Raw genomic sequence first — 125,290 nt, forward strand, 5'->3', positions numbered from 1 at the left:
TGGCATTCAGATGATGATCAAATACAGGCATGTTTATCAGTGGTTAAGAGATGATTATAGATATAGGAACTGTTCCCTGGAAATCCATTATTCAGAAAGAGCTGAGTTACGGGAAGTAGTGATGTGCCCGACCCTAACCCACCCCCTCCCAATCTGCACACAGCCCGCTATTGCCCCCCTGTTTATACACCCGCGCCCGACCCTAATTTGCCCCCTCCCAATCTGCACCCAGCCCGGCCCACTATTGTCCCCCTATTTGTAGACCCACGCCTCACCCACCCAGTGATGTCACACTGCGGCCTCGAGTCTATAAACTTAGGCGCCGGAAGTGCTAGGTCACGGGCAAGGAGAGCAGGAGAAACTTGAAGCTTGACCCGGACCCAAAGATTTGCTGCAGGAGTCAGCCTGAACCAGCCTGACCATGGGTCTCGGGTTGGCCAGCACAACGGGAAGGTTGTCTCCCATAGATTCCATTGTAATTGACTAATTCAACATTTTAAACATATTTCCTTTTTCTCTGTAATAATAAAACAGTACCTTGTACTTGATCCCAACTAAGATATAATTATTCCTTATTAATCCCCTGCTGCAAATTGCATCTAACTTGCAAACATAATGGGTAAAACATGGCACAAAGCACTGCATTTATAAATGACCCTTTTATTTATACAGCCATGTTTGCCTTTATCATAGCTGCATTTGGCACTGTTTATAGACCAAAGGTCTAGAGGTAGTTCCCCCATACATAACATATAATACCTTGAAGAATATTATTTCCATGGACTTATTAGGCTTAATGTACACAACCTTACCTTCAAAATGTTGTGCACCTGTCTCTTAAACTTTGACCTTACATAAATCTTTTCACTACTAAAGAAAGCCATGTGCAATACCTGGTATACAATAACAATTGCTTTACAAATAGCAAGCGTAGTACCAACATTTGAAGAAATAGCTTTTGTTGTGTTGGTTATGATCTATAATAAGGATCATCTTTATCTTTGCACTATTAAATTATTAAAAAGGACAGACCTTTTTTTAATAGTTTTTTTAATGGTTTCTTAAAGGGATTAGAGTCATATAGAAACAACATATGTTGCACGTCTGTTTTCAATAAAATTACAGTCAATTAGTACAGATTAGATAGATTGATTAGATAGATACACAGAGTGCCAGGCAGATAATAGCAGTCCTTGTTATTCATATATTAGCTATAAAAAGAGAGCAGGGTTGAATCTACAGCCTATTGCAGCTGGTGTGGCTGCACAGGGGCCAATCATCATACAGGGGCCCTCACTCAAACAGCACTTTAATTTTCTTAACATTGTAAATAAATACTTTTATCTCCCTGGTAATTTAATCAGTGTTCCAACATTGTGGAGTGCCAGCACCACTCGTCCACTTAGGCAAGCCTCTGCAGATGGCAGCTATTAAAAAAATACAGTAGTTTGGTGACCACGGGGCCTTGCACTATTTCTGTATAGGGGCCACATTTTGAATATGTTTGCTTCTGAGAGAGAGAGATGCGAGAAGCAGAGGAAGCCCACAGACAAAGATACACATAATGAGCCTGATGCAGCTAAATGCACTAAGCATTGAAATTTGCACATTTGAGCATGGGGGGAAATCATGGTACCTACTTCTATTATATAACATGACTTCTGGCCTTTAAAGGGATGGCTTTTGGAAAGATGTCATGAGGCATGAGAAAACATTGGGCTGTCGTACAGGATAACAAGGGGCATGAGACTGAACAATTTATGGAGAGAGGGATATTCTATTAGTATTGATTGCTTCTCCTGCAAGAACAATATCCAAAGCATAAAACATAGTCCATGCACAAACTTAAATCTGCGAAGTGATTTGTTTGTGCATTATGTTGGGCATACTGCCCCCAATCAACATTTCTGGATTTTTTGAGGCATTTTTTGGCATCAGTTGGAAGTGAGTATACATGGCATGAGTAATATCACACGTTGGGCCAGATTCAATTCAGTGAGAAAAAGATTTATACTGTGATAACTTATGGACGAGATTCAATTCAGAACAAAATGATCTCACTCTTTATCCTGTGAAAACTCTGTTGAAGTCTATGGTCTATTGAAATGAATTTCGTCCATGAGTTGTCATGTGATAAACCATGAGATAACTTTTTCTCACGGAACTGAATCTGGCCCTTACGCTCTTGTCTGTTGACTAATGCAACGGGAAAAACATTGGAAATCTTGGTGATCTTTTCAAGGAATGGTTTGTGGACAATAAGATCATTCTCCTTGTTTTTGTGTGTCTAATTCATTAGGTGCCAATCAGATGCATGTGTATGCACAACACATAAAGGGACCCCTTGAAGTACCATCCTCAAAGCAGGTATGGTATCTGTTATCCAGTATGCTCGGGACCTAGGGGTTTCCGGAAAGGGAGTCTTTCTGTAATTTTGATCTTCATGTCTTCTAAATAATCATGTAAATGTTAAATAAAACCAGGATTAATGATATCTTAGTTTGGATCATGTACAAGGTACTGTTTTACTATTACAGAGAAAAAGGGAATTGTTTTAAAAAATGTGTTGGATTATTTGATTATAGTGAAGTCGATGGGAGACAGCCTTACCATAATTTGGAGCTTTATGGGATAACGGATTTTTGGATAATGGATCCCATACCTGTACCTGTGAATCACAATTTGCCTTTGATTTTGCACATTGCACGCATACTTGCATGAGCCCTGGAAAGTAGAACCCCCCCCACACAAAGATCTTACAGCAAGGCTGGAGCTAGGAGTAGACAGATGAAGCATATGCACATGGTGTATCTGTGAAGGATCTGTTTTGCTTTTCTACCCAAAATTAGTTCTTTTGATAACTTGAAGCAACACCAATGTAAAATTGATTATGAGAGGAACTCTAACTTGGTAGAAAAAGAAACTTTCAGGGTTAGATCACTGCAGAATTTTGGCATTGTGGTATAACAAAGATATGCTGTGAGAGGAGTGCTTATAAGATGTGTATCTCATCCCACTGGAAATCCAGCTAAAGTGAGTCACTTTCTACCCTGGAGCTAGGAAAAGCCATGTATTTTCTGTGATGTGGTTAAACATAACTCCTCACTAAAAATGCACTAGATTTAGGAATAGAACTTTAAGGTATTAGCAAGAAATGAAATGTATTCTCTTATTATATTTACAGCCATTATACTTCTACAATCTATATTCCATTATAATAATAATGTCAGCACCAAAGTGGACTGTGTTGGGATGGTTTCTAAACACTCCCACTTAAGCCAATGGCAACATGTAGCATTGCCTAGGAGGCATATTTTCAAAATAAATGACAATGATATTAGGTTTGTTTTCCCAATTTTAATGAAAAATGCAATGCCTACAGGATTACTTGTCAGCAAAACAAAATGTAGCTGGATTAATTGGTCTTCAGCATCACTCTTTCATGAAAAAGGCTTTAAGGTTATACTTGTAATAAAAGAATGCTGTGTTTCTTATCTTCTTCTTCACCTTTAAATGAACTTTTAGCATGACATAGACACTGATATTCTGCAAAAAAAAAATTTTTGTGGTCTTTTTTTCCAGTTATTTAGATTTTCACTATGCAGCTCTCCAGTTTGGAATTTCAACAGCTATCTGGTTGCTAGGGTCTTGGGGGTGACCAGGCAGTGGTTTGAATGAGTGACTGCAATATAAATGGCCACCCCTTTAAACTTGAAGAACATAACTTTCATTTGAAGCAGTGTAGGGGGTTCTTTACAGTGAGGACAGTGAGGTTGTGGAATGCACTGCTGGGTTATGTCGATGGCTGATTCTGTTAATGCCTTTAAGAGGGGTTTTGGTGGTATCTTGGACAAGCATAATATCTAAGGCTATTGTGATACTAAACTCTACAATTAGTATAGATATGGGTATATACAGTATAGTTTATGTGAGTGTATGGAGGGGTCGAGACCCCAAGTGTGTGTATGTATGGACGCTTGGTTTCATTTGGAGGGGTTGAGACCCCAAGTGACCCCATTTCAAAGCTGGAAAGTATAAATAAATAAATAATTCAAAAACAATAAAAAGACCAATTACAAAGTTGCTAGGAATAGGACATTCTATAACATACTAAAAGTTAACTTCAATACCTACATTAAATGGGGCACAAAAGGTACTAGGAGGTCTATTACCATTTCAGTCATTGGGCATGCACAAACGTCTCTAGATTCAGCTTTGAAATGGCTGTTATGCTTTAGTACAGTGGTCCACAACCAGTAGCTTGTGAGCAACATCTTGCTCTCTAACCCCTTGGATGTTGCTCCCAGTGGCCTCAAAGCAGGAGCTTATTTTTGAATTCCAGGCTTGGAGGCAAGTTTTGGTTGTATAAAAACCAGAAGTACTGCCAAACAGAGTCTCAATGTAGGTTGACAATCCACATAGGGGCTACCAAATGGCCAATCACAGCCCTTATCTGGCACCCCAAGAACATTTTTCATGCTTGTGTTGCTCCCCAACTCCTTTTACTTCTGAATGTTGCTCATAGGTTCAAAAGATTGGGGATCCCTGCTTTAGTACATAAGGGTAAAAACTAGAACTCCTTGTATTGGAGCTACACCTCCCTGATCAGGGCTAGCCTTAGGTAGAGCTTGCAAAAATCAGCATGGCATTTGTTCTGCCTCCGGACAAGGGGAATAAACCAATAGACAGTGACCAGAGGGGACAACAGGAGGAGAGATGGGACAAAACAAGGAAAAGCAACCCACTAAATAAATGATACATATGTAACATGACAGCATTTATAAAGACAGTGATTCATTTGTTTGCTATCGGCTTGAAACACAGGCCAAATCTGGCTACAATCCACACCATTCAGCATAGGCATCATTACTCACTGAGCTCCATACTAGTAAGTTAGCAGTAGAAGTGACCTCCAATCCAGAGTGCACCAAGTATTAGACCACCAGTCACCATGGCCACATGAGCAAGGATCCTCCAAAAAAAGTAGACTGGAATTCAGTTAAATAAAATGCCCTGCAAAGGCCTGCTGATGCTCCCGAACTGCCCTGTCCACCCCAATGATGCCCAGATCCTGTCCATGATCTTTCCAGACCCACACACTACAACACAAATCCATGGTCATGTTGTGAACAGGTTCAGTCAAGCCCAGTTATACCCCAGCCCTGTCCATGATCCTTCCAGAATTCACCCACTCCAACTTGAATGAATGAATGCCCATACCCTGTCGATTTCTTCCAGACCTCACCCACTTGAACACAAACCTTTTCACCCCACAACCTTTTCTTACTATGACTTGTATCTCTGCCTATCTTGGGGTCCCTGACTGGATTACCCCCTTTGTACCCCTTTGATAGTGGCCCTTAGTGATGGGCAAATGTATGAAAAATTCAATTTTGACGCGAGCGACAATTTTTATAGGTGACTATTTGGTCCAAATGGGCGACAGAATAATTTTGACAAATAATTATGCACACAACAATTTTTTTAATTTCGATGCAGTGGATTTTTCTCCGGTGAATTATTGCTGCAGTTTCGCAAATTAATCCGCTTGCGGTGAAAAACGGAAATTAGCCGCAAGTTATTTATTTATTCGCCCATAACTAGTTGCCCTGCCTTTTAAAGCTTAGAGGCTGATAGTTTCACTGTTGTTTATATAAAAGAGCAACAATCACTCTGATGCTTTTTTCTTCATGGAACTCATATGTCTGCACTCGTCAGACATAAAAGTGGCCAGCTATGTCTTTTATAAAATACATTCCTCGGTACAAACTGTGGTGATCTTTAGGGTGGGTCGATTGAAGATCAGTTAGGTGGTTTGTCTTGAATTACATTTAGTGCTTAAAATATTCCAGAAAACCCATGACAAAGGCTTATTGGTGTGATATTTGGGTTGAACAGATATTTGCTGTAGTAACAATCTCAGAATGTCCAATACATAAGTGATTCCATATATCTCCAGTCTTGTTATGGTACAAAAGGGAACCTGACCACATTTCGCACAGCAAATGAGGCTTGAACTGTGATTATCATTAACATGCTAGGAAATTATATTTCTTGTGAGGGTTATGAATCATTATTTCTGTTATTATGATTAACGCATTTAATTTCAAAGGGAAAATAGCTTTGAGTAATGGGTGAAATAATAAATTCAGGTAAAATACACAAGATTACAAGTTGATATTGCAGAAGGTATCACAGCCATGTGCCCAGTTGATGTTATTGTTACTTTAAACAGGTTTATTTGTGCTCTGCATGCTTGGATCCAACTTAAATGTAGAATAAATAAATGGAAAGGGGTCTTTAAGAAATTAAACTAAGCCAGGAAGAGGCTCCATATTCGAGCCACTGGCAATGGCCATCTTGAAGTCATTAGTGAAACAGGGAGATTACATTTTTAGCATTCTATGGCGCTCACACATGGACTACTGAGCTGGCTGCAAATGGCTGTAGGACCCACCATCGACATGGATGTGTTTATATATCCCTAACTACAAATGATTAAGGGGAAACACATCATAAATAACAAAGCCAACTTGAGTGTTTCAGAAAGTAACTGAAAAGATGTTCAACCGTATAAATAAAAAACGTTTAAAAAAATGAAAATGATTTTCAGCCATATCTGCTATTGCCAGCTGGAATGCTCATTGATAAAAACGGCAGGGACCTGCCATTGCTTGTAATAGTAACTCCTGCAATGCTACAAATTCCTAGCCAAATTAATCCAGATATTAGGAATATAAATTCATATTATACTTTATACAACCTAAAGGAACCACGCTTGGTCCTTTAGGTTGTATAAAGCATAGTATGAATTTATATCTGCACTTGTGGCTTGTGGATGAGCCATAAAGTCTAATGTATCCACCATATTACACAACATCATTTAGCCCATACCATACAGAGATATTGGCACTTTGAACATTGCAATAATGCCCAGCCAGAAGAAGAAAGGATTACCAACATTAGATACCCTTTTCCCATTTACTAGGGAGCAACATAAAGGCCAAATTGCCTGGTGAGGTCTGGAGAAATACCCCCTTTGCCCACTTCTTAAAGCAGCTCTAAAATGCAGGCATACTATTTTCTTGTTAGAGCCTTCACTAGCAGCTTTGTCAGTTAGGATATTTCCGTCCCCTGTTTGTCCATAGAGATATCACAAAACAACCACTTGGTACACAAATCTGTGTATGGTGGTTCAGAGGTCGAATGTTGATGTATGCCTCTTGAACATTTGCATGGCACTGATTAATGATATAAATATATAAGTACAATATGACCGACTCCATACCGGAATGTCATTTTAAGGGAGAAATGCAAAGGATATCAATATTTAAAAAAGTTACTTTGTATTTATAGAAGCCATTCTAGCCCCTGCTTTATATATACACCATATAGATAAGAACCAGATGATCCTCAGGCAGATAGAGCCTTACAGCCTATACATCTCCATTTACTACAATAAGCAGCATATAGACATCTAATCGGCTATCCTATTGCTCATAAATGGGTATTTGGATCCCCACTCAAGTGCATTGAGGCAGCCACAAATTGAATAAGCAGGTAAGTAGATCATAGCTGTATTTGAAATACAGGACCAGTCATTTAGCAGTAGGACATTTCAGTGTTGCAAAGGTGCAAATATTATTTAAATATGCATTTTAGATGCCAACTAAACTATATTAACCTCATATACAAGGAATCTACTCATATCAGGAAGCCACTTCACTATCACCTTCCTAAAGGAAACTCCAAGTCAACTGCAAGATTTTTCAATGGGCAATAACATCATGAGTTATTCACTTAATTGACGTTTAGTATTATACCATCACCAGAGTGATCAGAGCTAATTGGCCGATTGGTTGCTATGGGTAACTACATGGGGCAAATTTGCCCAGTATGAACCCTATTTACATTTTCAGCAATCTGGGAAACCAGTTCTAATAGTGCTACTAACTTCTGGGTCAAGAGCATATCGAAGCATTTCTTACTCACTTACTGTATCTTAAATCATCAATAAGAGAATAGCAAGACTTTCTGCACTAGGTACACAAGTAATGTATAATAAAGTGATTATATCATGTTTCCGTGCCTATTTTCATATAGGCCAAAGTATGACAGACCGAAGACTGGCTGAAAAAAAACAATCATTGGTTGGTTGCTATAGGTTACTGCCCATGGGTAAATATCCCAATGTTAGTTTGTGGCTATTAGAGAAGATTAAATGAATATATTCATGTTAGTGTAATTCACCAGATGAGCAGTGCAGGAATTCCGAGCTCCTCTGATGAAGCGCCCAATAGCGTGAAACGCATCAGGAGGGAGTGGCTGACATGACGTAGGCAGACTGGGGTGAGACACTGCATTGTGGTGTGTTATGCTAAAAAGCTTTGTTTGGATATATCAATGTGAATTTTACTATGGATGAATTGTACAAATAAATGTTTGAAGTGAGACACTGTGTATGTCTTTAATTTTTATGTATTCCGAGCCAATTCCATAAATCAGAGCAGTTTTATGACCCCCCTCCCCACCCATTACATTTATATTCCGGTTTTCCTCATTTTTTTTTCCATGGGGTGGTGCTGCAGGAATTCCTACCTTGCGCTGTTTTCCCAGCAATACGCCTCAAAAACATAATAGCAGGAAGTCCTGATTTAGAACGTTTTTACAGCTTGAATACAATAGCAAAACACCGAGGATGCTCTGGTCGGAAACATAACAGTCGCTGGATATGGAAAGATCAGCATCATTATGTTGCCATGAAAATCTGTCCCCTCAAGTACAGTGGGTATGTAAGTAAATGTAACCTTATTTTGGGTTGTTTGAAAAGAATCTGTGAGTACAGGCAGAGAGGGGGACATTTCAGGACAAAACCGAGCTACATTAACCTACTTAATGTTACATTCTCTGTGACCCAGAGGCTGGTACAGACACTTCTATAAGGCAAGGGGATTTGGCATTATGGTAAGTTTCGTTTTTTAACCCACAACACAACCTGTGTGTCATCTGGCACAAATGTCTAGTGCTATGTACCTTTGTCACATGTTGTTATGTGCGTTTCTATTTGTCAGCGAGGCAGCCTTGTGATATGGACTTGTGTGTGGGCTTGGCATAGGCCGCTCTGCTGTTGTTATTATTATTTACATGTAATTTAGTGTTTACTTGGAAGAATAGTGCATTTGAGCAGAAGGAGTCTCAAATAGACAATGGAAGTTTGTGCTTGGTGTTTTTTATTTTACATGTTTTTTTGGACTGCAATCCTACATAATTCCCCATGGATTTCCGAGGGTTATTTAGGGTTATTTTAATCCATAGCAGCCAATCTGAATGGAGCAATTACTGGTATTTGGAATAAGACCTCTGATTGCTATAGGTTACTAGACCTAAAACAGACATTGCTGCACTTTGCACTATTTACCCTTTAAAATACTCTAGTTCCTAGGTTCCTAGGACTCAAGCAATCAGGGTTTTGTGTGAATTGCAGACTGCAGAATAGACATCTCAATAGAGAGTGAAGTGTTCTTTTTCAGCTTCTGTAGCTTTGCACCCATGCACCGGTACCTTATACTGATAGGGACATGATACATACAAGACTTGTAATTCATACTAGATTGGAAAAAAGGTACTTTAGCCAGTGTCCCAAACTGCAAATATTGTGACCAGTAAGGACTTATTCCTTCCAAGCCCCCCAACCTGTGAATTGACAGCACTTTCTCCAACATTTCTTCATGGAATATGGAGCAGAAATGTTCCTTATACATTGTGTATAAATACTCATTTCTGAAGCAAGTGCTAGGTGTACAATGCATGTGCCACAACTTTTGTGCAATTTACCAAGGCTGCCACTATATTGCATCAGTGCTGATAGATTATGGGTTTGGGTTGAGGTTGTATATTTGAATGCTGGTGCAGATTGCATGCTGTGTAGTGATGCTCATGCCACTAGAAATGGTGCCACAATGAGATTTATAACGTGCAAGTCAGCTTTGCCATATGCAAACAGAGTCCTGGAAGACAGACCTCCTTAATGGTAGGTTTTAACTCCAGAGTTCCCTTGCGTCTATATGCACTGTATGTACTTTATACCTTGTACATTGCAGAACATATGCAACTGGGAATTTGGTGCAAGGCTTACGTATAGAGGAATGTGAGCTGAAGGCATAGACATTAGTGAACAACATTTATATGGACACAATTTTGTGTGCAATTTGTGTTAGTAAATGAGCCCTATGGTCCAGAATGTCAGATCCACTAGGGAAGCGAAATTGTATTGCAAATAAATGCATCACATGCTGGCAGTTGAATCCATCATTCAGGAAGCTAGACCCACTTAAAGTTTTCTCTCCCAGCGTGTCTATAGATGGAAGAGCATTGCAGGCTAGATGCTAGTGTGAGAATATATCCATGATGTTTATATCACATGCACTTTGTAGCTGGTGAAAGAAATAATGATTTATGTATTTATCCGTAAACTTGCAGAAAGGCTTTCCCATTCAGCAAGGCCCAACAATGCTTCTGACTGTTAGCATTGCACTCAAGGGCTGAGATTGGGGGGAGCCGGGACTTCAAATCCCCCAAAATGAATATATATATATATATAGTGTGCAGTAATTCTAAATCTCAAGCAAACGCAAACCAGAAGATAGATTAGTAACAACTGTGTTTAATAAAGCTATATACATTCTTGATCATTGCTATAGAATAGCACTGGGTTTTGATGAATGTGCCATAATTAGCCGGGAGCCTGCAAGATGCCAGGCATGAGTTAAAGAGCCAGGAGATCTCCGGCAGCACACAGGGCTTTAATTTCAGGCTGGGGCAGATGTAAGAGTCCAGATTTCCTGAGGTCTATTTTCCAGTTTCCTGCCTATAACCTACAGAAATACAGGAACTAACACATGGAATGCCGCCCCATTACTCAGGGAACTCGCTGATCTCTCAGGCACTGGGCTGTGCGTGCTTGGGAGCAAGAATATCAGATATAAAAAGGAACTTCTGTATGAACACAACACTACTGAATAGGAATTCACTTTTATAGATACTGTTTCGTTTTTAGGAATTTTTATTTTGTTGCTGCTTCATCTGTCCTAGTCATTCACAGCAAACTCATTTGCACTGACATAGCAGGAATATTTAGTGGGAGTTAAAGGGAAAACTCTTTCCTTACACAGTAACCATCTAATCCAGAAAGCTTATTGCTCTAGACTTTATTACTTATTCTTACCTATCTTTTAGTTGTATATCCTTTTCTTCAGCTAATGGTTTATCCAAACTCCATAGTTCCCATGGCCACTCACCTTAGCAAACAGTTTGAAGGTCAAGCACAATAGCTAAACACTGTGATCTTATTTCTAAGTATTTTGTAGACAGGTATATTCTAAGACAATTTGCAGCCATTGCTTTTTGTTGGTGGTTTTTGAATGATTTCACATTTGGTTCTGTAGCTCTCTAGCTTGGACTTTAAACTGGTATGTTGTCACTGGGGTAGCACTTACTGTAGCAATCAGGTTTGAATAACAGAGCCAGTCTAACCACAGGAAGAGAAGTATTGCACAATATTAAACACAAAATTAAAGTAGCTCAAACATTCGCCATATTACGTTCACTTTCCATTTGGAGAAAAGCAGAATAAGACAGCAGAAAACTCAAAAAAACGTAAAAAAAGGAAGAGCAATTGCAGCTTCTGTTAGAATATCACTGTATAGCCGTCCCTTTTATAATGTGCAATGGCCTTGGACTTTCTGTATGTTAAATCAGATTGTCATTCTATTTAGAACTAGTTCTTGGATGATTATAAAATCACAGCTGCATTTTTATATTATAATTAATAATAATTTATAGGGGTGATCATGTTCATCCTATGCTAGTTATGCAGTGCAATCAGTTAGAGTAATATACCATAGAGGAACAGGTGCCACCTTGTGGTACATTGGATTTACTGAAGGAAAAATATTAAAATAGTTAAATGAAAAAGGATTTATGAATATTATTATGCCCTCAATGGCTTTCTCTAGGACAGCCCAGAATTCCACAGTTAAAACACGGGATAACAGAAGAAGGGCAAAAGATTTGAATTTCTGCAGTTTTAGAGGGTCTTTCAATCCCACAAATGTCTACTTATTTATTAAAATATATGAATATAAAAAGCACAACAGAATAAAAACATGGAACACATGCAAATTGAAAACCTCAAAATCCTCATTTGTGTAAGAATTTTCACGTGAACCTCCCATCCGGAAGAGCTCTAAAAATTCAAGGCAAAAAAAAAAAATACTTTACAGTTGGAAAAGGACTTCTACGTGACCTTGCCAGCTTTTAGATGGAGGAGTTTTGTATAAGAGTTTGTCAATAAATAGCAAATATTTTGTGATTTAGAGTAATTAGTTAAAAACACAATTTTTAGTACTAAAAAGTACTATTTGGGGAAAAGAAAAAAAGTAGGAATGTTGTAGATAGAATATTGGGGCAGTGAGGAACTGCTAAGAGATACCATAGAAGCCTGCCTTGTTGATGATACTTTGCCTTTAAAAGCTCTGACTGTGGGATGATTTTGTCTGTTGCAGGTATGGAGAGTGCTATCACACTGTGGCAGTTCCTGTTGCAATTGCTACTCGACCAGAAACATGAGCATCTCATCTGCTGGACATCAAACGATGGGGAATTCAAGCTGCTCAAGGCTGAAGAGGTGGCCAAACTCTGGGGACTGAGGAAGAATAAAACTAACATGAACTATGACAAACTGAGTCGGGCCCTTCGATATTACTATGATAAGGTGAGTCAAACTTCCAAAAATATTACTAATGCAGTAATGTCCCTTGCCATTATACCATTCTCTCTCTAAAACCATTTTGCTAATGTTTTATAGAACATCATCAAAAAGGTCATTGGACAGAAATTTGTGTACAAGTTTGTTTCCTTCCCGGAGATACTAAAGATGGATCCGCACTCGGTGGAAGTCAGCAGGGAGAGTGTATTGCTGCAGGACAGCGACTGCAAGATCCCGTCTGATCTCAGAGAACATCATAAACAAACACTGGCAGCGCTGAGAAGTGCCAGTCGGAATGAATATATCCACTCAGGCCTGTATTCCTCCTTCACTATTAACTCCCTGCAAAACCAGACAGAGAACTACAAGTTTATCAAAACAGAAAACTTACAGGAACATGAAGAGGAGGAGGAAAAGGAAGAAGAGGAGGATGAGGAGGAGGAGGTCAAACCATCCATCAGGAACTTGGTGGAGGAAACCAGAACTGTTATAAGATTTGTTACAAACAAAACAGATAAGCAATCTGTCCGACCAGTGGTTTCCTTGCCAGCTACATCAGAATCATCAGCTTTCCTTTCCTCCTCTTTGTCTAATAAAGGTTCTTCTCTAAAGTACCCCAATGTAGCTAGTGTGTCCTCAGCATCTACTTGCTCTTCCCGTTCCCCATCCCTGTCCCCCAGTCTGTCCTACCCAAGTGACCAGAGAAGTCTGTTCCTTGAATACTCCTGTCATGGCGCAGATTCCGTGGAACCATTAAACCTCTCCGCTAGTTCCAAATCAAAACTATCAAAACTATCATCATGCCATCCACCCAAAGCCAAGAAGCCCAAAGGCCTAGAAATCTGCTCTCCGCCTCTGCTTCTCTCTAGCAGTGATATTGGATCCATTGCTCTCAATAGCCCAGCACTTCCGTCAGGATCCATGACCCCAGCATTTTTCACAGCTCAGGTAAGTAAAGCTTTACAACTACAAGTAGTACGTGTGTGACTGGTGCAAATGAAATGAAAGAAAAAGCACTGGGGGAGTAATAAAAGTTGCAAAGAGAAAAAAAAAACCCCACACAAATAAGATTAAAAGTTTGCATTTCACCATAAGATTTTCTAGTATGCTCTGCATGCCTAGTCTGTTGTTAAATGTAGCCCTTGAAAATCTGGACTTCCTTTAAATTGGTTTAAGGTGGCCATACACGGAGAGATCCGCTCGTTTGGCGATGTCGCCAAATGAGGGGATCTCTCCCCGATATGCCCACCTTGAGGTGGGCAATATCGGGCTGATCCGATCATGGGCCCTAGGGCCCAACGATCGGATCCTAACGATGCCTAACGGGCGGTCGGATCGCGGGACCGCATCAACGAACAGATGCGACCACATTCGGATCGAGATCTGCCCGACTTCCGGCCAGATCTCGATCAGGAAGCCCGGCTGGGGGGCCCCATACACGGGCCAATAAGCTGCCGACTCGGTTTGTCGGCAGCTTTTATCGGCCCGTGTATGGCCACCTTTAGGGCAGGGACCCACGGGGAGATTTAGTTGCACGGCGATAAATCGCCACTTCTTCTAATCTAAACTGCCTCCCACCAGCTAAAAACCAAATAGCCCGGCGGGATGGCACTCGGATCGATTTGTTTTCCGAAGTCGCCTGAAGTTTCCTTATGTTACCTGCTAGTTGGTTGCATTGTAGGTGATTAGACCTGTAGTGAATTTTGCACCTTTTATTATTTAACCTCATATATCCATTCCATGTGCTATTCATTTAGCTCAGAAGTGGATTAAGAACATGTATTTTACATGTGGAGTGTGGTACTTGTGAAATCCAGACATGCAGACAAGTCAGCTCCCCCAAATTACCCAGAAGTTACCCTGATTTAAGTCCCGCTCACCTGGACTCCTGCAGTAGCAGATTTGTCTTCCACTTTCAACTATTTGCACTCAAAACCTAATTTACCTGCTTGGAATCTTCACCCAAATCAAAAAGCATGGCAGGGTTGCAGGGCAGAAATGAGGGGTGGACAAAATGTCTCTGTATAACTTCAGATCAGGGTTGGCATCTCTGGTGCACTTGGGCCAAGCCAGTCTTTAGTAATCAAGGAGATGTATGTAGGGTTGCCATATGGTTGGTAAAAATGACATTTAATGCTGATGTTATTAATAGGGAAGATAAATAAAAATATAGGAAGACTGGTATTTTTTCCATAAAATTTGGTAACCCTGGACAGATATCTGTGCTCACAAAATGCACACCAGACCCATGTATATCCCTGGACTATTGGGGAAATGGGGCACTTAAATGTTTGCTCACCTTTAAATTAACTTTTAGTATGATGTAGAGAGACAATTTGCAATTGGTTTTCATTTTTTAATATTTGTGGTTTTTTTTGAGTGATTTAGTTTTGTATTCAGCAGCTCTCCAGTTTGTAGTTTTGGCAATCCAATTGTTAGGGTCCAAATTCCCCTAGCAACCATGCTTTGATTTGAACCAGAGACTGGGATATAAATAGGAGAGGCCTGAATAGAAAGACGAGTAATGAAAAGTGGCAGTAACAATAAATTGGTAGTCTTAAAGAACATTTGTTTTTTTAGTTGGGGTCAGTGACCCCCATTTGAAAGCTGGAAAGCGGCAGAAAAAGAAGGCAATTCAAAAACTATAAAGAAGAGAAAACGAAGGCCAATTGAAAACATGCTTTGAATTAGCCATTCTATAACATATTAAAAGTTAACCTGAAGGTGAACCACAACTCTAAGCAAGCACCATATACGTGACCTACTTACCAGCATTCATTTAACCACATGAATTGAGCAACAAATATTTCTCAGAATGCTCATTATATATTACTCAGATCAGGAAATGCTTGGCGACTAGGAGTCATAAAGCTGCAAGGGGTAAACTTAGAAGAGATTCCATGAAAAGGAGGGTGGGCTTGGGAAGCAAAAGGCAGCAAAGTGTTGTAAAAGCAGTGTAGGAGGGGCACGGCACAGAAAAAGCTGGTTGAATACAATTGTATCTCCTGCTTTCCCTCTAAACCAGAAGTATCTATATAAAAACACAATGCAAGTGGAAATATTTGAAATATTTAGGTCACAAGTTGCTATACCTGAAAAGCAGGCAGTTGTGAAAGCAACTAATTAGTGTGCGGGCAGATACAGCTTTGTGCCACTTTCTCAAATTCTTCCATCTGTGTAATGTTTGGCAGCAGCCACCAGAGGGTAATGTTCCACCAGTCTTTTTTAAAAGTGATAACAGACAATTTTATCTAATGGCAATTTTCATCAGATTCATTGTAGTCAGTCAGAGAGCAGGCCAAACAAAGTGCCTTAAGGTCAGTCCACACAAGCAGATTCGGGGAGATTTAGTCGCCTGGCGACTAATCGCCTCTTCTTCCGGGCGAAAATCTCCCCGAACTGCCTTCGCGTGTCTTCCTGTCCACTATAATGAAAAGTCGCCTGCGTTAAAGCACACGCGGTGCTTCTTTTCCGAAGTGGCCCGAAGTTTCCTTGTGAGGCAGCTTCGGAAAAAGAAGCGTCGCGTGTGCTTTAGCGCAGGCGACTTTTCATTATAGGGGACAGGAAGACACGGGAAGACACGCGAAGGCAATTCGGGGAGATTGTCGCCCAGAAGAAGAGGCGATTAGTCGGCAGGCGACTAAATCTCCCTGAATCTGCTTGTGTGGACTGATCCTTATGCTGTTCTATTGCTTCCTAATGAACCTTTACTACTACTAAAGATAATAAAACATTGCTTAAATGTGAGGGAGGCCCCTTGTTTTATCAGATGGGACCTGTTGTGGGGAAAAACGGGACTGAAAGTTTGATCGGTCAGGACTTGTGACTCGCAACCAACATTCTACCTGTTAGGGCAGAGACACACGTGGAGATTCGGGGAGATTAGTCGTCTGGCGACAAATCGCCTATTCTTCGGGCGACTTAGTCGCACGGAGAAGTGGTGATTTGTTGCCAGGAGCCCCGAATCTCCACGTGTGTCTCTGCCCTTAGTAACTTTCTCCCTAGTATGTAAACACACGGCAACATTTGAGAGTTAACCCTTTAAATGTCAAGGTCCCTTTTATCTTGCAGTGTCATGTTACCGGTCAATTCACAACACAGGACAGATCAAAAGGGAACCTGAAACAACAGCAGCTAAGGCAGTGCTGTCCAACTATTACCTACACAATTATTAAGCCAAAGGCATGAACACAGTTGTATTTTCATGCTGGTACTGGTATGGTATCCATTGTCTGGAAACCCGTTATTGAGAAAGCTCCAAATTACAGAAATATTAAATATATTCCATAGACTCCATTTTTATCCAAATTTTGAAAAATAATTTCCTTTTTCTCTGCAAATAATAAAACAGTACCTTGTACTTGATCCAAACTAAGATATAAATAATACATTATTGGAAGCAAAAACAGCCTATTGGGTTTATTTAATGCTGAAATGATTGTCTAGTAGACTTAAGGCACAAACTTCCAAATTATGGAAAGATCAGTTATCTGGAAAACCCCTGGTTCCTAGCATTCTGGATAACTGGTCCCATACCTGTACCATAAAAGCTATAGCTAGTGGCACTTGTACACAGGACTATGTAAGAGGCAGTTTTGAACTCCTATTGATATTAGGATAAGAAGAAATATTAATAATACAAATATATTTTTTTCTATTGCAGACACCAAATGGATTACTGTTAACCCCTAGTCCACTGTTGTCCAGCATTCACTTCTGGAGCAGTCTCAGTCCTGTCGCTCCATTAAGTCCTGCCAGGCTGCAAGGACCAAACACCTTGTTCCAGGTAGGTGGGTTCATAGTAAGGCACTTGTGTTATTTTCTTAAATACTGCAGGGGTGCATGATTTGCGGGGGTGTTTATTGCATCACTACAATGGCATTTCTATAAACAGGGTACTAACTGCCTGCATGCAAGTCCTTTCTTATATGTGATTGGCTCCACAATGTGTTCTTGATGCCAGTTTTGCAACTTTCTCTGACCAAACATCCTTATCTATTTTTATATAGTTGCAAATAGAATTACCTAATTGAACATACAAGTGCCATAATAAGGCCAGCAATATAATCTTACATTAGAACTAAGAGAGGGAATAATATCACAGTTACTAGTTGATCACATAGAAGGAGAGTTGTTGGAGGTTCAGTGCAGTTCCTGGATGCCGACAGCTCCCGTATTTATTATCATGTTAATGTTTTTATTGGGTGTTATGAAGAGGTTTAGAAGAGCCAAATTAAGCCATTAATATTCATATGTAACAAATAGCACTAACCAGGAGCAGTAGCAGCAGCCAATGGGACGTCTTGCTTTTGAACAGGTGACCAGTAAAACTTAGCACCTGTTATTACATGACCCAATTAGGCTGGTAATATCTACTTTTAATCAACACAAATAATAATTTCTGTCCACATTTCCTTTCCAGTTTCCCAGCCTGCTGAATGGTCATTTACCAATGCAGCTGCCAGGATTGGACAGAGCATCATCTCCAGTGCTTCTATCATCCAACACCCAAAAATCCTGATGCACTATGGGAAGGACTTTAATAACTCATAATACCCATAATAATCTCCCTTTCCAGGAGCAATCTGTGAAGAGCATGGCCATTTTCACTTGGCACTTTTTCTTGTTGTTTACCTGAGTTCAGTTCCAAGTGTTGTACATAACACCAAATGAATCGGACACTCCCAGCATGCTCCTCCGTTAGCTATGAATTGCTTTAAACTGTAGTTTAAAGGCTACTAGGAGAACCACAGGTTGGCTCTATGTATTAATTGTAACAGAGCATGTGATATACAGTAGGTTTTGTATATGCAAAGTGTTGAGCACTGTTGAATTCCATTTCTCCAGTTGACACTGTGGGCTAGTTATACTAAACCCTGTAAGGCTTATACTTGGGGATGGAAGCCAGATTGCAAAACCCCCAAAAAGCTGATCATTTAAGTAGTGATCATTGCACAGCTCAGCATAGTCTAGTTGTGCCAGTAGTATCCCTGGACAAGCCAATGTTTGCCTTATGTTATGCACTTGAGCTTATGGAAACTATAACCGTCTGTGCCTTCTCTTGCATACTACATTTTTGTGTATTTTACATTATGGATAACACTTCTGGGGAAGTAACCTGTATTAGGGCAATAAAAAGAAAAGTGTCATATTTTGGTGATAAACCCCCCCAAAAAAAACAACCAAAATTGTAATCACTTAGCGTCCGATTTTCATTTTTTGCCCTATAACTACACCCCCCCCCACTTTAGATTGACATGACCTCTCTTTCTTAGAATTCTAAGCCCGAGTTCCCAAACTTATATTCCAGACTTATTTGTATTTAGTGCTTTTCATTTTTATTGAAATATGGCCTGAAATGTTTTTTCTTAATTTGTTGAGAAAAAAAAAATAAAAAAAAATGTCACAACAAAATGTTGGTTCTTATTAAATTAAATAATAAAAAAAACTATACATACATACAGGTATGGGATCTGTTATCTGGAAACCCGTTATCCAGAAAGCTCTGAATTATGGAAAGGCTGTCTCCCATAGACTCCAAAACATTTTAAACAACCATTTCCTTCTCTGTAATCGTAAAATACTTGAAACTACGATATAATTAATCCTTATTGGAAGCAAAACTAGCTTTTTGCGTTTATTTAATATTTACGTGATTTTCTTGTAGACGTAAGGTATGAATATCCAAATTACAGGATCCATTATCTGGGATCCATTATCTGGGAAACCCCAGGTCCCATACCTGTATTACGTACCAGCCATTTCATGCACAGTGGCTAACTCCATTGTGGCCCATCAAATTAGAGTGGTGGGAAATGAAATAGAAGGTTGTTTGGTGACCATATTTCTCATGACCCTCCTCCAGTTTCAAACTACAACTTCTAGTAAATCTGCACCGATCCTTGTGAATTCATCATACTAACCAAGCCACATAGGTCCCTTTATTTCAGAGAGTCCTTTATATAAACTGATCAGATTTCCTCTTTGGCGTCTTTGCCAAACTAAACAAAAACCCAACCTAAAAGCTTAGCATTTTAGGGACCTCATTTTCTGAGACACTCAGATGGACATTCATCCTGTTCAGCAAAGATGAAGGTTTGAGTCCACAAACACATTCTTTTTGATGCTCAGCTTTGTCACTGATGAGAGAGGTGGCTGCAATGCACTCTTATCCTGTTGGTCCAATAAAAGAATCATCAATAACTTCTCTCTGCACACAATATTTTTGCTATTTGATTTTCAATCCACTACAGTTGGATAAATAAGATTATTCAGCAGTCCATCAGAACCCTAAGCTGAAAGTAAGTTGATCACTGCAACTTTTACTCAATTCTTCCTAAAAAAAAAAATCTTTTTTAAAAAGTGCTGCTTTTTTTTTGAAACCATATGCTGAAAGGGGCCCTCCTCAAATTGGCACAAAGTTGACAAATAGCTACGCTCGAAACATGTAGTGTTTAATAAACAGCACACATTTTGCAGCAACTCATTGCGCTTTATTAAAGTTTATCACCACCACTTATCTTTAATACTTTCTGTGTTTGTGATAGAACTGACTTGAATCCTCCTATCTTCTGTATTTAGTAAAAGTTTGTCTGTTGCTCAGTTTCAGAGGCAGGGTGTTTAAAAAGTGTACCACTCCTTTACCAGTCTACACACACATATGCTAGGACCGGAAGTGCAGTGCGGAAACGTGCATGCAGACTGGGATGGAATCTGTAGGTTGACTGAATATGGCGGCAATACCTAGGACTGCTTCCACCCACCTTTGGAATCCAGCATGAGTCAGCAATTAGTAACTCCACAGGCAGGACATTTAAAATAGGTGTTATTGGCCCCTTTTTACCTTAATTAGCAAAACTGTAATAACTAAAAAAAAAAAAAACACAAATATGTACAAACTTTCATAACCTGCCAAATTTTGTAAAATAAACATGGTAATTAGGGGTGTGGCCACAAAAATGGGCCTCTTTTGTATTTCCAAAATGTTGGGAGGTATGTTGGAGTGTATTGTCAGATAGGTTTCATAAGTCTTTACATGAAAGTGTAATACATAAGTGTGCAATGAATCGGGCTTGCTCTGAACATACTTTTTACCCTTTGCTACAATCACAACTTGCAAGGACCAAACATGAAGTCGTTTCAAGGAATATCAAAAACCATTAAACCAAACATATGTTCAGCACAAGCCCTCTGCATTGCACACGGGGTGTACTGCCCCTTTAATACAATCTCCAGAGGTTGTGCTGCTGGAATCAATGCAAAGGGCAGCTATTATTTTTAGGCAATACTTTAGCTAATTTTGGATTGTATTTAACACCTATTCGACAGCTATATACCAGATTCAATTAATATAATTGAATAATACATTTTTAAAGTTTTCAAAACTAATGAGGTCATGTAGGAGTCAATGGCAGAGGTACCTTGAACCATTTGAAGATGTTAATAGCCTTCATAATGTTTGAGTTTTTTCAGAGGGTTTTTGCCAAAAACTTGATCAATTCGAGTTTTTGGGTTTCGCAACGCAAACTCGCAAAATATAGTTTTTTCCATTCAAGTTTTTTTTTTTTTTTAAAATAAGAAACAATTCGAGTTGGTTGTCAGAAGTACCATAAACTGAGGAGTCGGAGTTGGAAGTACCATAAACTGAGTCGTCGAAGGATTTATGTACTGACTCTTATGATCTTAGGCTGAGCGGTTTCTGCATTTCTGAGCGATGCCAGCCTATTTACAAACGTTACAAACTAGAGAACATTGCACAGCTTCAAATTTTAAGCAACATTTTATTTTTTCCCCTAGACAATATTATAAAACACCTTTAGAAATCAGCACCAGGCAGAAAAAAAAAACAAAAAAGCAACAAAACCCAAATAATTATATCCTCTGTTTCTTTGATGTACAAGAAATTTGTGGTGGAAAAAAAGTGCGGTACAATAAAGAAAAAAAAACAAAACTTTTCATGAGACTATAGCATTTCACATAATATTTATACTTCCAAAAAGTACAATATTAATAGAGGCTTGTCAGTTGAAAATAAACAGCAGTTTGTTAAAAGACTACAGATTCTGATGCTTTAAATTAAATCCCCATTTACAATTCTCCAAGAGTAGTAGTGGTCCAATAATTCAGCGCTATTTCACGCCAAACTTCCTCGCTCTAACAAAATAGAAAAATCCCAATTTCGCGTTATCAGTTATATTATTGAAACAAACCCACATTGTTCCACAATCACTATTCACAAATAAAGTTAAAAATGAAATAATAATTAAAAAAAAAAAAAAAAAGAGGTCACGTAATACTGTTAAATAAACTACGAGATTTGTTTTCAGCAGAAACTGTAGGACCCTGAATGTCTGTACAGTGAATGTCCAATGAAGGAGCCTCGACCATTCAGGGATACGCCGGCTAGAGATTAACATGACATTTCAGAACTGAACAAGATTTATAAAAAAAAATGCACTAAACTCGGTTCATATAAGTGAGCACAAATACTTCCAAAAGTACATTAGTCATCAGCAAAAAAGGGAATGGGGTTTCAGAACTTTGCCAGTTATTGCCTTTAGTTGCAGGGAGGTGGGGGACAAAGATGGAAGCATAAGCGTAAGTTCACATCTTATTGAAGCCAAAGGGTGGGGCAGCAAGTATTATCATATCTTGTTCCCAATTGTATTTTTATTTCTAAAGAATCGATTTTTAGGCTTCTTTGTGCACGTTACTTAAGCGAGAGCTGGAAAAAAATGTCTCTTCTCATAAAAATTTCTTTGGCTATTGCAGACTGTTGGTCTAACTAAACTTTAGTTTAGAGAAGACTCGGCTAAGAATAAAATGGAAAGCTTTTCTATTTACAGGAATGATAAGCGACTGAGCAGTGGGTGCAGGAGGCTGCACTTCTGTGGGATCCATCACCCATAGATCTGTTATCTGCTGGGCTGGTTTATTGGTCCTCAATGAAGGCTGTTGTGCCACTTACTGACGCAGTCAAAATTATCAAACTCTTTTATTGCCTTAGTAATTCAGCTTTAAGGGTAAGGAAACCCCCAATGGATTCCCATATAGAATACTCTGGGATTTTATAAAATGACCAGTTCGTCAGTTGATATACTATAAAGCATGGTTACACAAACTTCTGCCATCTACTTGTTGTAGCGTTGTAGAGAATGCTGGGAAATGCGGATCTGTAACAGTTTGCCTGAACCCTTTCTAATGAATATGCAGTAGAACCCCCATTTTATGTTTTTCAGGGGACCAGAAAAACCGGTGTAAAATCAGAGAAATGTATTGAGCATAACCCATTGGTGGGACCACAAAACAACAATGTAAAATGAGGAAAAACTTAAAATCAGGGGATGTAAAACTGAGGTTCCACTGTAGTAGAGAACAACAAATTAAATGTCAAGAAAATGGCGTCTTAAATGGCAACAAAAGGCATTTGTATGATATGGAGCTTCACATTCAAAAATGGGGTTCATATCATTAGAACATTTTCAATGTAGATTTGATAACATTTCTATATACTAGGGGACTATTCTCTCTCTCACATATGTTTTTGTTGCTGGGCAGAGAAGGACAATGTTTCGCACACACCGCGGCTTCCTCTGCTTTCCTGCAGAATCAAGTGACAGGGCCTTTTACTCGTAGTGCAGGAGGCACTCTGTGGTTCTCTTCAATGAAACTGCCTTTATTAAACATGAATAAATTAGCAACAAGAGAAGGCAATTCATTTGCCAACTGAAATTTTCACGCTTGCGTGATGGAAAATCATCACTTTTTTTACATTTCTTAGCAATTTCAAAGTCCAATAGAATGATTTAAGTGGACAGAATCATTTTCTCACTTACGGAACATTCTAAGTGGTCCGCCAGTTTTGGAGGTTAAGCAAAGCAAATGTAACATTTAAACGAACAATGCGATTTCATAAAAAAAAAAAATTAAAACGTAAAAATGATAGGAAGATAAAAGATTTTTCTGAGGGGGGAGACAGACGCATTCACAGATAATCGAGTCACTGCAACTTCTTCAGGCGTTCAGCTGTTTGTTATGGTACAAATCTGGACAGTAGTCATTTAGCAGCAATGATTCCGCAATAAATAACATTTTTTTTTTATGTTTCAGTCCTGCACAAGAATTGCAGCTTTAGTCACATCAACAGCTGTAACCTACTGGCTCTAACAGCAGAGGAGACCTTAAAACCAACTGTACAATATTTGTCACACTGTGACAACAAATATTAAAAAAAAACAAAAAACGCTGGCCTGCAATAAAACAACTCCACTGTAGGTAGGTCAGAGTAGGCAGGTAGTCCCGGGACCACCGAAGCATCCGATAACAAGGAGCCGGCATAATTAGAAAGTCTTAGAATAGCATGCTTTGCCTTCTGTTCTTCCCATGACCTGAAAACAAAACACAGCCATTAGTCTGTTGGAAGAGGTAAGTGAGAATCAGAGGTGCCGGCTAATGTTCCCCCAAAGTCATGTGAGTGCACAACAAATGCAAGAGAGTGTAGAAAAAGCCCAGCGTTGAGTCCTTGCTCAGACCTATCCTGCTCTGGATAAATAACTTTTGATATCATTTTTGTGCCCCACAAGACATTAAAGGGAACATTGTGCCCAACCTTCTGCCCTGCTGCTGAATTATAATTTCCTGACTAAAGCAGAAAAAATATTGAACAGCAGCTGGAAGACTACAGGGTGACACCCCTGCTTAAAGCCAAAGCTCAATTAAAAAGGAATGTGCCTAAGGGTGATGGAACATTACATTTGTTGCCCGCACTATATCTCCTCCATCACAGGTGACAAAATGAAGTGTCTTCATCTCTGCCGGTAAAACATTTGAATCAAGTAATCATGTCCAAATGCCAGCATCAATTCAAGTTATTTACCTGCGGAGATTCAGACTGACTCCAATGGAAAGGTACTTTTTAATGTTTCGATGCCTGCGCGGGACAGGATTTAAAGGAACAGTTCAGTGTAAAAATAAAAACTGGGTAAATAGATAGGCTGTGCAAAATAGAACATGTTTCTAATATAGTTAGTTAGCCAAAAATGTAATGTATAAAGACTGGAGTGATTGGATGTCTTATATAACAGAACAGAACTTCCTGCTTTTCAGCTCTCTAACTCTGAGTTAGTCAGCGACATTAAGGGGGGCCCACATGGGACATAACTGTTCAGTGAATTTGCTTTTGAATCTGAGCTGCATGCTGCCCTCAAGTCACTGATTGGTTACTGCCTGGTAACCAATCAATGGAAACCGAGAGAGCTGAAAAACAGGAAGTAGTGTTCTGGCTATTATGTTACACACCCACAGTCACTGCAGCCTTTATACATATTTGTCTAACTATATTAGAAACAGTTTTTATTTTGCACAGCCTATCTATTTACCCAGTTTTTATTTTTACCCTGAACAATTCCTTTGACATGAGCAACTAAATATGCCATCTGCCATGGCCCTAAAGTTGCTGAAGCAATGTGGAGTATAGTACAGTAAGTATCATATATTACCGAACTACACAATGAAGGGGAGGCACAATAAACAGTAAGGGACAAGAAGATACTGGCACTGATGGGACTTAATTACTACAAACAGGGAGACAAGGGCAGTAATGAACATTCCTACTGCTGCCAGGGGAAGCACAGCGACGGGTTGGGTATGTTTATATGAAAACAAGACAAAACCTTGAAGTTTACTGTGCAGTGCTAGCCTTCAATCCCATGCCATTAGAGCCAAGCTTTCAGTCTTCTCTGTAGAAAGGAAATGATTGAGTCATTGGTACATTTTACAGGAAGTGGTAGCAAGTAATGATTGGGGCACACAGTGGGGGTGCAGTGTAACTGCCGGGACAAGCTGCAACTGCAGGAGACTTTGTTTGATCACTAAAGTCATACAATGCAGAAACACAAGCAATATTAACCAGCTGAGGTGGCATTCATTTAGGCAGCCACAGGCTCTACAGCAAGAGGTGTACTTGAAGTTGGCAGGAATACATTTTTTGTTTAAAATGAGAGTCTGTGCCCAGTATAGTCATTAAGGAGACGCCGCTGTATTAGGTGCTGTCAGTTTAGGGGGCCAGAAAGCAATGTCTATGCTATTCTTGTCAACAACAGGCTGAGGAAATGAATTAAACATGCATTGTGTCTTTTTCACTTTCTACTGTTTTTGCAAAAGATGGATTGGCTTAGTTTTTTTTCCCGCTCAAGTTTCCCATAGCAGCTCAATAAACTGGCATACTGGAATTAATACATTTCTTAGCAATGGCTTCTGCCCATACCGAGCATGCTCCCTGAACTTCACTAATGTAATGCAATAAAGCAACTGCTACGCATTCATTACTGGGCCACTGATCCAGCAGCCAAAAGACTATTGCTTTATGTGGCTTCAATTTTATTGTTATTTTTATTACTTGTGTTGGTCCAGTTTAGGATAATACCACAAGGATACATGCTGCATAGAAAAAAAAATTAAAAGCCATTTGTGGCAAGCTATTGGCTTACATGTGACATTAGCCTATGATAAAGTTTTGCCCCGTATTTTTTTTTCTAATTGACAGCTTGCAGAATTAAAACCCAAAACAAGTACTCCATTAACAAATATCATCATGCTTTTGTGCAGAAGACACATCAACCAGGGGGCAGTAAGGGATATTTAGCAGAAGTATTTACTGCTTTGAGTAACATATAATTTCAATCTCCATTTTGTGCTATGTGCTGTTAGTCCTGCTGAATCAGTAAGGAAATTGCAATGTAAACGGAAAGGAGACTAAACAATTACAGCATCAAGTAAATATGTAAAAATCCTAAACTATTTGTAATTTGACCAATTAAATTACTGCCTGGTAACAAAATAAAAAAAGCCAAGGTTAAATTAGCAACCTTGGTAAATCAATGGTCTGCTCCAGCATATGGTTGGGATTACAATTTAGTACATATTAGGCACACAGTGCTGCCAGTTTGAAAATGGCGCAGGGCATGCTTGCATGCATTTAAAAGCACACCTACAAGAAGTAGCTAGCACATTCCCCGGATAAAATTTACAGTAAGCTACATAAATCACTTTTAGGATATATTAAAAATTTTGTATATCTAATGTAGCTTCCACCCTATGATCAACCCAACATGAAATGTCTTATTTAAATGCAAACACGCATACTGCACTTGGCTGGGGTGCAGTATCCTGTGCAGAAAATCATGCTGGACCAAAAAGTCAAAGTGAAAATGTCCTGTGCAACCTTACACAATATGCCCTGGCATGCAATGGGTCCAAGAACTTACAAGAAAGTGAAGGAATGTCTTCTACTATTCTTTTTGTCCAGCAGAACTGCATTTATCTGCATTATCTTCAGAAATATACAAAATAAATCTAATGAATGTATCTTCCAGGTTTCCATGTGTTGAAGCAGATGAGCATGAATCCTAATCTGTAACCCTTTGTTACATCTATGGGAATTGTTATTTATAACTATGCTCCTCCTGTTATTTCCTGATAAGTCTGCCATGACGAGCCACGAGTCTATATGTAGCAGAGCACTACATAATGTTCGGTATGCAAAAATCAAGTGTTGTCCATTATTGTAATGCAGGAGGGTAAAATTACTTTTTCTAATTTCATTCCCATAAAGTATCTGACAGAGTCTCCTAGAACCCACCAGAGTGCCTAAAACAGCGAGGCCTGATCTCACCCTCACAGTGATTACATAGAGAGGTACAATTTTAATATACGCCCAAAGCTGATGGGAAATGTCCATGGCTGGGGTCCTCTGGGAGAATCTCTAGTAGACCAGTGTGACCCTGCATGTAGGGGCTCTAAACCTATGGAACTACAAATATAATATTGCACAGTATGCAAATGCATAAAATGCCTCTGCTATCATTGGGTGGTTTGTAGTATTCTGCTGTACATTAAGTAACTGAACAACAACTTTTGCAGACAAACATATTTAAACGGTCCACAAACATACCTGTCTCTGGATATGAAGAATTTCGAAAACCAGGATCCTTTTGCAGCTGGATATCCTTAAGACTGAATATTGAGATATCTAGGGCAGAACACAAAATCCATTACATGGCAGCAGTAACAGGAAATGCTCGTAAATTATAATTCTCCTGCTAATTACTGTGGTTGTATTATGTAATGCTTAACCTCTCCCCATGAACTGCATATATAAACACAGCACAAAACATCAAAAATCCCAGTATATTTGCAGAAGTGAGATTAATGTGCATTCAGGAATCAAGATCTAAAACAACAATATATATGTGGGTGTTGAAACCCGAACTAAACCAGAGTACAGATGTTTATTGACTTTTAAATAGAAATGGAACCACAAACTTTATCTCCGTACCCACTGAACATCAGCCAAAGGCTAGATGACACAAGTTATAGATAGATCTCTCTATCAATAGACATATATCTACATATATTGTTCTTTTTTTATTTCGTTTTATCATTTCTTTGCACATTTGCACTTAATTCCTCTTTCTATTGCAATACTTCATTACTGAACCTGGAGGCTAAAGGGTATGTACATTTGTTTAGCCACAGCAATAATCATAGTTTACACTACCACAAGGCAGCTCTTAGTAGACTAAAATTGGCATACATGCGAAGATTTGTTTGGTAAGGTTGGGTAAACGAGTCAATAAGTTGCTCAATAGGCTTTGGATAAAGAACTGATGCAGTCCTCTCCACATATGTATACATAGGCCCCAATTATGATCCAGTCGATGGCTCGAGAACCAAACAATGGGATTGTCCCCATTTGTATGACTAAATTAACCAAAGAACCACAGACCAGATCTTTTGGGGAAGGCCAACTTGCTTAATTTTTACTGTTTGACAATCGTTCATGTTTTCAGGTGTGGCTTCAATACAAAGACCCACTGTTAAATCCGCAGAAGAGCATAGTGACAAAAAGCTGAACCTTAAACATATCAACAGGTCGAAACGTGATGCGTATGCTTGTCCAACACAGGTATACACTGGACATGTACTGAATGTTACAATTGGCAACATAGAGGATCGGGTGGAATGAAAGACCAGTATCTGTCCTTCATTGTCCTAGGTCTGTTTAATGTGCTTTTGGTACAGTAGCATTTCCTTTAAACATCAACATCTGAAATCAATGAAGAGTGCCTCAATAGCTAAGATCCTAATCAAATGAAAACAAATATCTAGAGAGAATGACATGGACATACCAGGTTATATATATATATATATATATATATATATATATATATATATATATATATATATATATATATATATATATATATATATATATATATATATACATACATATATATACACACACATATATATATATATATATATATATATATATATATATATATATATATATATATATATATATATATATACATACATATATATACACACATATATATATATATATATATATATATATATATATGAACTGGGTTTCTACTTACTTTCTAGCAAACTGTGGATTTTAGTCCCTAGGCTTCGGAAGTAAGCGTGTTTCATTGCATCTTCTGCAGAAATCCTCTTTTTGGATTCATACTGAGAAAAGACAAAAAGTGGTGTCCATAAACAATGACGTATGGAAATGAAATCACGATTTACACCAAAGAAATTTTATTCAGGGAATTATAGTGACCGTTGGGCTGATAACTATCCATAAATAACATAAAATGGTTATTTTAGCTTTCAAAAAGCGAAATTGCATGTTTTTGAATTTTGTTTGGGGACAGCTGAAAACCCTTGGTACTTCCCATTCAGGTAGCAACATTATGATCACTACTTTGCTGTGCGTGCCTTTGCCCTTAAAAAGCTAAAGGTTTGCAAGATCAACATCAGAGCTTATACAACATTTTCCCAAAAAGATAGAAATTGTGGGAATGTGCTTCCTTTGGGATGCTGTATTTAAAGGTGCTTCTAGGTTTCATCACCAACTACAGCAAGAAGTAAGCTAAAGGTATATTTTTTTTTATACATTTTCAAAGATTAATTGCAATCATTACATTTATATAGTGCATCAGAACTCCATCATTGATTGTATCATAAATTATTAAATTCTTGCCCAAATGCAACTTGAAGTCAGTGATGTGAAAGGTATATCTGATCTTTAATCCCATAATCCTGTAACAACACAGCATGGTTTAAGAAACAATTTAATTTACCTGAAGAAACCGGGTTAATAACTCAATTCCCTCTGAATCTAACCTAGAAGAAAAACAAAGAATGAAAATAAATGTAAACATTAAACTGTGTGCTTCAGGCATCTACAGTAGAATAATGTCAAATATGACATCTATTTCCAAGCACAATCAAAATAAATCACTGGATCAATGAGAAGACTGTATAACCAGTTGCTCAGCTGGGGGTAGGGACTGATTGTTCCTGGAAAACTGCAAGTAGAATGTGACTTAAAGGTAAATGTCTGCATGAGACTTTATTAGAGGTTCTATAGGAAAATACATCAATTTAAAACTTCCATAGTGAACTAGTGTATGTTGATCAGTGACAGAAACCCCAGTTACATCCATCTTAATGCCAGGTTTTAACACAATTTAATCCAAGAAAAATCCAAGGTAGTGAATATTTATACAAAGCATTAAAGTGGACCCGTCACCCAAACAAAATTATTCCAAATCCTATTTTATCATGTTAGTCAAGCAAAATTAACTTTAATTACACTGTATAAATTATTTGAATATTGTTTCCATCAGTCTGGGAATTCAAAATTATAGCAACCAGGAAGGAGCCATTTTGTGGACACTGTTATTAAGGCAAGCCTTGCATCATCTCAGAATCTTGTTTGTGCACCAGGGGACAGGGACCCAATGTCCATCCCCATGCACTGGTTACACAATTAAATGGTTAAGAGAGCTGGGGGAATGTGGGGAGAGCGGTGACATCTAGGAAGTGCTGAATGGAAAGTGAAAGTAATTGCTTGCCCCGCCTCTATGCCTAGGCATAGAGGCGGGGTAGGCAATATTTGATTGACAGCTGATCTTTTTAAATGAGTTTACAGCAGCTATGAACGCTTTAATAAAAAAAATAAATTAGATTTCATATTTAATTTAAAAAGGACTTTTATTATACAGATTTTCATGTCTGGGTGACAGGTCCACTTTAAGGTCTACTTTTTGTTGTTGTCCTTAAAAGTACACCACTTCAATGCTGATGGAGTTATGCTCAGCAGCACAGAAAGACACCTATCTGTAAAAAACACATTCTGGATAATATTAGAAAACGCCATATCTGAATATCTCAGCAAATAAATTGTTTTACTCTTGTAACTAATGCAAGGTGATGGCCACACTACCTTTTTATATACCCATAATCATCTCATGAACTACAATAGAACTGTATAATTGTTGGATATCAACAGGGCTGCTGCTGTATTGTACCCTTTGATCTCATAGGATATTAGTTGCTGAATTTTAAAAAATGCTTGCGTGCATGAGGCTTTTAAATTACAAAAAAAAGATTGACGAGAAAAACAGATAGTATACAGGCCAGCACACTGATAAGTACTTGCTGCACTTAAATGTTTGGATTAAATGTTTCTTAAAGGTGGAAATACCTTGGTGCGTGGTTGATAAGAGGTTGAGGTTTGTACTTCGGAAAATTGTAGTTTCGAAATTCATCATTTGAAGAGATTCCAGTCCATATTTCTTCAGCTGGAGTTCCTGTGAAAAGCAGTGCCATTAGAATTTACTGAAATACTTCTCTGAATGAAATACTTCAGTGGCTTAAAAACCATAACTTGCTTACATGTAGATGGAAAACGATAACTCAACAAGAGTCAGCAAAATTCAGTCACATTCAGGAGCTGCCTAATAAAGCAAAACTTTTCTGCTAGCAGGCTTAGTGGGCACAAATAACGGAATCCATGGTCACAAAATAATTGAGAGAAGTGGGAAGGTGTATTGACAAATAAATGGTGACTGAGACATGAGACTACTGGTGGGAAAGATCTCAGCAGCAACTTCCAAGTTTAGTTACATAACTAAAGCATCACAAAAAACAGTTCTAGCAATCAAGCAGCTCAATGTCACTTCACAAGAAGCCACTGTTTTATTTACCTAGAAGCCGGAATATTAAGTGAAGTTCATCTTCCACTGTAGAACCAGGAAACAGAGGCCTTCCTGAAGCCATTTCAAAAAATATACAGCCAACGCCCCTTGAAAGGAAAAAGAGAACAAAACAGATAACAGTCAAACATACATGAAATACGGTTTTCTACACAAATATAGTCTACTAAATAAACAAATGCTACAATTAATATAGATTGTACATTTTCCATGAATATACACAATATTGCTGAGCTATAAAATATATCTGGTGCATTAATGAACGACTAATGCAAATGTATCAAGAAATAAAATAATTCATATATAATTACCACATATCAATTTGAGTGGAGTATTCAGAAGAGCCAAGAAGGACATCAGGAGGCCTGTACCATAATGTCACAACCTCATTGGAATAGGTTTTTGTTGGAACACTCTTTGCTCTGGCCAAACCTACAAGAAAAAGACAGACCAGGTGGAAAGTTGCAAAAGCAGCTCTGGCTTCAGTGCAAACTACATTCTATATGTGATATTTAAAGTTATGTGTTTAAAAAAAATTAAGCAAACAATATGGTGTATATGATTAACAACACAGGGTAATACATGGGAGGGGGTGTGAAATCTACAGTGTAAATGATTCTGATTGTGATGGTCATAAAGTCAGTTTTAGAGATGAACAGATAAGTGCAGAGCAGGGGGTTCAGCCTTAAGAGTTATCAGAAGATATCCACTGTAAAAATACAACTTATGTGGAATACAAACAAAGCCATCAGTACAGTACTGTATAATGCACTGCACTAAGCAACATAGTTGCCATGGTATTGATAAAATCACCTATAAAACTATGACAACCTGAAGTAGCCATATGATCAGTCTACTTCAGCTGAGATGAAAGCATGGTAAAAAGGCAGGACTGTGATTTTAAGGGGTTATACACAGCCACTCAATGCAGACAATGCCAGAACATTTACATTACTTTGCACTTGGCTTTTGTGTGCAGTAATTTGCTCTACTTTACTATAATGATTTGGCTTAGTACTTGGAAAGAAAAGGACAATAGGGGATACATTTAAGCAGATCATTTACACATTTACAATGCCTGTCATTACTGTTATATAACAAGCCTTTTTGTAAGCAAATTTAAATGATCTATGTCAAATTCAATCATCTGTGATAACATCTATGATTACAGTCCATTTCTTCAGCATTTGTTTGGGAACTATTCACCCTCAAGCACTGCACTACATTAAAATTATGTTTTGCCCAACAAAGCAGATTTTTCTGCACAAACTAACTCTGACTTGGACATGATACAGATCTAATCTAAGTGAATGTCGCTAGAATCTCACTGTGCATTTGCAGCAGAGAAAAGACAGTTATCCACATTGCTCACCAGTACCATGTTAGTCTCAGTATTTGTAAGACTTACAGTATAATCTTTTGTACCAAATTATTGGAAGGGTGATCATTTTTGACAACTAGTAGATGCTATAATGGTAAATCATGACTTTGTTTTACAGTCTGGGATATTGGAATTGCCAGAGCAAGAACAAGGTAGAAGTGGGTATACTTTGCTTTGTTACCAAGCAGAGCAGTGTTTGGGTCTTTCAGTAATCAAATTCTTAAGCCACTACACCTACCATGTGCTGGGTTGACAGGTATTTGTCTAGCTAATCAGATTTCGGAATATTCTGGTTAACAAAATAAAAAAAAATAAAAGATTGAGAGTACTATAGGCCCCATACCAAAATCAGCCAATTTCAATTCGCCTTTTTCATTTATTAGCAGGTTCTGTGGTTTCAGGTCTCTGTGAAGCACTTTCCTTTTATGACAGTAAGCCAAGCCACGCAGGATTTGGTACAAAAATATCTGTCAAAAATATATATGATAATACATTACAAACTTTAATATGAAGTACATCATTTAGCCTTAAAATAGTCAGTTCACCTAATGGATGTACAGTAAAAGCAGCTTTAGATATGTATGGCAGCTTCCTATTCTTCAGAACTGCGGCAAGAAATGAAGAGCTGTAGTTTGACATTACCATTTCATCTGCCAATTAACTCACTGAGTGCATGAAACGTCAAAACATGTCCAATCAATCAGTTGTTTGGCAGGATTGTAGAAGGAACGGTTTAAATGGCCTGCTCAACCTGGCACAAACATCCAGACTGCGAGCAACATGGTGTAATTGTCCAAATGGCCCAAGCAAATCTAGACATGTGTAGCCAGCAATATTAACAATGTGCTTTAACCTTGAATAATGTAGAAAGCAAAATAAACACTTTGTACCTTTACATTGTGTATGCTCATAATATTCCCACAGTCATCCATATACTGCTTTAAATCTTTGTCCTGTGGAAAAAAATGAGAGGTACTCATTATACAACCATACTTGTATAGGAAATGAAAAAGCATAATTAAACACTCAGATAAATACAGGGGGGACACTTTGCCATAAATAAAGCTTTGTAATAAAACGGTACCCTAATTGGTTAAAATGTCTTTCTTAGTGGCATCATACCAAGCATGTAAAAGGTCAATCTATGCAAATGTGGCAAATGACTGTAGCACATCTGTGCTGTACATCTGTGGCTAGATTTAGAATATGAGATTTTTTTTCTGCAGCAACATGCTGTTGCCTCAAGTTCTGGTTAACTTCGCAACACTTATTCCTTTTAGTTTCTCTGTAAACATAAGATCAAATACTCTGAAGCCTTAATTACCCAGCTGAGTTCTTGTGGTTAGCTTGAGCATATATTGCAAAGAAGCAAAGCATAATACAGTAATCTACTTCCCAGTTTTAAACAAAAATACATATACGAAGTGGCTCAAGGCACAAATATGCACACACACATCTCTGGGTACTCTTTATGCTGGGTCACAAGGGGTTACCACTGGCATCCAAACTAGAGTAAGCAAAGATACATGACTCAACTGGGAAGATTCATTGTAAGTGGAATAAATCTTACACTGGGGGTTGTGACTTAACATCTCTTGCAAATCAATATAACTTTATGTATAAAATATATTGGTACTTACCAGATATTCAAAGACGAGCGTCAGTGATTTGTCCGTGTGGACAATATCATGTAACGTGACAATGTTTGCGTGCTTTAAGTCCTTTAGTAATGATACTGCACATAACAAAAAAACGTTTCAGTTATGCTGTCAATTTGGAAACACATTTAATTTTTATAAAGCAGAAGGAAAGGTAAAATTAGCCTAGTTTTTAGACACCTCAAAGTAATTCTAGTCACTTACCTGCTACTCTGGGCTGGCACTCCTCTTCTTCAAAAAAACTTACCAGCTTGAGGTACTGTTTAGTGAGCACTCTTTCTTCATGTGTCCCCTATACAGAGATGTCTATACCACCCATGAGCCCTTTTAAAGAGATACTGAAACGTTCCTATAAAATCCATACGAATGTGTTAGTATTACTGGGGAAGTTTGGGCATTGACTTTTTTCTTTTTAAAATGTACCCAAGGCCTCCCGGCCAGCTTACCTCATACACAGTTTATGGTCCTGTTCAATTCTATCAGTTGCGCTGGGCTGGAGGGGGTGCAATCCTTCCATAGACTCCAGGAGTGTTTTCAGTTGTAACTGGCCTATGGAAGGATTGCATCGCCTCCAGTCCAGTGCGAGTGAAGAAAACAGAGCAGAGCCTGCTTCTCTCTTTTCCATAACGAAGTTCAGGTACCGATGAACTGGGGGGCAGCATGTGGGCAATTTTAAAATAAAAATAGTTATTTAATCTCAATCTCCCTCAGGAATTCAGACACATTCCTATGGATTTATATTGGAAGGTGTTAGAATTGCATTAAAATGTCACAGAGGAAATCAAGGAAGGCATAATAAAATGCCAACATAATGCTCAGCAAACAGTACCCTGGGCAGGTAAATTTCTTTGAAGAAAAGGAGCACCAACTTCTGCTACAGTGATTCAGTAATCAGAACCAATATAAGAGTAGAATGCGACATATAGATTTGCTTTAATAGCAAATACATTTAGTTGTTTAATACCACTGTAATAAATATAGATTGGCAAAGTGCTTAGAATACCATATTCTTCCATTTAGCATTTTGTACTCGGCACAGATGTATTAGGAAATTTACCTTCTCTGATAGCTGTACAAGGTGCTCCTTCTTCATGCTCCAAACGAATTTCTTTTAGCGCAACAAGGTTTTCTGTCAACTTACTTCGTCCTTTAAATACTGTTGCATAAGTTCCCTATGTAAAGACAGTTACATTAATTTCGATAAAGAAGAAAACTTGAGAGGAGGAATAATTTACATGGCTACGACCAAGGCTATGATTAAATTACACCTCATTTACCTTTGCTTGAGAAAACAAATGACAGTTAAAAAACAAATGACAGTTTTTTTCTTCCCTCAATATATAAGACAAACATCATTCTACAGTATGTTGACGTTTGTGTATTCACAATTGAATTATCCAACCCCTAGCCCAACTGATTGGATTAAACAGGATTCAGGCCATGTGCCACTGGAACACATTGCGGCAGCCTCAAGAGCTTGTTTATTTCAGGGAAAAAAATATCTATATAAGTACTAAATTTTGTAAACTGTGATTTCATAGGCCACTGCTTATTACTCAATATACATGCTGAACTTCTGCAACTCACAAGTTGGATTCAACATTATGGAACAAACCATGAGGTAAACTGTAATAGATTTATGGCTTTAGATTAGAACTAAATATATCATGAAAAGACTGCAACAGCACTGAATCGCTCATTTCGCTGATTGCTCATTTTCTTGATGGATCTAAACTCTTGATGGATCTAAACTCTTGATGGATCTAAACTCTTGATGGATCTAAACTCTTGATGGATCTAAACTCTTGATGGATCTAAACTCTTGATGGATCTAAACTCTTGATGGATCTAAACTCTGGATACCAAAGTGGCATATCTTAATACGCCTCCCCTGACTTCTTAAGTCAAGCAGTCCTCCAAGTTTTCAGCCAACTTTGGAATAGGAGCAAGTTCTTAATTATCACCAGATACACAGTGTTCAATGAAAAAAAAATATCTACTAACCTCCCCAAGTTTTTCCAATTTGACATAGGTTTCCATCTTCCCAAAGCCAATTTCTGACTGCAAGGCAGAAAAAAAAAATGAAAATAGATATTATAATATTTTCCTGGTAGGGCCACAGTATATTGCAAAGCATACAGAACCTTTCTGAGCCTAGACTGTTTTGGCTAAGGCATGCCAGTACATTAGGCACCCTCAGGGAATTAAATATCTTACTTTTATCCTTGGGCAGGAGCTCTTTGAAAATAAATGCACCAGTCAGCAGTACCATCACACTATTACTTCCCAGAGATCCCTTGCCCTCTAGCCAGACATGCGCCTGTGCACTGTAGTAAAAATGTTTCTAGCTATGCACAAAGGATTTCTTGTACCAAAATATTGGTACTATGGTGCACAGATCCCAAAGCCAGTTCATTTTTTTTTCTGAACAAGAGCAAAAGGTACATGATGTAATTCACTGGGTTAGAGTTAACAGAAATACAGCCTGGATAATTACTGAAGGGAAATTGGAGGGACCATAAAACAACAATATAATCAGAGCGCATGACATGGGTGACTGTAAACCATAGCAACATTAAAATTAAAGAGTCTGATATATTTACATCTGTTATTTCCTGGAAGTCATGGGGTCACTTAACAGGAAGGTCCTCATGTTATACCAAAGTACATGTGCACAAGGATCAAGCCATGGATAGCAACTAGATCAGATCATAAAGGTTGATGTTTACTGTGTGCAGATCCAAAGTTCGTTGGAGATTAATATATGTGTACTGGGCATAAATATATATTAGGACTATTAAAGATTAACTTTAAAGTATGTGTAAAACTTCAACTCAATAGAAATATTTTTACACTGATGAACACTGCAAGATATTGATGTCATTTTGTCATGTTCGATCCACCATGATTCCGTCTACATACCTGCAACTGGGGAATTGCAAATTAACTGCTACACCTACCTAACTTTTGAGCAGCAGAAATCACTAGGTAAGCAGCATATTCAGCATACTTCATGCTGTCTGCACAAGACAAATTAGGCAAGCACACTTAACTGTAATGTATAAAAAGAGAACAGAGGCGCCAAAAGAATAAAAGGATATAAACGAGTTTAAAAACCAAAACTTGGTAATCAGAGGAGGCAGTAGTGGACTTACCTCCTCCAAGCAGACACAAAACGACTGTAATTAAGCAGTCAAAATTTATTAGCGAACTCCAATATATTGGTAACCTTGGTTTGTGAGTATATCTTATCTACTCTTATTTCATTATCCTGTACCAATACATATTACACTATTGGGGCTCTTGGTGTTCCTTTTGTTTATACACTTAACTGTAAATTCAAGAAAAATAAATTGGAGATATCTGCACCAAAAGAAAAGTGATATCCTTTATTAAGGATTTACTAAAGTAGGTCAGAAATGAAAGAGAACTTACTAATGACGCTCTACGTGACCTTCTGCTCAAAGGTTGGTCAAATGGAGGACTGTTGATTTGCAGCTTTTCCAAATATCCATCGGGTATCCTAATATCAGCTGGAAGTGACAGCCTCTTGTTCAGGTCCTGGAACAAAAGGAACACATTTAAGTGATCATAACATAAATTGTTATTACCATACTGTAAAAAAAAAGGCCTTTGGAAATAGTACATGCCACATAAGTGGGATGTATCAGTGTGTAGCATTCATGTTGCAAAAAACTTTGGTAGGAGGAAGTGCTAATACAATCAGTTTTAACTGTATTAAACACCAGCATAAACAGTTTATCTGAAATTCTCTTTGCTCACATTGATACTCAAAACACAGACTGTAGTGTGTTTATAGATACATGGAAAAAACAGCAGTCACTCTTCTGTCTTTCTTATCCCTTTGGAAAAAAAATAATGGCAAAATCAGGATTCAGAAAGCAAAAATGTTGACTTTTGATCTTTCACACATTAATGATATCCATTTAATTGCATGGATAACTTCAAATAAAAGACTTGTGAATTTTGATAAATTGTGTTCTTGTTCTTTTGACTGCAATATCATTAAATAAAATACAACAAAGTAAACAGGTCATATGAATATGCTTTAACAAATTACTTGGTGGAAGTCGTGAAGTTGTTATTTCTGCGTAATTACTGTTGGCTTCAAAAGATGCTGTCAGCTTAATTACATTGTAAAAGTGTGCTTTCATGTAAGAAACAGAGAGGAAAAACTTGTTCACAAATTAACTTTTGAGAAACAATAGCACTTAACAAAAAAAAAAAAAAAAAACTTCCTTATATCACAAAATTATCAGCTAGTGTGCATAAAACACTTGCCTAAGCAAAAGCTTGCCACACAGGGTAAGGTGCCCTCACACTACTTGATTGCTCAGCATTTGCGAGGATGATTTTACCAGGCAGGTGACATTCCTGGGTGTTTAATCATCCTGGGAGGTTCTCAAGAAATATGGACACAGGAACATATTCACTAATGGCAACAACTTGCACAACATAATGGCTTCCAGGCACCGGTATAGTATAATATACAGACACATTTATTGCTGAAAAAGACAGCAAGTATGAGGAGCTTTACAAAAGTCCTTACAATGCATAGTATTTTGTTCTACATTAGAGGGGACTAATTATGAATTGATGGAGAATTGCCGATTGGGCACATTGGTGTAATTGATAATTAAAGGCTACAACATGGATGTTTAACACTGTGAAGGCAGTTTTTTTAAGGACATGTCTTAAGAATTACCTGGATTGGGTCCTTTAGAAAGATCGCTAGATAAAAAAAAACAATAAACACACAATTCTGACTGAAAATACAGTGATCCAAAGCATACCACATCATCTATAAAACATGGTGAAGGGCGTGCATGGGTGCCAGTGGCACTGGGACACTAGTGTTTATCGCTGATGTGACACAGGACAGAAGAAGCCGAATGAATTTGGAGGTGTACAGAGACATACTGTCTGCTCAAATCCAGCTAAATGCAGTGAAATTGATTGGGAGGTGTTTCATAATGGCTCAAAACATACAACCAAAGCAACCCAGGAGTTTATTAAAGAAAAGAAGTGGAATATTTTTGAATGGCCAAGTCAGTAACCTGATCTGAAGCCAATTGAGCATGCATTTCACTTGTTGAAGACTTAACTTTGGACAGAAAGACCCACAAACAAAGAGCAACTGAAAGCCGCTGCAGTAAAGGCCTGTCAGAGCATTAAAAAGGAGGAAACAGAATCAGGTGATGTCCATGAGTTCAAGACTTCAGGCTGTCATTGCCAGCAAAGGGTTTTCAACCAAGTATTAGAAATTAACATTTTATTTTGTTTTTTTAATTTGTCTTATTACTTTTGAGCCCCTGAAATGAAGTGATTGTGTTAAAAAAAGGCTTTAGTTACCCACATTTTTATGCAATCTTTTTGTTCAACCCACTGAATTAAAGCTGAAAGTCTGCAGTTCAACTGCATCTGAGTTGTTTAATTTAAAATTCATTGTGGTAATGTACAGAACCAAAATTAGAAAAAAAGTTGTCTGTCCAAATGTTTATGGACCTAGGCCAAAAAAAAATCACAGAACATAACCTAATTACATATAAATGGCACTCGCTCATTGTATGTATTTCTTCAAAAATAGTCAGAGCACCCTTCACTATCAATCGCCATCAGATATTTTAGTACAAGAAAATAAGTATAATATCTCCAGCAGGGTGCAGCATAATTCCAGCAGTCCTGTAGTGAGCGGAGAATTACCATGGCTGAATATAGGATATAACCTCAAACTTTATGGTTCACATTAACACTCTGCCACAATCTAGTGATTTTTTTGTGTTAACTAGTCTATTACTAGCTATAGGTAGTACCTGCCTCCTAATCAAACTCACAGATGTCTTTAGGGCAAAACAGAAAAAAAGATAGTTTGACTTAGCATTAAATATACATTTCAGTAGGAGCTGTCCTCGGTATTGGACATGCATTACTTCCAAAAGGGTCTATGAAGCTTACAGTAGAGGCACAGTGATAACTCTCAGTATATCAACATTCACTTGTTATCTCTAAGTGGTAAATCTAGGACTATGTGACCAAATTTTACCCAATTACTGTGCACCTCGGTCCATTTTCTCTAATACAAAAAATAAACCACAGAAACTGGAGTTACTTTTATATAGCTCTCTGTATTTTCAGAAAATGCTCAGTGTGTGATCCTTAGACCAATATTTATACCCTATCTGAGTTAGCCTGAAACAAGCCTACTAATGTACCAGTTACCTTGTTTAAATCTAATAAAAAAAAAAAAAAAACAGTTTAATGCAGGTTTTATTTTAAGATCATTCTTGTAGCATTTGTGCTTGATAAAGTTAAAAACACATCGCTGAAGCTTTAATGGTTCAAATGCATCGATCGTCTACAAATAAATATGCCAATATGCAATCACCTGCTACAAATAACTTTCTCTTGTTTCAGCAAGCATTTTTACTTCCACATTATATGCCTATTGGGAAATGGGAAAACATTAGTTCAAGACTGCTGTATAGTCTAGGATTCCGAAAACACTAATATATACTGATAAAAATAAGTTCCAAAGGGTGCTGGCCCTGTAGTTTACACACTGAATGCCTGAGGCACACTGACAAGGCTACAGACATGTGTTTAGTCAAAATGCTGCTTGAGACTGGGGCAAAGGCAAAGATAAAACTCTCAATAAATCTGAAAGATTTTTGGGAGATTAGGGGAGAGATTTTTAATAGCAGGGTAACCAAAGTGTCCTAAATAAATGTTGCCAGGTGATGAATACAAGCTAGTGTAAATGTGCACTGGTCAGTAAATCTGTGTTACTACGCACTGCTGTAGTAATGAGGCACTTGTACAAGATTTTGCCCAATTTTTGTAACCATATTTCCTACATAAAGGCCTGTCGTTACAACTAATTTTCACACTAAACTATTTGTGCAATGTATAGTATAACACACTTTTAATGAAATGTCGGCCATAGATACCTTACCTGCTGGTAGAATATTTTCAGAAAGGTGGCAACCTTAATGCATGTTTGGGAGGAAACAAGTGTAGAAAAACATTCACACTCTATCCATTGAGTACCCTCGCTCGAACTACAAGGTAGAAACATTAACCAATGCACTACAAGTAGCCATAAACCAGCCAATAAAAGCTGCTGATATAGCCCCCCCAGATGAAGTTTGACAGCTTATTAGCCTGTGATTCAGACCCTCAGGAGAGCCTACCTAATATCTAGCCAAAAATCATCCAGATAACTATCAGCCAGGTGTAAAAAGCCCATCAAGCGAGGGCTGCATTGGTTATGTTGAAGTTGTCCTCACCCAGTGGGTCCTTGTAGGCATCCTTGTAGGCATGCAGTATGATCCAGTCATTGGTTTCCAAGACATATAGTGACTTCAACAAAAGAGCTGATCTTTAAGCCATTTTTTTAAACTTGAATAGCTTGAACCCTGAGACATCATCTAAGACCTTTAGAGGTCTCATAGAAGTCAATGACAGAGGTCCCTCGAACCATTTGAAGATGTTTGTAGAGTTTTTTATAGTGGGTTTCACTTGAAAACAATCAATTTGAGCCTTTTATTTGCTGAAAACTCAATCTATTTGGGGATTTGATTTGAGTTTTTTACATTTAAGCCTTTTCTTGAATAATTAGAAACCATTCAAGTTGTGAGTTCTAAAAAAGCTCACAAAGCTTCAAAATTCAACCTTTGATAAACAACCCTCTGAGTGTACAGCCAGCTTTAACTTTCATTTGTAGCTAGACTGCTACAAATGTTGAAAGAAAAACCATACTACAATCCTCCAGAAAATCTCTGTTCTAAATTATTGTAAAATGCTACGTAACTGGCTGGTGCTATATAAATAACTGATGATGATAAAGCTACACCATTGAACAATTTTGTATTGAGGGTTATGCTTCTTCTTTTTCCTGAACATGTCATGTTGTTGCACGTCATATCATATAATAACCAAATAGATTCTGCGTGAGGAGGTAATTCAAAATTCCACCCAAAACAGTCTGACAATGGCTAGTGTAAAGGAATCCTGAATCATGGCAGATGTGTAGGCTGTATTCTCCTGTGAGCAAGAAATATGACATAAACTGAAGGCAGACATTCCAGTGCAGCTTGTTTGTCTTGTTTGCAAATAAGTTTTTTGGGTTAAAACCAACATTTTTAAAGGAAAAGGTAAAAAGGTCACCAGATTAAGTGACTGCTCCCAGATTGGCCAGATTATCTCAAATCACCTACAGAAAAATAAAAGTACAGAAGGCAAAATAAAAAGTATCAATAAGGCTTTAAACTTTAGTTGTTCAGTTATGATTGCACGAGAAAAAAAAAAAACTATACAGGTATGGGACCTGTTATCCAAAATGATGCGGACCTGGGGTTGTCCGGATAATGGATCTTTCCATAATTTGGATCTTCATACCTTAAATCTACTAGAAAATCATGTAAACATTAAATAAACCCAGCCGGTTCTGCTTCCAGCAAGGATTAATTATATCTTTGTTTGGATCAAGTACAAGGTACTGTTTTATTATTAGAGAGAAAAAGGAAATTATTTTTAAAAATTTGGACTATTTGATTATAATGGAGCCTATGGGAGAAGGCTTTTCCGTAATTCTAAAATTTCTGGATAACGAGTTTATGGATAACAGATACCATACCTGCATTTCAATTAATTTCAAGATAAACCTCTACTGCTTAACTATTAAACAGGTTTTTTACACCACGGAGTTACCTTTACATGTAAAGATTTAAGGCATGAAGGGCAGCATTCCTTAACAGTGAATAGACACAACTGATTGACTGAGGGTGCTGAAAGTTCAAGTACATAACCAGCAAAAGCACAGAAAGCATACAATGAAAATAAGACCTTAAAGGAGAAGCAAACCCTAAAGTTCACGGCCATGTTCAGCTGCTTTTGGAATCTTCAGGTCTTCTCCCAGCGCTTCGGCAATTTCTGTGAGTTTCGCATATGCCCAGTTGTCACCAAATGGAAAATTGTTCCAACTGTGCATGCGCCGATACAGCACTTACTTTCCGAAGATTACCGAAGAGAAGAAGATGGTGCCCATGAACTCCGCTGGACAGAATCTGCACCATATTATGCAGCCTCTATGGAGTGATCCAAACTTGTACTTGAGGGTAACATAACTGCATTAATCTATCATAAAATCTATAGCATTGGCTATTAAATAGTATGAGATCCTTTATCCAGAAACCCATTATGTGATCACTCTGAATAACAGGAAAGCCATCTCCCATAGAGATCATTATAAGCAAATACAGTGAAAGCTCTATTTTATGTAACCTGATTTTAAGTTCCCCTCATCTTACACTTTCATTTTTTGAGGTCTAAAAAATGTAAAATGGGGTTCTGCTGAAATTAAAATTTTGAGAAATGATTTTCTTTTTTTCTGTAACAATAAAACAGTAGCTTGTACTTCATGGTAACCAAGCTGAATGAATCCATACTGATGGCAAAGCAAACCTACAAGTCACAAGCATTTGCTGCTATACCTGTAATATATATTAGATTATGTGATTGAGAGTGTGTGTGCATAACTGGGATATCTCAGTATAAGAATTTTTAAGTCACTAAAATACACAGAAATTGAGAAGAACTGAACCCACTAGAACAATGCAAACTATTTCACATGTTTTAACATGATGTTGCCAATCAACAACTGTCTCAGGTCAAAAGCAGTTACAACAAGGAAAGCTGTTGATTGTGGATAGAGCATACTGAAATTTAGCATATCTGCGTCTCATGTTACTTCAATAAGCCATAAACATTTTATCCACAAAATGAATACCTAATCTATAAAAACACAAGACACTAGGATCATTGATCTTGCAGTGACTGCTTTACGACCGGTTATAAAGATAGCTAGAAAAGATGTCATAAAAAAAAAGATACATTTACAGGACTAATTAACAGGACGCTTCTCGGTGCAAGCAAATTGCTGTAAGTTTTCAAGCACAAAATAAGTCAGTTTATTCCACTCTGTATCTGAAAACAATATGTGATTATGAATTCTTTATCGGTTAATACAAAAAAAAGTGCAATTTTTTCGTTATCCGGAAACCCATTATCCAGAAAGCACAGAAGTACGGAAAGACCGTCTCCCATAGACTTAATTTTATCCAAATAATAACGATTTTTAAAAATGATTTCCATTTTCTCTGTAATTATATAAAAGAACCTTGTACTTGATCCAAACTAAGATACGGTGAATCCTTATTGGAAGCAGAATTGGCCTATTGGGTTTATTTAAATGTTTTACTGATTTTCTAGCAGACTTAAGGTATGCAGATCCAAATCACAGAAAGATCCGTTGTCCAGAAAGCCACAGATCCCAAGCATTCTGGATAACAAATCCCATACCTGTATGGTACTTTTCCATTTTTTAAGGATATTACTGTGACAGCAGTTCATGCTGCAGGGAAGCACTTACTTCCCCATTGAATGCTACTGCAAAATGTTCCATGTGTATGTTTAACACACTCGGTCCAAGCAGTACTTAAAGGGCTGAACTGTAGTTTCTGATGATTCCTGAGGTGCTCCCTAACCAAAAGTCAACGTCTGTTGCGACTACAACAATAGCATGTTTGGCAGTGAAGAAATTAAGTCATACTCATTAAATATCTGTCGGCTGGTATGGTAGAAGGCGATGGGCAGGATGGCTAAGTGCCAGATAGTCAATAATAAAGGAATGTGGATGGGAGACTTATTACATTCTAGAATGCCCCCCTGCTGTTAGGGAAAATTAGTACATTCCAGATTGCTGTACCCATAGCAGTTTGGGGTAGTGGAAAAATACCTTTATCTGTTTTGACCTCTAAGGGAAGATTGGGGGAGAGGGGAGGCAGAAAAAAACCCAGCTGCCATTAGTTTAAAGCATAAAATATAAAGTTCACTAAAGGCATCTTTCAATAAGGTTACTTATATAGGTACTAAGGGGCTTAGCAATATACAAGTTTTAATGTGTGTACAATCAGTATGAAGCCTCTCTGCTGCATGAATCCAGCTGCAAAGCACCAATTTTCATAAAAAACTGAATTTAACCTACTTGAAACAGTCTGTTAAAATTCACCAAGAAGGTAAAGTGGACCTAAATGCAAGAACTACAGAACATCTCCGAAGTGGGATGCTTTCCTTCTGCCAATGTCGCTGTATAAAACCAGTCCAATAAAACATATTTCTAGGTGTCTAACAAAGATCATGTGAGGCCTATACATGGATTATCCAAACGAATGAAATTTCGGTGAAAAGAAAGAAATGATGCGTCTATTCCAGGGAATTATTTCAATGTGAAGCTAGAATGTTTGCTAGGCACTTACATTAGCAATTATCGCCTCTTTGGGTTCAAACAAAGTCTGCAAGATCTGCAGGATATTAATTCTCACAATGCAACTGTGGAATTTCAATGATGCACTGTCAATGGGGTGTCTGTATCTGTGCAATATAATTTTTCTGAAAAGCCAGAATGTTCTTCAACACTGAACAATTGTGGAGGAGTAACAATATAATACAGATTCAATGGGAGGGAAGGCCCTTAAAAAAAAAAAAAGAGAGCAAAGAGAGAGAGGGAGGGAGAGAGGGAGAGAGAGAGAGAGAGAGAGAGAGAGGGAGAGGGAGAGGGAGAGGGAGAGGGAGAGGGAGAGGGAGAGGGAGAGGGAGAGGGAGAGGAGAGGGAGAGGGAGAGGGAGAGGGAGAGGGAGAGGGAGAGGGAGAGGGAGAGGGAGAGGGAGAGAGAGAGAGAGAGAGAGAGAGGGAGGAGGGAGAGAGAGAGAGAGAGAGAGAGAGAGAGAGAGAGAGAGAGAGAGAGAGAGAGAGAGAGAGAGAGAGAGAGAGAGAGAGAGAGAGAGAGAGAGAGAGAGAGAGAGAGAGACAGTTCATATGACAAGGGACAAAAAAAATATATACTTTGAGGTACCAGCCACACAGCTTCTGAATATTCATTTATTATCTCCTATTACCCTTGCCTGTTACAGTTAAGGGGACAATACCAATGTTTTCTCTAATTTGTTCTTGGCTGTGAGCTAAAAAAATATTTTGTGCACACATTTTAAACTTGTGTGCACATTTTAAAAACTGTTTGCAGGTCAGAATAGATGCCAAGTTTTGTTTTCATGCAAATGTCTTTGTGTGCACCACAATTTGGTCTCAACATTTGTGTGCATGAGCATAAGGCTCACAATTTAGAGGGAACATTGGACAATACACCTGCTTCCAAAGTGAGCCACACATAGGGCTTGTGCTGAAAATGAAAGTTACCAATGGGTAACAAAGTAAGAAAACAACCTGTAGCTATTACAATGTATGTCATTCCCGACACTTTATAGAATGAATATTACTGCACTATAACAGTCTGGTGATATTGATTTGGTTAACAACTATGTTGGGGATGAGTGTGTGTGATAGCTCTTCTCACTGGGGATTAGTTTAATTGGATTAGGATATATCCAATTAGCAACTTTGAAAATATCCATATTTAACCCTGTTAGCTATATATTTGGTATAAATTGCAATATGTTAAATTCATGCCACAGTTATCTATACATACACAAGAAAATATGTTAAACTATGCATCAAGCAGATTGCCCAGGTCATTTGGCAATGTGCCCAAATCTAAAGAAATTTAGGAAAACTTTGTGGCATCATCGCCAATACCAAATATCAAGGTTGGTGGGTAAAGATGCAACCTGGAATGATCAGGAAGGTGACAAGTACAAACAAGCCCAAAGAAATTTTATTCTGGCTAAAAACAAAAATGTTTAGCTCACTCAAACAGCATTTTCACTCCTGCTCTATGACCAAAAATCATTCATTCTAATTGCTGAGCTCAGTATGTGACAAATTAATCCCGTCAAACAGTCAGACAATGAGAACATTGTGCAATAATTGGTGTGTAACCTTGATGGAGAAGCACCTAAAAAACTATTGGCACTGTGCACCAATAATGACAACAAGGGTGCAGAAAATGCTACTTAGTAATGTCACTTGATTCATGTGACCCAGTGAAGCTTTCATCTTAAGGCCCCCATAGACGCAAAGATTTTTCCAACCAATCCGTCAAATTATCTTGAGGTTAGTGGGAATCGACACGGGTCAGAAAATTGATCGGCCAGGTTAGAAAATTTTCATTGGTCACAGCGAAATCTATCTATTGTCCAATTGTTTGCTCGGCCAAGCAAGCAGCTACCCTCAGTTTTCCTGGCTTCAACTAGACAACATCACTTGAAATGGTCTTTTTCTTGATGGACAAATCGAACTATCATTTCAAGATAAGCTTGGTCTAACGATAACGAAAATAACTTTTAAAAATGTCAATTTAATCAATGGCCAGCTTTAGAAGAACGAATACTCGTCTACAAAATATGAAGATATTAGAAATCACCTCAGAGTCCCAGGCCATGTATAAAAGCACAGGGCCTTGAGCCTTATTTAAACCTCAACACCTAACAGCCTCATTAGCAGGCACTCACTACCACAAACAAAATATTAAGACTGGTGGTTTTAATGCAAGGCCAAAAACAAACCCACATTTCACTAGTATAGATCTGCATTACCTCCATTGAAATTCGCCTGTGTATTCGATTTCTGAGGCATACTCCAGTTGGTGACTGAACTTCATCTGATGACGTCCCAGATGCTTGGTCACTTTCACCATCTGATCCCATCTTTAGGTTTTCATGTACTATATCTGAAAAACAAAATGATGTTAAGAAGTAATGCTAAATATCAAAAACTGTTTCAAAGGGTGGATTAAAAAAAAACTTATGATGATAGTGAAGGTGTTTCTGTTACGGTTTCCCTAGTATTCTCACCAATGATGGCATAAACCCTTTCCTTTAAGACTATAGCTCTAATAAACAGGACCCTATCTGACTGCTCTATAGGTCAATATATCAATGAAATCTGAATTTGAAAATATGAAAGTCGGCAAACCAGACTATACAGGAAGAACTTAGAAAGTGTATAGACAAGTTAGGTTTGCAGACACAATGACTTTGAAAGAGAGCCGTTGACCTGCAAGCTTGGTATATATGAGCTGGATATGAATGGTAGATGTCGTCCAACGATTAACCTAATTAACCTAACCTAATTATATACCTCTATAATACACGCCATGAATATCCTGTAAATTAGTTATAAATGGTCATCAGTTATAAACGGTGAGTTCTGATGTCATTTCTGTCACATGACTCACTGAAACTTGTGTATTATAATAAATAAAGTACCCCCTTTTGCAAAATATGAGGTTATTATAAGTTACCTCGGAGTTCCATGACCTGTATAAAAACACTCGGCCTTCGGCCTCGTGTTTTTATATGGTCATGAAACTCCTTGGTAACTTATAATATCCTTATAATTTACAAGAGGGGGTACTTTATTCACTATATAAAATATGAGCATGATGCAAAGATTTAATTTTTAAAGCAACACAAAATCCTGTTTAATAAATTCCCACTGACATAAACCAAATCTAAACGCTGGAAAGCAAAGCAAAGGCCATGGGAGGTTAATATAAAATATCCCTTTCACTGACAAGATAAACTTAAACTGGTAGAACAAATAAATTACATTGTTTATTAGGTGGTGGTATTTTCCATTCCATCATATAATATGCCAACTGTAAGGCATTACAAAAGATGTGATGACAAATTCAAGTTCCATATTTCAGAGAGAGCCTGTGCCATGTTTCTCCGAGAGGCATTCTGTTTGTATAAGAAGCTATTTAAATCATCCAGCAGCACAAATGATTCTTTTGTAAGTAATAGCATTCCATTTTGTCGCAATTACAGTACAGAATCTGTGCAGTGGTTTATAGAATGATTGCTGTTGTGTGCTGCATAGATTCTGCTTGTGTTTGCAGAAGCATTTTCATAAAGCTACTAAATTGGCTCAAGCGGAAAAAAAACCAAAATACAAGTGCCACTTGTTTTATGAGTATAATTCAGTAATAAAATAGCTTGTCTAAAGCACAGCCCTTACTGTCAATTTATTGCAGACACCATGCTCCAATAAGAAGGAATTCCACAAGAACAAAGCTTATGAAGCAAAGGGAACTATTTTGTCAGTATAAAACGGGCATAAATGTATCACTTCTTTATTACAGGGGCTATAAAAGTCTCACGTAGGGCCACTTCCCACTTGTCTCCAGCTGAAAAGTTCTGTCCAAAGTGACTATTATGACATACTAACTAATCTAAACCACTATGTGCCCAATTGGCCTTCCAGGAAAACCCAAATGAAATGTAGAAGACCAAAGCTGTTTTCTCTTTTAATAATTTGGATCCCCAGCACACAGTGCTGTCCTTAACAATGCTGGGAATTTATATATAATACATCTACAGATAATACAGAACATGCATTAACAAACATATCCCCGTCATTACAGAAAGACAAAAATAATTTATTAAGAACAATTACATTTAAAGACCAATTGCTCTCTTGGGTGAGGTTATGGTTATGACATTTATAATATGCGTATGTAAAGTTAACTATTCTACAATTTATTAAAAAGGAATCTATTTGATGGTGAGCGTAGAAAATGTTTTTCTGCCCTTCATTCAGAGTCAAGTTCAAACATAATAAACTCTAGAGCAGTGAGTAGTTCTTAACTCTTTTTTTTTTTTTCCTTTACCCGGGACACTAGGGGGGTTATTTATTAAAGGTCAAGTTTGTGAGGTTTTTTCCATCCCGAATAAACTGAATGTAAAAAATTTGATTGAATGCAATCGGGGAAAAAACTTGAATACCTTGAATTGTTTTGTGAAAATACCCTTGAGGAACTCAAATTTTTGGAGAAAAAACAACTCAACATTTAATAAATAACCCCTTAGGTCATAGTCAACACCTTAGCATCAGCCACATCCCACCAAAATAAGACTGCTGTTTCTTAAAGGAATTGTTCAGTATAAAAAAAAAAAAACTGGGTAAATGGATAGGCTTTGCAAAGTAAAAAATGTTTCTAATGTAGTTGGTTAGCCAAATATATAATGTATATAAAGGCTGGAGTGACTGGATGTGTAACATAACTGAGCAAAACACTACTTTCTGCTTTGCAGCTCTCTTGGTTTCCACTGACTGGTTACCCTGGTGACTTAAGGGGGGGGCACATGGGTCATAACTGTTGCTTTTGAATCTGAGTTGAATGCTGAGGATCAATTGTAAACTCACTGAACAGTTATGTCCCATGTGGTCCCCCTTCAAACCGCTGACTAACTCAGAGTTAGAGAGCTGCAAAGCAGGAAGTTGGATTCTGGTTATTATTGGACATCCAGTCACTCCAGCCTTTATACAGTAGATTTTTGGGTAACTAACTATATTAGAAACATTTTTTATTTTGCACAGCCTATTTATCCAATTTTTATTTTTACACTGAACTGTTCCTTTAACATTTATTTTCAATGGACTTAAATGTGATCTAATTGTGGGCTAAATCCAATAATTGGTTACACTGCCAAAAATCTAATCTTTATGGCCAGTGTTATCATACAGCACACATTCAATTATAAGTTGCAGGTGATTTACAGGTAGAGCACGCCTTGAAGTATCAGCCAATCCTCTGGCCTCTGCACCAAAAGGCTTGCAGACACCCAGAGTGGATTCCGGTTCAGACACACAGGGGCTCATTTATCAACACTGGGCAAATTTGCCCATGGGCAGTAACCCATCGCAACCAATCAGTGAATAGCTTTTTAAAGTCAGCTGTGAGTACAAGAATTAATGTAGCAATTTGATTGGTTGGCATGGGTTACTACCCATGGGCAAATTTGCCCAGTGTTGATAAATGACCCCCACAGAGTGTATTCGGTCTGCAGACACCCAGAGTGGATTTGGGTGCAGACTCCCAGAGTGGATATGCATTTGCAAATCAGTTGTTTCTTGGCCTGCGTACAATCAGCCCGCATATAATATTTTGTACTTGTATTTTTGCCCTATAGCCTGTTACATAATTACAACAAATCTCTGCGTTTAAAGCTGGCTGTAGCTTTGCAGGTAATTCACGTTCATCTTCACACCCAGGTTATGTAACTAGCAAAACAATGCATGCTCTGCCAGAACCAAACTTTATTCCGCCCATTATTTTACTTTTGCCAAGAATTCACTTATAGCATTCAAGAAGTAATTAAATAAGAGCAAACCAAAAACACCTCTCTTTCCCAAAACTTCTTTCAAACTAAGGGCCAAATGTAACATATATCAAAGTGAAGAATCAAAAAGGGGTTCCCAGCTCTTTGCTATGTCTCACATACAAAAACACTTTCTTTACATAACTTAATTGTGTTTGGTATGGTTATTGCTCAGGTATAAATTTGCCCTGTGTTGGTACATGCCAGTACATTTTCGACAGTAATATACACAAACACTGGTAAAGTGAATGAGTGAGTACAAGTAGCTTAACATAAAACTCTGTGTACTGGTATTATAAGGATATATCATAAGTACAAAATTTGAAGTGAAATAGTAAAACAATCCATATCTAGAATGAATCACTTCATTCTTTGTTTACATCTAAGTGAAGCTTTCCTGCTGACAACTGCCATTTCACGAGACATGAAGAGCAGCAGGTTACTGCAAACTCTAATAAGCATTCCTTTCTTTATCTGGTGGCCAAGTCTGAGCAACAGAATGTACAGAACAATTGCCAGCGCTAACAAATATATGTGAAGTCAACTCTGACACAAGATCATCGGTTATATGTAATAGTAACACTGTTGGGGCACTGGCACATCGTCTTAGCTGCTAAATGATAACATTTTAATAGCCCATCATCATAAACTGACAATATACTTGTGACAACAAGGATAGTTGTCTATATGTAACTTCTATATCTAATTTACTTTATGAAAGGGGAACTATCATGAAAATTAAATATAAGCTTCAGCATACTGAAATAAGAAGTTTTCTAAATAAAATCAGTTAAATATTCTGTACGGTTTCTGAAACAATCAAGTGTAGCTTCACTATATCTCTATCAGCATCTGTTTCTCTTCATTTTTTCTTCATGCAGCAGTTGGGAGATATTGACAGTTAGATCCAATATATCTTATAGAGGGGCTACTTTTGCCTAGAAGATGTATTAGAGCTCACTCTATTGACATCACCATACACAATGTCTCTCTACATGCAGAAATTGTGCAAAAGGCAGTTATTAGGTTAGATTTGTTTGTAATTGGATCAGTTATTCGAGTGAGCTCTAATATATCTGCTATGAAAGGAGCCCCCCCTATAAGATATATTGGATCTAACTGTCAATGAATATCTGACATCCAACTGCTGCATGAAGACAGAATGAAGAGAAACAGATGCTGAGAGGAATAGTGAAGATAAACTTGATTATTTAAGAAATTATGCAAAATATGTAATTGATTATATTTAGAAAGTTTCTTATTTCAATATGAAGCTCATATTAAATGTTAATTTTTGCGATAGTTCCCCTTTAATGTAAAAAGAAATTAAAAAAAATACCCAAATTGTCTAGCGCATAGCAACCTTTACATGAATGCTTGGAGATTGGGATCTCTATTGCAGGGATGTCTGGCCAAGAGATCTAGCAGCCCAAAGTGTAGGTAAAGCAATATCAAAACATGGCACTGTATAGTTCATTGAGACTGGGGTATGTTCCCCATACTCGTGCATGTACATTCTGAGGCAATCTCATGCAACAGTATGGTGTGCACAAAGTTTACATTTTCTGACCCAAGCAGAAAAAACCAGAGGGAATATTGCTGGGGGAACACTGTGGTCTGCATAGAGTTGTTTTACATAAGAGATAGTGCAGCAGCTGTGTGCAGTTTGCTATGGCTTTAACACCCTCACACAAATAATTTTGCTAAGGGGTATACCACAGATTTGTGGGCCCTGTAACTTAAAAGGGTGCGTCTTCCTTTAAACAAACTTTTAGTATGATATAGAGAGTGCTATTCTTAGACAATTTGCAACTGGTCTTTATTTTGTATTTGCGGGTTTTGAATTATTTAGCTTTTTGTTCAGCAGCTCTCCAGTTTGGAATTTCAGCAGTTATTTGGTTGCTAGGGTGCAATTTGCCTTAGCAAAGTGACCCCCATTTGAAAATGCCAGTCACTGAGCACCAACAAATTAAAAGCCTGGTGCTCAGTGACTGGCAACCTCCCATACAACAAAATTTCTGGGCCACAGCAAAAGTACAACTGGGAGATCCATTAAAAGGTGCAGGAAAACTGCTTGCAAGGGATCTCCCTGCTGCACTTGCCCTGAGTATGTCAGTGATTTTGTTACCCATCTGAAAGCGGGAAAGAGACAGAAGAGGAAAACAAATAATTGAAACACTATAAAAAAAAAATCAATGAAATCTAATTGAAAGGTTGCTATGAACTGGCACAAGACATTTATCCTGGAGTATACACTTTATCCACGGTTTCTGCTTTTGCATAAATGGAGCAGTTGGTGGAGTAATTTAGTTATTTCAGGTACAGTACAGAATCTGGTGTACAGAACATGTGGCTGTTTCAATGATGGTCCAGTTTGGCCAGCAGTCCATAAACTCCGAATAGCAGAACTGTTAATGATGTCCTCCACCGGACACCAAAATCAGGAACACAACTGGAGTCTTTAAATTAATAAGATCTAAACCATGCTACATACATCTATGTTTATTCTGTAAACTATTCTATACAGTAGGGAACTCCATTTGCAGTACTACGAATTGCAAAACTAGCAGGATTGTACATAGATTGTGCCACTTGAAGGGCTAGTCACACAAGAAACTGAAAATATGTTTAAATATTTTACAAATAGCATTTTATCAATAGAAATACCGTTGATCACACTCTGAGAACAGAACAATTAATAGAGATAGCTAAAGCCTGCCATACTCTTAGAAATTTTTTAAAATCTGAATAAATTACTACTAAAAAAAATAAAAATGAAATGCTATAATATTTATAATACATTCATATATTTTAAAACCATAGCTACTGTACATTATTAAGCATTTTATTAAGCATTTAAAATGTTTTTTAAATGCACATGGTATAGGTACAGTAGCTATGGTTTTAAAAGACAGCAGTCATCGTCTAACTATTCAAGCAGCAACAAATGAAGCATGATGTGCTCCTCCACCTGTTCAGATTGTAATAAAGTTTACCTAGTCTGCTCCCATTCCTTGGCATGGCCATGAACGAACCGAGGCTTCCACCTATTACACTATGGGGTCTTCTCAGAGGAGGCTTCTTGAACGATCCTGTATATTGATGGAGGAAGGAGTGCATACTGTGAGACGTTGGAGGCCTGCCATTCTTCACAATAGGCTCTATAGATCCCAAAGGCCAACAGTTTCATCCCATTAGAAAAGGAAAGATTGTGACAGAGAGGTGAAGATCAAGGGGAAAAAAGACAAAAGAAGTGAATTACTAGACAGCCACACAGGTAATACCAAAAACACTAATCATCAGTATCTTTAGCAGAGAAAATTCATGATGAGAGCCACAGAATGACTATTACAGATACAGGACAGTACTGATTAAATGGCAACAGTCTACTAGACTAACATCAGATGTGGCTCTCCTGCTGCTTCTAACGGCAGGAGAATTAAATTTTAATGAATCCATGAGAAAAACAGATGAATTTATTACAATTTTTCAGTTTCCAAGAATCTGTGATGTAAAAGTAATAATCGGCATTAGTCTAGTAGAGTAAGAGAAAGAAATCATCTAAAGCAAAAATTATGGAAAATTCTGAAAATAAAGAGCGACGGATATAAGGGAAACACTGGAGGCACAAGTGAAACAAAAAAAAAAAAATAGTATGGCTCATTGTCTCCTGTGTTATACCATCCTGTATTGAAGTTTGCTTTTTATTGGGTTTTGATATTATGGCATACAACACAAGTGCAGTTTTTTTGTATAAAGAATTTAAAAACAATATCATAACGGAGAGGTATTTGTGTGTTCTAAATGTGAAATTTACATTTTCAGTTCCTTTAGAAAGGTTCCTAATATAGGCAGTAGGCATGTGGGATTTTTTAAAAAAAAACTAAGATGTACACTAACACAACAAGATAATCTAATACTTCATAATGCTCAGAAACCCAGGTATATTATCTAATTTAAATGGACACCATTACAAATACCTTGAAAGAGGCCCTCCACAGACTTCTTCAGGTCTAATTCAGACCTGTAGGTATATTTGGCGAAAGAGCACTCAACAGACCTGGTGCTGTCATGTACCTACCCAGAACTTACTGTTATGAAAACATCTAAAACAACTACTGCTACTGAAAATATTATTCTTTTGCATGTTTGTCACACTTAAATGTTTCTGCTCATCAAAAACCGTTAACTATTAGTCAAAGATAACATAATTGAACACAAAATGCAGTTTTTAAATGAAGGTTTATGTTATTAAGGGAGAAAAAAAACTCCAAATCTACATGGGCCTGTGTGAAAAAGTGATTGCCCCCCTTGTTAAAAAATAACTTAACTGTGGTTTATCACACCTGAGTTCAATTTCAAAGGTTATAAAGCCATTTCTAAAGCTTTGGGACTCCAGCGAACCACAGTGAGAGCCATTATCCACAAATTGCAAAAACATGGAACAGTGTTGAACCTTCCCAGGAGTGGCCGGCCCACCAAAATTACCCCAAGAGCGCAGAGACAACTCATCCGAGAGGCCACAAAAGACCCCAGGACAACATCTAAAGAACTGCAGGCCTCACTTGCCTCAATTAAGGTCAGTGTTCACGACTCCACCATAAGAAAGAGACGGCCTGCATGGCAGATTTCCAAGGCGCAAACCACTTTTAAGCAAAAAGAACATTAAGGCTCGTCTCAATTTTGCTAAAAAACATCTCAATGATTGGCAAGACTTTTGGGAAAATACCTTGTGGACCGACGAGACAAAAGTTGAACTTTTTGGAAGGTGCGCGTCCCGTTACATCTGGCGTAAAAGTAACACAGCATTTCAGAAAAAGAACATCATACCAACAGTAAAATATGGTGGTGGTAGTGTGATGGTCTGGGGTTGTTTTGCTGCTTCAGGACCTGGAAGACTTGCTGTGATAGATGGAACCATGAATTCTACTGTCTACCAAAAAATCCTGAAGGAGAATGTCCGGCCATCTGTTCTTGCGATCTTGGGTGCTGCAGCAGGACAATGACCCAAAACACACCAGCAAATCCACCTCTGAATGGCTGAAGAAAAACAAAATGAAGACTTTGGAGTGGCCTAGTCAAAGTCCTGACCTGAATCCTATTGAGATGACCTTAAAAAGGCGGTTCATGCTAGAAAACCCTCAAATAAAGCTGAATTACAACAATTCTGCAAAGATGAGTGGGCCAAAATTCCTCCAGAGCGCTGTAAAAGACTCGTTGCAAGTTATCGCAAACGCTTGATTGCAGTTATTGCTGCTAAGGGTGGCCCAACCAGTTATTAGGTTCAGGGGGCAATTACTTTTTCACACAGGTTTGGATTTCTTTTCTCCCTAAATAATAAAAACCCTCATTTAAAAACTGCATTTTGTGTTTACTTGTGTTATCTTTGACTAATAGTTAAATGTGTTTGATGATCAGAAACATTTTGTGTGACAAACATGCAAAAGAATAAGAAATCAGGAAGGGGGCAAATAGTTTTTCACACCACTGTATATGATGATTTCATAACTTTGCTATTATTGTTGAAGGCTGATAAGGTTATGTGAAGGGCTACACTAATTGAATTCTAAAATTAACTAAAATTTAAACTGTAGCATTTGTTTTCAGGTTTTTAGCACCCTCCCAGGACTTTAATTAAGGCAAGCCTGAGGTCAGCTGAAGCACAAGGATGAAGGATTTGTAACACTGTTATAAAGGCAGCTAATAAGGAATGTGGAGAAGGCAAGTGCAACCAGCTTCACTGGTGTTGGTCTTAGTATATATAAATATTCTTAATATTTATGTTGCATTAGCCTTTTGAACTAGTACAAAAATAGACATACTGATCTAATTTCATAACAGTAAATATTGAAGTTCGGCATCTGTAAGTATGTAAACCCAATGGATTTTTAAATTCATATTAAAGTCATAACACTCACACATTACTACTGAATAAATTAAGGAGCTGTTTTGCTTTTTCTGCATGCATTCAAACTGCTGGTGAAAGCCTATGCAGCAAAGCGAGAGGTCACAAGTGAAACAGTTTTAAAACAATAATGTCTATTATTAGAGCAGTGAGAATAGTTTCAGAGAGGTCAGCCCTGTGTCTGGAAGAAACAATTTTATGGTCTAAGCATGCAACTAGAAATATCCACACCTAAAACCCAAAAAGGCAGTGAGCATTATAATGCGTCTGTCACCGAAAAAAGGCTATTGGTAAACCTTTAAGCAAGTCCTACCATTAGCATTAGCATAGTGTGAAGACCTGAACTGCAACATATATTTCTGTCTTTCCTTCCTGCGTTTGTTCTATTTTTTAAATCTGCTGTTATAATAACATCCCTTTTAGAGAGCCAATAAATTCTGTAAAAGAAAGGTTTTGCTTAAAGGAGTTGTTCATCTTTAAATTACCTTTTGGTATGATTTAGAGAGTGATATTCTGAGACAATTTGCAATTGGTTTTCATTCTTTTTATCATTTGTGGTTTTGAGTTACTTAGCTTTTTATTTAATTTCAGATATCTGGCTGCTAGGGTGCAAATTACCCTAGCAACCATGCACTGATTTGAATAAGAGACCACAATAAGACCGCAAATAACAACAACACTGTAGCCTTACAGAGCATTGATTATTTTAAACGGCAGCAGTGACCCGTATTTGAAAACTGGAAAGTCAGAAGAAGAAGGCAAACAGTGCAAAAATTATAAAAAGGGGGGGGGGGAATGAAGGCCGATTAAAAAGTTGCTTAGAATCAGCCATTCTATAGCATACTAAAAGCTAACTTAAAAGTGAACCACTGCTTAAAATATGTGCAACAGGAGAAAATGAGATACAGGTCAGAAAAAAGAAAGAAAACCAGTAAGTAAAATATAACCATGCTACAACAGTTTGAATACAAAAATAAACTGTTTGCATTAAAAATAAAGAGGTCAGTGTATTGTGCAAGACTGCAACAACAAAGCTTATTATTCTTTCCTCCAAGCTGTCCCGGGAATATTTATTGTCAATTCCTAGAAAAAGTCAGAAGGTTTATTTAGGAGCAAATACATTCTGAAGTCAACCTATATTTGGAATCAGTACAACTAGCCAACATGACCATCTGAACTACTGATTTTGTAGCCACCACTACCAGACACCAATAATATAGATAGGCTGCATCATTTCCTATAAAGGACTCTCATTAGTCATAGGGCAGTCACCTCTCCTGCAACACATTTACTACCGGCCTGAACTGCAGAAGTGTGCTCAGCTCTTCCAATCCAGGACTGCAACTACTGAATCTTACCTTTAAAAAAAAAAAAACACAGTATACAATAGTGAAGATGAATTTACTTGGGTATACCTTAACAATTGTTTCTGAAACCTTTCATTCCAACAGGCTAAATCTGTTCAAAGATGTGCGAGAGGAGAACAAGGCTAAACTGAAAACAACATCATGTTGTTAAATAGAATTTCCCACCCCTCAGATACTGATATTCTCATTCCCCCTAAAGCTTCTATTTCTATTTTCAACTCTTTTGATCGTATATCTGAGCTGGAAGTCTCTAAACTTCTATCCTCCCCATCAACAACTTGCTCACTATCCCATCACCTCTATTAAAACAGTGTGCTCCTGTCCTCACTCCAGTACTTACTCATATATTCAATTCCTCACTAACTTCTGCTACCTTCCCCTCGTTATTCAAACAGGCCTGTGTCAAGCCCATTCTGAAAAAGGCTACTCTCTCTTACCGCTAGTTTCTAAACTGCTGGAACGTCTCGTCTTCTCCTGTATTACTAACTTTCTATGCACCAATAATCTGCTTGACCCTATGCAGTCTTGCTTTCGACCTGCACACTCCACTGAGACTGCCTTATGTAGAGTTGCAAATGATCTCCAGACTACTAAGGACAAAGGGCATTACTCTATTCTCATTCTCCTGGACTTATCTTCTGCTTTTGATACTGTTAACCATTCTGTTCTAATGCAAGTTCTTTAATTTAATTGGTATCCGTTATCAAGCTGCTTCCTGGTTCTCCTCCTACCTTTCTGACAGCTCCTTCTCTGTTACTTTTGCAAACAAATCCTCTCCTCCTATTTATCATAATGTGGGGGTGCCTCAGGGTTCTGTACTTGGTCCTCTCTGTTGTTCTCCTTGTACACTCTCTCTTTAGGAGACCTTATATCTTCATTTGGCCTAAATATCACCTCTATGCCGATGACATTCATATATATTTAGACACTCCCTCACTAACCCCTGACGTTCAAACCCAGAAAGACTGCCTAGTAGCTATCTCTTCCTGGATGTACCAACGCCACCTCAAGCTCAACTTGGCCAAGACTGAGCTCATGGTCTTTCAATCCAAACTGAGCCCTTCTCTTCCTTTTACCTTTACTATTGATGGCATGACTATTAATCCGGTTAACTCAGCACACTGCTTAGGGGTCATCTTTGACCAGTCCCTCTCCTTCTCTAACCATATTAATAATACTGCCAAAACCTGTCGTTTCTTCCTCCGCAATATAGCCAAGATACACCCATTTCTTTTGCAAACAACAGCCAAAACACTAATACATGCCCTTATCTTATCTCGTTTAGACTACGGCAACCTCCTCCTAACTGGTCTTCCTGACTCCCATCTCTCTCCCCTCCAATCGATCTTAAACTCTGCTACCAGGATCCTTCTGCTCTCTCCTAAAAGGGAACCTGCTCAACCCCAACTAAAATCTTTAGCGTGGCTGCCTGTTAAGCAAAGGATAGCATATAAAACCCTTCTACCAACATTTAAAGCCCTTCACTCCTCTGCTCCTCATTACATTTCTTCTCTTGTCTCACTATACGTTCGTCTTCTCTTCACACCATCCACATCCACTGTCATCTCTCGTCTCAAACCCTTCTATCTTGCTGCTCCTTACCTCTGGAATTCCATCCCTGAATTCCTCCGTAAGGAATTCTCGCTTAATCTCTTCAAGAAAAAACTAAGTCTACTGTGAGTATATATATATATATATATATATATATATATATATATATATATATATATATACATATATATATATATATATATTCCAAGGACTTTGATAGAAAGATCGTGCTTGATTTTATTTCAACGTTTCGGCTCCTACACTTGGGCCGTCATCAGGAAGTAGTGCGGTTTCAATTTTGATGTTTGTATAATTGATTATAAACAGCACCCAGGCATTTATTTTGTGATTGGTGGACCAGCTCTGGACTATATATATATTGTACTTTTATGCACTGTACAGCGCTGCGGCTCCTTAACAGCACTTTACAAATTAGTTATACATACACATACAATGTGTTGGGAAGATTCCAAAGCATGACAAATGCAGCTACCCATACTGTGATATCATCATGTTCCAAGTCTTTTTTGGTGTAAGGGAAACAACTTACCGACGCCATTCCTTGATCCAAGATGGCAGCACCCTGTCCTCCCACATGGTTCTTCCTGGTCGCAGCACTGTGACGCCAGCTGATTGGACGCCAGCGCTGGAATGGACGCCAGCATTTGAACGCCAGCATAAACACGCCAGCGTCAATGTCTTCACGTCCAATTTTGGCACCAAAGGAGGCCTATTTAAAGGAGCCTGAAGACTGCAACAATGCCCAAATATAGGTTTCGCTTTGTGCATTCCTGGGTGTGATTCTAGTATTGTTATATTGGTTCTCACCTTCAAGCAACAATTGCCTTGCCTCATTAACCTGTTTCATGTTGAAGCGCTTGGTGATCAAACTGGAACCTAATCTATTTACAAGAAGACACAAGCCCTTTGGCAATTTTTTTTACTTTCAACTACATCTCTACTCGAATATCAACAGACATAATCTCACATCAATAGCATACTTTCAGGGGTGATGCTTGTGCTGATGCCACCCACCTTAATCCCTGAATTTACATTTCTCCTCTGCTTGGAGAGGGGGAGCGCACAGCTAATGCAGTGTATTCAACACAAAAACATATTTATAAGAGCATATACAGGCTGTACATGCTCACATAAATACAGTATAATGTTTTTGTGTTGTATAAAACCCTATTGTTGCTGGTCTTTTTGGATATTTTACTTCATTTTCCCATGCACCCGGGTATAGAGCAGAAGCGGAGTGCCACCCTTCTGGTTATACACACAGACTAAAAAAAGCACCATGAACTTTACAAGGTCCGAATTGGCACTGAAACATGGGTTGCATATACAAAAGATTTGAAAATATATTTTTTTAATTCAGGACCATTCGTGCTGGTTTCCTATATTTCTCATATACAGTGGAACCACAATATTGTATACCCTGAAGTTTCCCCTCATTTTACATAACTTTTTGTGGTCCCACCAATATATACTGTATAATATATATGTCTGAGTTTACATTTTCTCAGATTTTACACGTTTTTTAGCTTGTCCCGTGAAAAACGTAAAATAGGGGTTCTACTGTATTATTGACACGCACAAACATAAGTATATATTGAGGGAGAACGATAGATAATACACAAGTTTCAGCATAGATATCAGATAAAATATATCTTGATATGCTCAGCAATGTAATGTGTCACGTGATTTTACTGAAACTTGTATTATACAGGTATGGGATCTGTTATCTTGAAATCAGTTATCCAGAAAGTTTGAAATTATGGGAAGCCCCTATCCCATAGACTACATTTTAATCAAAGAAAACAAATTTAAAAAAAATGATTTCCTTTTTCTATAATAAACCAGTACCTTGTAAAACCAGCCTACTGGAATTATTTAATGCTTAAATCATTTTCTAATAGACAAGGTATATACATCCAAATTATGGAAAGATCCATTGTCCGGAAAACCACAGAACAAGAGCATTCTGGATAACAGGCCTCATATTTGTAAAAAATACTACTGTAAAATACAAGGCTATTAAAAGTTATCTTGAAGTCCCATGAGGCCTTTGGACTTTGGAATAGGGGGTACATTATTTAATGTATACATACAGGTAGGGTATGGCATTATATGTATGAAGTAATGATGTGTGGGTCGACTAAAACTCAGCCTGTACTTGACCTAACCCGGCCCATCAGCGCCCGTACCCAACCCTAACCGGCGTGCTCCTTCATTTATATGCCTGCCCCAGCCCACTGTGATGTCATAGAAGGGATGGGGCACATTCAGCAAGAGTATATGTAAGAGGTGGAAGTGGGGCAGTAGAAGGTTGTGAGTTGGGCGGACATAGGCTAAAGTTCAGCCCCCACCTCAAAGACATTGTGCACAAGTCGGCCCAAACCCACCTGACCCAGGGGCTTTGGGCTGGCGCTAGTATGTAGGCACCACCATTTAATCTCTACCAGCTTCTCTAAAGTCATTTTAGAATTGATCCACTTATACAGTCAGGAATGTAGCTAATCAGCATTAAATAATAAAAAGCTGAAGACAAAAAATGTACAAACTTACTTCCCTATAGTTACTATTTCGGCAGAACAGTATAGACTAGTGAATCCGAAAAGGGGCATGTTTTTTTTTTCACAAAGAAGGGATGGTTTAAGGTGGATTAGGTGAATGTTTCCATGTAACTTGGCTGCACCTGAAATGTAGTCTAAAACATGCTGATGCTTTCTTTAGGAATGATGGTATGTACTGTAAGAGAAGCACTGGGAAACAGGTTGATGCAGTGTATGTTTCATCGTACATTTAAACAATCATTTCTAGATAATCTCGGTCTCATGATAACGATTGGATCTTTTAAAAATCTTTACATCTATGGCCAGCTTAAGTGTGGAAAACGTATTTGTACACTTTGCTTTTTAAGGGATTTGGGTGCAAGGGCCTTGTCCTGGGTTAGTAAGTGAAAGCCTCTTTGTATTAGTAAGTGCCGGATTGGGTTACGTTTTTTGTTTTCTGTTCTCCCTGCAAAAGCGTCCAATAAACTGGCCAAAGACCAGTTATGCTCAACTGAATTGTTTGTGCCTCTGTTTTGGAGTGTCTGGAAGTGTACGCAAAGGTCTATTCCCCAGCGAGACCACAATACAACTACCTGAAATCGCTACAGTACATACTGGGTTTATTTCCCATTCTTCTAACAAAGTCATGCTTCTATTTTCTCTAGCAAAAGAAGGCATAGCCATTTTTCTCAGGCACAGAGAAGACTTTCTAGATTACAATGATATTTTATTTGCATGTATACTTAACACTGAGCATTAGCTTACTGAACAAGATTTTAATGGATTAAAAAGGAATGCAGCCTTTTACAGAAAGTGAACTGAAATACAGAGCAAGCAGTTCCTACATGAAGGTTTACGTAGAGTTCAAGGGAGTGTTACAAGCTCATAAATGAAAACCAACCCACGTATAAAAAAATATTATGTAACGAAAACAAATCTGCTACTGGTTCCCAGGTTAATATCTAATGTTGCACAGGTTCATAGTATGATAAAATAACTGAACGATTTAAGTGATTGCAGTGATTTTCGTGTGCTGTGCTGATACAGGATTTCAGTGCCACATGAAAAGGAGACCTCATCCGTGAATTTAACAGCAGAATAAGTCAGCAGAATGAGTTTTAATTAAATAAACCAACTTCTGAGAACTAGGAAAGTGACTGTAAAATAATCTTGTAAAACTTTGATGGCATAGCAAGTACCTGACCTGCAATGTTTAAGTCCTTAAGAATTTAGGTACAGGCTGCTAACTAGTTAGCAATTAGTAGAAGCACATAGGAGTTTTAGGAGGTGGGGAGCTACATTTGGATATACTCCAGTGGATCTACTTCTCTACATACAGTTCCCAAAATGGTGATCAGTGCTGGAAAGCTCAGTAGTTCATTAGAGCATAAAGTATCACATGTAGGTCACACACCATTGTATCTGAAATTCCGCCTTCGAATTATATTGCTGCCCATTTCACAATTCTATAATCTGTATTTCCTGACTGAAAATTGTGCATCAGGCACAATTACTTCTGAAAAACAAGGTTGCGTTGTTGGTGCAAACATTGTGGTTTGTTGCACTTTTTATTCTTTATGTAACTGAGCCCTTTTCTCTAAATAGTATATTCACTTTCATATAAACAGCAAAATATTTAGGTAGAAAACTCGTCTATAAATCAGAGAAAAACAAGTCTGACCTTCAGTTGACTGGGAGTACTATTTGTACAGTATACGTTGTGGTGTTATATACATATGGGTTTTAAATTGACAAATTTACTTGCTTTCCTATGGAATTAGAACAATGCGTTTATTTCATTCCAGATATAAAAAAGCAAACACTTGAAATGTATCTGTTGCCCTATGGGGCACTGCTGAAGATGGGCTCTGTATATATGCTATCAATCTAAAGAGCAACTCACAGGGAGCAAAGATAAAGTTTGCTGATCTACAGAAATAATATTGTATTAATACACGGCTTCCATGGGGATATTCTTTCCTTACTGGATATCAGGCAAAGGTCCAGTATTAGTGATTTAGTCAAGCTACAACAACTATACCAAACAGCTGCTATCAACAAAACAAGATGTTGCTCCCAGCTGTTTAAACTGCCGTCTCCACAGTGGCCAAACAGTAGCGGCTGCAATTTTCTGCCAGATCTGCCTCAGTGCCACCCCCAATAAACAAATAATAGTTGCAGTGTATCACAATGATAGTTGCTATTATTGTTTTGCTTGAACTATACTGTAAAGTCTTACTTGGCAATTTATCCATACACGTTCACAGAATATTCTCAGTATTGTCTCCAGTCTTATTTTAGACTTGAGCATGTGCACTTATATGCCCAGAAGTAGTTTTCCTGGACATGCCAAGGGGCTGCAAATGGAACTGAATGACAAGTCACAAGGAACATATACAAACAAAGACAAATGCCATGTGTGTATAACTAAACCCATCAATATGGCCAATATGAACTTACTGTAACAGTAGAGAGTTTCAAGACCCCTATGTAAGTACTGAATCAGACCTTCAGTTGTTGACCACAAATGTCTGCAATGTTGGATCATGTCAAGTAATTTTTGGAGTGCCAGTGACCCTGCACATGCCCAGTGTGTTCTGGGCAGCTGTTGAGATTGTAAGCTTAGCTGTCATTAGAAAATCACAAGCTGCAGAGTGGTAATATGTGGCCCATAACTCTATAGTTGCAATACTGGGGATAATTATTACATTCTGATGCTGGAGATCCCACTTATGGGATAAGGGCACTTTGGATCAGTGGTGTAACTACCTCACGTCAGGTGTCCCTCTACCAAAAAATCCTCAGGGGGGGGGCATGCATAACCACAGCAGCAAACTGCACCACCAAGTACATGATCACCCACCCTGCTTTCCCCACCAGTTAGCAAAGCTTGCTTTTAGGTAGGTAAGAGGCTTGGAATTAGGAACAGGAGTGGGGCGAGTGGCTGGGGAGCGGGGAAGCTGGTTACTAGGGTCTGCTTTATCTATAGTTACGCCACTGCTTTGAAAATTAAGGCAACTTGATAAAATATATACAAGTCCAAAGTGCCCTTATCTAATAAGTTACTTTGTGAATTCTGGTTAGATCTTTTAGATTAATATTTTGTGAGAGCTCTGAAGCTGAACTCAGTCATGCGCTCAGTAAGATTTAGTGAGATCTAATCATAAGTTAATCAGACAAATAGAAGATTTTTCAGTTCAGTTAGAAGCCATTTATCGCTCTATTTGAGTGGCATTATCTACCTGTAAAATATCTTAATCACAATCCGCTGAACTCATGGTAAGCCTCAAGAAATATTGCCCTTTTAACATCCCCTTGATAACAAAAATTATTATTTTTGGCAAGTAAATGTTCTATAATTTCCTCTCACCACCTTTAACTATCTATAGGAAATTATATTGTAATACACAAATGTAAAATATATGAAAAAAACTAGAGCTGGTAGCATGCCGGATAAAAGGCTGGATTCATTTAAACAGGACACATTTATTTTATCCTTCACATGGCACAGATTGCAAGGTCTGCCTGTCTGGAGAATGATTTGCTGTGGTATTTGGCAGCCAAAGACATTACAATATACAATACACTAGGAAAGTCAGTTTGACAAAAGGAACTGCGGCTATGTGGTACAGCAGTAAAAATATTCAATGCCATCACATTCTTTGAATGGTGAACTTTACCAAGCTGAGATTCTTTAAACCTTTCAGTCAGATTTCTCTGTCAAGTTTTAATGAATGTCTTGTGCAAGAAATAGCTTAATTATGCTTTGTTAAGTTTTTGTTGGAGGACAGAATAATACAATTTGTAGTATGGATGTTTTGCATGTGGTATCTGGAGCTTGGACACACATGAAACATTGTCCTAGCAAAGCTTTTCATTATTTTACCTATCAAATTAAAACAAAGTATTTCAAATCAACAAAAAGTTTTTTGTTATTTCTTGAGAATCACAAGGCAATATGGGAAATTGAAGCTATTCCATCCTTGCAAGGTAGATAGTTACCGTAGATTACCAGTGCACATTATTCTACTGAAGAATTGTATTCTATAAAAGTAATCCTTCCGTAACTTGTATATTTTGCGTTATAAATCATTGATTTGTGTCTTTTTCCTGTTATCTCTTATCACGGTCTACCAAAGACAACCCTTTATGTCACACACAGTTTTAAGCCAGAGTTTTTAGTCAAAATAAATAGCGAGAATTTTTATTGCAATACAAATACATTCAGCACAAATATTGCTTCTGGATGCAAAGCTAATTACCGTATATACTCAAGAATAAGCCGAGTTTTTCAGCCCCCAAAATATGCTGAAAAACGCTACCTCGGCTTATACTCGGGTCAAGCGCAAAAACGGTCGCCGGCGTCTAAGAATGGTCGCCGGCGTCCAAGAATAGTTTCCAAGAATATTCGCCGGCATCCAAGAATGGTCGCTGGCATCCAAAAACGAGACTCGGCACCTCCAATGGGAGCAGAAACCCTCAATTTTTTGATTGAAACTTACCAGAAGCTGCTGCATTTCTCACCCTAGGCTTATACTTGAGTGAATAAGCTTTCTCAGTTTTTGGAGGTAAAATTAGGTACCTCGGCTTATACTCGGGACGGCTTATACTCGAGTATATACGGTAAATGTTTTTATTATCATTTTAAAGTTCTTTAAAAGAGTAGCATGCATTTTTGTTAGGGTCACTGACTGTAAAATGATACAGAATTCCTTTGAATACTCTGTTATGGCAGAAATCCATATTTATAGTGCTTATCTGCTTATCATTTCTGGCACATAACCCTTATCTATTTCAATAACAGGTTATATTTTATCATACAATCATAAATGTCACCATGTTTTATACATGTTTGCATTTCCACATACACACAACTGCACATAGTAATATCAATTATAAATAGTGCCCTGTTATATTACTTGTGTCTTCCGACATATATACTGTTACAGGATCCGTTATCCGGAAACTCATTATCCAGAAAGCTCCGAATTACAGGATGGCAACCTCCCATAGACTCCATTTTATCCAAATAATCCAAAAAGTTTTAAAATTATTTCCTTTTTCTCTGCAGTAATAAAATAGTGGTTGTACTTGATCCGAATTAAGATATAATTAATCCTTATTGGAAGCAAATTGGGTTTATTTAAAGTTTAAATGATTTTCTAGTAGACTTAAGGTATGAAGATCCAAAGTAAGGAAAGATTGGTTAACTGGAATCCCCCCCCAAATTAAAAATCCACAAGCACAGGTTTTATAATGAGGTCTAGAAACACTTTATTGCATAAAGATGGATATACACAGACAGATGAAGGTATCTTAGCTGGCATACTGCACACTGCATAGCTGTGCATGCAGTGATGTTTAAGTTTTAAGTGGTGCACATTTTTTTTTGCAAAAACATGTCGGAGAACCAGAATAAAATCTGTATTGCTATCTATAAGGATTGCTGGAAGACTCCAGCACAGAATCAGGTCAAGAAATTCTTAACTGCAAACACGCCAGTGAATATTTTTGTATAAGAATTACTTGACAAGCACCTCTAACAGAGCCTTCAAGACATTCTCATAGATGGCAATAGGAGGCAATATGGGTAATTTTGTTGACACTGTTAAAGCAGCGCAAAAAAAAAAAAAAAGTCATTTGTCATTGCCTTAAGTGAAAAATACATATTATATAGATAGACTCAGGTTTTATGCTGAAGCTGCCAGTTGTAAGGCCACTATTTTCATTTTGCCACTATATTTGATAGATTGACTATATATCCAGAATGCTTGGCACCTGGGGTTTTATGGATAATAGATCTTTCCGTAATTTGTATCTTCATACATTAAGTCTACTAGAAAATCATGTAAACATTAAATAAACCAAATAATCTGATTTTGCTTCCAGTAAGGATGAATGTTATCTCAGTTTGGATCAATTACAACTTACTGTATTCTTATAACGGGATAAAAGGAAATTATTTTAAAAAATTTGGATTATTTGGATAAAATGGGGTCTATGGGAGATGGTCTTTCCGTAATTCGGTATACGGATCCTATACCTGTACCTATAACAAAAGGTTTGCTTTGTGAAGGAAGGTGGTAAGGGGTAAAGCATTTAATATGTAAAAACCTCTGTGTATTTAATATGTGAATATGCACATAAATCACTATATATCTAATGACTGGTGTGCAGATCTGTGAGGTAAGTGTATTTGTGGACGGACATTTCAGAAGTTGCATCCCTTTAGCAACGTTAACAATAATTTCAAAAATCCAACTGAAAAAAAAAACTAAACCACTATGCATTCTACTAACTATGAATGTTTGGTTTATCATACACATGTGCAGCCACATACATTTTAAAACAATTAATGAGTTGTTATTAAATCGAGCTGTCACTATTGTAATGTAGAGCCAGGGCTGAAGATTCTATGATCAACAACATTTAAATGATTAAAACAACATTTGTAGGTGTGTCCTGCAGGCTTTGTATCTAATACCGTATATACTAGAGTATAAGCCGAGTTTTTCAGCGTGCAAAATGTGCTGAAAAAGTCTACCTCGGCTTATACTCGGGTCAATGTGCAAAATCACAATCAATGCGCTCCTGCAATGTCCTCCTGTGACCCGCACGGCAGGCGTTTTCCCTGCACTATAGTGTTTGTTCTATAAATGGGCATGCGCCGATACTTGACCTTTCCCTTGAGTTTCCGGGCGCCGATGTGTAATTGCCCGCAGCTAGGGCTGGATTAAACAGTAAAACCGGCTTCAGAGGCGCATCTCTCTCTCTTTCTCACTCACACATTCTCCATGTAGCAGCGGCATTCAGCTTCCCATGCGCGCTCCTCCCAGCTCCGCACACACAGCGCACCAAATTGTTAGTCTCGCCTAAGATCGCCAAATTATTGCCTCAAGGTGTCTGTTTTCCGGCTCACCGTAGGGCCTGCTGCCTGCTAAATTATACGGCGCTTGGTTAGGGGACTTGATCCGGTGTTACAGAGGGGACCATCGGACAGGATTTCACAGGGTAATTGCTCCCGTCCCTGCCCCCATCTCTTCGCCATTACTGGAACCTGCTGGGGAAACTACACAGAGTACAGCAGTATGAGGAGCAGTTGTATCGCAATAGAGGAGCAGTTGTATCGCAATATTGGAGCCCATGTGAGTAACTGCTACAGGCCTTACTGGGGGGGGGCAGTAACCGCAGGGCAACAAGTGGCCTGTAATTAGCCCTACCTGTGACCTTGCCGCATGGCTCAGCCAGATAACTATAAACTGCATTTCCCAGCAGCCTCTTCCAGTCTGAGTCACACAAGGATTCTGGGAGTTGTAGTTTCAATGTAAACTCAGGTTTACATTGTCCTCCTAGTGACTTGTACCCCTGTCTGGTCATTGTTCAACAGCAGTATGGAATGTCAAGTGCTTTTGTTTCAGCTAAGAATTTCTCTCTCTCTCTCTCTCTCTCTCTCTCTCTCTCTCTCGCATTGCATCTCGTGTGTATGTACAGACATCACAACACAGGGTGTACTGGAATGCACCTAGGCTTATACTCGAGTCAATAAGGTTTTCCAGTTTTTGTAGGTAAAATTAGGTACCTCGGCTTATACGCGGGTCGGCTTATACACGAGTATATACGGTACATGGTTTTAGAACATTGCCAAAGCGTAGCTCTTACCGTTATCTTTACTGCTGTTTTCTTCAATGGTCATTTGTTCTGCCAGCTCTGACAGCGATTCATCAATTGTCTGGCTGCCTCTCAATGTGAGTGAAAGCCTTCTCTTGAATTTTTTCATATTTGAGATATAAGATATTCAGTGTAAAGGTCTCTGCAAGAGATCAAATGGACAGTATTAATAACAGGCAAAATAGGAAGTATTATTTATCAATATATTATGTTTTAAAACAGCACTGTGTTCTGTTCAATAAAGTACAAATTACAATATTTAATTAGAAAAACTCAAGTCGCCATATGGGGCCATAAAAAATATTCCCATGTAGCTGCACGCACAATATGCATGCACATACAAGCTGTGACAGCAAAGCAAATTGTGGAGTGCACAGGAAGTTTTGTGTACACACACATAATTCAGCATTTGCTTAGACTTCTGTTCACACATTTTTTAAAGGCAGCTACTATCTTGCTATTTCTTGAGCCGTTTGAAGCTACTATGTTGGCTGGCTAATGCTACCGGAAGCTACTCTGCTCAATCCTTTTATTGAGTATTTAAAGTCACAGAGCTGCTGAGGAAAATGCATGATATTAGAAGTGTAATTACAAATACACAATCAACTCCACAGAGAGCACCATAAAGTCAATGTTAAATTGGGTTTTATATCACCCATAGCAAATCATACTTCCCATGAGCGTCAACGCGCCAAAAACGTAACAGCAGTGGACAGGAATTTTTATGGGAAAACACTTCAATTGCGTAATCACACTAAAAGACAGATTACACTAAGGAATTGTTTTTCCAACAGCAAGTCCTGTTAGCAAAAATAAAAAATTGTGTACTGAGAAATTGAACAGCACCATCAACTCTTGAAGTATTTAAAAAGCCTTTATTTGTGCTTTTGTGGGCATCACCGCAACGTTTCAGGCCATGCAGCCTTTTATCAAGCATTGAGGCCGCATGGCCTGAAACGTTCTAAAATATGTCATATTTGGTTTCTACCTTTGTTAAATGTTTTTAAGTGTAATTCATGCACATCTAAGGCAAAATTGCATCATCAGAAAAAAAAGTAACTTTCAAGGGTTCAGATTCAGTTAGCTTAAGTAACAGCCTAACTTGATACCAGTCAAAAATGGTGTGATTTCCTGGATTTCGTGCATCCCTAATTTCCCCTTGCGCTTACTGCAACCCCATATTTTTCAGGGGCAAGTAACCCCTATCTGGTAGGTTAAGTGACCTGCATCTTAATTTTCACAGTTGCTGGCTGAAGCACCAGATGTCTAGTTACTGAAATATTTATCACTGATATGTGATTGGCACATTGTTCATTAGCAGGGGAAAATAGGGACATCTCTGCCATGTTGGAAAGTCATGTAATTACAGAACTTTGTGCTTCATATTTACTGAGTAACTATATTTGATTTAGTACTGAGGGGATTTCAAATAAGCTGCTTTGGAGGAGCGGTACCTTCAAAGCAGTGTGAGTATTAATGTAAGTTCCCTTGTGACTGTTTTGGAATGTATCTATAAAAGCTGTCATAAACAAGAGAGCAACAGCTGACACTAAACTAACACTGAAAATATTAAAATTGGGTCGGTGCCACATAGTCACCTAAATACTTGCTGATAGAGCTTGCACCAGTGAGATACAAGCAACTTTGGAACAGCATCAGGGAGGTCAGAGGTAGGGAAGGGGTCTTTTGGTTGCCAGCTGGTCTCTCTTGACTGAAACCACAGCCTATTGACCTCTGTAAATCAAAAACAATCTGCTTCTGAAAAGATATCTGATCAATTTGTAAAAAGTGAAACCGATTTTTAAAACATAAATATCCATTAAGCTGCAAACAAGATTGGATGACTGTATTCAGTCTAATAGCTTGGCCAAAATTAAATTGACAGTTAGACTTGATGCTGTTTTTTTGTGACACACACACAGATGGCCAAATAGCTCAGAACCAGTTGTTCAGACTGCTACACAGATGACAAACCTTCATATCAGACTGGATTCTATATACTGAAGTAATCATTCCAGTGTGGATTTGTAGTAATTCTGACAGAACTGCTCAGAGAGGATGGAAAACTGCCACCTCACCTAGCAGAGGGTTCAGTGCCTGCCTTGTTCAGTAAAACACTCCAAATTTATCTTGTGTAGGAAAACAAAATTCTAGTTCTACTCAGCCACAGACTAACTGCAATAATGCACAGGAAGACACATACAAAACAAATGTCTCTTTTACAAAGAGCTGGTGTTCCTGTGTGGACTGTGTTCATACTGCCCTATACGGAATATGTTGGCACTTTAAATATGTGTTAATATTTTTTTGGTCTGCAGAAAAGTGACACAAATGCACTGGTCGAGCAGATTGCAACTGTATTTTCATAGTTCGCGGCTGGACTCCTGTTGTGAAAACAATGATGTCAATAAACATGATAAATGCCACCCACCCGCTCCAACTTTTAATCATAAATCAAAAGTTGCAAGAGGCGTCTTAAAATCAAATTTTTACATGCATTTTCATGGAATCCCCGAATTCTTCTGCCCAAATCCTAATTTGCATATGCAAATTAGGGGTGGGAAGGGGGAAACATTTTTACTTCCTTGTTTTGTGCCAAAAGTCAGAGATTTCCCTCCCCGCCCCTAATTTGCATATGCAAAATAGGATCCGGTTCGGCCGGGCAGAAAAATTTGTCAGAATCCGAATCCTTCTGAAAAAGGCCAAATCCTGGCCGAATCCCGGATTCGTTGCATCCCTACTTGTTAGCATGAGTTTGTTCTGTTGGGCTTATGTAAAAAAGATGCATAAAAACTATTGGAACTTCCAAAAGGACACAGTGGATTTTGGGGGAAAAACTAGAGACTTTGCATTTCGCACCAAAATCCGAAATGTTCACACCGGAGCCCATACAAAGGTTACGGATGTGAAAGTAGAAAAATATACTGTTCATGGTGAAGGGCTGAGATCATCCCCTTTGCCTAAAAGGGGTGGTGCTGCTCCCAGTTAGCAGACAGCTAGACTATTTTCTGGGGTACCAAAATTATGTTGCAGAATCATTATGACCCAGAAATTCATTTAAACCACTTATTTATTATGTACCTTGTCGTTTTCACTATGTTTAATTGTACTCTGCTTCTTTTATGCCCTGCAGCTGCAAATGCGGTCTAGGGTCACTGACCCTGGCAATCAAGAAACAGTTTGCCTGATTTATTGATTTTTCTTGCCGTGTCTTTTACTATTTAGCTATCATTTTTATTTAAAAATTGTTCCCTGGTTGATATGGTAATTAACCCATAGCTGATAAACAACCATTTAAATTCCATGACTGAAAAAATATATAAAGAATTCAAAACAGAAAATAAAAAACAAGGCTGTCTAAAATGTGTGTAGGGTAGTACTACAAAACACAGAGCATTCCTCCACCAAATTGAGCATAAGGCATTAAGCATTCACGCGGGTGGTGCTCTCCTGGCACTTGCCTAAACTAGATTTGACCATTAGAGTGCAAGATAGTAAAGCTAAACTTATCACTTGTTTCCACTGCTGCAGGGCCAGTGGCAGAGACATTTACAATTCCACAGCATTACAACATATTTGATGCTTGGAAATGCAAATGGCATTGTTTGGCTTGTGTGAAGCTGGTATTCCATTAAAAAAAAAGTCATGCTCCCAACAAATAGTTCCTGTGCAAACATTTTAGTAGGAGTGTCCAGATCATTTTGGTCAAAGTGTAACATAATTGTATGGGTATGAAAACAAAATACTACTTTGCTTCTGGTCTAAACTACAGTAAAGGCCACAAAAGGCTAAAAACAGATCGGAAGAATAATACTTAGTTTAAGAGTCATCTGCTGGTATAGATGCCTTTGTTATTTTTGCCGAGGGAAGAGAATGACATCAAGACTGGTGTATAAAATCAATAGACGAGTTTAAAATAAATTCAGAACCAGTGTTCAGTGTCAAGAATGGCTTTTAACAAATGAACAAACAGGTCAAGATAACTGCATAAGTGTAATTGTTCTTCGTATGAATAAACATACATTATTCATTGAATATGTGCTTGTTTGGGGGAGGGGGGGAGAAGCGGTTGGGTCCCCTGTGAAAGTGCCAGGAGAAGCTCACTGGAAGCAAATGGTTGCATTCATGCTCTCATTATGAAGGGGGGGGGGGTTATTTGTTGAAAAGCCAGAAGATCCTCTGTGGGTTGAAATCTTTGCATTCGTTCTGCTTCTGTGGGGGAAGCAGAGGGTGAGTCTTGTTAAGGTGACAGGAGATCCTCACCGTTTGGAATGTGTTGCATTTCTGCTTCCTAATAAAGTTATACTGATCCCATTAGTTTACTAGAGTTGGCTTAGATGACAAAAAAGGTCCACAATGTTCATTCCAATAAAACATTCTTTCTACTGTAGCTTAATGTCACAAACATCAGGCTGATGATTAACACCCAAAAGTGTCACTACCATAATCAGCAATATATATCTTGTAAACACTGTCTATTAATGTCACTTGTGTTATGTGAATGCCTGACACTTGTGTATTTCAAAATATATTACTGACACTGATTTAATAACACCCAGAATTAGTACTAGCCTGCATTTTCTCCCTGGATACTAGTAGAAAATCTAATCTGACCTTATTCACAGTTTTTCCCCCTGTCAGTTCAAATGTGTTTTTAAACCCATTTAATGGGTGGTTCACCGTATCTTTAAGTATGTTATAGAATGGCTAATTCTAAGCAACTTATCAATTGGCTTTAGTTTTTTTTATTCTTTATATTTTTTGAATTATTTGCTTTCTTCTTCTGACCCTTTCCAGCTGTCAAATGGGGTCACTGACCCCATATAAAACACAGATGCTCTGTAAGGCTACAAATGTATTGTTATTGCTACTTTTAATTACTCATCTTTCTATTCAGACCCTCTACTATTTATATTCCTGTCTCTTATTCTAACCAATGCATGGTTACTAGGGTATTTTGGATTTTGATATTGAAAACTGAACATTTGTTGAATAAAAAGCTAAACCACAACTCAAACCACAAAAATAAAAAACAAAAAACAATTGCAAATTGTCTCAGAATACTGCTCTCTACATCATAATAACAGTTAATTTAAAGGTGAACAACCCCTTTAACTACAACACTTGTTTAGGGGTAAATGTGTCCGTAGCCCAGCATAACTGAGTTTGTGACTGTGCACATACAACAGAAAGCCTCAAAACCCATGTACAGGCTTGTACACTGTAAAAACATCTCATCCTCATCTCAACACAATTGCTTGCAATCTTTTATGCCTTTATGAAAGCCTAGGGTGCATGCACACTTACAAGATGGCAGTAGTTGAATATAAGATACATATAATCAATAGCTAAATGGCATCCTTTGACTTACAGTGCAACAGTGTGTAAGGCACCAAACACTAACGGTCTGGCCACATGGGCAGATTCGAGGAGATTAGTCGCCAGACGACAACTCTCCTCTTATTCGTGGCGACTAATCTCCCCAATCTGCCTTCCCCCGGCTAAAATGTAAATCGCGTGGGGGCAGGCAAATGGAGTGCTTCATTTACCGAAGCCGTCTGTAATTGCCTCACGAGGAAACTTTCGGCGACTTTGGAAAATGAAGCGCTCCATGTGCCTGCCCCCAGGCAATTTACATTTTAGCTGGCGGAAGGCAGATCGAGGAGATTAGTTGCCGCGAAAAAGAGGAGATTTATCGCCTGGCAACTAATCTCCCCAAATCTGCCCGTAAGGCCAGACCCTAAAATGTTCTGCTACTAAAAATATTTTTAAACCCTGAGTTTAGTTTAAGAAGGAATAAAGCAGCTAGAAGGAAGCATGCACTGACAGCTCTATATTTCCTGGGGGGAAAAAACAAATGACAAAGTCAGAATGACTTTTCAAGAAACACAGAGAAGCACATAATATGTCATTTCCTGTTTAGTGGACAGCAAGAATACAAATTCGCTCAGATATTTAAACTATTCCAAACTGAAGAATGCCAGCAACAATATCTGTAAATTAAGGTTTTTTTCCCTTTAATTTCTGTTTACTCCAAACACATTTAATTTGTAAATAGCATAACAAGATGTTTTATTCAAGAACATTTGTTTGGCTGTCCCTGAAACGTGCACATACTTACATTAATAAAACATGATTATGATAATAGACCAAATATGAGACCATCTGCATTACTAAATCATGCACAATAAAGGAAGTGCAACTTTTATTTTTTAATCAACTTAACTATTTAAAGTAAGGCTGGGATGCATTAGTTCATCATGCTGGACAAACATATTATAGGAAAATTAAATGAAATTTTAATCAGGAGACCCCAAGTACAGGCCACCCTCCCTTTCCCAAGTGCAAAATGACTGTCAGCTTGTCTTTCAATACTCTGCTCTCTGGCCGAGATCACCGACCAGAAGCATGCTTAAGATGGCCATAAACGTGCAGATTATCATCATTTATTTCATCATCATCATTTATTTATATAGCGCTGTCAAGATACGCAGTGCTTGGGCTATATCGGACGAACGTTCATTCCAATCTTCCGACCTACAACTAAAGGTGGCCATAGACACACTGATAATACCGTACAAAACTAATTTTCATCCGATATTCAGTCCTTGTATGATAGGAGACAAGTCAACCAATTTCGGCAGAAGACTTGGATATCAGTTGGCTTGTCAATTGGGCTGGTCTGAAAATTTTAATTGGGTGCCTTTGAAAGCACCCAAACATTGGCCATTGTTGGTGCTGAATTGTCAGATACAGGTAGAATTAAATTATTTTGACCTGTATATCGGACTATTCAACTCTACACATGCGTGTTGAAACAAACAATTTTTCTTGAAAAGATCTTTTCCAGGAAAGAGAGTAATTGTAACGTCTATAGCCGCCTTTAGATATCAGTCAGCTTGTCTATCGGGCCGTCAGAAAACTTTTGATTGGGCGCCTTTGGAGGCATCTGAACATCGCCCTTTGTTAGTGCTGAATAGTAAAAGTAGGGGGGGTGGGCGTACACTGTTATATATATGTATAGGGCAGGGAAAACCAATGAAAGTGTGCAGGCACGACTCATGCACTGGAATTCAGCAGTAAGAGAATGTGCACTGATTAACTTCCTTTCATAATCACAGCCATGACATCACTCCGGCAGGGAAGGTGTTCAGCAGCTGCATAACTACTTTCTGTATCAGGGAGTTGAAAGTAGAACAGCCTTTTAGCGGAGGCGTGCTTGTTTTAACGTGATGAAAAAGCAAAGAAAAGATATAATGCATTTCGACAATTGTTCTTTTATTTATCACAGTGGTTCTTCTACTATGACATGGCTTTGGGATAAACAGTAGACTGCAGCATATATATATGCCTTCAAACGAAGAAAAAGAAAAAGATCTGTAGGTGTTAGAGCGCATTTGCATTATTTCTGTATACATCTGCTACCATAAAGAATTGTGCCCACAACACAAGTGTGGAAGTCATAATATCAATAGATATACAAAAATACATACAAGTATGGCCAATCTAAAGTTTTATTTCTCAAAATCATTACCACTTGTACCTATTTTAAGCTGTATTTGGTATGAAATCAATTAATCAAAGCTGATGGCACTGGTTTTAAAACCTGCCCGATTAGTCCAACCCTCAACCCAGGAAAATATTACATGATCAATTTGCAATTGGTTTTCATGTTTTATTATTTGTGGTTATTAAGTTATTTAGCTTTGAATTAGGCAGCTGTACAGGTTCAACATGCTGGTAGCTATGGTCCAAATTGACCTAGCAACCATGCATTGATATAAATATAGGATTGGAATATGAATAGGAGAGGGCTTGAATAGAAAGATAAAGAATACATTTATTTTTTTAGATGGGGTTAGTGACCCCGATTTGAAAGGTGAAAAGCCAAAAGGAGTCAAGAACTATAAAAAATAAATAGCAATTGAAAAGTTGAATAAATTACTCTATGTATGCTTAATAAAAGAATTGTTTAAACCCCCCCCCCCCGGCCAAATGCCCAATGAGTTGAATGGGTAAGGCTGAAAGTGGCAGTACATTCCCCCATGCTGAAAAGCTGTAGTACCAGTGCTATCAGGCATTACCCATTTACATTAATGAACCAGTTGACAAGTTCCTGTGGGCCATCAGCCTGAATAACTGTTACATTGCAGCTAGTGTAAACAAAAAATAAACAAAAAAAAACCCCAGAAATGAAATATCTGCACTTTGCTCAAGTGGCTTGAGAAAACTCTACACGTATCAGTTTGTCAATTTGGCTGCTAAGAGTTTGTCTTTCTACACGTTGGCCTGCTTAACTAGACAGGTGATAATTACCTGCTGCTGCATACCTTCCTCTATGAATTTTTTTCTCCAAGAAAAAAACTGTGCAAAGAAAACATGACAAACCTAGCAGGCAGCTGCCACTTTAAAAATTCCTCTTTTCAACCTACACACCCACAAGTCGATCAGTAGAACTTAAGGCACGCATTTCCGGCCCAGAAACCTGTGCAGCTCACTTGAAACCAAGGTGTTTTCTGGCAAATATCAAGTAAGCATTGGAAATGTAGCTGCATATTTTTGCTACTAGGAAAACAACCATCATGACTAACTTCTTAGAATACGAACCTCTTAGGATAAATATAGATATTATATTTGATGGCAGCGGTACATTATCAAAACTGTAATCATCCAAAATATCCTGAAAAGGATCAACTTAAACACTAATCACTGCACATACTCCCTCTATTATTCCAATGGTTTTGTCCATCACTGTTTATTTCATGACATTCTTCATCATCCCCTATCTATTGCAAAACACAGCCAGTTCCCATGGCACTTATGGATTATTCATAGGCTACAGAAACCAATCCTTCTCCTTCGGTACTCAGAGATGAAAAGGGAACAAAACTGCCCTTTGAAGCACACATTAGCAGAATAGATTCTCTAACAAAATGCAGAACTTTATCAAACCATTATAGAATTCAAAATATGAAATGCTTTGCAAAAGTATTCAGCAAATCACTGAGATTAGCAAATATCACATGTTAAGACGGCCATGTATGGGCCGTTAAAATATGCTGATTCAGCTCATCATCACCAAGACTGCATCTTATAAGCTTGGGTATGAGGCCCTAAGGAGGGTCTAGCCTACCAATATCTGGTAGAAAATATTGAGCAAGAATAATATTGGCATTTTGGTTTGGCACACAATGTAACATCGATGTGACTCAACCAGCAAAAGGCAAATGTCCTACTGTGGTTCAGTTAAAACCATGATCTTTATAATTGTATATATGAAATTTGGGGTACACAAGCCACATTCGATTAACATGATGTAGAGAAAATTTGCAGGGAAGAATGGGCCAAAATCACTCCTGAACAGTGCACAGCACTCACTTGCATACTGGGCATAAGGTTGCCACATTTCTAGAACAACTATATCAACCTGGGTGGATAATGCCATATATGGGTTGGGTTGTGATACTGAGTGGGCAGACTTGTGATGCTGAGGGGGCAAAATCGTGTTATCAAATATTGAATTGGCTGGGGTTTTGGAGAGATAGGAGCTAGAAAGGGGCAAATTAGAGGTGGGTCTAGGGAAAGATTGACTAGTAATTACAAATTTACCAACAAATACATTGGCAATACATTTCTAACACCTGCTCCAGCATTGGCTGGTAATTTACTGACAAAATAGGTGGCAATAACTGCTCACCTTTCCCAGGCTAGGTAGACAAAACCCCAGAGAATGTAGGAAAAAAAACCAGAAGATGCTGCATCATTATTGTGAAACGGATAAGCCCAGGTTCAGCAGCTCTATGATAATCACCGTCCAACAATTTTTTCCCATTATCTGATAATGCTGGTGCATTTCAAAAAAAACCTCTCCAATGTGCCTCCTTCCTGACTTCCAGTCCCTGTTTTAATTCTGTTGTAAAAGCTAAGTAACCCTGTACTTACTCACTTTGTAAAAAGCGTTCTTGAAGCTTATCGAATGTATCATCTGCCAGCCAACCGGCCAGGGAGAGAATTCCACAACTTCATAGCTCTCACTGTAAAAAACTTTTTTTTAAATGTACTTGTATACATACATCAATTCTCTGGAATACTTGGTGTTATGCTTTGCTGAATAAAGTGTGAAGTGCAACGTACAGGGCACATGGATGCTACAAAGTCCTGATATTTTTTAGCAGTGCTCAAGATTTTCACCCAACTGAAGACAGCAAATTGTGAGTGCAACTAATGTTAGCTAACAATAAATATTGTCCACATTGGAAAATCACATACAAGCTGCTTGTGTGGGAACTAATACTGCATTTTGGTTAAAACCTAGTGAACAAATCGAGAGTTTACAGCTTCTAACTTCTATATTCTAGTGAGAGCCAGCATTTCCATTCCAGTTTTAATGCTTAGCATCACCGGTGCTCCTGTGCTGCTGTTTTTGGTATGTGTAGAGCTCTCGCCCACTCCAAGTGTAGGCGTTTTTTCCTACAGTATGTGGGCTGCAATCATCACCTATCAGCAAGGCAAGCCTTGAAGTCTGCACAGGCCCTTGAAAATCTGATAAGAATGAGACATTCACTGCTTCTGCTTTTTAAGGCAATGTCTGAAAGGGTTGTTTCAGAGCATTTTAGGGTTTTAGCACATAAGTTTAGTTGGCCACGATAAATATTAACTACCCCGGGCGATCTTATTCAAAAGCTTTCCCATCAGCAGTAATGTATATCACCTGTGGGAAAACCTACATGGCACTTTGTTTTAATGAAGTCACCCAAAGTTTCCTTGCCAGGCACCTTTTGGGGCCCAAAGTTTCCTTGTCAGGCTCCTTTGGGTACCCAAAGTTTTTTAGCACGGCTTCTTCGATAATTTACCACAATTCAGTCAGATCACCACAAGTAATAGATTTTACTTCAAGTGAACATCTTAATGGCAACTCTTCAGGATATGTTGCCCACATTAGACAAACCAAGGGTAACAAATCTTATCAATCTTATCAGACAACTAAATGCCTGACTTAATGCCTGGTTATACGGGGGCAGATTTCATTTACCAATTGGGGCCCTTCAGAATGATTTGGCAGCTTATCTGACTGTGTATGGGGCCTTTTGTCAATCAATATCTGGCAGGTTTGATTTTCCCATCAGACAGATTGAGGTCCGCATCTGCACACCTCGATCCGACCCCCATCTTGGCGGGAATTATCAAATCACTGTCCCTAGGGCCAAATGATCAGATCAGCCTAATATTTCTCACCTCAGGGCGGGCATAAATAGCTGCTTGTGTTGTGACCTTGCCAACCGAGCAGATCTTCTAATGTATGGCCAGTTTAACACTTGTGTTTCAGGTGGTTTAACTATGTTTTTAAACTTTATTTATATTTACAATAGAAGAGTTACCCATAATCTAAAGTCTGCTACATCAAAAAGAACCTCAACACACAGTAGAACCCCTATTTTATTTTTTTCAAAAGGACAAAAAAAATCAGGAATAATGTAAAATCATGGAAATGTAAACCATACTGCTGCAGAGCTCTGCTGTAGGTGCATTGAGATCCAGATACATCACCCGCTTCCCCTATCAGCAGTTCTTAAAAGAAAAATCTAGCTGACACGGCTTCTATATGACAATGCCCAAGACAAAACAATACTTCAGCACCTTATGACTCAGGTAGTGTATTAACCGATTATGGCATGCTTGAAGGCAAGTTTGAGCACTAACCACAGCACATAATGTGCATCAGAAATAGGTTTCTAGTGGGCAGCACTGGGGGTCTAAGGTTTGATTTCAGCCAGGGCAATACTAAGGTTGTATGTTCTCCCTGTGATTGCAGGGGTTACCTCTGGCTGGTTTTATCCCATATTATAAAAACATACTGGAAGGTATTGGCTCCTGATAAAGTCTAGTGTGACAGGAACTTTGATTGTAAGCTCTTCTGGACAGACTCTGTGAATGATATACAATATCTGTAAAGTACTGCTGCATATGTAGTACAGGTATTGGACCTATTATCCAAAATCATCGGGACCTGGGGCTTTCCGGATTACGTGTCTTTCCGTAATTTGGATCTTCACACTTTAAGACTACTAGAAAATCATGTAAACATTAAATAACCCCAATAGGCTGGTTTTGCTTCCAATAAGGATTAATTATATCTTAGTTGGGATCAAGTACAAGCAACTGTTTTCTTACTACAGAGAAAAAGGAAATCATTTTTAAAATTTTGGATTATTTGATTATAATGGAGTCTATGGGAGACAGCCTTTCCGTAATTCGGATCTTTCTGGATAACGGGTTTCCGGATAACGGATCACGTACCTGTAATGGCACCCAGGGCTGTTACAGGCACTGCGCCACATTTATTTTTAAGTAGCTCAACAACACAGCATGCTACATGCAAAATCAAACTCAGGACCTCATTGCGAAAAGGCAGCAATATCCAATAAGACACCGTGCTACCCATTTTATTTATTTTAACAATACAAAGGGGGAAAGGCACTGCTGGTTTTAAAGCTTTCTGGATAAGAGGCTGCATTCCTATACAGCAACTGGAGAGAAGATTCCGAGAGCAAAGCTCATGACATGGCAAATTAACAGCTCAGAGTTTCCAATGTCACTGCTAAAGGCACTTACAGATTTCCTGCTGAGCAAGTCATGTATTAATGTATGTTCTCGGCAAGCTCAAGGCCATAGAAATGTTATTGTGTATCACAAGGTTAAGTTGTTGTGTTGGCTAGTGAGAGTGGTCATCAATTACAACATGATAAGAATTACGGGCAGCGCTTTGACCTGGTATTTTCACCCTCGGCAAGTATCCAAAAATATTATAACCAACTGGCAATTATATTTCAGTTTGATCAAGTGGTCATAAAGTTTGTCATGTCTTTGAACTCTGCTCACACAACATACGGGGGAAAAAACAACAAATTTTTAAAAAATTATTTCCTTTTACTCTATAATAATAAAACAGTAGCTTGTACTTAATCCAAACTAAGATATAATTAATAGGGATGCACCGGATCCACTATTTTGGATTCGGCTGAACCCCCAAATCCTTCGCGAAAGATTCATTTTTTAGTTCCTTGTTTTATGACAAAAAGTCACGAGATTTCCCTACCCACCCCTAATGTGCATATGCAAATTAGGATTCGGTTCGGCCAGGCAGAAGGATTCGGCCGAATCCTGCTGAAAAAGGCTGAATCCTGGCCGAATCCCGGGTTCGGTGCATCCCTAATAATTAATCTTATTGGAGGCAATCCCAGTCTATTGGATTTATTTAATGTTTACATGATTATCTAGTTGACTTAAGGTATGAAAATCTAAATTACTGAAAAAGTCCAAATTACCCTAGCAACCATGCACGGATTTGAATAAGAGACTGGAATATGAATAGGGGTCTGAATAAAAAGATGGGTAAGAAAAAGTAGCAATAACTATAATGAGTAACCTTACAGAGCATTTGTTTTTTTGGTTGGCGTCAGTGACCACCCCATTTGAAAACAGGAATGAGTCAGAACAAATAGGCAAATAATGAAAAAACAATAAAAAATAAATACATAATGAAGACCAATTGAAAAGTTGCTAACAACTGACCATTCTAAAAGCGGACCACCATTTTTACAGAACTGCATTTTCTATACATTTCTTCACTTATAAAACCTGCTACAGGTTTAATGTCAGTGATAATAAACCTACAGGCCTATTGCAATTTGTGATATTCAACTTCAACAATGCAGCTATTCTCTTGCTACCAGGTTGGACATATCCAACTTGGGTCCTAATGATAGTAAAACAACAACCTTAGGGTGTGATAAAAATGCATGCTGGCCATTCACAAAATTCGTTGATCTGGATGGCTTATAAGAAAATGGTAGCTCATGCATTACCATTTTAGACAATGGTTTAATTTATGTGCCAAACTTTTTGTTTGCACAATGACACCATACAATACCAGAACTGATCAATTATTTCTAAACAAACAAAAGCCCATGATTATACAGTTTAGTTAGAAACTGAATGGACCATACAAATGTCTGCATATGTGATCAGCTTTATGGCTGTACACACTGTAGCACACTGAACTGCAAGCACATACATGGAACAGAAAACAAGCAAGAACAATGGTACCCTGTACCCCAGAATAGTGCCCCGAAAATGCTTTGTCCCCAAAATAAAAAAAGGAGGACCAAGACTGTAAACTACATTAGAGCTGTACAGCGAGCAGGCACTGGGCTGCTGGCTGTGGAAGCAGCACAACAGCCTTTGCCATCATACTAATTAAAATAAGCACTATTTAATGCAAGTCTTATGTACCCTTTAAATAATTAACTGGGTATTGCACATAGTACAGTCTAAAATTCCCTTACAGTCTAGAATGTTAAAATCTGGTATTACACTTCAACTTCCCTTTATTAATTATTCAAAGAAGGTTCATTTAACATAGGGAAAGCACAAACAGTATCCTAAGTGACACACCTTTGTCTACATGCAAAACAGTTCAATAGCAGGCAGACATTAATTCATTCATATGGAAAATTTTAAAGCTTGCATACAAGTTGCATACCTGGGCAAATTTGAACCTGGGCAGTAACCCATAGCAACTGATTAGTGATTAGCTTTTTTCAGTTAGCTGTAGGTTGAACAATGTAAGCAATCTGATTGGTTGTCATGGGTTTCTGCTCAGGTACAAATTTGCCTGTGTGCACTTACTGGAACCCACATACTCGTTTCACATGGTATAGATTATTTTACAGATTTATGTTAAAAAGCTGCTCCCATTAGTTTACAACAGCACTCAAACTAAAGGTGGCCATAGACGTGTAGATTCGATCGATATGCCCACATTGCGGATCTCACCCAGATATACCCACATATATGCCCACATTGAAGTTGGCGATATCGGGCTGATCCGATCGTGGGGCCCTCAGAACGGAGCCAAACGGTCGGTAAGTTTGCAGGACCGCATCAACATAAAAGATGCTAACCTGGCCAATCGGTATCTGCCCAATTTAAGGCCAGATATCAATCGGGAAAGCCCCCTGCTCTACACACGGGCTGATAAGCTGCCAACTTGGTCTGTCGGCAGCTTTTATCAGCCCGTGTATGGGGGGCCTTAAGATATTGTGACTGTGTTTGTTTAGAATGTAGTTAGCTAGCTGCATGTGTGAGTGCTCTCATACTACTTCCTCAACCACCGTAACAGTCTATTTAAATGTGCTAGAGATCATATATACGGTGTGCTATCGGTGTAACAGGAGATACATGCCATCATGGAAGCAAGCAGTGCTCTTTATTTCCTTGCCAAGAGGGTGGAATTCTGTTCATTCGATGTCTGTAATGAGGGACATTATTAAATGCATGTAACTGCACCTTCTCATTTATCTATAATACATACACAGGACTGGATATTTAAATTATTTAAACAGTACGTGACAAGTATAAAAATTAACCAAACGCCGACCACCTCTTATCATAAACATGAATGGGGACTATTTTGATTTTTCTTCCAGAAAAGTAAATTTTTTACACTTGACTAGAAAACAACACCCCTGTTGGATATTAAAACTTTGGGCACACAGGCTGAATGCTTAGGCTCAGAGAAGCAGATCTGCTCAGTGCCTCTGCTCCATTGATTTGAATCCGTTCAGCCTGTGTGCGGTCACACACAAGCAGAGCTGAAGTGGAGGAAAGCCGAAATACCCAAAAGAAGGCATCAGCTCCACTGTGTGTGAGCGAATTCAAATCAAACGAGTAGGGGCACTGAACAAATCTGTTTCTTTCAGCCAGCAAAAAAACAATAGCCTAAAAGTCACCATTCAATATGGTGAACTGCTCACATCAAAAGGCCAAAGGGCGATTTCACTTATCACCTACTCATGTTGATGTAGAATCCCGTCTCTGGATCATTACAGATAACACATACTTGTTTCAGTAAACCATGGCACACATGGGTCAACTGAGTTGCATTGGACAGACAGCACAGGTCCATTTGTCCAACAAATGGTTTGAATGAGCTGATTTTAACATAAGTGATAAAGAGCTTTCACCCCTTGCAGTCGAAGCTTGAATCCACATGGTGAGCAGAAATACCTCAGGTGACAATTTCTCACAGAAACTCAAGTAGTAGGGCTGCAATCTGGCTGACATTAGCATTAGCGATGTGCAGGTTGACCTGAAACCTGTGGTTTGGGCAGGGTTGATCTGAAATTAGGCAACCATGGGGGTACAGGTTGGGTTCAGGTCAGACTGCTCCCACAGATTCCAGAGGCATGTGTAGAAGTAGAGTTAGGCTTAGGTGAGGTTAAAGGATTTGCGGTTATGTTCTGGTGCAGGTTGAGTTTTTCCTGACCTGCACAACAATACCCTGCATGTGCGTTCACCTCAATATGCTTTGAGCCTTTCCCTTTCTCGGATTACAGGCCCAATAACAGAGATGTATGTGTACAAGCAACAGTCCCACTGCTGGTCCTACACACAATACAAAATTATGTCTTTTAAGGATATAAATACTGATAATACACAAACAGATTTACTAACCGTTAGGTGTTTTCCAGGGTTCTGATGGATTGCTTCAATACAGAACTTCAGCAGGGGAAACAACTGTGGGGGGAAAAAGACAAATGCTTTAAAATTCACATTGAGCATCTTGTAAATAACAGCAATTTTGTCAAGAATACAGTGGTGTGAAAAACTATTTGCCCCCTTCCTGATTTCTTATTCTTTTGCATGTTTGTCACGCAAAATGTTTCTGATCATCAAACACATTTAACTATTAGTCAAAGATAACACAAGTAAACACAAAATGCAGTTTTTAAATGAGGGTTTTTATTATTTAGGGAGAAAAGAAATCCAAACCTGTGTGAAAAAGTAATTGCCCCCTGAACCTAATAACTGGTTGGGCCACCCTTAGCAGCAATAACTGCAATCAAGCGTTTGCGATAACTTGCAACGAGTCTTTTACAGCGCTCTGGAGGAATTTTGGCCCACTCATCTTTGCAGAATTGTTGTAATTCTGCTTTATTTGAGGGTTTTCTAGCATGAACCACATTTTTAAGGTCATGCCACAACATCTCAATAGGATTCAGGTCAGGACTTTGACTAGGCCACTCCAAAGTCTTCATTTTGTTTTTCTTCAGCCATTCAGAGGTGGATTTGCTGGTGTGTTTTGGGTCATTGTCCTGCTGCAGCACCCAAGATCGCTTCAGCTTGAGTTGACAAACAGATGGCCGTACATTCTCCTTCAGGATTTTTTCGTAGACAGTAGAATTCATGGTTCCATCTATCACAGCAAGTCTTCCAGGTCCTGAAGCAGCAAAACAACCCCAGACCATCACACTACCACCACAATATTTTACTGTTGGTATGATGTTCTTTTTCTGAAATGCTGTGTTACTTTTACGCCAGATGTAACGGGACGCGCACCTTCCAAAAAGTTCAACTTTTGTCTCGTCGGTCCACAAGGTATTTTCCCAAAAGTCTTGCCAATCATTGAGATGTTTTTTAGCAAAATTGAGACGAGCCTTAATGTTCTTTTTGCTTAAAAGTGGTTTGCGCCTTGGAAATCTGCCATGCAGGCCATTTTTGCCCAGTCTCTTTCTTATGGTGGAGTCGTGAACACTGACCTTAATTGAGGCAAGTGAGGCCTGCAGTTCTTTAGATGTTGTCCTGGGGTCTTTTGTGGCCTCTCGGATGAGTTGTCTTTGCGCTCTTGGGGTAATTTTGGTCGGCCGGCCACTCCTGGGAAGGTTCACCACTGTTCCATGTTTTTGCCATTTATGGATAATGGCTCTCACTGTGGTTCGCTGGAGTCCCAAAGCTTTAGAAATGGCTTTATAACCTTTGAAATTGAACTCAGGTGTGATAAACCACAGTTAAGTTATTTTTTAACAAGGGGGGCAATCACTTCACACAGGCCCATGTAGATTTGGAGTTTTTTTTCTCCCTTAATAACGTAAACCTTCATTTAAAAACTGCATTTTGTGTTCAATTATGTTATCTTTGACTAATAGTTAACGGTTTTTGATGAGCAGAAACATTTAAGTGTGACAAACATGCAAAAGAATAAGAAATCAGGAAGGGGGCAAATAGTTTTTCACACCACTGTAGATGTAGCATGCATATAGAACAAAGATAGTTAGATATACAGAGTATTATAGTGTTAATAAAACAAAGTGTATTGTTGCTGTGGCTTTCACGGCACAAAAAAATGACATTTCAGCAGGTGTGTAAAAAAACAAATACACTTGGCCATTGGCCATACATTGGCTGATCCTGAATGGTATCCAAGTGATAAACTGGCACAGTTCATGCATATATACCAGAAATCGTGTCGGATGGTTTTTATTTGATATAATATGTTATAATGCATAAAGAATTCTGCTTAATCAGCAAAACTGTGCTCCAGCCTGCTCAAAACAATGACCTCTTATTACCCATTGGTTTTGTATAAATGAATACAGATGGGTTACAGTTTACACCAGTGATCCCCAACCAGTAGCTTGTGAGCAACATGTTGCACTCCAGCCCCTTGGATGTTGCTCCTACTGGCCTCAGCAGGTGCTTATTTTTGAATTCCTGGCTTGGAGGCAAGTTTCAATTGCATAAAAACTAAGCATAGTGCCAAGTAGAGTCTCCTGTAGGCTACCAGTTCACATAGGGGTTACCAAATAGCAAATCACAGGCCTATTTGGCACCCCTAGGGACTTTTCCATGCTTGTGTTACTCCCCAACTCTTTTTACAGTTGAATGTGGCTCACGGGTAAAAAAAGGTTGGGGACCCCTGGTTTACACTGTAGAGGTTTCATAGAGGTTTTGAAACCAAAGTTGGCAAAAAAGACATTGGAGTATTTTGCGTATATAGCTGGTTGCAATAATCATTTAGTTTAAATGATAGATTCCAGCAAGGCAAAGCCTCTTGTGCCCTAGCTGCCCTTGATGAATTGCAGAATGCTGGCTTGGCTTAGAACTCAAGTAAGAACTCCCTTTCTTTTAGGCATGTGAAACAACTGTTTCATTGTACAAGAAAAATATATAACTAAATCAGTAAACCCTGCATATACAAACTTGCACAAAAATATTCTCCATAAGGCATCCTAAACATTATCCCTATTTATAAAGCATTCATATTTGATACAGATGCCTAGGGGTCTCTTTTTCTGATATAGAGCCTTAATAAATAGCAAAGAATTTCCATGTTTGTCTCATTAAAAAAAGAAAAGAAAGGCGAAGAAGAGAAAAACACAGCACTTTCCAGTGCCAGGAAAGTACCAGCCCCCATATAACACAAAAGTTGCTTTTTGCGTTCATTTACAGAAGCATTTCCAATCATTTGAATGCAAACATGCTCTCAGTCATGCTGTGGAAAAGCAGCTGAATAGTGCTTGGATTTAGCAGGATAAGGAATGGCTGCCAGTGATTGGAAGGATATTCTATAAAAGCTCAGCGGTACTGTGCTCCCTTTTCCAATCCACCTGAGAAATGACTCAACCTTGCAGATGTAACGCACGAGTCTGACTTAAGGCACAGTGTAGGAGTAACACAGTGTATGAGTAGAAGCTGTCCTCATTTCAGCAATGGATTTTGCACAGAGAAGTTAACTAAATGCATGCCTCTATAAAGTCTAGGATAATTGAAGACTAACTTATAACTTATGGGCCACCTTTTAATGGTTTATAAAAGACTCATAAGAATCCTAAATACAGACCACAAAATGGTTGGCCACACACAAAGTGAGGGAGTGCCGAGTCAATAGTGTATAGAAATGTACGCAGAACATTCAGCGATGTGTTCCTAACTGTCTCTAGTAGCAACCAACTGGGTTTCGACAGGCGAGCAGCTGCACACAAACCTAATATCCACCTCTCCATCTACCAAAAGGACAGACATTGGCAGATGTTTGGATAACATTGCCTAATTAAATGCATTATGCCAACTGGTGAAAGAGAATTAATTGGCTGTGTTTGTTAATCATGGTTTGGGCTAGAGCTCCTAATTCTAGTTAAGCAAACATTCATGTTTTAACAGTATTATAATACCTAGGTACCTGAAAGGTACAGTATGTACAGAATTGGCATTGTAACACGTTAGAAGAATTTCACTGCACAGGGTCCTGTGGGATGAATTGGAACTGATTTTAGAACATTCTGGGAAAGCTAGTTTCTCAGATTCTGGATTTTGGGCACATTTTTCTCATAGTTCCTAAATCCACAATTTTTTTGTAATTAATCAGATGTGAATCACATAAAATCCATGAATACAAAAGTACCCCACATAAAAGTTGTTGAGGTCATGAAGAAATGAATGGAAACTGCCCTTTATCTTTTCTTTGAACTTTTAGAGTTTTTTTCGGAGAATGGTCGAAGAATGGTCGTTTTCATACGAACTTTCCTTCATTCATAACATTGCGGTTTTCGGATTTTTTTTGGTTTGCTCAGAGGCTACTTTTGCTCATGCGTCTTATTATCGGATCTTTTAATAACTTTCATGTCATTAGTGGTTTTATAGAAAATGAGTTTCATTGTGGTTTTAAACTCTAAAATTGGACCTACAATAAACTGGGCCTCTAGGAGTCAGGCTTAATGTGTTAACTGACATCAACCCACAGCTGAGCACACAGGCTGCACTTCAATCAGTAAAACAAATGTGATCTGACTTAAAAAGAGGAGATGAAAATACACATATAGGATGTAAAGTAAACAAGACATCAAACAGCTAGCCAGACAGAAGAAAATAAGGGTGTCTTGGCAGAATCTGCTCTACATGGCCTCCTGCTACTGTGCCAATTAAAGCCATTCCATTTGAATGGTCAAACAACATAAGAAACAATGCACTGGTCATGGAGCTTTCACCCAAGAACTATTCAAGAAGCATAATATGGTTATAAGCTATAAAAAAAAAAAAAAAAAAAAAAGACATTTTATTAAAGCACCACTAAATCATCAAATCTTCCTGCAGCACTGGAGCTAGTAAAGGAAAATATTTGAAATCTTGGCCAATTCTAATATTTTACTAGGAAACAAAGAATAGTGTTTTTTCTGTGATATTTTTATTTCAAAGTACCAAAATATTATTTTAATATATACATAAATGTATTCAGTCAACTCAAATCTTTTGCAGTAATAATATATTAAATTCTTCTGGGGTACATGTACCAGCTTTGCACACAGGAGTGAATTTGGCCTATACTTCCAGGCAGATCTGCACAGGTTTTTCAGTTCAGCTGAAAGCTGGCCCTTTTAGCAGACTGAAACAAGTTCGCTTTCAGTAATTATTTATTCTTCACCATCCATTTTTACTTCTATCTTAACAAGATACCCAGTCACTTGTTGATGAAAAGTAGTCGTACAACCTTGACCAGTTGTCTGACCAAATCAAATCTGCCTATTCAGATAACCTTGCCCCATGCGATTTTAACACCACATCCCCTAGACTGTTGGGCCCCATCCCACTGGCTTGTTGTATGGTGATTTTAACACAATAAAAACAGAATCTGATGGAAAAAAAAGACAAAACTTAAACTTGGCCAGGCTAAGAGGCAATGGCATCTTAGGCAAGACTAATGTTAGCCATGTGCAAGCTGGTATTAGTTGCCAACTTGACAGCTTGCATGACAGATATATGGTCAGATCATGGATCAGTCAGCAATCTATCAGGCAGGTATGAAAATCACATTGGCTGAGACTACATCAAGCCATTGCTGCAGTCCTTCTAGTGGGTCTGCATCGATATAGGCCCCTATTATGATTCAATTGTTGGCCTAGGGCCAATGAAGGATCAACCTGTTTTGGCTCACCAACTGAGATCTTTAAGCAAGCAGATACAGTAACACCTTCAAAAATTCTGTCAGGGTTGCAAAAGGAAATTATAAAGCTTTTCCCTAATAATATTACCATTTCACAAATATAACAGGAAAATAAAAAAAAATGAAACAAAGTCCCTTAATGGGCATATAGCTGCAGTGCATAAGACAAATTAATTAGACTTTATGGGCAGATTTATTAAAATGTGAGTTTAGATTTAAAAAAAATAAAAACGTACCCATGTTCTATTCATTCCTATGGGATTTTTTCAAATGGCGAGTTCTAACTTTCACCCATTGAAATATCTCAAAATCCCATAGGAATGAATAGTACATGTGTGAGTTTTTATTTATTAAACTCTCAATTCACATTTTGATACATCTCTTTGAGCACTAAACGCGTGAGGACATGTGTCAATAAAGATTTTTTTTTCTGAATTATATTTTTTGGTGACCTACATGATCTTTTGAGTGCCTACTAACTGTTTTTTAAGTATTTAAAACACTGAAAGCATTATTTTAAAAAGTGCAGTAAAAGTTGGCTTCCAAGGTTACACCATGAGAAGGTTGCAGATTAAACAAAGCCTGAATCAGGCGAATAGTACAGTTCCTATTTAAACACAAGAATTTTTTTGCATCAGAGCAGGATGAGTGCTAAAGCTGAATTTGTATGAAATGAAATCCCTTTCACATTCCTGAAATTGTATAGCCTATATAGCTGAGAGGGGCACTTTAAAACCAGGCATAGCCCACCATTTACAAAGCAGTGTAACCAAATATACATTCCTCTACACACACAGCAAAAAACATCTATGACCTTGATGGTGAAATAGGTGCTCACAAAAACACTGGCAAAGTTGCAGACTTTTTCAAAAAGGTTTAAGTGGCGAAAATATGTTCATTTATAATTATCATATATCAAGTAACATGGATATAAATCCATTTTGCATATTTTTTCAATAAAATCATATTGTTCATCCTAGCTTGTTTTGGCCGATCGGACGGCATTCCATTTGGGTATTCTTTTTCTTCAGTAGCAAACTTATACTGGGGTGAACATTTTGTTTTCAACATTACTCAAAACACCCGAGTGCACAAAGAATTCATAACAGAATATAGTAAAGTAAACAATAGAAAAAAATACTATAAGCACAGGTCTACTTATAATCTGAGGCCTAAACATACTTTCATGATTATCAGATTTGCCTTGACTAGCTGTGTTTACATTCCTGGCTCTGCAAACTATTTCAAAAAAATAATGTACTGCTTACCCAGCTTTGCGATGATGGAGAGAATTTTTCAACTGGAAACATAATATTAAAAGTATTTTAAGCATTCAAGGAATAGAAGGTATTTTCAATTAAACCGTACTGGGCCAACTGTTTGCAAAAGCAATATGGATTTCCATGTGCACTGCTTTACAACAAACATTTAAAAAATGAGGCAGTACTAAGAGATTCAGATTAAGAGGCTAAACCTCACTATAAACTAACACACACGCACAAAAAAAAAAACCCCCGGAGCAAACCAGTGTTTTGTACTGCAAACTTTCTCCCAGTCACTTGGCTGGTTTGTGCCATTATTATTTCTAGTCACTTCGCATGAAAGTCACATTTGGCTTTGGTATAAAGAGGACTTTAGTGGAACTTCTTTTCAGAGGAAATCTAGTGGAAATTATATCCAGAAAAATGGTCAGCATTATACAATCATCACTAGGGCTAGAAATCCCAATGGGAAGCCACATACAGTAACAGGAATAACCTTGTATAAGAGTCCTGCAGGGTTGCAATTTTTTAAATCCAGACAAGACCAAGCCTGCAACTGGACACACATTTTTACCTACAGATGAAGCCACTTGGATTTGTGAGATAAATGCGTCATGACTCATGGTTAATTGAAGAAACTGCGTTATCTAAAGTCATCTTAACTCATTTAATGCATTTAACCTTTCCATTAGCATACCAAAGCACCATTGTGAACAATGGTGAATGCTTTAATTAGATGGGATGTTGTGACGCAGTTTTCTGTATTAAATGAGATAAATGGGATATCTGTGTTTAGTTATTCTGTGTCAAACAGACAAACCAAAGTGGCTGCATCTGTACTTCGATCTGCTACCTGACCCACAACTGCCTTATTCACAACCAGATCAGAGAACGGTTCACCATCATTAAACAGGAAGTTCTGTTGTTGTAACTGGAAGTGACATAACTAGCAAGTAAAACTTGCTATTGATAAAACCCGTCACGCGACCCATGACCCCACCACCCTTCATCTATACAAGCAACTAAATATCCTACCCACACACTGCAGGTTACTCATTTTATGCAAGTACCAGATGTGCTGCAGAACTTGTTATACAGCAATACTACATTCTCTTTGCATATGCGAAGTATAGAACAGCTTTAGCCTACAAAGGAGGACAAATAAAATGGTTAACTATGCGAATGATAAAATAGTTAACTATGCATATATTTCAACAGAGCAATGTCTGATGAGCATTGTTCCTCCATTGATTCCTCCATTGCATCCAGCTCTACTTTTCTCCAATCTTTTGTTCACATAAGGTACCCTTCCGGCACCTAAACAAGATCTAACAAGTACCAACAGACATTTTCTATCAAGAACTGTAATCAGGACAAACTAGTGAAAACTTGAGACAAATTTAGGTCATCCCTAAAGAAAGCATTGTATCCGCATAGCTTTATTCTCCTAGAGCAACATAAAGTTATCTGCCAAAGGGTCATAGAACAGAGATAAGACACTTATTCTACTGGTGAGGGAGGGCTCAACAGTGGATTGGCCAATGTTCAATTAACAGTGCCTGGACTGTGTATGATACAGGAAAACTAGTTATCCAATACTCCTCAAAAGCATACAAGCAGCGTAAGGCCATGGACACATACTGTAGGCTGAAGGCTCTGGCTGTTGTCAGCCTGCATATGTTTGCAGGCTGAGAAAAGCAGATTTGCTCCCTTGCCTTGCTCTGTTGATTTTAATCTGATCAGCCTGTGTGCGCTCACACACAGTGGAGCTGAAAAGGAGGTTAGACTGGCAATGCCTCCTTTCGTGTATTTGGGCTCAGCTCTGCTGTGTGTAAGTTTACAGAAGGCTGATCGGATTCAAATAAACAGAGCAAGGCAAGAGAGCAGATCTGCTTCTCTCAGCCTGCAAATATATGCAGGCTGACCACAGCCAGAGCCTTCAAACAGTGTGCCCACAGCCTAAGTTACTCAAAATGAAAAGAATCATTGTGTGAATGAGATTGGGACCTTAGATTGTAAGCTCCTGGCACAGATGCTTTGTTTAATATATAAACTGCAATGTAAGTCAAGGCAAATAAATATTTGATCATTCGTAGGTATTATATTTGTGCAATCGCATAAACCAGACCCTATGAAACCAGAACATATTCTGTATGTATGAGTCTTTTGCCTGTTCCACTCAGAAAGCAGTTAAAAGTTATTTTAGTAGTTGTTCCAACATTCCTTGGAAAAAAACATACAACAAAAGTGAGAAGTAATGTCCTTCACTAGAGGACTTTTATTCATATGAAGCAATGTTAAAGTCATACGTGAAGCAGTCAGGACAGACAGCACTTCATTTACTGCAGTTGTAACTGCCCAAATGTGAAACGACATATGGATGAAGAATGCTGGGAGCCCAGGGAAAGCTGTTTCCCCGACAACTCATGTATATCACATGGTAATGAGAGGAATGCTTGGCCACACTACATCAGCCTCACAAGAGATTTATTTCTTCTTTTGGTTCCCAGCCAGTGGTCTGCAGACTGCAGCTAGCTCTGGACTGTTACGGTATGAATAGCATTTCTATACTGGTCTGTGTCAAGGGTGCATGGTGTGAAGTAGGCGTCTGCATAGTATGATGACACTGAATATGTTTCTATGGGCATCTGCCTTTCACAAAATAGTTTTTTTTAATCACTCAACAGTAGGCCTTTTTATGGGAATCTATAGGTATAAAAAAGAAGCTTAAAGGAACAGTTCAGTGTGAAAATAAAAACTATGTAAACAGATAGGCTGTGCAAAATAAAAAATGTTTCTAATATAGTTATTTAGCCAAATATGTAATGTATAAAGACTGGAGTGAACAGATGTCTAATAAAACAGCCAGAATCCAACTTCCTGCTTTTCAGCGCTATAACTCATTATGAGTTAGTCAGCGACTTGTAGGGGTGCCACATGGTAATTTCTGTTCAGTGAGTTTGTAATTGATCCTCAGCATTCAGCTCAGATTCAAAAGCAACATATATGACCCATGTAGCCCCCCCCCTCAAGTCTCTGATTGGTTACTTCCTGGTAACCAGAGTAACCAGTCAGTGTAAAGCAAGAGAGCTGAAAAGCAGGAAGTAGTGTTCTGACTGACATGTTATACATCAAATCACTCCAGCCTTTATACATTGCATTTTTGGCTAATTAACTATATTAGATACATTTTTTATTTATCTATTTAGCCAGTTTTTATTTTTACACTGAACAATTCCTTTGAGTACACGTACTGCTAAGGGCTCTGCTCCACATAAGTCTTTCATAGTTACCTTAGATTTCAGGAAAAATATACTGGGTCCACAAATTTGTTCATAACAAGTCTATAAGCAGATAAAAAAGCTGCTGTTAGCAGTTATTCATCAGCAGTTAACATAATAACTAGGGCAGTGAATAAGAATTCAACTCAAATAAACACACTACCTAGCATTTACACTGGGCTTCTATGTTTTGAAGTTTGAAAAAGGGCATGTTATAGCTATTTTCCAATTAGAAAAGGTATTTCATCTTTAACATTTATAGAGGAGTGCCTTCCATTTTTTAAATTAAGTTTTTCTGGTAGAATGTGGAGAAAATTCTCCCTGGCCAAAAAATGCCAGTAAAGAGACACTGTCAAGTGTTTCCAATTAATGCAATGGGAGACATGATTTTTGGCACACTTCAACTAGCGAATTTAAGAAGCCTCCCGGGTATATACTGATGGCAATTGAGTACAAAAAGCTCAGCATTACAGTTAGTTTGTGCATCAAGATTTACTCAATGGTGCAGTGAAATCACTGTTATACAGCTCTAATCCCATGACTTGTGTCTTCAAATGGATTTAATTTATATAGTGCTACAACAAAGCCTTTTGATATAGCCTAATGCACCATACTGAATGCAATAACAAACACACACATATATGGATAAGTTAAATCAATTTCTGAAATGAAGACAGAGGTCATGGGCTTAAAGATGTATAACAATGATTTCACTGTGACATACGTTATGGACTTTTTGTCCAAATAATGGAATAGGGTGGGCAATCAGTCAGGAAAAAGCACTGCTGTTTAGATTTGGTTGCTTACTGGCCAGGTGACTGATTGGCTCAAACGTAACAACACAAACAGTGTACTGGGAAAAAAATTATGTTTGAGAACATCTCCGTCATAGCTCTTATTAAGCAGCTTTTACTTGAGCAGCATGAGCAAGATAATCTGCCATGCTTGAGAGGAGAACTAGGATATCTGGAATACAAATGACACACTGTACATTTGGTAGGCGATTCCGAGCAACAGTGCTTCTCTAGGGATGAACAGAAGGAAAGAAGCAAAATATACACCCAGAACTTTTAAGGGACAAAGTACACAGCCCTTGACTCTGGGTTCATGGATCAAAAAATATTATGAACCAATGGTCAACTACTAGCAATTCTCCTGTCTCAAACTATACCCAATTAAAACTTAAGAAAAGTCAATTTTCAGTACATATATGCTGCCCTGAGATTCCTGGCAGACACCTATGTGCAATGGATACTTATTGATGTACAGATAGAGCATGAAGGTGGCCATAGACATTACAATTATAATCTGTCCCGGAAAATATCTTTCAAGGAAAGATTCTTTGATTCAGTATACACGTGTATTGCTGAACCGTCAGATATACAGGTAGAAACAATAGAATTCTACCTGTATCTGACTATTTGGCACTCTGACAATGGCCAATGTTCGGGTGCCTTCAAAGGTGCCCAATCAAAATTTTCTGGCCAGCCTCATCGACGAGCCAACTGATATCCAAGTCTTCTGCCGATATCGGTCAGCTCGTCTCCTACCATGCACAAACTGAATATCATATGAAAATATGTTTCGAACGATACCATTGATACATCCACCTTAAGGTTTTAATCGGCATCAGGTGAGAAAGTAAAGAGGAGCGGCCTGCTATTCTGCTTGTTTGTCTGAACTAGTTGAACAACAGAAAGATGGCCATACCAGACATGGCTTCTCGTGCTATAGCAATTCATTTGGCCTGTTACCAGTGGGACAGATACTTACAGTACTTAAGTAATTTAAAGCAACTTTCCTCAATCCATTTATTAAAAATGTTCATTGATGTTAAAGTTGCTTGTAAATGTAATTGCAACTGAAGGCAGTATCTGTCTGGCCTGTTCTATTCTCTGTATGGCTTGGACAGGGTCTTAAAGGAGAAGGAAACCCAGTCGGCGCAAAAACCCTCCCCCTTCCCCTGTGTTGCTTCCCCTCCCTCCTCCCCCTTGGCCTACCTGTCGCGCTGGGCAAATGCCCCTAACTTGTTACTTACCCTTCTGCGCAGGTCCAGTCTACAGAGTTCACCGACGCAATCTTCTTCCTGCTTTGACCGGCGCATGCGCAGTAGGAGCATTTCACCGGTACGGCTCTACTGTGCATGCGCCAAAAGTCACAAAGTGAAACCCGGAAAACTTCGTGACTTTTGGCGCATGCGCAGTAGATCCGTACCGGCGAAATGCTCCTACTGCGCATGCGCCAAAATGCCGGCCAAAGCAGGAAGAAGATCGCTTGGAAGAAGATGGCGTCAGTGAACTCCGTAGACTGGACCTGCGCAGAAGGGTAAGTAACAAGTTAGGGGCATTTGCCCAGCGAGACAGGTAGGCCAGGGGGGAGGAGGGAGGGGAAGCAACACAGGGGAGGGGGGGGGGAGGGTTTTTGCGCAGACTGGGTTTCCTTCTCCTTTAAACAATGCAGCAAGAGTCACCGCCCCTTCAGCCTCTAAATTCCACAATGCCTTCCATGATTCTGCTTCAATTTATTAATCACAGAACATACAAGTCATAGCGAGTGAAAAGCAGTATTCTGACAGAAACAGGACTAGTAGTACCGAGTATAGAAAGGGACAGATACTGCAATAGATATACATCTAGAAATCACATCTAGGAATAACTTTAAACCCACTAAAAACATTTTAAATAACGTATAGTGGAAAATTGCTTAGAATTAGATTTTCTTTCATTATTAAAAGACATTTTTTGGATGACCTTATTATTCTCCTCTATAAATAGTGCTGGCATAAAGAAGAGCTTTAAATGAACAGTACAGTGTAAAAATAAAAACTGGGTAAATAGATGGGCTGTACAAAATATTCTAATATAATTAGTTAGCCAAAAATGTAATCTATAAAGGCTGGAGTGACTGGATGTCTAACATAATAGAACACTTCTTCCTGCTTTGCAGCTCTCTGTGACTAAGGGTGCCCACGTTGGACATAAATGTTCAGTTAATTTGCAATTCATCATTAACATGCAGCATGCAGGAAGTTGTGTTCTGTCTATTATGTTAAGACATCCGGTCACTCGAGCATTTTTGCAAACTCGTACGAATCCTCGATTCGTAGGATCAGATCTTTGCGTCTACCATGGCCACCTTAAGAGTCCTTATCACATACACTATAGTCAGTTTTATCAGCAGCAAGTTAAACTGTTTGTATGTTATGGAATGAGAGAGTAAATTACAGCACCCGGAGGAAATTCATGTTCCGTTCCCCTTTAATAATGCTTAAAATGACGAGTTATGTAAGACAGCATTGGACATGTACATTTCAAAAGTTGCTTTTCAAGCTACTGACAAAACCGCACATTTATGTAAACAGAACTGCTCTGTAACCGTGCATGAGACTTAGAAACATGATCAGTAGTTCCCATAGGGAGGACTACCACCTCCCTCATCAAGTGTTTCTGCCAGATCCCCATTTCCTTCCTACAAGCATTGTTACCTATGGTACAGTCTCAATCTAATTAAATACAGTATGAATGCCTACATTGTTTGAATGCTCAGTATGAGCCAAAATGAACTTTAGCTAAATATACTAACTTAGTACATTTGACATGTTTTTAACAAAGCTATGCTTGTCATACATGCTGCATTCAACATGGAATAGAGAGGAATACTGAATAAACACCATTTTAGTTTCCCACCATTCTCTGTCACTTCCTTCCCTTTTATGTTTAGCTTATGTCATCAGTTTCCTGTATGTATGTCCTTTACCTTGTAAGCTGAGCAAGTGCCAATGAATAAAAGCAACTTTTTGTGCATTGTAGCAGCAGCACAAATTGTGCTCGATAAATGTCAATCAATGAAATAAGGGCTTTTGGAGAATTCCGGGGTTTGAATCCGTGATTTATTTAGCTCAGGTGCAATTCACGTTTGGGGCTCCACTGAACCCTTTATCTGTGCATACAAATTCAGAGCAATGTTTCGGGCTCCACTGAGCCCTTTATCAAGCTTTGATAAAGGGCTCAGTGGAGTCCGAAATGTTGCCCTGAATATGTGTGCACAAATGGGCTAAATAAATCACGGATTTATTCTTCACCTTATCAGAGTGCTACTGGTTTTACTTTGCTCTACATGGAATACATGACCTGAAGGGCAGGCCAATGTCATCCAGTTTGAGCACCTGACACCCGATATTGGGTGTGAAAACAAGGGTTTGAGCACTCCACATAAGATAAGATCAAAAAAAAAAGTTTGTTCATCCATACCTTCAGTTTCACATGCAGCCTTTATTATCTGGAAACCCCATGTAGTTAAAATGAATTATTGATCTGGCTGAATAAAATATAGCATGCAGTACTGGAATGGAACAAAAAGAAGAGTTATATCTGCCAGGTATGTAAATAGAGACTGCAAAACTGTGACTAGAAAGGTGTCCTTCTATGGCATTTTTTCAGGTATGCGATCGATTATGCGGGAACCAGTTTTATCTAGAAAGCTCTGAAATAGGTGAAGGGCGTCTTGCATAGAGTTCATTTGAAGCAAATAATTCTTTTTAATGATTTTATTAATTTTTGTAACTTATACTAACTGCTAACTAAGATGCCATATATATGTCGGTGACAAAAGAATCCTGTTTTTAAATGTTTTTAGACTTGAGGTATGATGGCCGATTTTATTCAAAAAGCCCAGTCCCCAGGATTCCAAATAATAGATCCCATACCAATGTATATTGGGCTCTATAAAAGCAGCATCACAAGAACATATCTGTAAACTGCCAGCTTGATCAGTACTTGGCAGGCATAAAACACAGTTGGTTGCACAAACAGCTAGCTCCATCAAGACAAAACAGGGCATCAGCAGAGATTCCTTGAAAGTTTCAGTCAGCCACCTCCCAACCTTCCTGCAGTAGATCAACTAAATTCTATTAAAGCTTTCTTCGGAATTTTATACAGCTGACAAAGTGACTTGTGTCAGTATAAAATAAGTTATTTTACTAATTTTCACATATAATACCCAATATCAACAGTGCCAAGTTACTTACGCTGATAACCAATGGAGATATTTATTAGGTGATTTTATTAGCTATTATTATACTCTCCAAATATTAAAAAAAAAAAGTAATTTCTCATGGTGTGTTTACTCCAGTACCAATTTAGATGACTTTGCTTGGATGATCAACTGATTTAAAAACATAGGTGAGTCTCAAACACTCTAGCATACAAAAAAATCACAATGAACCTGCTGAGATGTTACCTATGAGGTCTCCAAGGCTCATCTGCTTAATTGCTCCTTGGTGATTTACTAAGCAAGCGTTGCCAATTCTACAGAAGCATTTCCCTAATGAAGTTTAGGTGTTCCTTTTTCTTTAACTAGACAGAAGCAACAATAGTTAAGACTCAGGAGCAAAGGCTTTGAAGTGATGCCAGGGAATTGTTGCAAGAACTGAAAACATTAATTATTTAGGACTTGCACAGCATAAAACATACACTGTTATTATGCTTATGCTGAATTCTTTCCTATATAATAACAGAATAGAAAGGTAGATTGAAGAGGATTCAGTAGATACCGCAATCAATTAAAAATCTATTTGCATTAACTGTTCTATATAACATTCCAGTAAACAAAAGAATCTATGGTAAGGATACACCATTCCAAATAAATAACCTCCTGTGGAGGATCTCTATTTTATGTGCAATGTCCTTCTACAGCCTGTTACAATGAACAAGCAGCAGCTAGAGCAACGTAACTACAGAAACAGAAAAGTCCAAAGATCTAGTAGACATGGCTGGGGACTTGTGGAATTTAACTGTTGCTGAATAAGGGTTAGAAAGTGCGCTTGGCTCATTGACTGCACTTGATGGCGAGAGCAGTGGTCACTTTTCACAGATAAAGTAATTAAAATAGGCAGACCATTACTTTTTTGGTGCAAATATATACAAATAAGTTACACTGTAAAAAGCCAACACCTAGAGGCTGAATGAAGTCAAGAAAGAAGCAGAACAAGTATTACAAATAAATTAAGGGATACAGGAAACATTAAGTAGTCAGTGCTTGCACACACATTAAATCACATAAGGAAATCCTTTGTAGACATCATGTAATAACTGGTTTAGACCAACAAATCGAGAACCAAAATAAATATTAAATGAACAGCCCATTGCTCTTGTAGAACTACAAGCCTATCATCCCAAGGCTACTCATATTTGGCCACACATGCAACGAAATGCGTGGTGAAAGGTGAATGCAAAAACCTGCAATTCCTCCGGAGTACTATGTCTATTTCTGAGAAGTGCATACACCCCCAGAAAGGGAGGACAGGTAAACTTCATAATCATCTAGAGCACAGCTGTTAAACTGGCACCTTTCCACTAAGCACTGTTAACTCTAAAAAGCCTCTCAAAAAACTACTGCAAGCAGGAAAAGGGGTTAAGATGACTTAAAAATGTGTAAGACATACAAGCCTGCTACTCACACAGGTTCGGTTATGGCAGCGCCAAAATGGCAGTCTTATGTAGTACTTGTCATTTATATTTAGTATTGTTTTCTTCGTTTTCCAGAATCCAATAATAAGACAGGATAGTGTATTTTGTTGCATGCACATCTTCTTCAGTGATCCAGTAACCTCCACAGAGTATCTACCCAATGTGGGCTTTTGCATTTTCCCAATATTGCCATCCAAGAGAGATTTATGATGAAATCAGAAAATAGGAGCTATAAAACAACAGGTTTAGTAAGGATGCCTTTAGCAGACTATTCTATGACTGCTCCAGAAATAAATAATGAAGTAAAGAGTAAACTTAGGCCAAACTTTGAATGTACTGTATTTAGGAACAAAATCCCCAATAGGCTGGGGGAGGATTAAAAGACTACACATTTTTTTGCAATCTATTAATCGAAACATTTTTTTAATGGAAACAGCCAAAAACAACGAAACTCTGCATATATATAACATTTTTTCTTCGGCTATAATCCAATGCCAGCCAACCCTACATAAGAGAGTCTCTGAATTTCTCTTTTTCACAGCACTGACAGAAGTTGCAACAGGCAGCTCAGGCAATGGAGGAATAACACATCCTTCCAGAGAGTGAGATGTAAAAATAGCACAGTGGGTGTCTTTGTTTCCTAGAAGAATTAAGGTGTTGTACTTTACATCTCATTACAAACTTGGCGCACTATCTTCTCCAGCCGGGGCTCCTCGATTGCCAGAGAGAAACGAGGACAAGAACTGTAAACATCTCAGCACAGCTTTGGCAAAACTCTGATATTCTGTGATAAAGATACCTTGTGTTAATGTACTGCTGGGGTCCTGCTTGTTCTGCACAAAACCAGATTGAAAATAAGAGGACACCAAAGGAGATTGAGCTCAACTTCAGACTGAGCACAGCTTCTTCAAATTGGATTTATTAGACATTTTAATGAATCAGCAGGAGTCTGTCCAGTGTGTATATACCGACAATCAACTCTATAACGCACTGCAACCCAGTTTCCATTCCACAAGTTTGCCCTCAACAGCTTCATCTTATTTGGATGTATTTTAACCTTGAATCACCCTACCAGGAACAATGATATCCGAGTAGCATTCAGATCGAAAACCAATTTAATGTCACTGTTACCTTCATCGTGGGTACTCAACAGGGAAGGTTATATAAGAATATAGAATACACAAAAGCCATGAATAGCTTGTAAATTATATCCTTATAAACGGTGAGTAGTGATGTCATCAGTTATAAACGGTGAGTAGTGATGTAATTTCCGTCACATGACTCACTAAAATTTGTGTATTATAATAAATAAAGTACCCCCAGTTGTAAAATATGAGGATATTATAAGTTACCTCGGAGTTCCATGACCTGTATAAAAACACTCGGCCTTCGGCCTCGTGTTTTTATATGGTCATGAAACTCCTCAGAAAATTATAATATCCTTATATTTTACAAGAGGGGGTACTTTATTCACTATATATATCATTATAAACTGTGCTTACTGATGTCATTGGTTATAATCAGAGCTTAGTGATGTCATTTCTGTCACATGATTTACAAACTTGTGTGCTATAATAAATTACCCCCTGTTGCAAAATATGAGGATATTAGAAATCACCTGGGAGTTCCATGACCTTCAGCCTCGTGCTTTTATATGGCCATGAAACTCCTCAGTAACTTATAATATCCTTATATTTTACAAAAGGGGGGTACTTTATTCACTATATTAGAAATATTATCAAAATTGTGCAGCATGTAACATTCAAGATATGGCTATACTACAAATACTTGCATGCACTCCTCCCAGCAGCCTTTTGCGGTTAAGGATTTGCTGGGAGTTGCACTTCAACGTCATCTGATGTTGCTGCATAAGCTCCTGTTATGATCAGAGGTTTGGCTAAGGGCCAAACAATTGGACCAGTACGATTACGGCCACAAAAACCAAGCAAAGATCCATGTTTGACAACCTTAATTTTGGCAGTTAGCTTAGTCTATTCTTGAAACCTACACAGCACTGCTGTGTTGATAACCTATCTTTGGGCCTGCAAGACCCCTAATGGTACCTGCCATTGGGCCATAGTTCTATTTTCTATTCTGCACTGTGTAGTAATTTTTTTTAACTACAATCACCTAATGGACAGAACAATTTCAGGATAATAGTCCCTGTCCCTCCTTGGTTCCCAACATTTGTCATATGAGAATACGGAGTAACCTTTTAACATTCCATTACAGGAGTAAATGACAATCGGCCTGGCTGAGGTAATACTAATCTATCCTCAAGTAAAGCTCTAATCTAACACTTGTGTGCGGCATTCCAACAGTGATACAAACTTGTTTAGACAAGTTATACACTTGCACACCAGGTGGGCGCTCTGTGCTGCTCAATCTACAGTTTGCAAATAATGGAGTGACAAGCACCAAAAACTGAGCGGAGGAAAATAAGTACTGTATAAAATATACACATAAGTTTAGAAACATCACATAGCACATATAATAAATCTATACTGAGCAGACATTTCAGCAAGCAATTTTATATCCTTGATATTATACATACATCTTTATTTGCACATTTACATAATAAATATTTCTCTTTTTGATACCATTTAGGCTATCTGCCTTTAAAGAGATAAGACAAGCATACAACAGCTTAGAAACACGATCCTATTTTCGCTTTTTTTTTTTTTAAGGGCAATGGTACAAGGGGCAATTTCTGGTGCTTTTGTGTCCATGACTTTTAGGCTAATGCCAGATGTGGCCTACGGATAAACACAGGTGGAGAATTAGTTACTACGCTTGCATTAAATTTTCCTTCTGCCTGCACACAAATGCATTGTGTAAGCCCAGGTGCAGGAACATGAAATGTATTTCAGCTCCTATAGGCATACTCAAGTGTTTCCGCACCAAATTCCACTCTATGTGCCTGCACCAGGGCAAATGCAATGGATCTGGATGCAGACGTAGGGAAAGTCAATGCCAGTGTGGGGACTGATTCTTGGCCAGCGTTACGTTAATCCGCAATCTGAGAATTAGCCACAGCTCCACTCGCTCAGGAAGCATCTCCAGATTTGTCTGCAATGACAATTGACAGATAGTTGTGAAATAATAGACTGTCAATTGGGTGATAATGATGCGTTCTGTTTCTGGGCATTTCTGAGACCTTATTTCAGTAAAGAGGAGCAAAGGTGTTTGTCCAAGGGTTTGTAAAGGGACTATAGCTTAGAAACAAATTGGACTGTGTTTATAGACAACTGCCTTACAGGTACTTGCATGAGAGCTTTTAAGTGATTGCCATTGCTGTGGTGATTTTCAGGGAGCTACTAAAAATCACAGAGCTCCATGTGCAATGTAACAACAGTCTGCACTAAACTGCACACACAATTAAAGGCATGCTATGATTACTAGGGATGCACCGAATCCACTATTTTGGATTCGGCCGAACCCCCGAATCCTTTGCAAAAGATTCGGCCGAATACCGAACCCGAATATGCAAATTATGGGTAGGAAGGGGAAAACATTGTTTACTTCCTTGTTTTGTAACAAAAAGTCACGCGATTTCCCTCCCTGACCCTAATTTGCATATGTAAATTAGGATTCGGACTGGTTCGGCCAAGCAGAAGGATTCGGCTGAATCCAAATCCTGCTGAAAAAGGCCGAATCCTGGCTGAATCCCGAACCGAATCCTGGATTCGGTGTATCCCTAATGATTACACAGTCTGGTTAACTGAGCCAGTCTGACTCTTCTGGATGTGAGGGGTAACCATGAGAAGTACAAATGGAGGACTGACTGCTGCATGGTTTTACCATAGGCGTTATGGCTGCACTTCTACTAAAGATGTAGTTAACCTTATGTTGACTGATATCCTGAGTCAATATGCTCTCCAGCAGATCTTCAGTTTGGAATTTTAGCAGCTAACTGGTTGCTAGGGCCCAATTTACCAAAGCAACTGGATAGTGGCTTGAATGAGAGACTGTAAAATGAATAGGAAAGGGCTGTGAAAACACAGTTTCAGGGGAAAAAAATTGACCATGTGTACACACAGGCCAACATTGTGCCTGTCAGCACACATGGGACAGAAGGCAGCAGATTGGATTTTCTCCAAGGTGTAGAGCACACCCCTGGCCTTATACTGTGCTTTTTACCTACAATTTTTCTTATATTAACCCAACAGTCTGATAATTTAAAAATGATTTTCTTTTTCTTTGTATTAATAAAACTGTACCTTGTACTTGATCCAAACAGATATAATTAATCCTTGCTGGAGACATAACAAACCTTTTGGGTTTATATAATGTTTAAAAGCTTTTTTAGTAGACTTAAAGTATGAAGATCCAAATTATGGAAATATTCCTTATCCAGAAAACCCAAGGCCCCAAGAATTCTGAATAACAGGTCCCATGCCTGCAAAGCAAGAAAAATACCTAGCATATACTTAGGTACATGAATGCACTAATCAGTAAAACGGAAAAAGACAGTTTAGAGATGGGTCTAAATTAGATTATGAGTCTGAATATCAGTCCTTTTTTCCATTCATTATTAACACATGAAGGCACTTGAGAATGAAACCATCATGGTTATGAAAAGGCTCTCTCAACGTTTAGTTAATAAAGCTACACTCCAGTCAAGGGCTTACAATTGCTGGTGCAGTCATTCTTAAATAGGGATGGCAAATTTTTTCACCTTGTTTCGACGTGGAAATGAAGCCCATAAACTTGTATGGTGTCGTGCCTCGGAGAAAAAAAAGACGCGCGTCAAAAAAAAACCCGAAACGTGTCAAATTCACCCATCCCTATTCTTAAATGTAGGTTGCGGAGTAAGAATAACTGCCCTGGGTGAACTGCAACCCAGTGGCCACAATAGAAAAGTACTGTACTGCCAATAAAACACTCTCGGCTCCTGAACAGATGACAAGTCTTGTTACTACAGCTGCTCTGAATGCAGTATTATATTGTGTAGGCAGTCGCAGCCTGGTTCAGCTCTGTATGTTCCTGAGTTATCAGGAAATGTAGGGGTTTCCATAGAGAGACAGAGGGCTTTGCTAGCTAAACTCGTTAGAATTTTCTTTCTTTTCTTTAAACATAAATTAGATCTCCCGGTTATGAACAATAACATACAGACTGGGCAGAAAAACATTAAACAGAGGTTTAAAGGAAAAAAATATAAAAAAACCTAATGCTCAGCAATGAGCACATGCAGAATTTGTCACTTATTTTTTAAAAAATATATTTAAGATCTGAATGATTTATAGGCTTGCAGCTTGACAACAATCAATGAATTCATAAAGAAAAGCTATTAAATGCTGCTGTTTTGAAGGACTGTAAAAAGGGCCATAGTTCTTGGGCTACAGTGCCCAGTTCCAAGTTTTAAAACTAGCTTTTAACTTTATTATAGAGTTTTGGTATATTCCTTTTGTTTTTTAACAAACAATGAATATCAAAAGAAAAGCAAAAGCTAGATAAAGCCACATTGAAATGGAAGATTTTGGTTAAGACTTTTCCTGGCCAGCGAATGGGCATATTATGTCACAGAAGCATTAAAATATTCTAACAAAACCTTCTCAAAATCCCAAATCTGCGTGCGTTGCATAGCAACAGCGTAGAGATCCCTGGTTTATAAGCATCCTGACATTCCTATCAAATATTAATGGCATAACCCTGCATGATAATTAGCACTACACAGACTGGTATTAAATGGTAGGTTCTGAGTCTTTTACCTTTTTGACAATTCATCAATTGCAATCTAATGATGATTTTTTTTTTTTGAATAAAGCATTCTAACAAAAAAAGCTATGTGCTAGAAATGGTTAAAGCATGATCCTGTGATTATTATGGGATACAGACGAGAAAAGAATTGTGCTGGTAGGGATATATGTAGAAGGAGAACTGCCAGTGATCTCTGCCCATGCCATGCATCATTCTAATGATAAGCTAAAGAATAATAGCTTTGCAGAACAAACTCACAGCACGCAAGAAACCATGACAAAAGAGAAAAAGCTAAACCCACAGCAGAAATTCACTTTATTAACACATAAAAAACACAAAATGTTGGGTTCTCGCTGCTATTACGAATTATGGATACCATAGCAACCATTGTTTTCCTGCAAAATGCACCCACCTCTATAAACTAATTCTGACAGTTATCGGTTTTGATAAATATTGCACATGCTTTCCCCATGCAAACAGCAAACAAAATGGACAAAACAGTCAAGGAGCCTTGTCTTCTTTTAGTTTTGGTTACTAATAATTGAGCATTTTGTTGCCTAAGCTTTTAACCATTCATTGGAGGGGAGACAATATGATTAACATCTCCCCCTATTTAAAGTAACACTTATCTTAGAACAAAAATATACTGTACATCATTAATGTGGAAGGCTTATACAGTAAGCGGAGAGGGGATTTTGGTGCACAAACATGTGACTATGCATTTTTTTGCACCAAAATCTACTCAGCCCTGTAAGGCACTTTAATTTTTTATATACCCCAATAAATTTCCTTTAGGGGTGCACCGAATCCACTATTTTAGAATTTAGCAGAATCCCGATTCCTTGAAAGATTCGGACGAATACCGAAGCGAATCTGGATGCTAATTTGCATATGTAAATTAGGGAACAGAGGGGGAAAAGAGAACCGCGAGCACAGGGTGCAGTTTAATAATTTAACTTCCTTGTTTGCGTGATTTTTTTGGATTCGGATTCAGTTTGGCCAAGCAAACTGAATTTCCTTAACAGGAACATTAATAGATGGAATTATATTTCTTTATTTCTCCTGCAGGTTAAAAAGGGTAGTTCCATTTTAATAAAATTGTAGTATTATATAGACAGAATGTGCCATTTTGGGCAATTTAGGCAGTGGTTCGAAGTTTAGACTGCCTGAATTAAAAAAATTAATACATTATCATAACTACCTCCCCCACCCCCCATTTGATAGCTATAAAGAGGCAGGAGGAGGCATATAATTAATAAACTATAAAAGATAAGCACTCAAGATGAACTGAAAAGTTTCTTAGAACTGGTCATTCTATATCTCAGCTTACAGGTGAATGGCCCTAGTGTGTCTACTCTAAATGTGATTGGATTGTAAACTCGATTGGGACTAATGTGAATGATGTATAATTTCTGTAAAGCATTGTGTAAATGCATAGGTGCTTTATAAATAACAGATAACACATAAATAAATCTACCCCATTAGAGCAGAGACACATGCTGCTATTTTGGGAGATTAGTCGCCCACCTACAAATCGCTTCTTCTTTGGGCGACTAATCTCCCCAAACTGCCTTCCCGCCGGCTATGGCACTCGGAACACTTCATTTTCCTAAGACGCCCGAAGTTGCCTCACAAGAAGCGATCCGAAAACTAATCTCCCAAAAAAGCAGCGTGTCTCTGCCCTTAACATCACTCACGCCAGCAACAGTCAAACTAGCAGCCTTATCAAAAACTTATTATCACCTCCTGCAGACAGACAGCTCTTGCATATGAACAGCATTTGAGCTATATAGTACCCAAAGCAGACACTGAATATGCTGATTATAAACAAAGTACGCTTCAAAAAAAACAACCCATGGTTAACAGGTTTTTGTCTTTTCAGATCCCAATTGGACTTTAGACTCATCTGATGCAGTAAAGTCCCAGGGATTTTTATTTAAATGTTTTTGCTTACATATTATATGCTACGAGTGTAAATTAGTAAAAAGCAAGAATGTCAGGCCACAAATTTTAGGTGGTTGTTAGCAGCATAGTGGAATAAAGTGGTTTATAATAGACCACAACAGATATATGGTAATAGTGTCGGCATTGATAAAGCAGATTACTGGTGCTGTGATGAAAATGTCTATGTCTGTTATGTCAGTGCAGTAGAGGATGTGACTGGCCCCACAGGCTGCAGTTATTACACCTATTAAAACCAACTCTTTTGGTCATCTGGGGAGGGGGGTAGACAAAGGCATAATAACCAAACAATTATTTCACAATTTTCACACTGAAAACTGTTGGCACAATAGTGCTACCATGTGCTTGCCACTCAGGTGAATGGCAGATGGTAGTGTGGTTTTTGTATAGGGTTGCCTCCTCACCCCTTAAAAACCAAACAAGTATGAAATCCACAGCCTGCATGGCTAATTAGCACTTAATTTAGATGCATGCTGCAGACTGAACTGTTTTATGTGCAGCCATGCATGTAAATGAATTGCTAATTAGCCAGACAGGCTGTGGATTCCATATGTGTTCGGTTTTAAAGGGGTGAGGTGGCAACCCTATTTGTGTACAATATGTGATGGTTTTACATTTTCACACAAGCAACATGTATTGGATTCACTCCCTTTTTGTTGAACAATGACCTTGTCAATCAGCTGCTCAATGGAGACAAGTTCCTGGCAGCTAACAGGAATACAGTAGAACCCTGATTTTCCATTTCTTGAGGAACAGACTTTCCAGGAATACAGTAGAACCCTGATTTTCCATTTCTTGAGGACAGCATCAAATCACAGTAACACAATCTATGAAAAATAAAAAAGATGCCACTTGCCTGTATGGGACCAAAAATGCCATCAATTCAAGGAAACCATAAAATCCAGATACATAAAAACAGTGGTCTACTGTATAAATAAATAAATTACACCCATATGGGAGCATTTACTGATCAAAAAATTAAACTGCACCAAAATAACTTATCTGCTCTGGAAAAAAAGCAATTCATCATCTATTAAAAAAAAAACTGCCAATCTGTTTGCTCTCCGGCCGAGATCTCCAATAATTTTTATTGCAACCAATTTAGAGACTACCAATGTGTGTAGACAAGAAAACAATTTTTCCTTAATATTTTATATTGACTGAAAATGCTCCATGTTTAATGTGTTGTCTATTGTGCCTACATTTACATTTGAAAATCCCTATAACAGACAGCAAGGTCAGGGCTTTGGCAGTGGATTTAGAACTACATAGCCCTTGTTACAATCTTACGTACATCTTTCCTAATTTAGAAAACATTTCCTCCCAAGGCAGTGAATGCAGAAGGATCCATGGGGGAAGCTATGGAAGGTTATTTCATATGTCACTCTGAGTTGGTGTCTCAGGGCACCTTTGGTAGCAATTAGTCTTTGGAAAAAAAATTCCCATCGATTTTCACCTTTAATGTTGTGTAGTAGAAACATACGATTAGCCAGGAGTCTTTTATATAGTCAGCATATTTCTACCCAGAAACTGCCTGTAACAGATCTCTGTCAGTCAATAGTTGTAGAGAATAATTCATTAAAGCAGAAGGAAAGTCTGTTTGCACTTGGGGGTGCCAAATGTTAGGTACCGCCGAGTGATTGTATTGACTTACCTGAAATCCCAGGCCGGAGCTCCTATCGTCAGAAAACTGCACCTGCCCGGGTTTTTTCTATCGAGCACCACAGAGAGATCTTCTTACAGCTTCTTCTTTCTTCACATTTCCCTGGGCAAACGCATGCGCAGCAGAACAAAATAGTCAACTTTTTTAGTTAAAGTTCGCACGAAGAAAGAAGAAGCCGGAAGAAGATCTCTCTGTGGTGCTCACTAGTATAACCCCGGGCTGGTGCAGTTTTCTGCTGATTGGAGCACTGACCCTGGGTTTCACGTAAGTCAATACAATCACTTGAGGGTGCCTAACATTTGGTACCCCCAATAACAGACTTTCCTTCTCCTTTAAGAGGAAATTATTAATACAGTACATTGTAGTATATAGTACAGTGGAAGAATAAAATAAAATATTCAGAAGCAAACACATCATTTTTGTTTTTCAAGTTCTTGGAAGAATTTACAGGGGAATGAGATAAAATACAAGACACTCTGCCTCCTATACAAAATGTGTTGAACCCTAGGTAAACAAAATAACAGGCTAAAAAAAATTTGTGTTGTAAAGTAACTAACTTGCAATAATGAATACCAGATTTTGAGTGTAAAGAGCCAGAATACAATTTGCAAGTCAGTATGATAAGAACAGTGCTTAAAGCACGATGACCCAAGTGAAGCAATAAAAAGCAGAAAAGGCACAGTATACACAGCATATAACAGATAAGCTCTGTAGTATACAATGGGATTGTTCAGAATTTATTTTTTATTCATCGACTGAGTGTCCTGTGCTTGAATGGCTGTCCCCGATGGCTACACAGCAGCCGATTTATTTAAACTATGCTTTAAGCAAACACACCAGTCGTACCAGTGCAGGGCAACAGTGTTACTGTTCCTTTAAATAACACCACCTCCTCTTGCTCAAACAGAACAGAGGCAGAGCATTTCCCATACATTTGCTATATGAAATGCTAATAGGTGAGGACAGAAATTTCGACCAGTACTATTCTCCACTTGTTCCCTTTGGCAGTCAAAATGTCCTATGCTCCATAGGCCTTCCTTACTGCAAAAAATTAACCTTAATAACTGCACCGTCGGATAGTTTTTGCTACTTTGTTAAAGACAAAAAAAACGATATCATTTGCTTTTGTCAGATAATTTTCTACAGGGTGGCTCAGTTTTTTAGTGTTGTTTTTTTGGAGGGGACAGGTAACTGCCAATCACTGGCTTTTAAAAGGGGTAGTATTTGTTCTATGGACTACGGTCTTTTTAAAATGTATGTACAACATGCAGAACGGCCTCTGCAAGCAATGAGATATTATTTCAATTGTATGAAGTGGATTAGCTGCTCCCAAAGGCACCTGAAGGAATGTCTGTTAGTCACAATGAAACGTACAGTATAAAGGGAATGTTCATTATCTTATTGCGCAATGAGTCATGTTTGCCAAGACAGATTGTCATGCCTTAGTAAGCAAAACCACATCAGAGTATTATGGGTCACTTAGAGAAGCCTCAATAGTCTGGATCTAGGCAGACCTTAAAGAAACATATTCTCTCTCATTATTATGATAAAAATCAGCAAACTATTTTTGTCAAAGAAATAAAAATGTAAATATACTTCCAAGTACAGTGTGTATTAGTTGACATTTGACAGTAAAGGTAACAGACACAGGGCTTATTGCCTGACCAAAGTGACCAATCGCTACATTAATGGATCCCTGAGGAGGTAGTTCTGGCAGATCCTCCTAATAAAGCCTTCAGATACTACATGCAGTCTGAAGAAAAATTGACCTGCCAATAATTGCAATGGAGGAAGGGCATTGGCTCAACCAGAAATTACAAGGACTACAAACCCTTCTGCTTCTGTTGAGATTCACTTGTTAGGCTTGCAAATGGAATTTGGCCATTCATGTGTTTGGTTAGGACATCCAATACATCAAGAAGCCCAGTAATATCACTATATAATACACAAGAGCCATGAATATCCTGTAAATTGTATTTCTGTAAACAGTGCTTAGTGATGTCATCTGTTATAAAGGGAGCTTAGTGATGTCATTTCTGTCACATGACTCACTGAAACTTGTTTATTATAATGAATAAAGCACCCCATGTTGCAAAATATGAGGATTTTGCAGCAGGGGCCTTCAGCTTCGAGCTTTTATATGGTCATGGAACTCCTCGATAACTTAAAATATCCTTATATTTTACAATATTACATTTCCCACAGAAAGGCCTGCAAAAGGCAAAACACCATTATGATGACATATAATTATGATGTAAATTGCTGTACAAATGCATTTGGAGAAGAATAAGAATAGTAAAAGAAACAGAAACAAACCAATTGCACACATGGAAGCATTCACTAACCAACATACGAGCTCATGGGCTGGAGGGCGCTACCCATAAGAGCTTACAATATAATAAAACCAACACTAAAGCTGACTATATACATTAAAATATCTTTGAATCATATCATTGTAGTGCAAACCTTTGGCCATCTGAACAACAATCAGATTAACCATCGGTCACAAAGAGCATGCACACACCAGAGTTTAGCATTACTGCCTTGCAGAGTTGCCGTTTGTTGTGATCTAAACTATCTGCAAGGAGCCGGCATGTTTTCTTTCAGGAGCTCTTGCAAACAAGTTAACTTAGGTCACAAACAAACTTACCTTAGTAAATATTTTGTAAATGTTATAGGAAAATTAGACTGCAACCTTCACTAGGACATAAAATGATGTGCAAAGTGAACTACTTCAGTAAAGCACTTCAAAGGCAACCTCACACGCATACGAGATTGATATCTTTTACCTGCTGTGATTTACAAAGGTCCATTAAGCACTTTGTTTCCAGCTGGAAAGGAGATTTCCTGTAAGCCACCAGCCCAAAATGCTATGCTATATGCCAAATAAGTAATCATTTTAGCCCTATACCCAGGCAACTCAAAGGAAATTGGCACAAAGGCAAATAAAAGGAAAACTATACCCTCTTTAAAAAGACATTGCATAAATCAGCTCATATGTAAAACCCTGCTTCATGTAAATAAACCATTTTCATAATAATATACTTTTTTAGCATTATGTGCCATTGGGTAATCCTAAATAGAAAATTGCCATTTTAAAAAATAAGGACAGCCCCCTGGGATCGCATGATTCACAGTGCACACAAACTATAAAAAAAACTATACATGTTAGGTCACATGAGCCAATTAACAGACTGAGTTCAGTATTTTGCTTCCACACTTCTTCCTGTTACAGTTAGAGTTGTAGTATTTCTGGTCAGGTGATCTCTTGCTCAAGTATTCACTTTGGGGGTATCATTTTAATTTAAAAAGAAACAAATGAATAAACAAAATCAACATGGCATATAAACAAAATATTTTCACTGCATTATGGAGGCTGTGCATGGCATTTATGTACTGTGAAACAGCAGTCAAACACAAGCATGAAACAAATACTTTGTAGCACTTTACATTATTGAAGTAAAAGGTCAATGGAAGATGAATAGGAGGCCAGGAATTGAACGTGCTAGAGCAACCAACTAACTAACCCCCTCCCCCTGGCAGTTTCAACAAATCCTCCCTCCCCAAACTTGTTTCACTATTTGTAGTGATGCTGCTGCAGATGGGAAAATGCCTGCTGGGCTGCAGATTTAATGATAGCACTCTGGAGGGGGTAGAAACTGAAATTCCCTTGGCTTCTAAGAGCCACTACACTTCCTATGTATTTTTTTGTCTAATCCTTTCACTGCCAGATGGGACATGGTTTCCATGGAAAATCTTTTCTGTCCCCTCTACTCGTCCTATTTCATTCTGTGACCCCCACTTATTGGTTGAGCAGTTCTATTATTTTATTGTAATGGTTTCAAAATAGTCGGGGGGGGGGGGGGTCCAATAATAATTAATGATAAGAATCACAAGATGGCTACTGGAGTATGCTTCCAAACATTTTTTCCTTAATCATAATAAAACAAAACAAAGGTGACATAATGCCTTTGTTGAGCACTGGAAATGTCATCAAACCAGGGAACAGAATATCTGTATCTCTATCAATGTCTTTAATAATCTATTAAAGGACAATAATACAAATTATTTTATTTAATGTTCTAATTATTCCATCCAATGCATGTAAAGTGTTTTTAAAGCAAGTTCAATGAACTGGATAATCATCACCTTTTGCCATAAAGGATTTAAAACAAATTATTGTTAAAGATAAAACACAACACTTGGGAGTAACAGAATAATAGCCAACGCCATGCAAAATAAAGTTAACAACTAAAATGTGTGTGGGGTTTCAACCTATAGGCCCCCAAATTGGTCACAGGGGCAAGATATGCAGCCACCTCTTTAAAAGAGACAGTCCATAATTTTGCTCATAGGGTTGCACACAGACACAGAACCAGAATAACATAGCCACCTATTTAATTTCAAAAATATTTTTGAATATATTACATACATGGATAGAGATTTTTTAAAGCAGTGGTGTAAATACTAAAGAGGCAGGGGAGCAACTACACCAGGGCCTGCTGGGAGGTAGTTAGTGCAGCACTGATGCTGCCAGGAAATGTGCTGTGGAAAGTAGGATGGGGTAGGGAGGTACAAGGGGGCCCAGTGCAAAGTCTGGGGCTCACAGGACACTAGTTTCAATACAGCATAAAAGAATAAAGTTATTGCAATGCCAGTATGCAAAATCTAGTTCCGATCCTTAAATTTGAAAACCTGCTCTAACCTACAGTAAGCATGTAAGTCGTCAAACTGAAGATGTAAATATCAATGTCAGCTGAAAACACGTCTGTGCTGAGTAACACCACTCAGTTAATGGCACAGGCTTTCGAGAATAAAGTGCGTTCAACTTTTCTAATAATGAATGCAAAAAGCCTAAAGTAGGCACTGAAGTGTGATCTGCTATCAATTACCAAGGGCAATGGAGTGGTAACAGGCAGATTGTTTATTTTGACATCCTACTTAAATCAAAGCTGAAGTCAGCTTCTTATTGAGGGCAGGTTTGTTTTTAATCCTTGTTGAAAGCAGGCCAAAAAAGAAGTCAGCTTTACCTTTGCATTGGGTCTATAGTATAAGTAACGTTAAGAATCTGAAACCTATAAAGAAGTTAAAATATCCCTCCACTTTAAATTATTACAGATATTAGAAGTCACCAAGACACTAAATAACAAATAGAAGCATGAAAAAGCTTTTTAAATAATGTGGTGGTTAACCATTAAACATATACTGCTAGCATGCGATTACATGCCATTTGTATATTGTATAGACAAGAACAATGATCCCAGCCATCGTATCAATAGGATACTTAATCATAGGCCAAACAGAACCTCCTGCAGGCTGCCAATCCACATAGACGCTACCAATAGCCAATCACATGTCTTATTTGGCACCCCAAGGTTGCTCATGAACTCTTTTTACATTTGAATTTGGCTCACAGGTAAAAAAGGTTGGGGATCACTGGTATAGAGGTTAAACAACTCCCTTGCAGGATGTATAAACTATAACAATCAAGGGAAAGTTGTGCTCACCACTAATTTTTAAAACCATTAGGTGGAAGTGCAACGAGGCTGTGACCACAAAATACATATAGACAAATACAAGAGGCTCTCTGCACTCAACCCATTATCAATGTATATATTATCAATGTCTTAAATAGATTGATAATGGGTTGAATGCAGAGGACCTCTTATTTTCAGGATATATACATTGGATTATTCTCACAATACAGTCTTTAAACTGCCCTAAGATGGTTACCAAATAGTTAACAATGACTGATACAGATATTATACCATCTTGGCAGAAAAGCATTCATTCATATGCCTGTCATTTCTGTGCTTCCTTACGTGTGTTATTTCTGCTACAGAAGAGAGCAAAAAAATGTACTTTATGATGATGTCTTCCACTGAAACTGATCAAGACACATTTTGACCTGACCATGTAGGTTTGAAACAAATGTTTTTCTATTTGTGACAGATGACACCTAAGAAGAACCTAAAAAGAACAGCTCAAGCGGCTTTGGACTGAATGCGTAGGTTTAACTGTATGCAATATTTAGTTACGACACCTAAGGCAACTATAAGCGCCTCTAAAGAAATAGCCCACAAGGGTGTACTTGGCGCTAGGGATGCACCGAATCCAGGATTCGGTTCGGGATTCGGCCTTTTTCAACAGGATTCGGATTTGGCCGAACCAAATCCGAATCCTAATTTGCATGTGCAAATTAGGGGTGGGGAGGGAAATCGTCTGACTTTTTGTGATAAAACAAGTTAGTAAAAAATGTTTTCTCCTTCCCACCCTTAATTTGCAAATTAGGATTCAGATTTGGTTCAGTATTCGGCAGAATCTTTCGCGAAGGGGGTTCGGCTGAATCCAAAATAGTGGATTCGGTGCATCCCTACTTGGCTCTATGCTATGTGATGGCTAACATGCAACCCCTACAGATCTTTTTCAGCTACAACGTTTAGCACAGATGGAGCACAGAGCTGGTATCCCTAAATAGATACAGTTGCAATGCAGCAGGACAATATAGTTGAAGAATTGTGACTGGGGGGGCAATCCAGTGGTTCCCTATGTGCACACCAGTTAACATACACCATAGATGCTCAGGCTGCGGTCCTCCAGCTGTTATGAACTCCGTGCAGCTAGTCATGCCTGTTCTACATCTCGATTGGAACGTGTTTATCTACACTCGCGTGTGTTGATTTAGATAGAAGAAGGCTCAGCTGTTGTCTCACTATAAATTGCAGCATCACAACATAGGGTGCTGGGGATTGTAGTGAGGAGATGCTTAGTCTGCATGAGAAAGGGATAGCTAGCTCTCTAACCCGATTGGATTAGCTACAGAGGTGTTCCATTCTACCCTACAAACACATCTGAACAGCCGAGTTGCCACTAAAGGAGGTGAAAATCAGACCTAAGTCAAGCCCTTTTCCACCCGCTCACCCAAGGGCCACAATGACATTACCTATAATAAGGCAGAGGCGCGAAGTCTTACACTCCCGGGAGACAGAGTCCCAAGCAGGCCGGGTGCACACAAAGCTGCCTGGGTAGGAAGAGACTCCGGTGCGCAGCGCCTTTCACCCCCGCTCTGCTGGAAGCTTAGGCTGGTCCGTGCTGCTGCAGAAGAGTCATGGTCCAGACACATCACAACATGGCTCTCCCCTGCCTGAGCCGGCGGAGAGGAGAAGCACAGAGAGCAAAAGGTGCAGCCCGGGAACCACCAGCTTCGCCCTGAATCTCTCTTTCTCCGGATCTACAGTGACGTCTCCTCCTGCTACTCGCACAACAGGATCCTGCAAAATCAGCCCCGCCCCCAACAACAGGGAGACTGAGCCGTGGAGGAGGGGGTGGTCCGTGATACGAAAAAGACTACAGCAACCCTGCGCCCCCTGCCGGATCCTGCAGTTGAATGCAGCATGATAACCCAGCTCACGCCTCCTACCGTTAGTTCGCCTACAGAACTGGTTTTGCCTACTCTTCTTTCAAAGTGACCCGCCACAATTCCATGATCCATGATTAATTGTAGGTTCCTTGGGAAAAGCAACAACAAAATGCAAGTAGGAATCTCCTGTGAGAAATGAAGGCAAGCTCCCTCCTCATTGGTCTGGACTGACATTCAAATAGGCCCTGGCATTTCACATACACAGAGGCCCAAACAGCCCCACCAGCCCAATAAATAATGTCTGTCAATGGCAAATTACAGCAGCCCATCTGGCATTTGTCAGAACCCACAGATTGCCAGTCCAGGCGTCCGACTGTTCTGTTGCCCTTTAAGATGCAAATCACAGTTTCCCCAAGAGACCTGCATATCTTACATAGTTACAAATGTATCTTTGCTTATCTTAAATAGTTGCTTATGTTAAATAGTTACAATTGCATCTTCACTTATCTTTTTCATAGTTTTTTTTTAATTATTTGCCTTCTCCTTCTGAGTCTTTCCAGCTTTGAAATGGGGGTCACCAACTCCATCTAAAAAGAAATGGTCTGTAAGGCAACAAATGTATTGTTATTGCTACTTTATTACTCATCTTTCTTTTGAGGCCCTGTTCTAATCATATTTGCGTCTCAAGTCAATACATGGTTGCTAGGGTAATATGGAATAACTCTAGAAAAAGAATTTATAGAAACCAATTACAAATTGTCTCTGAATATCACCCCTACATCATACTAAACTCAAAGATGAACAACCCCTTTAAGAGAATTCTACATCAATGCATACCTTTATTTTGTTACAGCGCATTGTATTGTATTTACATTTTCTTGCTTCTACTTTTATTTTGGGAAATTGCTGCAATGGCATGATGGATTGAGTAGTGCCAGTTAGGGTTGCTACCTTTTTTGGAAAAATATACAGGACTATGTCTCTATTTTCTTCCTTCCAAGGATCAGTTTTATCAGTCAGGTCAGTCAAGCTCTGGTCAAGTGGCAAAAATAATGCCAGTCATTAACTTTTTGCTAGCTGTTCTTGAACAAAATAAATTATTTATTAAAGGGCATGTAAAGGCAAAAAAATAAAATCCCGTTTTTACTTTCTTTAATGAAAAAGAAACCTATCTCCAATATACTTTAATTAAAAAATGTGTACCGTTTTGATAAGAAACCTGACTGTATGCAGTGAAATTCTCCCTTCATTTACTGCTGTGGATAGAAATTGTCAGATGGTCCCTAACTGCTGAGCAGGGAAACAATCATACTTATGAACAGCAGGGGGAGCCCCCACCTTACTTCCCAGCCATGCAGAACTCAAGCAGCTTTGCTTATGATGATCCCTAAGCAGCCCAGACCACACTGAGCATGTGCACAGTCTTAGTCTTGCAAAGATGTTTAACAAAGTTACAAGATGGTGAACCCTGTAACCAACTTTGAAAGCATACATTTTTGTATGTGGTACAGTAAGTTCATGTTTATATATAGAATACAAAATATAGCATTTCTAGCCTTATTCTATTTTAGACTTTACATTCCAGATTTACAGATTTACTATCGACAGGCGAATTTTCGGTGAGGAGAACGATTGTTACTCAAAATGATAAAATGAGGCTACATTCTCCTCAATCTTATGTCAGTGACATCATCCTGTATGCCAAAGAGTCATAATATATTAACTTGTATTAACATATTTTAAAGTGGGATTGTCTTTAAAGGTTCTAACTATTAAAGATTTTCGTGTTAATAATTTTTTTTAACCAATTTGAGGGGCATGCCACATTTGTTTTAGGATGGGCTCATGTCTAGAGCATTAGGGGATCTCTTTTGTCTTTATTTAGCTTCCTTGGACATTTGTAATAAAAAGTGGCCACTTCAAGCATCTGCACCAATATCACTAATAAAGACGTCTATACAACATATATGTACCCACGCTATTCAAATTGACCTAAGCGTAAGACTACCAATAAAGTTTCGCTAGGCAGAAAAGAACGCTAGCGAAAGTTTGCTATGAAATGCTTGTGCTGATGAATTAACGTTTGCAAAACTTCACCAGCATTCAGCTACAGAGACACAACTTAGCATTTTAGTGAATTAGAGTAGTGGTAGTGGCACAAAGTGGGGTGGAGCCTTCCCTGACGAAAATTTGATCCTTTAGTGAATTTGCCCCCTTGAGTTTACCGACACACTGTGCATACTGTCTTTTAGTGTTTTCAATTTAGCAGGTAATAACGTGCTGGTAATTGCCCAGCAATGACTTGTAATCACTTGTCCTGTGTGTGTACCAGCAGTCGACAAAGGGTCTATTTCCATCGTTTTGTTGCCTGTAAGCTAGTAATTACCCTACATGCCATTCATACCTGTCCACAACCCCAGGTTACCTGGAGATTACCTGGTTTCCACCCCATCCCCTCCTGTCATTATATGCTATTCCCCAGATTTTTACAATTTGACCTTTCGAATAGGATGTGCACATATGCGGTGAGCATTCAATGATGTGACAAAGCCCTCCCAATAGGCCATGTTCATACATCAAACTGGTCATAACTGTATGTTTTAGCCCAAGAAACCACAATGTAACTGCATCTCTGGCCATTGCCCTCTATCAGCTAATGTATTATTACCCTAATGTCATTGGTATAAATAAGATCTCTCCCTTAGGGGCTCCCAGCCTTATGAGGGGTTTGGAAACCCCCATACTTGTGTAGTTGCTTGTCATTCACCTGGTTATTAGAATTTCCCCCTCCAAGTAAGATACGTGAATGCACAGAGAGCATTCAGGGGGCTGGGCCTGTGTAGGATGAATAATGTAATTAGAAAGAGTTCCCTATTTACAGAGGAGGGAGAGGGTAAAGGTCGGACGGCGGTCCCCTGCCGGCCCAGTCTAACCCTGATTCAGTGACATAAGAAGGACCTACCAATGGGCCACGTTCATACACCAAACAGGCCGTACCTATATTTTTGGGCCCAGGAAACTATATGGTAAGGTTGTAATTTCTGGCCATTGCCCTCTATCTGGAATGTATTATTATTACTACTGTAATGACATTGGTGTAAATAAGATCTCTGCCTAAGGGGCTCCTGGACCTATGAAGGGTTTGGACCCGCCCATATTCCTATGTTGTTTGCCATTCACCAGATTTTTATAATTCCCCCCTCCGAGTGCAGTGAGTGAATGTGCAATGAGAATTTGAGAAGGGCCTACCAATGGGCCATGTTCATACACCAAACAGGCCATACTTATATTTTTCAGCCCATCGAAACTTCATTGTATGGTTAGTATCTCTGGTCATTGCCCTTTACCTATCACCCTCATTTTATTAATGTAAATAAGATTTTTGCCCTGGGGGCATATGACTGGTTTGCACCTCTTCTGTTGCCATATGCCATTCACCAGGTTTTTATAATCCCCCCTTAGAGTAAGATCTGTGAGCAGTCAGTGTTGTGAGAAGAGCCTACCAATGGGCCATGTTCGTACACTAAAGAGGCTGTACTTATGTTTTTTGGCGGTGCATTTCTCGTTTCTCTGATCTCCCAAAGGCAACATTGTAAATTTGACATCTCTGGCTAGTGCCCTTACAATGTTTGGGGTAGATTATTATCACCCTAATGTCAGTGGTTTTATTAAAGTGGAATTTAAGCTCTTTAAAAAGTAAACATAATTTTAAGCAATTTTAAAATATTCATCAATTAAAAAATATGTAGACTTTTCAAGATTTTTAATGGTTTGGAACAGTTCCCTAAAGGTGAACAGACCAGAGTCGGCAGCTTATTGGCCCGTGTATGGGGCCCCCCGACGGGCTTCCCCGATCGAGATCTGGCTTAAAGTCGGCCAGATCTCGATCGGATGGGACAAAAAATCCCGTCGAATCGCAGCTGCATCTGTTCGTTGATACAGTCCTGCGATCCGACCCCCATTCCCATTCGTTAGGATCCGATCGTTGGGCCCTAGGGCCCACGATCGGATCAGCCCGATATTGCCCGCCTCAGTTCCCTAAAGATGGCCATACACAGGCCGATAAAAGATTCCAACAGACCAAGTCGGCAGCTTATTGGCCTGTGTATGGGGCCCCCCGATGGGCTTCCCTGATCGAGATCTGGCCAAAAGTCGGCCAGATCTCTATCAGATGGGACGAAAAATCCGTCCGCATCTGTTCGTTGATACGGTCCCGCGATCCAACCCCCATTCCCATTCGTTAGGATTCAATCGTTGGGCCCTAGGGCGCACGATCGGATCAGCCCGATATTGCCCACCTCAAGGTGGGCATATCGGAGAGAGATCAGCTCGTTTGGCGACATCGCCAAACGAGCGGATCTCTCCGTGTATGGTCACCTTAAATCTATCCCCCTGCTCACCTGCTGATCTGTCTGACTTCCAAACCATAATTTGATAAAAAGGCACACATAACATAGAAACCCCTAATATACCCATCACAGTTACTGGTTTCTTCAAAAAGTATGAATAAATGCCATTGTCTGTGCTGAAATCCAGTTGTTTTACAATTCTTCTCTTTCTGCATCATTTGAAATCCTGGCAGGGAAGGAAAGGCTAAACAACTATGATGTTACAAATTGTAACAACTTCTCCACAGCTTACAGACAGCATGCAGGAACTACATAACCCACAATGCATTGCACCTTATTGAAATCATGTGTGCAGGGAATTGTGGGGTTTGTAGGATGCAGGCTGAGGACAGATGGCTGTTGA

At 38.5% G+C, this 125,290-nt stretch overlaps 2 protein-coding genes across 10 annotated transcripts in view; one reads left to right on the forward strand and one right to left on the reverse strand.

Moving 5' to 3' along the window:
• Positions 1-19,180, forward strand: part of elk3.L (ELK3, ETS transcription factor L homeolog) — a 22,310-nt gene extending 3,130 nt beyond the window's left edge. The window contains exons 1-5 of one of the 5 annotated variants that reach the window (XM_041584977.1): positions 2,300-2,367; positions 12,564-12,772; positions 12,866-13,714; positions 17,430-17,552; positions 18,189-19,180. In XM_041584977.1, coding sequence (XP_041440911.1) covers positions 12,566-12,772; positions 12,866-13,714; positions 17,430-17,552; positions 18,189-18,287 — 1,278 coding nt within the window. In that variant the 5' untranslated portion in view covers positions 2,300-2,367; positions 12,564-12,565 and the 3' untranslated portion in view covers positions 18,288-19,180. 5 annotated transcript variants of the gene reach the window in all.
• A 2,346-nt stretch (positions 19,181-21,526) lies between these two features.
• On the reverse strand, positions 21,527-120,633 carry cdk17.L (cyclin-dependent kinase 17 L homeolog). Of its 5 annotated transcripts, XM_018252351.2 has the most exons (19): positions 120,122-120,632; positions 87,581-87,643; positions 71,057-71,207; positions 55,013-55,177; positions 48,447-48,580; positions 38,314-38,439; positions 36,883-36,939; positions 35,936-36,050; positions 34,861-34,955; positions 34,111-34,173; positions 33,564-33,687; positions 32,151-32,271; positions 31,831-31,928; positions 31,329-31,434; positions 29,920-29,962; positions 29,209-29,299; positions 27,717-27,794; positions 25,438-25,503; positions 21,527-24,153 (listed from the first exon to the last, which is right to left on the reverse strand). In XM_018252351.2, exons 3-18 carry the CDS (start codon positions 71,172-71,174, stop codon positions 25,466-25,468), a joined length of 1,572 nt encoding a protein of 523 aa, XP_018107840.1. In that variant the 5' UTR covers positions 71,175-71,207; positions 87,581-87,643; positions 120,122-120,632; the 3' UTR covers positions 21,527-24,153; positions 25,438-25,465. The 5 variants fall into 5 exon arrangements, with proteins under 5 accessions (XP_018107840.1, XP_018107842.1, XP_018107839.1 ...); XM_018252353.2 differs by lacking the exon at positions 25,438-25,503 and having other exon boundaries at positions 55,013-55,108; positions 120,122-120,633; XM_018252350.2 differs by lacking the exon at positions 25,438-25,503 and having other exon boundaries at positions 120,122-120,627.
• Between the last annotated feature and the right edge of the window lie 4,657 nt (positions 120,634-125,290).

The sequence above is a fragment of the Xenopus laevis genome, chromosome 3L, assembly GCF_017654675.1.
Source record: "Xenopus laevis strain J_2021 chromosome 3L, Xenopus_laevis_v10.1, whole genome shotgun sequence".
In the NCBI taxonomy this organism is placed as follows: Eukaryota; Metazoa; Chordata; class Amphibia; order Anura; family Pipidae; genus Xenopus; species Xenopus laevis.

Coding starts and splice junctions, on each gene's coding strand:
- cdk17.L (XM_018252351.2), bottom strand. CDS start 71,174: ATGAAAAAATTCAAGAGAAGGCTTTCACTCACATTGAGAGGCAGCCAG. Junction 55,178..71,056: donor AAACAGCAGTAAAGATAACG/GTAAGAGCTACG, acceptor TGGGATCTATAG/AGCCTATTGTGAAGAATGGC. Junction 33,688..34,110: donor TGAGCATACACAATGTAAAG/GTACAAAGTGTT, acceptor TATTTTTGACAG/ATATTTTTGTACCAAATCCT.